Raw genomic sequence first — 101,969 nt, 5'->3', positions numbered from 1 at the left:
TACAGCCCGGTACCGCCCGGGCCGTGCCCCGCCGCTCTCTGTCCCCCCGGTACCGCCCGGTACCACCCGGGCCGTGCCCCGCCGCTCTCTGTCCCCCCGGTACCGCCCGGTACCGCCCGGGCCGTGCCCCGCCGCTCTCGGGTTCCCTCGGTACCGCCCGGTACCGCCCGGGCCGTGCCCCGCCGCTCTCGGGTTCCCTCGGTACCGCCCGGTACCGCCCGGGCCGTGCCCCGCCGCTCTCGGGACCCCCGGTACAGCCCGGTACCGCCCGGGCCGTGCCCAGCCGCTCTCTGTCCCCCCGGTACCGCCCGGTACCGCCGGGCCGTGCCCCGCCGCTCTCGGGTTCCCTCGGTACCGCCCGGTACCGCCCGGGCCGGGCCCCGCCGCTCTCGGGACCCCCGGTACCGCCCGGTACCGCCGGGCCGGGCCCCGCCGCTCTCTGTCCCCCCGGTACCGCCCGGGCCGTGCCCCGCCGCTCTCGGGACCCCCGGTACCGCCCGGGCCGTGCCCCGCCGCTCTCGGGTCCCCCCGGTACCGCCCGGTACCGCCCGGGCCGTGCCCCGCCGCTCTCGGGTTCCCTCGGTACCGCCCGGTACCGCCCGGGCCGGGCCCCGCCCCGCTGCGGGCTCTGTCGCTGTCCCCGCGTGTCCCCCCCGGCCCGGAGCAGCCCCTCCTGCGGGGCTCCGGCTCCGTCCGGTCGTCGCTGGGACGGCGCGGATGCACTGAAACGGATTTGTTACTTTTTGTTAAAATTGAGGAAAAAAGGAGAAAGTGTTGATTCCAGCAAAAGCAGCGTCGGTGGTTCAGGCACTTCTGTCAGGGGTGCTGGCTGAGCGCTCGGGACTCGGTCCGTGAGACCTCACGCAGTTGCCAGCAGCGTTTGCGATGGCACATCGGAGCCCTCGGACGGGCGGTGCGCGGACCCAACCTCCGCGGATCCACAATCAAGTGAGTGGGGCCTCTGTCCGGCCGCGGCTCCGCTCCCTTCACTCCTCCACACAATGGGGTCTTTTATGGGTGTCTTGTGAGGAGTGAATTCAGGGAGATTTGATGATTCACAGTTACTCTGCCAACTTTAGAAAATAACCCCAGCCCATTACACAAATAATTTACCTAGTGGTAGCAGGCGGCACAGAGGCGCATTCTGCATCTCAGTGGCTGCGGAAAGGCCTGGGGAGGACGGAGAAAAAGCGAGCCCTTCCAGGGAAACGCAGCCACTGCAGAACGTGAGGCCCACGCTCAGGGCTGAGCAGTGTTACTCCAACTCCAGGTGGACCAAAAGAGGCTCAGAGTCTCAGGGAAAGCACAATCTGTGCCAGACCCCTGCTGCACACAGGGAGAGGCAGAGGACAGGGACCACAGGGAAGGCACAGGGGCAGTGACTGTGAGCGTGGGTCAGTGTTTTGTGGCAGGGCAGGAGCAGCTGGACAGCGTGTACCAGTCCCTGCATCCCCTGCCAGGGAATCTGGGAAGGGGCTGGGACGCTGTGTGTGACTGCCCTACACTGTACTTGGAGCAGGGCTGGAAAGGCAACACCAAGGAGAGTCAAGAGGTACCAAAGAATGATCTTCCAGGAACATCAGATCTTTGGAGAGGGTGCCACTGGGGTGTGAAATGATTGGTATACACCAATTATGTATCATCTTCCAAAGCAAGGAAAAACCATTTTCCACAATGACCAGAAAAGTCCAGGGATAACGATGTTGTGTTCCTTCACAGTCAAGCATGCTCTAGAGGGACCTTACACTCCTGAGCTCACTCTCCACAAAAAAAAAAAAAAAAACCAAACTAAGCCAGGAAAGAGAAGCAAAGGCCATTTGATAAAGGGCTCATCCTAGCAGCAGTCACTTCTCTTTGCAACACCCAAAGGGATTCAGAGAGCAAGGACCAGCATTCCTGATAACAACCTGTGCCATAAGACAGATTTTGACTTTCTTGCCAAATTTGTTCAGACCTGTGAGGCCACCTCTGAGGCCAAAGGCAAGAGAGAGTCTGAGGGTCTCAGAGTGGTCTGCATTATAGAGGTGAAAGAATAATCCAACAGTGAAATGATCCAACAGTGCCAGGGTTTTCTGCTTCTCAGATATCATGAAGAATAAAAAAGCAGTGATGGCTGAAGAAAAATAATCCAATCATGAATTAATGATCTTTAATAAATATCAGTCTAAGATACTTTGTGGAATTTCTACTTGAAACAGCTTCTTAAAAGAAAGGATTATATTGTAATTCACTTTGTGACACTTTCTACCCAGAATTTTTTAATGAAGAATGGGACGGGATGGGATTTAATCATAACAAACACTTCAAGCTTGAGGTATAGAGAAACCAACAGTAGCTATGGCAACGTGGTCACTCCAGTAAGGCTAATGCAGGTTATTTCCAGGGCAGTAGCCTTGTGTGTGCTCAGGAAGCAGAGGTAATGTTGGCTTAAAGCAATTCCTAAATTAAGGAAAATGTTTTAAGCAGAAGCTGTCTTGCACTCTTTGTTTCCAGCTTCAAACTGTATGCATTTCATGATGTACTGAATATACACACAGTGTCCTGAGCAGAGTATTGACATGCTGCTTCCAGAGACACTCACGTGTGTCACCATGAGTTGGGCAGACCCTCTGCTTATGGATTCACAGACTGGTTTGGGTTGGAAGGGATCTTGAGGCTCATCTCATTCCAACCCCCTGCAGTGGGTAGGGATACCTTCCAGTAGACCAGGCTGCTCCAAGCACTGTCCAGCCTTGCCTTGAATACTTCCAGAGATGGAATGTCCATCATACCCACTCTCACACCAGTGAAGCGTTGCCAGGGAAGGCTGGAGCCACACCAAGCCACAGATGATACGGACACCAAGGTGTTTTGTTGAAACCCTTCACAACCTTAGGCAAGTGCCAGAGCTGCAGCACTGGCAGCTTGCGACATGACCTCAACTCTCCCTTGATCTCCCTTTTAGGTCTCTGAAAGGCAGAATCCCTTGTGCCATTCCTTGGGTTGATGAAGCTGGGGAATGGGGATGACTTTGGCCATTGATGTGTGGTAAACCCTCTGCAGCTCTCTGGGAAGTTGCTGTAAATCCCTGCTTGGTGATGGAAACTGTTCCAGCCCAGACCCAAGGGTCCCAAGGAAGTGTGGGCTGTGCCTCAGGCTCATGAGACCTGCAGTAAACCAGCCAGGCTGGGAGAGATTGCCCATGCAGGAGGGCACTGAGCTGCAGTGGGCTCAGCTGGGGCAGCAGAAGCCCTGCTGCCTGTCCCCTCTGTGGGAATGGCTCTGATACAGCACGCTGGACTGCTGGGAAAAGGCTCCCATACACATTTCCCAGTGTAAGAATAAACTAGTTGGAGACACGGAGCACGACAGCTGTTGGTGCTGCACTACATCACCTTCATTTTTTGAACCTTACATCTTCGTTCCTGCCACCAAAGTGCTGTTACCTTGTCATATTAACAGGGAACTGCTTCTTACTCTGTTCCTTTTTTTGTCTCTGTAGTGAAGTGCAGTTGTAGCTTGGCACTGACAGAGCTGTATCAATGTGTCCTGACTTTGCACCCAAAATAACTGCAGCCAAAGATTTTTGTTTGGGGAAATGCATATTGTTTTTCAGGTAAAACATCCCAGAAGTTTGCTTTTGATTTTTATTTTATTCAGGTCGCCAACAGCTCAGTTGTAAGTAGAAAGGTATCTTCCAAAAATACATGTGTAGTATCCTTGAGGCCATGAACATTCAGAGAAGAAAAAGAGCATTCTAAAGTACACACTCCTCTTGATCCCAGCCTTTTCCACTGTTGCCATCTTAAGCCCTTGTGGTACCAGTATAATCCAGCATTACACTGGTCAATAATTCAAGTCCTTGTAAGAAATGGGAATATTTATGTGTGACTAAATGCATGAAGAATTATGATAAACAACTTGGCAAGGCAACAGCAATTCTTCCTAGTAGCTCTAGTTCTCCTGTAAAAGGCATTGGATTCACAAGCTGCTCAGAGCCTGCTGTAACTGCACAAGGCCGTGGTCTCAGTGCACGGTGCTTATCAGTGGTGAAAAGGCTCTTGCGAGCAGTTTCCTGCTAGAGATCTGCTACCTCTGTTTCCTCAGGGAGATTGCCCAGACTCTGTGGTCAAAGCTGCACTTTCATTTCCCCGCTGCAAGCAACAACTTCAGCTTGAGCAGCCACTGCTTTTGGGAGTGGGCACTCAGCATCCACACCCAGGCTCTTCTGGAAGGACATCCCCTGCACAATGCTGGCATTTGTGTGTTAATATCCAAGGTGTGCATCTGAAATCCAAGCAGCTGTTTAAGCCTTGCCCATGGGATGGGTTGCAGCCCTTTGCCCTGTGTAGGCCCCCAAAGAAATGCTTTTGCACACAGCTCTCCAGGAAAAGCAACAGGAGCTGTTTACTCTGTTGGGCTGTTTCCACAGCTTTGATCTTGTGCTAAACCGAGACTCCACTTGGGCCCATCCCTCCTGTGCACACCATGCTGAAGCCGAAGCTGCCAGAACCAGATCGTTAATTATACTCCCACTGATTCAGAAAAGAAAGCTAAATAAGTAATATTTCATGTGCATCAGTCACCCTCATTTTCTCCATATGTTATTGTTCCTCTTTGCCTCCATTTTCTTCCATTTTCCCCCACTGTGTCCCCCCCAGGGGTGAGGATGCCTCACCCTGCACTCCTGGGAGCCGTGGCTCCACCATCCAGCATGGTCCCCCGTCTCCTCTTCCACCATACAGTGGGCACAGTTCTCTCCAAGGTTGGGTTCAAACCTCTGCCATTCGATGCAGTTGGATTTGCAGTTTGGTTATGAGCTGGCCCATGCTTTGCTCCCATAGGATGTGCTGCTCTCCCCTGGTTACGTGCTCCCAGGAGTTCATCCCAGTGCCAGAAGCAGTCTTGTTTTGTGTCATCTCAGAGCAGCTCCACGGGCCTTTCTCGCTCTCATCCCCATTCCCTGCAGCGCTGAGCTCCCTCAGCCCTGCCTGGAGCAGCCCTGTTGTACCTGGCACAGGCAGGTGACAGACACAGAGTGACAGAGCACCTGCTGCATGTGGCCATGCCCCTGCAGGAGCTCTGAAGGTGATGGGCTCTCACGTGAGGCAGGTCCTTGTCAGCTCCTTCCACCAGGCCCAGGGCTCTGCATGTGCAGACGTGACCCCAGAGATGCAGGCCCGTGCCCTCCCCAGAGTCTGCCCCACAAGAAACACAAGCTGTGGGGAGGGAGAACTGAAATGCAGCAGTGCTTTCAAACCAATTTTAACGTTCCCGAATCCAGATGACCTCTGTTGCAGTTACTCAGATTTTACATTTCTGGTCTGTGCCACTGGCATACATTGAACTTTGCCACAACAGTACTTGTCAAGAAGTGTTTGTTTCTTTTTAAAGAATATCAAGGCTTTGGGGATTTTGGTACAGAATATGATTTGTGGGTAAAATACGTTATGTTCACATGCAAGAGAAATAAAACCAAGAAATCCAGTGTTTATAATCACCCACTGGATTTAAATAAATTGATTTAATTGGTTTCTGAGGGGAAGGAGGAAAGAGCAACACAGGAATTCTTGTGACACGATTTCCATCTGAAATCTAACACAATTAGTGCAGCAGGATTCAGTTACCAAAGGCAAAAAAAAAAGAAGGGAAATCAGGAGTCAATTGAGTCGCTGCAAAATTTAATATCTTGCTGTCATCTTTGTTCTTGGTAGAGAGTTGCTGTAGCAACAGACCAAAAAAAGAACTTGCACAAGAGGAGGAGCTTGCTGCTCTTTTAACAACATCTCTTTATCCTCCCTGAATTACTGTTTATGGCAAATCATTCCTGGGGTATCAATGACTGTGGAAGCAAGGCCACAGCCTGCAGGTGTTATACCTGTCACACACACAGTGGTGTCCCCAGCTCCTCTCTGCAGGTCACATGGTGGAAGCTCTGTTCTGTAGAACTGAGCCCAACCTTATCACATGCAAGATACATGTATTCCTTGATCCTTTTCCATCACTGGGGGCTCTGCACCCTGCAGCTCAGCGCTGCGTGGGACTGTGCAGCTATAAATAAGAGACAGCTCCCCCTGCCAATGCCTTTCTGGACAATGCTGACAGCACTGAAGCTCAGGAAGGACAGCCATGGGGCAGCAGAAGGCAGCAGCTCCAGGGTAATGATGCCAGCAGCCCCAGGTCTGCTCTACAGAGCAGAGCCTAAGGAGCTGTGTGCAGTTGGTCATGCTGAAGCAAGGGAAGCTCCAGCTTCAGTCAGTGGTAGCTGGGCTGTCAGAGTTTTCCAATAGTAGGTCCCTGCTGTTTGTTGTTCCAAATTAATTTAGTCACATACGATCTCCAAACCTCCATCTGCAGTGTAAAACCCACCAACGGCAATTTTAGGCATTTTGGGATGCAGAACTCCTAAATGCAGGAGCAGGTTGGACAGCAGCTGCAGGAGCTTTCCCTGTGTGCCCTGTGGAAGGCCCCTGCACAGCCCTGCAGGGAGGCTCACTCTCAGGTCTGTGCCCTGCAGGACCAGCAAGCCTGCCCTTCATGGCTCTGAATGGGGTCCCTGCGCCTCACAGCAGGTCTGCCTGATGTGGTGCTTGACTGGACATGCCAGCAGAGCACAGAACTGAGAGTGAGCCTCTGTTCCTGCCTGCACTCGCTGGAGCCCAGCGTTTCCAGCAGCACCCTGAGCCCTTGGCAGCAGTGAGGGGCAGGCAGGTGGGCATGGGGCCCACTGGGACAGAAACAGGCTGATCTGGGACACCAAAGTCTTGCCCACATCCCCATTTCCACATCTGTAACTGGAGCTACACTGCTTCCTTCTGGGGGTATTCTAATGGCTACTGATAGAAAGGAATATCCTCTTCTGTGCAGGCCCTGCAGTCTAGCTTCTGTGAAAGGGCACCACCAACTTGTGGCAGAGATTCTTCAGTCTAGTTTGAGTTTTTTTAAGCTTCACTCTGTTGCTCCTCTCTCCAGCATCTCCATCTGTCCTGGTATCACCTGTTGCCAGGGATCCCTCATGAAAGCAGACCAGAGGGGCACCCCAGCACTCTGCCCTCCCCAAAGCCACCCCTGGTGCCACCCCCTTGTCTCCAGGGCTGCAGCCAGGGCCCTGCCTGATGGTGGACCTGCTGAAGCAGTGGCTGAGCCCTCCCCTGCATCCTGCTGTGCATTTTTGCTCCAATGACTCCGGTCTGTTGTAGCTGAGGAAAACGATGCAGTACCTGCAGCTGGGGCCGGGGCAGAGGGGCCCAGCCCCTGCCTTTGTTCAGGGCCAGCAGCCCCTGCTCGGTCCGGCGTTGCCGGGGGCTTCCAGCGGGACACGGGAGAGGCGAGAAGGAAAAGCCTGGGAAACTGAGCTCGCACTGTGTGCTCACACAAAGCGCTATTGTTGGCGGCTCCGAGATGCAGTTTAGTAGGGCAGGCTGTCCTCCCCGAGCAGCCCCGGGCGGCACACAGGCCCGAGGGAAGCTGCATGTGGGGCCTCTGTCTGAACTGACAGCGATTGATGAGGGAAAAGGGGCCAAATGGAAAACACAGCTTTGAGAGAGAATTCGGCTCTCATTAGAGCTGAATACAGCTGGCCAAAAGGGCCTTTTCCTGAAGAAGCCCCGGGCTCCAGCCACATTCACAACTTCATTGCAAATTCCAGCATGAAAGTGTTATTTCCTGAAGGACTGGGAAGTTTTGGGGTGTTTTTAAGTGCCGCAGCAGCGGCACAGAGACCCAGTGACCTGGCCTGTGCACCACAGCAGTGCCGAGACACTGAGGGCTGGTGTTGTTATCTGAGGTCTCAGTCACATATTAGCAGCCCACCCAGAGGGAATTTTTGGCTTTTCTCAGGAACTCGGGACAGGCACACTGAAATGGGTTCAGCGCATTACTCATCACTGTCCATCCCGTGGACCGTCTACCACTGGGCAAACACAAGAAAACACCAGCACTTCCACATGCAAGTTGCTTCCCGGGCTCTTGGCTTCAGCACCAATTCAGCAGGCAGGGATTTTCTGATTTCCTCCACCACTCGGCTGAATGCAAAGTAGGTTGGGATAATCACAGCTATAGGAGTAGGAGGCTGGAGAGGAGGGGAATGGCCTGTGTGTTCCAACGGCTCCAGGGCCTTTGCCAGGAAACTGCTCTGTCTGCCCCACATGGTTTCTTGAGTTTTGTTTCCTCACACCTTGCCTTCTGCTCAGCCCCAAATGACACCCAGCCTTGCTTTGGGAGGTGGAGCCAGCCCTTGGAACAAGGCATTAGTGCATGTGCTTTTGTACTTTCACATGGCAAAATCAGGAGAAAACTGGTAATTATTATTGCTGTGACACAGTGAGGTCACACATTAACCCCATTGTCATGGGTTGGCTTAATAAGCATGAGGAGAGGAGAGGAGAGGAGAGGAGAGGAGAGGAGAGGAGAGGAGAGGAGAGGAGAGGAGAGGAGAGGAGAGGAGAGGAGAGGAGAGGAGAGGAGAGGAGAGGAGAGGAGAGGAGAGGAGAGGAGAGGAGAGGAGAGGAGAGGAGAGGAGAGGAGAGGAGAGGAGAGGAGAGGAGAGGAGAGGAGAGGAGAGGAGAGGAGAGGAGAGGAGAGGAGAGGAGAGGAGAGGAGAGGAGAGGAGAGGAGAGGAGAGGAGAGGAGAGGAGAGGAGAGGAGAGGAGAGGAGAGGAGAGGAGAGGAGAGGAGAGGAGAGGAGAGGAGAGGAGAGGAGAGGAGAGGCACAGCCCTGCAGGGAGCACCTGAAGCCAGGGAGATCTGCTGATGGAGACCTTCCCTGGAGAAGGAAGTCTGTTTACTGGAGCAGCATCAGTCAAACCTTCCTGGAACAGCTGAAGCAGCATAAGCACTTTGCTGACATGAGCTGTGTCAGCACATTTGGACCTGGCCAAGCCCCTCCTGGATCTGCCGAGGGCTTGGGCAGCATCAGCAGCAGTGAGGTGTCCCCATGGCCAAGCCCCAGGCTTCCACCCCAGGCCCTGTCTCAGCTATGGGACAGAGATTCTGCTGCAGTCACCAGGCATCCTGAACCTTCACTGAGCCGTGGGGCTGCCCTGCACGGAGTGAGGTCTAGCAGCAGCCCTGCAATCAGCACCATGGGAACAAAAGAGCTGCCTGGGGCAGCTGGGAAGGTGTATTGAACCAGCTCAGCAACACACTGCAGGCACATCACAGCCTGGCTGTGCCTGCAGGGCACAAAGAGACTCCCAGAGTGAGGCAAGGACAGCAATCCACTTTTATGCCGTGTTTTTAAAGCTGTTTTCTTCCCTCTATGACCAGCATCACTGTGCTTTGGGTTTGAGAGTTTGTGTGCACAGTGAATCTAATTTGATTTTTATCCTTTTTGTCTCCCTCTATTTTGCACACTACATTAGGCTTTTGTTCCAAGGCAGTTAAAGCAGATTTGCTGTGTGCTTCGAGCTGCCTTGCAGTGCTGGCAGAGCCTCAGAGCACAGACAAGTGTCACATAACAGATATGCTATCGATAAGGGGGAGGCTCGCACAACAGGGAGGCTCAGAAAACTACAATTCTCAACAACAGCAGTAAAACCAATTGTGTGTCAGCAGGTCCCTCCAGCTGAAGAACTGCACCCTGCAATGACAGCACTGTGGTCGCTGGAGCTGCAGCCACCGGGAGGGAATTATCAGGGAGGCTCCAAGAGCTTCAACAGAAATAGCAGCCCTGCTATTGTTCACCCACACCCTGATGTTTGATTTCTCCTTCCCCTCTCTCTAAGTTCATGCTGTGTTGACTGCGCTGCTCTCACAGCCCAGTGAAATGTGGAGGTGGCAGCGTCGCAGCTGTCGGTGGCCCAAGGTCGGCTCCTGCAGCCCCCGAAGGCACCGTGGGTGTGCCCAGCAGAGCTGTCATCCAACCCACTGCTGGGATGGGCAGCTCCTCCTGTGATGCCACTCAGTGAGCTGCATGTGAATCCTTCCCTTTAGACAGGACCAAGAATGTCCCAGCATGTTCTAAGTATAGCCACGACTGCTTTCCAGAAAAAAAAAGCTGCACTAATTTGTGTTGGCACTGATTTGGCCCTGGTTTCTCATGTGCCAATCATGATACATTTTCTTTTTCTGTCCTCCCCTAATCACTGCAGTAAGAAAAATCTGGTTTACAGTGACAGTGGAATATCCATTTGCTATTATTTAAATGCATACAGATCCACAGATGCCTAAATGTACCCAGATTCAAATGCCTCGGGGAGGAAATGAGGATAAAAGATACATTGTCAAGACAATAAAAAGTACATTGTATGAGACAATCTACTGGTTTAACAATACTAGAAAATATTTTTAAAATTACTGCGGACTTTTAATAGCTGGGAGTTTCAGTCTGAAGGAAACAGCCCACCCTCCTAAGATGAGAACAGTGATGCTGCAAGCGGGGGAATGCTGGGGCAGAACTGTGGTGATCAGACAGCCAGGACAGGAGCAAAGCTGAGGCACAGCACCTGAGCAAACCCTGAGTTGGGCTGAGGTGCTGAGCCAGTAGATAGTCACCGTGGCTTCATGCTGGGCTTCAGCAGCCCGTGGTCACACCACTGCTGCGAGGGCTGCGCTGCCCTGCTGCCTCCCACCCCTCCTCTTCATCCTCTCTTTCCCACAGCACCGTGGGCAGCACAGCACTCAGCTCTCCATGCTGCTCTGCCTGCCACTGTCCCTGCCAAAATGGGCTGCGTCTTGTAACTCCTGAAAGTTAAAGGACCTCTGACCCGGGAGGTACCGGCGTGTGTGTCTTGTGTGGGTTCCTGAGGCACACACTGCTCAGGAGAACACTGCTCCAGAAGGGAAAACTTCACATCCTGAGGGGCCTCCAAAAACACAGCGGGAATGAAGGCGCTGACCTGAAAATACCAAGCAAAAGCTTGAGTCAGTCATCTCCAAAGGCAAAGCAGGAGCACAGCCCACATTCTTGGGGTTTCACCTTCTCAAAGAGCCAGATGGGCTTCTTTGTTTTTTCACTGCCAGAAGACAAGGCAGTGACCCTGGCTCCCTGCAGCAGGACTCCAGAGGCTCCGTGCTCTGTGGCACTGGTGTGCAGCTCTGCAGAAGTTGATTCCTGTCAGCTCTCACAGCTTCTCTCCAGTGAGGATACAACCCTGCATTATGGGGTTCCTGCTCCAAAGCACTGGCATTGCAGGGATGCAGCTGGATCCAGCAGCTCCCAGATCTGAGGAGCAGAGCAAAACACATGTGTAAAACAGGAACTCAGCTGAACTGTGCCAGCTGTCTGCGTGCCCAGAATTAGTGCAAAACACTGTCAGATCTAACTGGCAACCTCAACTCTAATACAAACAGCACAGCCTGCTTGCTCCCAGGCATCCACAGCCAGTACTTGTATGAGAGGCAACATGTTGTGGGGGATTTTAATTTGAAATAAAGGCTGGAGTGACCTTTCATTTCAGGTTTTAATTAAGCTCCCCTGCCTCAAAGCTGAAGAGAAAAATCCTGAAAAATATAATCCAAGAGCATGGTAAAGTCTCAAATGTCAAAGGCAAGCAAAATCCTGAGCTACTGTTGTTTTAGTTGTAAGTTTGTTAGTCCAAAGGACACAGCTTCCCCAGTGCTCACAGTCTGACTTTATGTAGGACATATCAAATGCCATACAAGTTGTAGATATAACAACACTGCATTTCATCTTATCACAAGATGCTGCATCAGGATTTAGCTGCATTCAAGATACTATTTTTCCATCCTTTCATTCCCTCAATTCAAAAGATCTACTTGCAGAACTCTTGTCAGTCTCCGGCTGAAGGTCTAGATCCTCATTCTTTCCAAACTAGTCCCAGACCTATTGTTCCCAGGCAGCATGACCTGGGCTCCATGGGAATCTCCATGCTCATCTGAGCTTTGTTCACCTCCTTCCCTTTCTCTCTGGAGTTTGGATAGTTTATCCCCAGGCAGATGTGCAGATAGCCCAGAAACATTTACAGAAAAAGGCTGACAGTGGTGTCCAGCATTAAGAGCTTCTTCCTATCTGCTGGACTGAAGGAAGCAGTGCTGGAGGCTGCAGTCCTGCCCAAGCATCATCTGGGCAGTTCCTGTCTCCTGTTTCTGTAGCCTTGGCATCCCTCCCGTGTTCTCTTGCATTCCTGCTCTAGGTTCTTCCAAGAGCTGTTTCATTGCCAGTGTTTGAGATCTAGGCCTTGGCATGCTCTTAAGAGGAGGAAATTGAGCTGACACCAGCACCAGAGGCTGCTGCAGCCTCATGGGGAAACTACTGCATGCACAGGGACCTGGGCCAGGCCAGAGGGAGCCCCATTTCCTGAGCAAATCACCCACAAGGTCATTGTTTCATAATCAGCTTGGGCAAGACCATGGGGGAGCAGCACGAAATACTCTTGCAAACGCTTCAAAACTGCAACAAAAACTCAGCACCAGCACTGCAAGATCTTTGCTCTGACATACTTCACACTAAACTGAATCCACAAATGGGTTGCTGTGTGTGTGGTTGAGATTGGTACAGGGGGACGAGTTGCTGCTCCCTCTTCAGCTGTCACTTCTCATCCAAAACAGCTCCAGTTCACAGCACATCCAGGTCAAAAAAGAAGAACCAGGTCAGCAGAGACAGTGACTGACACCTCCATAGTCTCCTATGATGAGAAACACTGGGAAATCACCGGGTAAGGAAAACCAAGATTTGGGACAACTGGCACCTCCCTAATGCTCACTTCCACCTACTAATTTACCCCACAAAACAAGGCACAACTGATTGAACTGATTGAACACTGTCACTCCCATGCAGGTGCCACACACCACACACTGTTGGTCCCCTGGAGGCTGTGTATCACAGCCCTTACACATCACAAGCAGAGCTGGCTGCCAAGGGCCCCCACAGGAGCAATGAACGCACAGAGGTAATGGGTTCAGCACTGTGGAGGGAGTCCAAAACCCTCCAACCCAAAATCTTACAGTAGGAATTTGGGTGAGTGATCCCTGTCAGTGCTTAAGTTGGATTCATTCCAACAAAGAGTTATCTTCCCCCCCTGTGAAATGAGTTTGAAGATCATCACATTTCAGAATTCCAAAATTCCAAGCCTTGGTTCTCTGACTTCACTGTTTTGCAGCTCAGTCAAATCCTTGTTCCTGCTGAAGGGATTCCCTCCAGCCCAGGGCGAAGCACGCTGGAGGAGCAGCTCTAGAGAGCAGGACAATCTAGCCAGAGGATTGGCATCCACAGCCCAGGAGACTGATGATCCTTGAATTATTGCCATGGCTGCAAGTATTTCATATGAGCCACATTTGGTGATAATGTCTGCAGCCATGTAGTCATGGATATAGAACAAACAAATCACTAAATTGCAGAAAAACAGTGAGAAAATTTAAACCTGGAGTTTGTTCTGGACTCTGCTTTGCAGAGTTGCACAACATTCCCAGTTTCACTTTAAAATATCTCTGTGATTTAATGCCAAAGAGCTGGGTTTCAACTGAAGCCTGGATTCCCCATGGCTGACTTCACAGATTGAATTCAACACTGTCTAACTTGGAAGGCATCTCCCTTCTGAAAAACCCAGTGCTGCAGAATTTGTTAAGGAATCAATCAGATATCTGCTCAGACAGAACATTCATCACAGCACAGTACTACTCAGAAATTCACATGTGAACCAGAATGTGCAGGGGGTTGTCTCTGGCCCAGAAGAGCACGCAACTGCATGAAGAATTAACTCGGATCAGTGGTGCTTCCCAAGACCCTGCCGGGGACTGTGAGTCTGGAATGGAAACTTAATTATCCAATCTGAGTTTTCATCTTACTGACATCATCCTTTCAAAATTATTTAGGATGAAGGTGTAGCAGAAAGCAGACACCTTACCCAGGATTACTCCTTTTCCTAGCAGAGGAAGGGCTGTCCACTCGCAGCAGCATGAAACATATACAATCCCCTGTGAGTCCTCGTGTGAGCTGTGCAAGCCCTGAGACCAGGAGGAGATGCTGGGTTCGGCAGGACAGGTTGATGTTTGCACATTGATGCTTCTCACCTTGATGGTCCCCTCACAGCAGTCCCAGGAGAAGGACCTGTGAGTAGGCACAGAAGGATGTAGACAGACCTTGCCCATGCTGGAGCTAGTTTGTGCCTTTGTGTGTACTGTTACACAGCCCCACAGCAGATACCTCAGATTCAGTCACATCCTTTAGGGAAAGCCCCTTGCAGAGTGACTCACACGGACACAGTTTCCTGTCCACACACTCCCCTCTCCCTCGACAGGCCTCTGAGCAGCTCTCCCGCTCTGAAATCCCATACATAGGGGTGGGGTTGTGCAGAATGGGCTTTAAGGAGACGATCAAACTCTTTGTTTCACGTGGTTAAAGACAGTGCAGGCTTCCCACTTAAAAGCATGTTTAAAATGGAAATGAACTTCTACTAGTAGATCAGACTTTTTAAAATAAAACCCATGCCCTCAGGCTCCCCACGAACGTCTTTTAAAGTGTGTGTATGCCAGTCTTCTTTCAAATATTCCCAACAGAAGGATTTCCATTCAGTAACACAATTTAAATCTTCTCTGCAGGACACATTTGAAGAAATTCGCTGACAGTTCAGCTGAGCTGTCCGCTGCATTATCCAGCCGCAGTGCCCATACAGGTTACATGCAGGCCAAAGAAACTCCCAACAGAGTCATCGGCACAAAGGTCACTCCAATTTCTGCCACGTTTCAGCTGTTAAAGGAGTTGGGATTTCCCAGTAAATGCAGCAGAGTTCCCTGCACTGTACAAGCTGCTGTGTGCAGGACACGGTGATGTTCATGCCCCAACACACAGCACCTCACATGTCACTGTGGTCTATTAGGCATTACAACAATTCTGCTTTTCCTCCCACGGCAATGACTAATGATTAGCTGGAAATAACCGACTAGCCAGGAACAAAGGTCTCAACAGCAGCTCTTGTGCACAGCGGATCTCACTGACAGGTGCTGGTTATGCTGACTCAGAAGGAAAGATGTTACAGCACTTGTGTGCCACTGCTTGGAATGCAGAACCCTGCATCTAGAAAAAGAGCCTGAAACGGATTTCTTCTCAGCTCAAAATATCAGCAATAGCAGGAGTGTCGAGCAGTTAATGCATCCTCTGAGTGTGTGCTTTAACATGATAGATGTTGAGCCAACAGCGAGAGGAGTGACAGATCCTCAAGTCCCCAGAGCAGGGTCACACAGAGGTTAACGGAGGTAAATTAACTGAACTCTTTTGATATTGCAATACACCATGCATCTTGTACACTCCATCCTAGAGAATAATTAAATTGACTTTATAAGAGGGGCAGTTTTTTGGGTGTGGAGGAGAGACTTTATAATTCCATCAGCCTCTGTTCTGGCCCCTAAGTGATACTTGGCAAGTCTGTTAATATGCAAAAGCCTCAATTTCCTCACTAATAAATTAGCTGTTAGGAAAACAAAGCTTCAGATCAAAGGCATTAGTAAAACACAGCTGCAGACTCCGAAGATTCTCAGCAGTGCCCTGGTAGCTTCCCAAGGCTGTATATTCTTAGCATCAGTGGCATTTTGGACTCGGGTAGGAGCTAATCAGGTGTAACAGAAAAATACAACAATAGACATTGCAGGGCCACAAGGAGATTATATATTCCTGAATCGTGTTTCTAGATCTGTTAAAAATGACTGTAGGGTTTATTAGTTTTCCATTATTTAAAGCCCATGCTAGCTCCACCAGCACTGTGAGCAATCCCAGTCTACTGGCTGCCAAAGCAGATTCAAGACCATAATGTTGTATCCTTGGCTGGAAGAGGAGGAAATCCTGAACAGTGCAAGATTCCTTCCCCACACAGGCCACTGAGGCAGCACAAAGCACTGGACCCCATCAGCCCTGTCTGACTGGTCTGCAGCTCACACCACAGGCTGTCTACTCACACTTCACTCAGACTCTGCCAGCACTAGTTGATGTTAAAATCCCATGAAAAATTCTGAATTGTAACCTACTTAATCTTTGTCTGCTTTTTAAATTATGTGTGTAGGAATCTTCTCTTTACTGAGTTGTCTCAAAGTAAGCTGGAGTGTCAGGTCAGAAGCAGATGCTGTAGGTTAAAAGGTGATCTGAACAAATCCCCATGCTAACCCTCAGTCCTGTAGTAAATCTCTGGCAACCTTCTGAGTAGCAGTGAGATACTGCACAAGAGGGAGTAATTCCAGAACCAGAGAGCATGCAGCTGTAATACCACTGAGGAGGAAGTGATATAGCCTTGCCCACAGTCCCCTGAAAGCAGAACCTTCTTCAAGAGGTCACAGGAGGGAAGAACCTGGCACCCTCACATACGTCTGTGTCTGAAAAGCTTTCCTTACCGCGCTCAGCATTTTTACTTTGGAAGGCCAAATTTTTGATTTCACTTCTCTGTGCACATATTGCAATACAAAACTACATTTTTAAAAGCAACCTCTGGAGCCAGGAAACAGCCTGAAGAACTTTAACCCTTGCAAACTCAAGTGCTGGATGCAATTTATACAACACATGCTTGTCACTGCAAGACAAACCAGATCAGTTCACACCAAATTAATTCTGCAGCTCTGAAATTAATACAAATCAAACAGCTTTTCCAGGCGAGGGCCAGCTAGGGGGGCAGAACCCCTGCAGCCCAGCTCGGGAGCTCAGCGCCGGGACCCGAGGTGCTGCAGGGACACCCACTCTCCCGAAATGCTGGGCTTGGAACGGGGAACTGACCCGCGGGCCCGCCAGCGCTCCTCCAGGGAAATCAATGACCCTGTCACCGAGTGGGAACACGCACAGAGCTGCGCTCCGAGCCCGGCCCGGGACCCGACAGGTGCTCACCGCCGGGCCGCCAGACTGACACCGGCCCCCGAACGGACCGACACCGGTCCCCGCACGGACTGACAGCGGTCCCCGCACAGACCGACACCGGTCCCCGCACGGACCGACACCGGTCCCCGCACAGACTGACACCGGTCCCCGCACAGACTGACAGCGGTCCCCGCACGGACCGACACCGGGTCCCCGGGTCCCCGCACAGCCCGACAGCGGTCCCCGCCGTCCCGCCCGTCCCGGCAGCGAGGCGGGAGCAGCGGGGCGGTGCCGCCCGGCGCGGAAGCGGAAGCGGAAGCGGAAGCGGAAGGGGCGGGCGGTGGCGGCGCCCGGCGCGGTGTGAGCGTGGCCGCGGGGGATCCGGCGGTCGGTGCGCCGGTCGGGGGCGGCTGTGGGCGCTCGCCCGCGCTCCCCGGCAGCCCGGCATGGCGGAAGCGGCCGGAGACCCGGGGCCGGCCGCAGCCCGGGAGGGCGCGGAGCTGGCGGCCGTGATCGGCGCCACCGTGCCCACGGGGTTCGAGCACACGGCGGCCGAGGAGGTGCAGGAGAAGCTGGGCTCGGCTTCCAGGATCAGCAAGGATCGGGGCAAGATCTACTTCGAGGTCGTGGCCCGGAGCCTGCCTCAGGTCCGTGCGGGCTCCCCGCTCCGTTGTTCCCCCTGTGGCCGGGGCCGTCCGCTTCGGTTCGGTTCGGTGTGTCGCAGCCGCTCGGTGCGGAGCGCTTCACTGGCCGAGGGCCCCGGTACGGACAGCATCCCTGCGTGCAGCAGCTGGGTCCGCCTTTACGGGTTTCGGGTTCATGAAATGATAGATGGGGACGTTAAATCTGTGCAAAGACGTAAACTGATAACTCCCGTGGGGCTAAAGGTGGGAAACCGTAGTCTCTGAAAGCTCGACGTAAGACGGCAGGATTCTAACGACAGTAAACACAGTCCCCACGTCACACGGTTAGTAATGTGTCACCTTTTCATCTCTTCTAGGTCCATCGTCTGCGGTCAGTGGATAATTTATTTGTTGTTGTTCAGGAGTTCAAAGACTATCAATTTAAAGAAACTAAGGTGAGTTATTCCAACTTTTTCTGTCGGTTCTGGGGTTTGGATGTTCGGGGGTTTTAATTGAAGACTAGCATAAAAGTATTGTTTGTTTAACAAGTTTTTAATTCGTAATATTATTCCACTTTCCTTTTTCTGGCTTATAAATGGAAGTGTGGCCATGTCGTCCAACATAATTTCTGCAGTTAAATACTTTACATTGGCAAAATCTGGGATAAGAGCTGATGCTGTGTTTGTAGGTCACAGACATAGGACAGTGAAATGTCACTTTGGCCACTTAATACAGTGTTAGTTGTCTGTATTACAAGATAAATGATGAAATCCTGTGGGTCTTGTGATTTTCAGTGTATTTTGATTTAGTTATGGCAAAAACTAGACAAAAACCAGTAAGCTTTGCTTAAACATGTCGTGGATTAATGTTTAATAAACTACTTTGAGAGACCTCAAAATAAAGAATAACTTTCAAAAGGATGAAATAACTTCAAAGCACAACTTTTTCTGTCTTTTAAAGGAAGATGCTCTAAAAGATTTGGAAGATTTGGTTAAAAAGCTGCCCTGGACCGATCCATTGAAAGTTTGGGAGTTAAACAACAGCCTGAAAAAGAAAAAGACAAAACGCAAAAAACACAATCTGCAGAGTCCTGCAAGCAGAGAGAAGCTGAGCGATGGTGGAGAAGAGGGAGGAGCAGACCAAAGTAACACTAATGACCAGGAGGACTGTGCCCAGACCCCTGTGTCTGTGGAGCCCACTGGTGGCCAGGATTCAGAGAATCCCCAGGGAGTGACCTCCAGAAATGGGGTGGAGGAGGAGGAAGAGAATGAGCAGTCAGATGTGAAAGTTGAGGTGCAGGCGAGTTCTGAGAGCGGGGCCAAGGCTGGTGACGGTCAGACGGGCGAAGGAGAGGCGAAGGTGCTGAGGTTCCGAGTGACGTGCAACAGAGCTGGGGAGAAGCACAGCTTCACCTCCAATGAGGCCGCAAGAGACTTTGGTGGAGCTGTGCAAGAGCACTTCCAGTGGAAAGCTGACATGACTAATTTTGATGTGGAGGTATAGTAGTGTGCCTTGGAAATACCTGTGTTTCTGCGGTACAAACTTTTAGTTCTTACTTCTGATGCTTAGAGATCCCCAGACTGCTTTCCAGAGACTCTGGAACTGAATTCATTTGCTGAAATCAGCCTCTCTGAAGTGTTCATTTCCCCGCCAACATTAATGTGTGTCCTCTGATGCAAGCACTTGCCCTGCTTTCACCTTCAGAAAATCTTTCCTCTAATGCATTGTTTATTAGCAGTCTAAGTTACCAGGAAATGCTCCAAATGCAAGCTGCTTTTGGGGTGAAGGGAACAGAAGGAATTAACAGTAACTGTCAGGTGTTTATTTTCTGTCAGGGGAGAGCAGAGGGTGGGAAAATACAACCAGCACCCCATGGCTGTCAGTGGTGAGGAACCCCCGTTTTGGAGGGCAGAAAGACCTACGTTTTTCTTGCGAGTTTACTAAGGGCTGGCCACTGCCCTGGAGTGAGATTTCACCTTCCTAGTTAATGTAGTCCCCACCACAAGAATGATTTTTATTGCTGCTTTTGCAGATGGTTCACTGTGTCTTGCAGGACTTACCCCACTTCTGCTCCAGGCTTACAAACAAATCTTTTAAGAAGCCAGTGCAATGGTTGTAGCACTTTGGGAAGTCTTTGCAACAGGTTTGGTGTGAATGAGACAGTGTGTGAATGCTCACCTGAATTCTGTCCTGTTAAAGTGGTGCTTTGCTTTACTTCAAAGAAGAAAAGCTTTTTTATATGTCATTCCTGGATTTTAAATTCCATCTAAGATCCTTGTAAGTATTTACTAGGCATTCTGTGGAAAGCTTCTGTTACTTCTGAAATTCACTTCAGGTTTTTTTCTTTAGGTTCTTCTGAATATTCACAACAATGAAGTCGTGGTGGGGATTGCATTAACTGAAGAGAGTCTCCACAGGCGGAATATCACACACTTTGGACCCACAACACTGCGTTCCACCCTGGCTTATGGCATGCTCAGGTCAGGGCAGTTATATTGCATTATGCTCAGTTAACAAGTAATTTTGTTTCAGAAATTAAACCTTTTATATCCCCCACTGCTTCCTCAGAAGCCATTTCTGTTAATTCTTAAAGAAAAAGAAATTTTAAAAAAATGGAGTTGCTGACACCATGTGCCTTGTAATAACAGTGGGTGTTTCCCAGCCAAGGAAGGTAAACATTTGCTGTATTAGTCAAGTTTTAAAATAGTGCACCACAGTTTCCAAAGAATTTCACTGCATTGCTGGTTATAAAATAGTAATTAACTAGTGGGAAAAAAATCACATAAAGTTTTTTGTTAGAAGGGTAGAATCAGAGTGATTAAAATAGTTCACTTTCCCTTATTTACAGAAATTAATGTTTTAAAGACAATTCTCACCATATCTTTTCTTCTGTTCCTCAGACTCTGTGATCCCCAGCCTACAGACATCATAGTTGATCCCATGTGTGGTACAGGTGCGATACCAATAGAGGTGATTCTTCTGTAATTTTTTAAACTTAATTAAACTTGTCTGTATCTGCAGCTGAATAATATGTGTAACTCTTCTTGGTTATGATGGAATATTAAGCTCCAATCTCACCAATTCTTGAACAGATGCAAATACACTTTTTGTAAATGACCTCATTTTCCTTCCATAGTACCTAGCAGGAAGAGATTAAATCCAAAAGCATTTAGAGCTCTAAAGGTGCAAAATATATCTGTTACAGAATTCTAAATTTCCTGCCATCCACTTGCAGTCGCTTTGTCATATTCTGTCATGTTTGAGAAATTATTCTGGGTTTTTTTTTTTCATTCACGCAATGTTGATGCTAATGTTGCTTATCATCATTTCCCCTCCAGGGAGCTGCAGAATGGCCCTACTGCTACCACATTGCAGGGGATAACAACCCTCAGGCAGTGAAGAGAGCAGCAAACAACATCTGCTCCTTACTGAGGAAAAGCGAGAGTAAGGACAGGTGAGAGGAGCCCGAGGGATTTACCTTTGCTGCAGCGTTGTATGCACAGAAACCCACTTTGCATTGATGCATTTGAGTGTCTGGTTCATATTTTCTTGTTTATTCTATTGCCGACGTTCTGGAGTGCTCCTGTCTGAGGGAACTGCCTTTGCTCTTGCAGCAGCACTGCCCAGGGCATTCCCTTGGACATCATCCAGTGGGACATCTGCAACCTGCCCCTGCGGACGGGCTCCGTGGACGTGGTGGTGACAGACATGCCCTTCGGGAAGAGGTGAGCTGTGCTGGGAAGGGGCTGTGCAGCTCTGCTGCCAGGGCTGGGCTTCTCCACAGATGGGCTCTCAACTGGGCCTGGTGGGGAAGGAGTCATCAACCCCATGGTGAAAATGAGCTTGAAAGTAACCGTGGTCCTGAGCGAGCAGCTTGATGTCTGAGACACCAACAGCCCTGAAGTGGTGCCAGTGATCACAAAGGGGGTCTGACTCTATCTTGCAGGATAGGGTCGAAGAAGAAGAACTGGGATCTCTACCCGGCTTGCCTGATGGAGATGGGCCGGATCTGCACCCCAGGGACAGGCAGGGCTGTGCTGCTTACCCAGGACAAGAAATGCTTTGCCAAGGTTTGTTCTGTGAGAGAAAAATCAAACCTACTTACACTTGAAAATAAATTGAGGGAAAAACTGCAAGCTGTCATCATTAGAAAAGATGCTCCATTTATAGAGCAATACTTAGTAATGGTTAAACTCAGTTTTGGACCTGGAAAGTCCTTTGGCGTTGCCATCAGATGTGATACAGAATAACAAAAAATAGTGCTGCTGTCTTACTGGCAGTGTGTGTTTGTCCCGCAGGCGCTGTCCCGCGTGGGGCACATCTGGCGCAGGGCTCAGACCGTGTGGGTGAACGTGGGCGGCCTCCACGCTGCCGTCTACCTGCTGAGGCGCACCTGGGAGAGAGCAGAGGACAGAAAGTCCTTCTGGTGAGCGCCTGAAGGGGACAAGAGGCACCTCCAGACTTTGTTCAGCAGGCAGCTGGTGAAGCAGACACCTGGGAGCATCGGTCTGTCAGTTTGAAAACCACCCAACCTGTGGAGAAATTGTCACACTTATATTAAACCAGGGATCAACTTGAGAGCTGCTAGTTCTACTGTGTGTTCTGAAACCTTATTATTCAAATCACCTCTGCTCCCTTCCGCCCAAACTTAAATTCATTAGTGGAATTTGTAATTCTTTCCTTGGCTTGCATCTTCTCTTGTATTTTTCAGTTAAACATTTATTTCTTCTGCTTACAGTAGAAAGAAAACATGTTGAGGCAGCTCTGGAGGTAACAGTTAATTTATTTACCAAGCTGTATCTTTAAATGACTAACAATACTACTAAGACAGTCACCTTAAAGGGTTCAGAGGTAGTATCTTTAATGTAGTTTTCTAATTTATACCATTGCTCAAAAGTAAATTAATAAGAAACCAGGATCTGGTGTTTGTGGTCTGATAAGCAAATTCCAGTTGGCAAAAACAGTATGCTGTGCTACTGGTTCTCTTGCCTGTTATCTCACCTTAGGGCTAATTACCAGTAAATGTCTGATCCATGTTTTACTGTTCCATTGCCACGGGTGAGGGGGTAACACAGCCTTAGAAAACAGTCAGAGATTCTTTCAGCAGTTATATTAAAAAGTTCATGGTTTTGGTGTCTACCATGGATGCATCAAGGTGGCAATTTCAATTTCTGAGGTAATATAGCTACCACAGTTATGCTGCCACAGTCTTCACAAAAACATTGTTGCAAATATTTTTTTCTTCTGTGACAGTACTATAATTTCTCAGGCCTCTTTGCTCATCAGAGGCTAAAAAGACATTGCTGGTGTGCCCTTTTCCATTACATTGTGTTCATGCTAAGTATGTGTAACTGTTCAGAGGTGAATTAACAAATATTAAAGTTTTAGAAGTTTTGCATAAAGAGATGAGTCTTAATTGTGTTCTTTTTCTGGTTCATGTCCAGATTTCCCAATATCTAGTTAATCTTTCTCAAATTGTACTGTTTTCCTGCGTGTGTGAGGAAGATGATACAGTGTTTGGGAATCTACAGCTGAAGGATAAAGCTATGTTTTGGCCGCCCAGAGATGGGGAGAGGAAGGAAGTGACAGCTTAACTGTTTCTGAGGAAGAATTGGTTTGTGGCGGCCCAGTACCTTTAGTCCCAGGAGCTGTGAGATGAGGTTTCCGGGCGATAAGACAAAAAGTTGACACAGAAGTGACGAGTTAAACCGCCGGTTGCTGTTCAGTCCGTTTGTCGGCGCGGGCTCCCCTCACGGCGGCCGCCAGGGGGCGCTGTGGCCCGCCCGGGCTGGTGTCGCCCCTGGCGCCTGGGCGCGGAGGGGCCGGGGGCGGGGCCAAGGCGGGGCGGGGCCGGGGCCAAGGCGGGGCGGGGCCGGGGCCGCCATGTCGCCGCCAGGCCCGGGCCGTGCGGCCGGGACCGGGCCTGGGGCCGGGCCGGAGCCTGTGCTGCGTTCTGTCAACACCCGGGAGCTCTCCAAGGTCGTCTTCAACAACTACAGCCCCCGCTGCGTGCTGCCCGTCTGGCTGGACTTCGAGGGCCAGCCGCGCCACTACCCGGTCCTGCAGCCGCGCAGCGGGCGCGTCATGAACAGCTACCGGGGTGGGTGCGGCGGGACGGGCCGGGGCATCGCGGGGCCCGGGCGGGCGAGCTGGTGGCGGGGGAATTTATCCTCTTGCCTTCTCCCTCCCCCCCTTTTCCTTTCTCTTCCCTTTTTCTTTCTTCCACTTTTACCTTTCCTTTTCCTTTTTTCTCTCTCCATTTCCTGTGCTCTTCCTCTTTCCTTTTCCCCTCTCCTTTTCTCATTTCCTTTTGCCCTTTTCTTTTTCCTTTTCTTTGTTTTTTCCTCTTATTTTCACCTTTTTCCTTTTCCCTCCAATTCATACCAGTGACAGGGGTCATGGTAGTAGCCTGTGCACACAGAGCTAACCTGGAGAGCTTGGTCCCTTGTGAGCAGATGCCCTTCAGAGCCACTCCTTAAAAAGTTCTGTAATTGATGCCTTCCCACCTTGTTCCCTGCCAGGGCACCTCTGGCTGTTCCGGGATGCAGGGACCAATGACGGGCTGCTCGTCAACCAGCAGGAGATGTTCGTGGCAGCCCCCAATGTGACCAAAGCTGACATCACACTGCCAGGTAAGAGACAGGACCACATGTGCCCTCGGGAATTCTGAGCTTGGTCTCTTTGGACCTGTTAGGATTAGTGAGAAATCAGATCCTCGTAAAATTAAACCTGCTCAGACACTGGAAGAGATACTGAGGGGGTCTAGGCAGAGCTGTTGGATGGCAGACCTCTCCTTTAAAGGGGTCTCTGAGGGGTTTTTCTAGGTGTCTCATGGCAGGAACCACATCTGTCACCTGTCTGAGAGCCCAGCCTGTCGTGGGTCACTGCTGCGGGCTGTGCTCTGTGTTCACATGCTCAGAGCAGCATCGTTGGCATTGGAGCAGCAGCTGACAGCGCTCGTGTGTTGTGCTTATGTTTAACTGCAGTGTTCACCCTGAAGGAGAGATGTCTGCAGGTTGTGCGCAGTCTGGTCAGCCCAGTGGACTACAGGAAACTGGACATTGTTCAGTCATTATATGAAGAGCTGGAGGATCATCCCGATATTTGGAAGGATCTTCAGCGGCTTTCTTTGGAGAGGAATGAAGCACTGAGGAACAAAACTGTGGAATAACATAATTACTTCAGACTCCTCAGTAGCAAACCACTGAGTCTGAGCAGCGAGAGTCACCAGGAAACACACCAGGAACTGATGCCTCTGTTGAAAGTTTTGAAACATAAACTCATAACATTGGTGATAGTCAAATCAATAGTCAGAGACTGAACAGCACCCGGAGGCATGCCGGGTTCTAGTGGTTCAGTTCATTTCTTCATTACATGTGTTGCAAACCGGAGGGTAAGATCAGGGCAGCTAAATGGCAAGTATTCGTACAAAGTAACAAAGTTGTATTAGAAAGCAAATTACGCCAGGGATTAATTTAGCCCAGCCTAATGGTTGTGAGTGTCATTTGGTTTGAGTAATTTGTTTTGATGGAATTTCCCTTTCACGTGTAGCCTCAATGTGCCTGTGGGTCACAGAGCATGGGTGGTTTGTACATGGGGGTTTCCAGCAGTGCCTGAGAGTCTGACAAATTGGTGGAAAGATGATATGTAAATGCTTGGAGGTTATTCTGCCTCTTACCTTTCCATGTACAAAGCCGTGTCAGGTCCGCTCTAGGTCTGACGTGTCTTTTCTGTCATCATACCTCAAATGCCTTATTTGCCTTTGTCATATGATTCTTGCCTGGCTGACCTCAGCCACACAGACCAGATCCTAGTTTTGGACACCCATTTTCCCTACAGCTGCTTCCCCAGCAGCCTGTAGAGGGTTCACAGGAGGTAGATGCTTTAAGTTCTGTCTTTTCCCCTTGCAGTGCTGTAGTTCAGGTCATAGTAGGAGGCTTTTTCAGGGATCATGGGCCTCTTGAGCTGCCTGTGTCTTCTCAGGACCAGTGGAGCTGTATTGGCTCACACAGCCAGCTCACAAACAGGGCCATGCTTAGCAGCAGGCTGGAGAAAGAGAGAGAATACTTCTTAGCCTGTATTCTGTTCCCCACATCTCAGTGGAATGTGCTCTTGTGTGAATGCACACAGAGACTTCAGTGCAGCGTGGTTTAGAGTTACATTAATTGTCCATTGAGCATGGTATGGTGCAGCTCAGGTTAGGAGCAGATTGGCTGGAGATTACAGCAGGTTATTTCTGTGAATATGTTTCCCTTCAGTTGTACATTCTGAGAGTAGCTGTGAAACCAAGAATCGCAATGTATTTTAAGTCTAATGGAATGTCTCCCTATTTGTAAACTTGTTTTTCTTATGTATTTGAAGAAATTGGTTTTTGACATAAAAATGGAAATGCATGCTAGCTTTCTGACTGTAATTCTATCAGGTAGCTCCCCGATGTGTTTGTATTCCTGTGATACTCTGACAGTCATTGTGGTTGATCAGGAAACAGACACTTTGGAGTGTACTACCTGCCCAGCCCGTTGCTGCAGGGCTGTGTTGTGGCTCTCAGGAATTACCAGCACAGCCTCAGGCAGTGTGTGGGCAGGAACGGGGCTACTGTCAAGTTCTGTTCTTACCACCTCTCACAGACCTCTGAGGGGAAAGTGAGCCCGTGCAGGCCTCTGGAGACATGGGGCAGAGCCCTAGGGAGCCCGAGGGTCGGAGAGTGCTGTCCTCTGCTCCTGACCATACCTGAGAGGAGGTTCCCTCCTGCTGCCTGTGAGGCTGCACACTGCAATTAGCATGGCAGCTCTGCCAGACCCTGGCAGACAGCTGGCCTGCTTGGCTGCAGCTTGCCCTGTAACCTAGTTGGTATTAGGCGTTGGGTTTAACAGTCTGTACATGGCACACACGTTCTGGGTATTTCTGAGTTGGGTGGGGTCTCTGATTCCTTGCATTTCTTTTTAGAGCGTATTTTTCTGTTCTGGAGTGCTCCTTTGGATCAGAATAAAAGATTGGAGAAACCCCAGCTGGCTTTATTTAACACATGAACATTGGGAAATGAAATCTCCTAGATGGGTTAGTAATGAGTGAAAGCTGTCATTTCCTTGTGGCAGGGGTGTTAGCCCTGGGTGGTTTCAGTCAGTCCAGCACAGCCTCATTGGCCATCCCAGGAGCAGCAGTGAGAGCTGGCAGGACCAGCCTGAGGGAGCACCAAGAGCAGGAGAAACCCCCGAGAAATAAATGCCTCTGACACCACGCAGCATCCAGGGGCTGGGGGAGAGCACACAGCAGTGCAGAGTGCTGCCCACAGCACCTTGGAAAGGGAAGGCCTAGCAGCAGGACTGTACAGGATTGTTCCAGTCTCTATTCAGTCGATTTCAGTTCCCCAGTGAGGCCCTGCACTACCTGTACCATTCAGAGCAGAACTGAAGCCATAGGCACAGCTGGATGTGTTCTTTCCCCTTGTTTCCCGCAGAGGCAAATAGTTATGGTTTCGCAAATTTGTCCAGTACCCAAGGGGAAGAAGCCTTTTCTTCCTATTTCTATGTAGTTCTTTGCACCGTAACTTCAGCCCCATCTTACATCACTTTCAGAGATGTTCCAATCATGGAAGCATTTAGGTGTGTGTCAGAGGGTCAGTAAGCAGGGAAAAGGGAGGGGAAAACCCCATAAATGCAACTGTTATTGTTGAACTGGTACTACTGATCAAACAGTTCATCCCAAGGCAGTCTTTGAGTTTTAAAGTTATAATACACTTTAAAATAAGATATTTTAAATACACTTTTGGTAGTTTTGTTTGTTTTTTCCTGTTATTTGATCTTATAGCTACAACAATATTGCATTTTTCAGTTTTTCCTTGCCACAGCAGAGCTAAGAAGTGCATGATTTCTGAGGCCAGGAGTGTAAAAACCAGCAAAAGTTTGAAAGTCTGATAATGAAAACAAGAGTTTGCTCTACTGTAACAAATATGCAGAGTACAAAGAAAGAGGTGTCAAAACTTACAGCACTTCTTGCACTTCATACTAATTTAGACCTAGGGCTAAATATGAACAAGAGCAGAGGATGGATGGTTACACTTACGTATTTGCTGGCACTCCCTAGCAGCAGAAGTATGGCAGGAAGGATCTCCTTTTTGCCAGTAGAAATATTTGCACTAGCAAATTAAATTATACATTTTTATCAAAATGAGGTTAATTTTTTAAAAATTCAGAAAATATTGTTGACTTTAAGAACATATTTTAAACCTAACCCTTGACAAGCAAAACCTGTCCCTGTGACCGCTTCAGACGTCCTTTAGTTCTCACCGCATATCCTACCGTACCCCATTCTGTGATGAGTGAGCTCCTTTGCGCTGCCGTGATGGCAAACCCTGGCCGGGGGATCCCTGTGCGGCATCACCTGGCGGCTTTTCTGTGCCTTCTGGTGGGGCCCGTTCCTTTCTCAGCCGCTGTGAGAGCTGTGTCTGGCTGCCCCGCGGACGGCCCCAGCTCGCTCCATGTTCACAGCCCCTGTCTATGGTCACACGGGAGAAGGGGCCGCCAGCGGAGTGCCCGGGGGACGCGGTTCTGTGGGCCCACGGTTCTGTGGGCCCGCTGTTCTGTGGCCCCGCGGTTCTGTGGCCCCATGGTTCTGTGGGCCCCGGTGTTCTGTGGGACCCGCGGTTCTGCCGGGCCCCGCTGTCCTGTGGGCCCGCTGTTCTGTGGCCCCCGGTTCTGTGGGCCCGCTGTTCTGTGGCCCCCGGTTCTGTGGGCCCCGGTGTTCTGTGGGCCCGCTGTTCTGTGGGCCCGCTGTTCTGTGGGCCCCACGGTTCTGTGGGCCCCGGTGTTCTGTGGGCCCCGGTTCTGTGGCCCCGCGGTTCTGTGGGCCCCTCGGACTCTGCCGGGCCCCGCGGTTCTGTGGGCCCCGGTGTTCTGTGGGCCCGCGGTTCTGTGGGCCCGCGGTTCTGTGGGCCCTGGTGTTCTGTGGGCCCCGGTGTTCCGTGGGACCCGCGGTTCTGCCGGGCCCCGCTGCCGGCCCGCTCGGTCCGGTCCGGACCCATCCCGCTCGGTCCGTGCCGCCGGCCCTGCCAGCTGTTCCAGGATATGGGATAGGAGACAGGTCAACCCAGAACAGCGCAACAGCCGGGAAAACACCTCTGGCTTCCGGCGCGTGAAGCTGTTATGTGGCAACCAGGCTGGAGCAGTACCGGTCTCGGAAAGGAAAATCTGATTTGCATTGAGGCCTGACGTCAGGCGGAGCAGGAAGCGGCGCCCGGAGCCCGCCCGGGATCGCTGGCCGTGCCGCGGGCGCCTTCCCCGGCGGCGAGGCGGCGCTGGGCGGGCTGTGAGGGCAGCCCCGCAGGAGGAGGAGAGGAGAGGCTGGGGAGCGCGGCCGCCGCGGGCCCTGGGCAGGCGGCACCATGGCCAGCCGCTGCTGATGGCCGCGCCGGGAGCCGAGGGCTGTCCGCACAGGAGAGCCATGGCCCTGCAGCAGCCGCCGCTCGCCCTCAGGGCGGGCTCGGGCCCCGCGCTCTACATCCACAGCATGCCCGCCTGGGTGCTGGAGGACTTCTGCCAGAAGATGGACTGCTTGAGCGACTACGACTGGATGCGATTCGGTGAGGGGCCGTGGGGCAGGTGCGGTGGCGATGTGGACGCAGGGACAGCAGCGCGTTTGGGACGTGCTGGAAGGAGCTTGGGCCGGGTTCGCGCTGTCCCTCACGCTTCCAGCGCTGGGCAGAGCACGTCCTGTAAACAGGGAACTCCCGGGCGCCAGTCTCATTTTGCTTTCCAAACACAGGTGGACTGCCAGATTGCTGTGGTTCCTGGGCAGCCAGGTTCCTTCTCCTCGCTCTCCGCAATCTTTAGCAGTTCCCTCTCCGGTCACCCTGTGTCTCCTGCCATCTCTCACTGCCTGTTTTCACAAAGCCCTTCACATCTGCTCAGATGTTCTTTTTTTTCTTTTTTTTTTTTTTTTTTTTTTTTGTCCTTCTCTTCATGTGTATTCCTTCGTACTTTCTGTCTCTGTTTTTCTCGGTCCTGGCTATGTACAGTCAGTAGGTACAGAAAATATAGTCCTTGAGTTATTTACTTTTTCTTTTGTATCCCAGTGCAAACAATTCTAAGCTGAATCTTTTCTTAGTGCCTGCCTTCCTTTATTTGACATGACTTCCCTAACTGTGTTCCGAATAAGCTCTGAGCCCAGTTAAACTTACTGATGTAGGGTGGGATTCATCTCCACTACTTTCAGGTGCATAAAGCTGTATTTCTGACATCCTTCCAAGGCCAGCCGTGGTGAGAACCCAGGAATCTCTGTCTCCACACCCCAGCCCCTGGCCTTTTTCCTCCAGGCACAGCCTCTCTGGGACTCCGGCTCTGGGACTCCAGCTCTGGGGCTGTGTCTGGGTGTTTGGGGTGGAGCTGGGGCAGTGTGGGTTTTGTACAGGTTTTGTACAGGTAAGTGAGTTGAGAAGAATGCAGTGGGGTGACAGGTATGGTCAGGAATTGGGACACATTGTGTAGGGTCAGCTTTGGCACAGGATCTAAAAATAGCTGCATTTCTCTGATTGCTATATCAGAGTGCAACTAACACCCAGGTGATTCACTTATTGTTTGGCTCACCACAGCACAGGCATTTAGGAATGCAAGTGGGAGTGCAGCCACTCCACTGACTGCTGTCACCTGTTTTGGGAGAATCACCTCAGGAATTTAATTTAAACTTACTTTGGTATAAAGTATTAAGGAGAAAGATTACAGGGAAAATATGCTGAAAAGTGTGTCTTCTTTTTAAGTGTCTCTGAGAGAACAAAATTTTTTCCAGAATAGTTGAAGGAAGAAAAGGGATATCTTACCTTAGGAACAGAAATATCTTCATGTACACATAGGTAATTTATTGTGATCCTTCCTTTTGAAGATATGCAAATACAAAAGCAAACAGTGTCTCACACCTTAGCCTGCCCTGCTTGCCTTTCCCTGTTTTTTCTAATCTTTAAACAGAAATATCCTTTCTCTCCCACCAGCCTCCTATGTGATCACTGATCAAACAGAGCTACGGAAAATCAAGTGCATGGAGAAGACAGGGATCAGCATCACAAGGGAGCTCATGTGGTGGTGGGGAGTGAGGCTGGCGACAGTGCAGCAGCTCCTGGACCTGCTGCAGGGGCTGCAGCTTTACCGAGCGGCTCAAGTCATCCTGGACTGTGAGTAGCTGCCCCTTCCTTCCGTGGCTCTGTGCTGCTCCTCACAGCACACAGCCCCTCCTAGGACACCTCCCTTGCTAGCTAAAGAAGCTTTTTGTTAGAAGTCACACCATATGTCAAATTCTAAAATGTCTCCACTGATTGTGATTTTCTGCTCGCTCAAGTAAAATTGGTGGTGCAAGGGAAGAGGTGACACAGGTAGACTCACTGGTCCTTGCAGCTCATCAGCCCAACTTTGTGGTTCCCATCTTGGACCCCTCAAGAAATACCAGGAAGATGAGCTGTGGCCAAACCCGGGCTGGTGCTTTTAAACATCAGACAGGATTTCGGAACACAGAGGCTGTACAGAGGCCTTCAGGCCTGGTCCTGTGGCACTGGATCACATCCTGAGGGATGGCATATTGCAACCCCTGCCAGGATTGTTTCCAATCCAAGAGCAGGTTCCAGCAGTTAGCCCTGAAACACTGACACAACACAGACAAAACCAATCACCATCCCTGCAGGGAAACTCTTGCCATCCCTGTGTGGGTTGGTTTGCTCCCTGTGCTGTGTCAGTATGGCCATCACTTGCACAATTTGCACTGGTGTAGATACAACGGGGCGTTACCTGCTTTCCCTTATCCTCCTGTCAGTTACCTTTTTTTTCTTTTTTTTTTTTTTTTTTTTTTTAGCTTTTCTCTGTATCTGAATATGCTTACTCAGGTGATCTTGGGCAGATACAGAGGATATGTAGCTTGTTCTGTTGGGCACTTCAGAAAACTAAGCGGTCCTTACATCACCATAATTCAATTCATTCCTACTTAAAGGAATCAGACACAGCACAAAGGGAGATCTTTTGCTCACAGATTACTTCCCAAAGGGTTCTACCTCCCTTCAACAGTTTCTTGCACTCTCTAGTGCACTCACTTCTGAATGTCCATAATCATGTTTTCTATGTTAGTTCTTTAGCTGCGGTGCTGCCCTGTTTGTTTCATATGCAGGAAGTTGCAAAAGTAATGAAAAACCCTGAAAAGTAGGTTAAATAAGGGAAGTGATACTAAGTTCTGAGGCTTCTAGGTTAAACATGTGAGGAAAAACCAGAATACAGAGACTTGCCTGCAGAAAGGCCTGCGGAGTGTTTGACAGCTAGTTTAAAAAAAAAATTGGGATTTCACAGCATTTTAACACAGTAACAGATATACCTGAGTGTTCTGAGTTTTAATTCTCAGACCTGGTTTCATTCAGACCTGAATTCATAGGTGGCATTGAAGAAAACAGAAACCTTAAGCAGAAAATGCCCATCTCTGTCATTATTGCCCTTCATGTACTGCTCTTCTTCAGCCTCAGTGCCCCAATGTGCCAGGGCTTGGCTTCTCTCCCACAGTTCACTGATTCATAGTTCATACAAGTAGCCCAGATTATATGAGAAACACTAGGCTTCCTGCTTGTTCCTGGCCTTTGTTTGTACAAGTAAAAGAACATAAAGCTGTTGGTCTGATTTCAGGTGGAGGCCTGGTGTATTTGATTCTGAGATCACCAGATAAGATACAAAGCTGTTAGGACAGCAGGATAAGAATCACCATGTAATAATATTTAGGCTTATGATTTTTCTATATAAAAATAAAACATTAGTTTAGATTTTTTAAGAAAATGTTAAATGTATTGCTGATAAAAGGTGCCAGATGGAAGTTTAGAACTACAACCAGGAAAATGTTATCAGGGAGTAGAAAGCCTTTATATCACCTGTAGTGCACACTGGCCATTTCCAGGCTCCTTTTCAGCCTCAGTTTTAAGAGCACTTTAAGAGATAAGAATTCAGCTGCTTTGGAGATTTTGACAACCTCATATACCACAGCATCTTGAACTTTTGCACTTTATTTCTTCCCATCCTATCTGTGGTCTAATCTCACCTGAATAATCCCCCCTCAGCTGTACACAGTTTTAAATTCCGGTATACTGTATATTTGTACTTCTTTATCAGATTTCAAGTTGCTTTTTCAGGCCCAGCTCTGAGGTTTTGCCAAGCTGTGTACAGCACAGCTGTTGAGCTATAGTGAATCAATAATTCATCCTTTAAACTTTCCTTATATATTAATAAGTTTTGAGCTTTGACCATTTTTTTTTGTTTGTTTTCCCTAGATTGTCTTTGGTTTGTTTTTTTGTTGCTAAGTAAAAGTATGACTCTTTCTTACAAATAATCCTGTATATGAAAATTTTTCCTGGGAATGAACCTAGTCATGCCACTAAAATTACTCAATTGAAAATAGTCCTAAAATGTTTAACTGACTAAACCCAGCACAGTTCTGTCCATCAGTCCCCTCAGTCCCATGACAACTGACAGAGAACTCGATACCTTCCTTAGACTGGGAGGTATTTGTGATTTGAGATCATTACCTGAAGGATGCTATATAGAAAATGATAAATATATTATTATTGCTAATTTCTTCTTGTAAGAGTCTCTGCATCTGTTGAATAGTCATTGTTAGTATTTGTTTGAAGCTATTCGTTCCTGTTCTTTTTCAGTAAAAGTTAATGTCGTGGGTATAGTCTCAGTTTAAAACCGTTTAAATTGCTTGAATGTTCATTTAAATGTTGATATGAATTTGAAGTCTGATGTTCTGACTAGGATTATTTTCTGGTTACTGCTTAGAGTCAGATTATATTTTCCCTGGTTATCCTTATCTTCCCTTTGCTGTTTTGAAGGGACATCGGCCTCTAACTTCACCAGTCCTGAGAAAGAGGAGCCAGAGCCACCCAAACAGATCACATCTGTACCTCCCACAGAAGACAAAAGGAGAGAGAAAGAAAATGCCATAAGTTTGTTGCCATCCCCAGACTCCTCACACCTTGGAGTGGTCCCAGCAGGCAGTAAGTACAATGCTGGACTCTGAATGTGCTCTGACATGAAATGACTGCATAGCCAAGGCTGCTGTGTGTTTGTGGGTAGGATTGTACAGTGAGGACACTGATCTCCAGGTGGGCACAGCTGTTTGTGGAGGCTGTAAAGCCAGACAGCAGTAATTCACACTCACCTGGAGAGAAGCCAGACAGTAATACAGGCATGTTCCCCTGGAGAGAGCAGTCAGGCTGGCAATAATATAAACACACAGCCCAGGACAGAGAGCAGTTAGACCAGGCAGCATACAAATGCCACTCTCTCATGGAGAAACCCTGGCAGACGGCTCCCGCTGTGAGGAAATGTGTTCCCCCATGAGGCTTTGTGGCTGATATGTTAATCAGTTATACCCCATTGGTTCTTTCCCTACTTCCTCCTCTCCACCCCAGCCAATTGGTCTGAAGAGCTGATTTCACTGAGGAGCTTGAAATCACTCAGCAGGCAGCCTGTGCCCCTGAGAGGTCCTTCTAAGGATCCTTCTCCAGGAAGGTCACGGCACTCTGACCACCACACACCACAACAAGTGTTTGCTGCTTTCCTAGCACTGCTGTCTCCTGTTTATTCCTGATTTTAGCATACAACCTCCTGGTCATCCTTCCTTTAGCCCCCTTGGCCTTGAGAGATCCTGGCTGTATCTATTCTCTGGGATCTCAAGATGATTCCCAGGTCTCTGAATGCCTTGGTCCCATCCTGACTCCATACAAAGACTACACCAGTGCATGCATGTCCTGCTCCATGTTCCTCTCTTCATGCACAGTAAATCTGTGTTGGCAGAGAGCTGGGCAGGAGAGGGGAGAGGGAGAGAGAGGGAGAACCCCAGAAGATACTGGGGAGAGCATCTGCAACAGCACAGACACAGGGAACGTCATGTCCCCAGCCAGGGCTGGAGAGGGCTGCACAGTCATCCTGCAAAACAAGAACCACAAAGAGAGCTCCGTCTTCACACAGAATTTCACAGTTTGACAGCTTGTCACAGATTATCCTTGGTCAGAAAATTAAAAAAAATAGCCCAGATCTTAATAATTTCTACACTTTTGTAGTTAGTCACAGGTGGTGGTATTACAAAAATAAGGTGTGTTTTCAATGCTGTTATTTCAGTTTCAGGTGCTGTTTCTGAAGGAGCCTTGTGTTCCCTCCCTGCTCCACCACCTCCCCCAAGAGACCTTTTGAATTCCCTACAGTCCAATCCTCCTGTTTTATCAAGTGTGAAGGTAAATCCCTTTAGTGCTCACTGACTATAACAAGGCAAATTGCCTTTATGACATTCTGTCTTTTTTCAGTTAAAGTTTATCCCTCTACTTGTACTAAAACGTGGGTGTGGTGAAAATGTTGAGCTCGATTACAAAGGGCTTGGACTGAATACAGTACTAATGCTTCAGTTAGTTTGCTTGTGGTTTATATCACTTTTTTTTGCCAGTGAATGACCAGTGAGGGAAAAATTTACAGTATTACTTCCTGCATAGCTCAGAAGGGATAGCACACTCACAAATGGCAATTGTGTTTGAAGGACTCTCATGTGTAGACTTTACAGGACTTACATTTCTGGTGTGATTGCAGGACAGAACACTATTTACCACTGATTAGTCAGGACCACATACCTCTTTTAGTTTCATTGTGTACTTAAAATGTGGTTTCTGCTCAAAACTAGTGTTAAATTTAAGTCATGTTATCCAAAGCCTTGTGTAGCTGACAACTGAAAATCTCCCAAGATAAAGGTTCCCTCACCTCTCTGAGCCCCTGTTCCAGTGCTTAACAGTGCAAAAAATTCTCCTCATGTTCCTAATGATTTCAGCATGGAATCTCCTGTTCCTTCCTCCCCAAGTTCTCTCATCTTTATACAGTCTAACTAGATCTGTCCTGTCCCCAAAGTGTTTCCCAGATCTGTGGGCACACCTCAGTCCCATCATGGTTGTTCTTGGCCTGTTTTCTTTGGTTTATTTTGTCTGAGGCTTTAAACTCTTCCACAATAACCTGGTCCAGGGGTACCAGCCAGGAGAGAAGACTGACTCAGGGTGAAGTAGTTTCAGAGTTTCTTGAGAAGGAATCAGTGCTTTGTTTCCTCAAGTTGGGCACACATTAAGGTTGTGAAAGCTGCATGATTAGGCTGCAGTGGGACTGTAATTATAGTTGGTATTAGGACTTACCACAACTGGGAGCAACAAATTATTGTGCAACGGATGCCAGATGCTGCAAAAGTAGATACAAAGTTTCTACCACAGCCTAATTACATTATGAGGGACTCCACTTTCTCATCCAGCTGTTTCTTAACATATGACCCAACTATAAAGATTAATATCTTTTGTAAATCAGACTAAAATCACTTAACATAAGTATATTGACTTTTAAATAAAGCTAAGTCTGTTTCCTGGGAAAGGTGGAAATGCAGATTGGCAACTGATTTCAAGTCCCTTCTACTATGCAAAGTTTTACATCATCCTAACACATGAATACAGGAATTACCTACACCCTAAGGAGGGGTTGCATAGTACCTTTCACAATTTCATTCAGCAATCACAGTGATGGCTTAAAACATGGGAAAGAAAATATGACACCTAAAGAAGGAAAAAGCATATGGATTATAATAAGATAAACTTGTTTCTTTTACAAATGTGTAGCCTTGCAGCTCTTCTACTCCTCAGCAGGAGACGATGGGTGACCTCCCTAGTGGGAGTCTTCTGTGGACCCAGAGGGAAATTGCTGATGCCACAAACAGTTTCAGTGACAAGAACAGAATCTGTGAAGGTACTTTTGCAGATGTCTACAAAGGTCAGAGGAACAACATGGTGTTTGTCATCAAAAGACTCAAAGAGGCAAGTACTGCACCTTTTTCTGGAACAGGGTGTGTTATTAGCAGTTGTTGTTTAATATTGTGTGGGGAAGGAACCAGAACAGCTACATGAGAGGAGAGGTAAACGTGAAATTAGGTAAATAATTAAACCTAAATTCAGAAGACATATATGATGGATACTTCACTCATGTGAGTAGTTCCATTAACTCTATACATAGGAGTAGCCTTCAGTATAGCTGTCTGCATTGGTGATTGCATCAGGGGTGTCTTTACACTTGTTTTTGTTCTAATTGCCAATTAGTTGTTGCCTTTGACTTAATGTTGCTATCAGTGATACTTGTCCTACACTAGCTTGTCATCTAGAGACTACCAGATGTGTATAAATGCAAAGTTCTAGTAATTACTAAAGACATTATTGCATGTTTTCATTTTTCAGCTGGAATGCACAAGCCCAAATTCCACCCAGAGGTTCTTCCATACAGAAGTGCAGATTTGCTTTCGGTGAGTGGTTGTCTTTCAGAGGCAGTGATGCATGTCCTGCTCGTGGTCTGTGCTGGGTGTTCCATCAACACCAGGGTGTCTGCTCCAGGCACCGTGCTGGGCTGGGGACAGGGACATGCACTGCCTGTGCAGGAGCCCAGGGCTACTGCTGGTCCTGACTGACCTGGAGGCAGCACTCTGCAGCCTTGGGATGGGGAGTGCCCCCCTCGTACCCCTGCTGCAATGTGATGGTCTCTGCCTCAGTCAGGCTCCTGCTGTCTCCTGCCCAGGACCGTGTTGTGTCTCCAGCTGTGCTTCCAGCTGCAGCACACCGTTCCAGCTGCCTTGAATTTAGGAACTCATTCCAGCTCAGGAATGTATTTTTCTGTGTTGCTCTTACATCATTTGCAAATCACTGCTGATCTGTGCCTGCAGGTGTTGCCACATAAACATTCTGCAGCTGCTGGGGTTCTCGGTGGAAACTGGATTGCACTGTCTGATATATCCCTACCTGCCCAATGGCTCCCTGCAAAACAAGCTTCAGTGCCACGTAAGCAATAGTCTGGGTCTACCACCTACTTGTGATTGCAAGTCCTCTCCTGGAATTCTAGGAAAAACAATTGCATCTCTTTGATTCCTGAGAAGCAGCTAGAAAAAACGTGCCCAAGTGCCTTGGCTGCAAGCACCAGAAAGGCAGCAGCTCTTCTGCTGGAGTTTGACTGGGACTCAGCTAAGCCTTTCGTCTTTTTAGACTACCGATGTCTTATAGTATTTTATTGCACTAATTACCAATTTTTTCCTCCTTTCCCTACAGGGTGATTCTGCTCCACTGACCTGGGAGATGCGAATTAGCATTTCTATAGGAGTTCTTAGAGCAGTGGAGTATTTGCATAATTTTGGAATTCTTCATGGGAATATCAAGAGGTGAGGACTTTGGCATATCAGCACTTCCTTGCTCACCTGGTAATTCAAGGATTTCTGTAACAGTCATGGCTAAAGTTTATACAATTTGGAAATCCGTTTGCAGTATTTTCTGCTGTCCCTTGTTCTGTAGGTCCTTTACCCTTTTTTGTTTAACCTGTCACTGTTTCCTAAATTATGGGAGTAAATTCTTTTGAAGTAATTTTTGGGTGGTTTTTTTTCCCCTTCTTGCTTTCTAACATTCTTAATCCTTTCAGTCCTATGCAGGAGGCCAAATGCTGGACACTTTCAGTGCTTAAGTTTAAAAGTTTAAAATTAATTCTTTACCTTAAGATAAAGCAGTGATTTGACCAATATTGTTATTTGTCTGTCATTATTGCAGCTCAAATGTCTTGTTGGATGAAAACTTTACCCCAAAGCTTGGGCATTCAGGCCTGCGATTGCACTCTTCTGATAAAAAATCAGAATATGCCGTGATGAAAACCAAAGTCCTACAAGCTTCTCTTACATACCTGCCAGAAGATTTTGTCAGACATAGGCAGTTAACAGAAAAAGTGGATGTATTCAGCTGTGGTGTGGTATGTTGTCTTTTTTTCATGCTCTGTTGTATTTTTTGATGCTTCTAGACAAGAAATTCAATGTAAGAGCAAGTACCTCATATGGCTGTTTTGTTGGCAATTTCATATTATAGTTGCTGGCTCTATAATATGTTGAAATCCCGGGTTTAATTGTTCACACTCCAAATATATCTCAGTTTGTGGCAAAATGAGGTGAATCTTTCGAACTAGAGATACAAAAGTGTTTCTTATTGTAAATAAAATACTACTGATGATGGCTTAAATGATGGCTTAAAACAAATTAGATGCTCAAAATTCTTGAAGACTTACCAGATAAACTGCTACAAACATTGCCTGTTATTTGTAATTTCAGCTAAAGTAATTGATAGTCTGTGATGTCACCCATCTCCAGGTGTTTCCAATTAAGAAGGAAGTTACTCTGTTCAGTGTGATTTCTTATCTACATTTGGCATTACTTTCTTCTTATTCTTTACTTCAGCAATATCTGTTGTACTGTAAAATCTGGGCTTGGCTCTGGAGTAGATCTAAAGTCTGATAAATGCCCTGAGCTGGAACTGTTAAGCCATCTGAAGTAAAAATGTAATATCAGAATGCGTTGAAAGTTCAATATTTCTTTAGTTAGAAACTTCTTTTTTAAAATTATAGTTCATTCTGAATAATTAATTTTATCTTGCAATTACATTTTATAGGTCTTAGCAGAGATACTGTCTGGGATGAAGGCACTGGATGAAGACAGACACCCGAATTACCTGGTAAGAAAAAGCAGCAGTAATGAACACGAATACAAATTAATGGGGCTGCTGTCATAAAAATAATTTAAATTTTATTTAAATACAGTTTGATAATTGCTGTCTGCTGTACATGTCCTGCAGAAGGGAAATTTAGGAGCCATATCTTGGTTCCATTAATGTCAGTAGCCTGGCTGCCATTAGAACAGAAGCACAGTAAATACTCCCATTTCACATACCCACTGCTGAGTGCTGGCCTGAATTCCATTAGGAAAGACTCCAAAATAAATAAGCATTTAAGAGACAAGGCTTTGTGCTAAAATGCTGCTGCATATTTTCTGTGTGCCAGGAGGAGGTATAATCTCCTCACAGTGAGTGAGGAAACCTGGGTAGGCAGGAACTGCAGAAGCTCATCCTCGTGTTTATCAGGCATTTGTCTTGTGCTCATGCCTGGAGCTGATATCCTCACCAGTTTCCTAAGCTGAGGTTAGAGCTACGTGAGCCACTTTTACAAGCAACCAGAACAGCCAAACTCACTGAATGCTTTAAAACCATCTGTAAAAAGCAGCCTCCACCTGCATCCCTTCTGTGGGATGTGCTCCTGATTTCTTGTCTGGCTGAAGCCTTGGAGGGGAGAACAACTGCGTTCCCACAATTTGCAAACAATTCAGAAGTGTTCAGAGGGGTTCAGAAAATCAAAGATCTTACACTCCTGATTTCTTTAACACGTGTTATAAAGAAACACGTGTAAGAATGGTGCTCTACACAGTGTTGGTTCTTTTTCATTCCTATATGAATGAGCACAAGCCAAGAAGAGCTGGCACTGCTTTAGGGAATTTGGCATTGGACATATGCAGAGAAAGCCACTGGCTTTTTTCTCTCCCGTGAGAACAAACATTTCAGTCAGTTGCATGAACAGAGATTATTAAAGCTTTTCAGTCTGTGAACCAGGCATTGAGGAGCACTAATGACAAATACACAGCAGTACTGATTCTCAGAGATTCAGACAGAAATAAATGCTTGTGTTCATTTTGCCTTCAGTAATGCATCTCCTTCCTTTGAACAGAAAGATGTGATTGCCGATGAAATTCAAACAGCAAAAGAAAGCTTGCACTCCAAAGCAAAAGATTTGGAAAAAGTGGCTGCCAAGGAAATCTGCTGCAAATACCTGGACAGAAAAGCAGGGCACTTACTGGAAGAGGTGGCTGTTGATTTTGCATCAGCCATCTGCCTTTGCCTGAGAAAGAAGAATTCGAACATAGCAGAGGTAATATTTTAAATACACGGCCAAGATTTAAGTCTCCTTGTCATCAGGGTGTAAGGCTACGACAGTCATGTCTTGCTTATGTTTGTGAGTGTTGATGTAGGAGAATATGTGTAAGCAGGGGTACAGGAATTACTATGCATTCACAGATTCGGTTGTTAAAAACAGGTACTTGAAATTGTGGAAATGGCTGAAAACAAATTAAAAGAGCATTACATCTGTGGAAGCAGCACTTCTGGGTTCTCCATGAACACTCCAGAAGAAACTGATGATGAGACAGCCAGTCTGAGCGTGGACATGCCTTCTGCAGAGGGGAATAAAGAGGAGAGCACCCAGGCAGCAGTTCTGACCAGTGTCAGCCCCTGTGCCCCTTTCACGGCAGCTGCGGCACCCGACACGTGTGGCATCTACATGTCACGGGTCCCTTGTGAATCAGATGAGTCCAGTAGTTTCATATGGAATCCTCCAGAAAAATCCACAGAGGAGTTAGCTACCCACAGCTGTGCCAGTTCAGAAAAAGTGGCAGCCTGTGATTACAGCATCAAGCAGGGAAAGCCTGCCCATGGACTGCAGGAGAGAAGTGTGGCGTGTGCCAGAGGCGATGGCATCCTGGAGACAGCAGCTGCTGCACAGGGCACCTGTCCACAGGGGAACACAGACCTGGACTCCTCGTGTGCTCCACAAGGTAAAAGTGCCCTCGTACAATACTAGGGAGAAATTACTCTCTTCTCCAGAACTGCTTAGGGTTCCCTTCCTGCTTTTAAACACATATCAGTAAATCTTTTCTCCTTGGTTAGGAATTTACTAATAAATCTACAAAACATTTAGAGGTTTTCTATCAGATTTTTTTTCCTAAGCCAGTTTACTTGGTTGGTTGATTAGTTGCTTTTTCTTAAATTTAAAACAATAATCTCTTCCTTAGATAATAGATGGAGTTTTTTCCTCAGTATTTGGGCTTTTTTTTTTGCTTTTCAGCCTTAGCCAGAGAGACATCTTGGAAAATACAGATAAATGATCAAAAAAAGAAGCTCATGGAAAATATTTTGCTGTATGAAGAAGACAAGTTAAACAGTTCTGAACTTTTTGAATCATAAATGGGATGGATGTGTCAGCAGTGGCCAGCTAAGAAGAAGTAAGGACTGTCTGCTCATTAGAAAGATGGTAAAAGTGTAGCTTTCACTTAAGATTAGGTAGCAGATTTGGATCAGTAACACTAGCCCTGACAGAAGGAAACAAGAAGTACCACATGGAGAAGCACTAGAAAATACCTGTTCTGTAGCAGATTAAAGCACAGTCCACACTGAACACAGAAATGCCTTCTGCCTTTTCATCTGCACTGTGAGTGGGAATGGCAAACACAAGTGCCAAAATGAGTGATGATTCATTTGCAGCGCGTTTCAGGAAGCGTCTGTTGGTCTCATTAACCACAGTCCCAGGAGTTACAGAGCAAACACTGGCTGGGGGCCAGGCAGCAATACCCTGTGTTGTTTTCCCACTGCAGGCAGCAGACAGGAATCCTTGGAGTCACTGGGGAGGTTTCCCACTGACTCTCTCCTATTCCATATAATCTGACCACTGCATTACCAGAGAGGGGGATTTTTATGCAAGTTCTCAGAATGTAGTACATGGCTTCATCTCTGTTTGAACTGCACTGACCACAGGTGTAAGTAAATAACTTCAGCCATTTTCATCTATCTCTGAGCTCCTCTCCCACATACACATGTGACACCACTTAATTCCAACCTTTCAGTTCACTTTTGGAGCTCTAAGACCATGTTTAATACTTCACAGGAGTACTTCTGGGAATTTTTTCCTAAGTGTCCTTTACATGGTGATGTTTCTCAATGTGTTTCACATGGTAACTGTTGTATATTTTGGATTAGGGAAAAGATTTTAATTTAAAATAGCTTTGATTTTTTTTAGGACGCTTGAAACATAATTTGTTATATTTATTTTGGCAATGGGTCAAATATAAGCTAATAAAGGGACTTTTTGATGGTTCCACACTCACCAGGCATTCTCAGAGGAATCCTTGTGAGTGTCCCTTGGTTCACCCAGCAGCAGGAGCCTTGGCCTCAGGCCCAGGAATCACATGCAAAAGAAAAACTAGAAATTTGTATGTTGGTGTATTTATGATCAACTGAAAAGCTCCCTTAAGAAAGTATCACTTTTGATTTTATGATATTTATTATTTGTACTGTTACTAGCATATTCCACTTCTGTGCAGTCTAGGGAAAAACAGGTTTATTATGAACCAAAAGAATTATCAGAGTGTATAGCTCAGCTTTCAGACAGGTGGGCTGCCTCCTGAGCACAGGGGAACAGGACCTGATGTGCAGAAATGGCTGCAATTCACAGTGCAGTTCAGGGAACAAAAATAAAATTAATTATATGTAATTATTTTCACTGGAATTGTGTACTAGTATATATTCCTAGCTTTATACGAAGGCCTCTCACCTTCTATTTTTGTACAGTACCTAGTTCATTGTATGTATTGTTATGAGCAAGTAAAAGTATTTTAACAAAAACCTGAGTACTGGAATTATCTACACATTTCTCGTTATTCTCTACACTAAAAACTGGTAACATTCCTTAATTATAAGTGCCTTAGACACTGTCTTTGTATTCACCAGGTTTTTTTTTTCATTTTACCAGAATCAAACCAAGATAAGATTAGTACTGACATAAGAAACTTTGTATACTCAGGTTGTAAAACATTGTATACTCAGGTTGGTTGATAACTGCTTAATTCTGCAGGAGATTTAGTCGAGATGTTTTAGGGTGCTGAAAATCTAATATTCATTGTTTTTCACGGTTATATTGTGGGAGACCCATGGTAAAATTCTTGTGTCTTCTCTGGAGAGGAATGCACTTGGTTACAGTGCAGAGCTGAATGGGGAACCCCAGAGTTTTAAACTGAGAAATGTAGTTTGTGCACAGTTCTGTTTCATGAAAGTGCTTTAGAGGTTTTGTTCTCCTGTAGTCACCAAATAGAATTGTTATTCTTTGTCTTGTACCCTAATAGTTTTAAAATATTCCGAGGTGATTTGGGTAAGACATACAGAGTTACCTAAATATTTAGCATAACATACATAAGATATTGTGTGGTCTTACATTAACACTGTAATGTAACTTGGCAGTTCAGAATCCGGTTTATGCATTACCATTTACTAATAGCTTTGTGAATAAAAAACCCTGAAAATTTCCTTTCTTTCTGGCCTGGTTTTTCATGACTTATGGCACAGAAAATGTATTTCATTCCACCCTATTTGGGCAAAAGCAGCTCAAGGTCACTTTGCTCTCAGTAGAAATTATTAGTACAAAATCTTTATTCATTCACTGTCAATAGCAGATTTTTTCTCCTTTCTGATGGCTCTAGAGAAAATGTTCCCGGTACAATGTGTAGGAGACTCCGGCGGTGCCGGGAGGCGGGGCTGAGGGCAGCGTCCTTCCCGGCACAGCCAATCAGCGCCAGGAGGCGGGGCCGAGGGCAGCGTCCTTCCCGGCACAGCCAATCAGCGCCGGGGGGCGGGGCTGAGGGCAGCGTCCTTCCCGCCCTTTCCGCCACAGCCAATCAGCGCCGGGGGGCGGGGCTGAGGGCAGCGTCCTTCCCGGCACAGCCAATCAGCGCCAGGGGGCGGGGCTGCGCTCTGAGGGGCGGCGGCTCGGGCGCATCGGCAATAAACTGGCGGCTGTCACTTCTCCGGCGCTTCTCATAAACCACCCGTTAACGCTGGTTTTAAAAACTGCTTCAAAGGGTGCGAATGGGCTCACACCCTTCTTTCTTACCTCATGACGAGAAAAGTTGTAAGAGCAGAGAAGGGAAGCTGGCACTGCTTATGTTCTCCCTGGGAAGAGCAATGGCTTTGTAAAGCCTTGTCTCATGATGTACCATTACAGAAGGAAAAAAGTCACCAAAACACCCAAGCTCTTGCAAAGATAATTACATGGACGGGAAGATGTCACTGTGGCTTGGCTGAAGACAGACTGCAGACCGCCTTGAAAAGGCAGTCCTGTGAAAAGATTATTTAATACAGGCACTGGGTTTTAACCAATAGGGTTTTATTCTGTTGGTATCTCAACCAAAAAAAAAAAAAATCCAAACAACTGAGGTACAGTACAGAAGTGTGACTAAAAAAAATAAATCTTCAAACCATGGTCTGATTTACTGATGTTGGTTAAATAACCCACTTTGAGATTATTGTAAAGCAGAAGACATACGCATTCCACTACTCCTTTTCATCTTCAAGAAAGCAAAGAGACTTTCACCTGGTCAAGCACGATATTTTCAGAAAGACACAAGTACAATGTCACTGTCACCAGCAGGGCTAGCTAGCACTCTACCAGCTAACCTGAGAACTCCATCAGCCCTTTCCCTCACTTGAAACAAAGCTCTGGTCTTTGAGGGCACAGAGTATTTGTCCCCTTGCATAAAAGGAGTTCAGACCTCATTGCTTTGACAGCTTCCCCCTGTTCAGTTCAAGTGCATGAACTCTGACCACTGCACGTACAATCAAATTTGACTCCTAAACCAGAAAAGCAGGGAGTAATTCCTACAGTATCAAGGAGTAGTATCAGGCACAGTACTTGGCTATACTGTTTACCTTAAATTTAAGGGAATGTCAATTAAGGCTGATTATCAACATATCGTAGCCTCCTAGTAATAGAGTGCTCATAAAATTGGATAATTGTTTCCCATGTTCATGTCCAGTTTAGATAAAATCAGTTCTCATCCAGCTAAAGACATATTGCAAATCAGGGACAGTGATCACTTGTTGCAGCTGGAGTATTCCATTGTGCTTCACTGCTCATTCTGCTGCCCTTCTGTCACAGCAGAGACTCCTCCTTGGCCCTTGTTCACGTCGCTGATACACGCCCACAGTCCATCCACTGACTCCTTCCACAGTGTCACCTCAAAAACAGAGCAGGAACAGCTTTCAGCTTTAAACACATCCTGTTTCTGCTTTTTTTGTGGCTACCACAGCAGGGTTTGGTGATAGCCTGCAGTCATATGAGGAGAGTATGTGAATTGTTAGTACCCCACAAAATCAAGTTCAGCCTACATTTCTGCCCTCCAGTAAGAATGCACTGCAAGCAGTTTTCTAAAGGTTAGGGTCTTCCAGCCCTCTTGATTGATCAGAAGAAAAAACAACCCCATTGCAGCAAAGGAGACTCTACAACAGCCTTGTGTTAACCGTGATCACAGTCTCAGCTCCTCTGGAAACAGGGTGCACAGGGGTGAAAGCCAAGGCAGCAGTACTCACTTTGTTGTCTCCTCCAGACACTGCAAGGATATTGGCAGTGATGGACCAGCTCACGTGCCAGACAACATCATTGAACTTGTGCAGCAGCTTCGGCGACCAGGAGTTTCCAGAGGCATCATCACACGTCCAGATAAACACTCGGCCATCCTGCAAAAGCACAGAGACCAAGTTGGCTGGGCACAGGAAACAGAACCCTGATTTGCCCTTGGAACTACCCTTCCAAATCACAGCTCAGACACCAGCCCTTGGTGTGTCTGCACGGATTCGTGCTCAGCACAGCAAGGAGGCTGTCTCCTTGCCATGTACAAAGGCAAGGCAGGAATACAGCACTGATGAGAAAAACTACAAACAATGACTTGCAAATACCAGAGAAGAGCCCCCAAAATACCTATATATCAGATGAAATACCTCCCCAAAAGGAGATTTTGTTTTCCACTCACATGGTAGGAGCTCACTAAGAGTCTTCTTGATATTAAAAAAATAAAATATTTACAGCTTAGCAGCAAGAACGCAACAGTCAATATGAAGGTTGAGGACATCAGAGCTGATTTAAGAATGACAGTTACTAGAAAACAGTATTTTTACAAGGAAGTTCAGTAAATTTGATCCCAAAACACCAAAATATGACATTAGTTGGAAGGTCTTCCTCCTAGTGAGACCATCCTGCTCATGATTTTCAAAACAAAAATCAGTCTTTGGTAGAGGCACACACGCACATACATAAACCTTTGTCCAGAAATGCTTCTGCTGGGCTTCTGAGGTTGGGAGAACAGAAATCAAAGAGGCCCAGATACAGCAAAGGATTGCCAAGAGGAGCTGTTACAGCAGCTCTATCCCTACAGAAACAGGGAAGGAAGCACATGGAAGTGAGCGCCCCAAGTGCCTGCCTCTGGCGCTCTGAAGAAACCTCACCTGTGAGCAGCTAGCAATGGTGCTGGTTGGCAAACCTATGGATGGAGCCCAGGCCACATCTCGTACCCAGTCACTGTGAGCCTCCAGCTTCTGCTCTTCTTTCCACTGACCCTCTTCTTCCCTGAAAACACAGCTATATCGTCAGAAGGGTCGTGGCAGCATCCTTCATTGTCTCACCCCCAGCTCGGTAAGGCTTTGGACTGTAGTATTCAGACTTTGTTCATCAACCCGACACAAAACACAACCGTTTCCCAGTTCTCCAAAAACCCCTGTGGCTTAAACTGACATAGTCCCTTCCAGGGGACAGAAAGCAGAACAGGTAGAGAGGTTCTGACCTTCAGTTACTGCCAGAAATCTGCTATTACCAAAGTATTAACCAAAGACCATCAGAAAGCCACCCTTTGAGAGAAGATCACACAGAGCTGGTACAAAATGCAAGAACCATGGAAGATCTTGTGCATCACTAAGTTTCCATTTTTAATACACTTCTCTATAACAGCAATTCAAAGATGATACAATAGAGATGCTAAAAATACTACTTGAAATAGTAACAGCGACACTCAAAGCCCAAAGTTTCAGGTTTTATCTGGCGACTGGGTACTTACTTCCAGATCTTGACCAAGTTGTCACAGCCACCAGATGCAAATCTTTTGATGTAGTTTGGCTTTTGACTGGAAGGTTGTTCTATAAGGCTCCCTGGTACAACAGCAGGAGCCCAGCTAACTGCATTACATCCAATCTAGTTAATGAAAAACACTACTGTCAAAAGTTGCTTATTTTAATTAACTAAATAAATAGATAAAGGCTGCTGAGGGGGTGAAGAACAAGTAGCATACTCTCTATTGAGAGTGGGGAATAAGCCCATCTCAGAAAAACTGAAGTCTTCCGCAATATTGGATGAATATCAGAAGAATAAAAAAATCCAGACGCAGTTTAGCCTCACTGAGGCACTTACTCAGAAGGACTGAGATAGCTAAGGGCATTTGCACACAAAATAGTTAATCTTGGATGTAAATAGGGGACACAGAGACAGAAGCTGCAAAGACAAAAGGCACACACAGCTGCTAAGATTTAGGAATACAGGGGCAGAAGGAACCTTTGGTCCTAAGCCAAATTTCATTCTACTGGGGGCCACTGACATTTGCTTATTGCGTTCTGCTTAAACAAAAATCTCCACAATTTTGGGAAAAACAGAGTCCCACAGTTTTTCCAGTTGGTGCAGGTATTCTTAGGACCGAGCCCATTTCTTACCAGGTAACTTTCAGCACTGTATTTTACAATAATGCCCAATAAACAGGCTTTGCCAGTGCTGTTTAGTGAACTTAATCGTATTTCCACTTCATTTTAGTGACTAAGAAGTACACCTGCCTGCTCTGGATGAACTTAAACTATTCTTGTTTCACATCATTTCACTGCATTTCAGTGTTTATCTAGTCACGTCTCTGAGGCATCACCTCAGTGTTATCTGTAGCTCTGGGCTGCTCCAAAGGACAGACTCACCGTGTGTGCATTGCTGATCTTTTTGACTTCCCACTGCCCATCACCCGTGTAGCTCAACAAGGAAATGGCCCCGTCGGAGCTCCCACAGGCCAGGATCAGTCCATAGTCGTGTGGTGCCCAGCAGACAGAATTCACTGGGAAGGGCAAGACAGACCAGATTACAGCACAGGGACTACCTAAAACTGACTGACCAATTCCCTGCCTGCCATCAGTGCCACAGTCACCAAAAGCAAGTGGCTTTGAAAGCTGAGAATGAGTCAAATTGGCAAAAGCCAGCCAATTAGCATTGTTTACTGAGTGACAGATCTGTATTGCAAGGGTAAATCATCTGAACCCAACAGTTTCTATTTTAAAACAAAATACAGCATGATAATTGCAGTTTTTCTTACTAGAAACAGACAGTATTTTCCTCAATTCACTACTCTGCCATCTTTATTTGAAAGCTGACTTATTTGTGTAACAACACCTATGGGTACATGGTATGAATGAGTAGTGGGTTATCTAGTAATCTGACCTTAGGGAAATGCCCTGTTAGTGGTCAACAGATTTACACTCTCTTCAGTTTTTATCCTTTTCTTTTTGACAGAGGCTTTCTTACTTAACACTAACACCCAAATTCCCTCATCTCCCCAGTCTCCCTTCCCAGCTCCACACTCCAACACTCCATACCTGAAGAATCATGTCCTGTGTACTCGTAGGTCTTTTCCCAAGTGCCATTTTCTTCCTTCCAGATAATAACCTTCCTGTCATAGGAACAGGATGCCAAGATATTCCCATACATAGGATGAGCCCAGGCAACTTGCCACACAGGACCTTCGTGCCTGCAAGAAGCAACACCATTTGGAAAAGCTGAGAGAAAGCCCTTTTAGCTGCAGCTGCCTCACAGATCACTTGAGACTGTGAATCACCCTTCTGGGAGGGATTAGAGCTCTGACGTAAGGAATGGGTAATGCTAAGATGGCAATGTTAGTGCCCTTACACAGGGCTCTCACTGTCACAGAAAACAATCTCAACTTGGATTACTACATTTTACTTCTTGAAAATCACAGGTGCAAAGTACTAAATGAACGACCAAGCCACACTGGGGCTCTGTACACCCCCCTCCCACCCCCCAAGAAGTTGTTCAGCACAGTCTTGAAGGAGTTCACCCTGGAATTCAACCTGCACTTTGTGCTGCACAAGGGAAAACGGACAAAGCATCAGGATCTTGCCCTGATTGACCTCTCCTGCTGGGACATCTCACCCCCTCAGGTCTGCAATGAGGATCTGGCCCCCGTTGCGGACGTCGAAGATCTTCACGGATCGGTCTGAGGAGCAGGTGGCCAGGCGCGTGCCGTAGTAATCCATCTGTGCATCGTGCTGCCGGGAGAGCAGGGAGAGCTGTGCTCAGTGTGCCTGCCCACTGACCCCACCGCAGCACAGCCACCGGAGAGAAACGTGTTCAACAATCCAGACAGCCACAAAAGCAGTTTGTTTCCCCAGCTGCTTCTTCAACCACTATACAAACATTACACAGAAGGAATCCAGAGAATTCTGAGCAGCCATCCACAGCATTTTCCTGTCAGGGAATTCAGGCTGCTGACTACAAAGCAGTGACCAGTTATGTATCTCTGTTTCTTAAAATGTGAAGTGGTGTACAAATATTGCTCTTAATTATGTTTGAAACTTCACCATCACTAAACCACAGAATCCTTAAGGCTGGAAAAGACCTCCAAGGTCACCGACTACAACCTTTGACCAATGATACCTTGTCACTAGACCAGAGCACTGAGTACCACATCCAGTCACTTCCTGAACACCTACAGGGATGGTGACTACACCACTTCCCTGGGCAGCCCTTTCCACAGCTTGACAGACTTTTCTGTGAAGAAGTTCTTCCTGAAAAACTAGGCTCACCTAACTGGGCTCTTCCTTCAACAAATTACTTTGAAACTTTTCTTCCTACCCAGACTAAGACGTCTACTCCCTGAAACATCCACGTAAAGGAAAACCCTTTTTATCAGCCAAAGTTCTGTGCCAGCAAATATACACACATCTCTATTATTTCGCAGAAATGGGCAGAAACAAGCCTGCACATGAGCCAAGTTTTCCTCTTCAAACAGTATGAAACGGCAAGACCAGGATTTCAGACGGCATTCTGCATCCAACACCCCACGAGTGTGCCCTTACACGGGCACATAGATGAGCCCTCAGTGCCCACAGAGAGCCCCAGAGCAGCTCTGTTACAGCAGCCGCCGGACCGAGCACCTCCCCGGCACACTTACGATCATGTCCTCGTGGGACGTGTCCACGGTGTTAATGACCGAGACCTGCGGGGAGAAGGAACACAAGGAGCTCAGCGCAGCGACTCGCGGCCGCGGCCCCTGGAGCCCCAGTCCACCCCCGGCCGCAGCCGGGGCCAGCAGCTGGCCCGGTTGTACCGTGTGCCGTGCCCGGTGCCCCGTGTGCCGTGTGCCCCGTGTGCCGTGTGCCCCGTGTGCCGTGCCCCGAGTGCCCTGTGCCGTGCCCGGTGCCCCGTGTGCCGTGCCCGGTGCCCCGTGTGCCGTGCCCGGTGCCCCGAGTGCCGTGTGCCGTGCCCGGTGCCCCGTGTGCCGTGTGCCGTGCCCGGTGCCCCGAGTGCCCTGTGCCGTGCCCGGTGCCCCGTGTGCCGTGCCCGGTGCTCCGAGTGCTCTGTGGCCGGTGCCCCGTGTGCCCTGTGCCGTGCCCGGTGCCCCGTGTGTTCTGTGCCGTGCCCAGTACCCCGAGTGCTCTGTGCCGTGCCCGGTGCCCCGTGTGCCGTGCCCGGTGCCCCGTGTGCTCTGTGCCGTGCCCGGTGCCCTGTGTGCCGTGCCCGGGCTGCTTGGGCCGCGGCGGGAGGCCGCACCCGGCAGCGCCAGGGCCCCGCAGCGGGAGCCGCCGGTGTCCCGGCCCCGCTCCCTGCCGCCCCGGCCCTCGGCCGCCGGTCCCGTCCCCGCTCCCTGCCGCCCCGCTCCCTCCCGCCCCGTCTCACCATGGCGGCGGCGGCCCGGCGCTGCTCCGGCCCGGCCTCTGCCCGCGCGCTCAGACGTGGCACGCCGGTCCGCGCACAAGCGGCCCCGCCGCGCCCCGCCCGCCTGCCACGGCGTTCCGCTCGTGCCGGGTTCCGGGGGCGGCCGCTGCCTTCGCCGGGCGCGAGAGGGCGAGCGGCGGGAGCGGGGCCTGAGCCGTCCTGTCCTGCCCCCGGCACCGGCCGGGCACAGGCCGAGCCCGCCGAGCGGCCGCAGGCCCCGCCGGGGCCCGGACAGAGCCCTCTGCCGCAGGGCCGCCGCCCCGGCCCCCAAAGCCGTGCGGCTCCTCCCGCCTGTGGGCCGCCTGGCGCGGAACGGAGCCTGCAGAGCCCTCCGCCATGGCCAGCGTCTCCTACCACATCTCCAGCCTGCTGGAGAAGATGACCTCCACCGACAAGGACTTCAGGTGTGGCACCGCGGGCCTGGGAGCGGGGGGCTGCCCAGAGACGGGCCCGTCCGCGCCGGTGGCGGGGTGCAGGGGCCTGAGACTGGCGTCACTTTATTCACAGGCTCTCAGGCCGACTGTGTCCTAGCTGAGGGAGGAAGACAGAGAAGCCAGCGGTCTTCCCTTCCCTCGCCTAGACTGGTGCCTGTTGAAAGTGGAAGGGGGAATGAATCGGGGCAGCTGGACTTCAAGTTGTTATTTGTTCTGTGAATAAAGAACATCGTAGCAGAAAGGCTTCTAATTTGTTTTGATAGTTTGTGAGCTAGTTAGTGCATTAAAAGGGGTGAGTGGAGACCTCCGTGTCCCTGGGTGACGAATGCTGCTCATACTGGCTCTGCTTAGGCTGCCTGGAGAGCTTTTTCTGTGTGATGGGAGAAAGTGCCTCCTAATGGGACTGAGATGCTTTTATTTCTTTGCTTATGTTAGCAGAAAAGTTGACATCTTTTTAGAGTTAGGCGGATGGCTTGATGTGTAAAGCAGTCTATAAAAAGTAATTAAGACTGACATGTATGAAGGATTTCACTCCTAAGCATATTGTTCTCCCAGTACCAACCTGAAAGATAATGTTCAGGCCAGACTTGGTGTTTTGAGGTCTAAGAGAGGGCTTAGTAATAGCATAAAAGTAGGTTGATTTTTGTAGAAGCTGCTGATATTCTTAGATGTTAAAATAGGTACTTTGGAGAGAAGTCAGTGATGGAGCAGTTGTACAAACAGTTTGTTCAAAGAATTTACAGTTAGCACTCCAAACACGATGTGCCCAACACCAGGCACAGGTCATTTCACAGAGGTACTGCAGGGCCTCTTCCTCCCAGCAAAGGCCAAACGTGATCTGTTATAGGACCAAGTTTCTCTTGTTCCCCCTCAGAGCTGGATCTGTTTCTGAGATCCCAAGTCCTGGGGCAGGATGGCAGCAGGCAGCAAGTCCAGAGCTGGATGTGTTGCCGTGGAAGGCTCTGTTCAGCCTGTGGCCATAATTGGTCATGCTGGTCTGACACAGGCACTGAACTGCAGAGTGCAGCTGAGGAGCTCCTGCAGAATCAGAAATAGATTGCACGTTAACATCTTAGGGCACATCACTGCTGTTTTCTCACTCTGGATTTCAGGCTGGCTCTGGAACACCACAGTAGCCCCTTGTTCCATTGCTGCTCTGGAATGGGCTGACAGACTGACGCCTCAAACGATGACCTGTACACGAGAGCTCTTATGTGCTGAATGAGTGACATCAGAGCCTAATTTAAAAAGGAGCTTTCATTTTGTAACAAGAGATTTTGTGGTTCCTGTTAGACATGACTTTTTTTTTTCATTTTTGAAAGTGATAGGGCTTGTCCATGTGTGGGGTCATACTATCAGTGCTAAGTTAGCTAGAAAGAACAGAGCTAGGTGTATTCTTAGACCCCAGACTGCTTTTCCTAGGCCAGGTGAAAAATTGGTGAAAAAACCCATCATCATTTTTTTTCTGGCATAATTAGCCATCTTAATCTAGTCAGTGAGAAAAAATACACATGCTGAGTGCCAGTTGTAGAGTTTTTGTTTACCTGACCCCTGTCAGGTAGTTATCTACTTGTAAGATAGTAGTAACTTTCCTTTTTCTTAGACAATGTTGAAGTTACTCTTTGGTAGTGTGTTTTCATACAAGCACCAGTTGTCAAGTTGTGTCTCATGTGATGCAGAGGTGATGCATTTGTGTCTGCACATTAACCAATGCAATTTTTCCCTGTGTCCTTTCAGGTTTATGGCCACCAATGACCTGATGATGGAACTGCAGAAAGATTCAATAAAGCTGGATGAAGACAGTGAGAAAAAAGTTGTGAAAATGCTTTTGAAGTTGCTGGAGGACAAAAATGGGGAAGTACAGAACCTTGCTGTCAAATGGTAAGAGCCTGGACAGTCATAGCCATGTTCCCTGGCTAATAAAACCCTCACAGACTGCAGCGGGTGTGTGAGAGCAGAGCCTGGCCCTTGGCACCTCCCTCAAACCTCCTTTGGAAGGCACTTTGCCCTCACTTGCAGGCACTGCACTTTCTCTGTAGACACTCACAAGGGGCAGAAAGAGATGATTTTGGAAGTGCTTCAGTGCTTCTGTTATAAACCTTACCGCATGGAAGGCAGATCCCTAAGATTTTACTGCTTCAGGGAGAAGCACAATTTAAAATTTTGGTCATCAAGCTTTTGACCTCTCTCAGGCTTTGAAATCCAGTGCTGAATTTCTCCATGAATCTGTCTTTGATAGCAATGGTACTAAATGTGCACAGCCCTTATGGACTTGAATTTCAGGTCCAAATCCTTCTCTTCAAGGGAGTTTTCATTGAACTTTATAATGCACTTGGGTTTTTCCGTGCCTTTAGTCTGAGTGCAGCCTGTGCTCTTGCTTTGCCTTTGACCATTCCCATATTTTTTTAATCAGAATGAACAAAAGCAGCAGGTTCCTCTATTAGTGAATCCTCTGATAAAGAGATCCTGCTGCTGACATGTTCTTTCCCATCTCTTTTCCCAGCATGTCTAAGTGGGCGTGTTGAGTCTAGAAATGCCATTGAATGGCTCAGTTCACCCCAGGGCTCCAGAAAGGTGGGCCATTTAAAGACAACTTTGGGTTCCTCTATTTTTTCCTGCTGTGGATCCTATTCATATTCCCTTTTTTTTTTCAACCACGTGCTGCTTCTATCCCTGTTCTTTCCCTGTTATCTTTGGCCCTTTCTTTTGATTCCCACTGTCCTGACTTTTTTTTTTTGGCCCTGCTCCTGTCTCTGCCTGGTTTGGGTTGGTTTATTCTGGGTTTTAAAGCAAAACAATTGGGCACTGAGCAGAGGACCTTCTCTGTTGAGAGGAACTTCTCAACTTCTTTGCCTCTTAATCTCTGGTTGTATCTGCAGTAAATCCATAATAATTGCAATCTCTCATCCATCCAGAGTGTGATAATGAGGAGGCCTCCAAATGGAACCAGGAATATTTCCTTTCCGTGCCTAAGGAGGAGCTTAGAGCGGAATGTCAGTCATTCCCAGATAGGTGTCCAGGATCTTTAAGAAGGAGCAGTGTGGCGGTCTGAAGGACATGGACAGTGGGATTAGGCCCCTCATCCTGACTGGCTTCTCCTCCCACAGCCTGGGCCCGCTGGTTGGCAAGGTGAAGGAGTACCAGGTGGAGACCATCGTGGACACGCTCTGCACCAACATGCTGTCCGACAAGGAGCAGCTGCGGGACATCTCCAGCATCGGCCTCAAAACGGTCATTTCTGAGCTGCCACCAGCTGCCACGGGTACACTGTCTGTCCCCACTTGTCACTGAGGAACGGGCAGTCACGGCCTTTGGCAAGTGGGGAAAATGTAGAGTCCAGAGCCTAACAGTTACTGATTCTTTACTCACCTGCCAGAGGACAATCTGTGAAATCAGGAGGAGGGACCATAGAGCTGAGCTGTCAGTGGGATGAAAGATGGAATGAAATGAAAAATTGAGCTGTATTTGGGGCTATGTATCCCCAAAATGTGTCAGCTTTTCAGAGGATACCTGAGGCTGCCAACAATAGGATTTTCCTCTGGAGACATCTGATTAATCTGTCCTGATTAGATCTCCCAGTGGTGATTTCGTTTTTCAGTGTAGAAGGGATTGAATGGTTCCTAGCAGAAAAAAAATTCCTTGTTAACTGACAGCAGGGAAAAATATCTCTCTTGCAGGTTCCACCATGACAGCAAATGTGTGCAAAAAAATCACAGCCCAGCTGACAGGAGCCATTGGCAAGCAGGAGGATGTGTCCGTGCAGTTAGAAGCTCTTGACATCCTGTCAGATATGCTGAGCAGGTACCAGAGGATTTCCTTCTGGCAGTTGTGCATAGAAGGGGGCTGCAGGGATGTGTCTGCTTTTGATTTCTTTATTTCCCTAATCCTATTATTGGGACTTAAAAACACAGGATTTGGTTGGCTGCTCCTAGGGAATATCTGAGTAGAGCAGGTCCCCAGCAGGGAGAAGAGGTAACATGCCAAGCCTTTCTGTGCTTGGAAATGGCAGTGCCTCTGGTGATGGATCCCACAGAAGCTTAGCTCACACAAACGTGGAAGAGTGAGGGCGAAGCAGGGAGGTTTATTTTAGCCCTATGAGCCCATCACACATGCTTTTTTTTTTTTCCTGGCTGCCTCTTGTTGCATAAGTCAGAGTGACAGTGTCGTATGTCATCTGCATGCAGGAAATTATTAGCACACCCTTGGGTCATACAGAAGGACACAGTCAAAAACTCCTCCATGATGGAGACAAATAATCTCTCCCTGTGTTTTACAGACCAAGTCAGTGTTCAGGCCAAAATGACAAACCCACCCTTCTCCTCCTCCCCGCAATGTGCATGAAGTCTCCATAGCTGCAGGATTTTTAGATTTGTTGCTGCCAAGAGGGCTTTTTTCTGAGCCTTTGAGTTTTACTTTGTGCCTTGTTCTGTTCATTGCAGGTTGGGAGGAACACTCTACTCATTCCATTCCTCCATCCTGACATGCCTGCTGCCCCAGCTGACGAGCCCCAGGCTGGCAGTACGTAAACGGGCCATCATTGCCTTGGGGCACCTGGTCTTGACCTGCAGTGGAAACATCTTCTCAGAGCTTACAGAGCATCTGCTGGCAGAGCTGAAGAGGAACGAGTCCACATCTACCACCAGGACGTACATTCAGTGTGTGGCTGGCATCAGCAGGCAGGCTGGGCACCGCATAGGTAGGGTGAGCAGCTTGAAATGATGCTGGGAAATGTACGTGCATTCTAGAGCAGCTCCTCTTTGTGGTAAAAGAAGAGTGCTCATCGTTCCTAATGTATTAGTGGCTTGTGCTTGTGATCTCCCCTGTGGTTCTGGTCTGATTCTCTGATTCTCTGACCTCCACTTGGAAAAGAAGACACCAGAGTATCTCTCTGGCTGCCCTTCACTAGGGACTTAAGATCTTCCCCTCAAGATCTTGCAGCACTTCCCTGGTTTAAATTGATACCTCTACAAACTAGGTCAGTGGATTCACCCCTTTTAAAATGACAGAGGGGATGGCAACATATTGTATTACTTGTCTAAAAGACCTGCCAGAGTTGGGATTAGGTCCTAAGAGATCTCTAATCACAGCTCTTCCTTTGACTGAAATGCCAGCAAGGGGCTGCAGACAGGGAGCAGGGATCAGCTGCTGAAAAGCACACTGCTGGTTTTGATGGGCTGCTGGCTCCTAGCCCATGAGGTCTGGGGCAGGAATGCTCTACCAGGCACAGGAAGGAAGTGGCAGGTGGCTGAGGTGTCACCTTTCCAGGTGAGTGAAGGCTGGAATGGGTTTTCACTGCTGCTTGCTTTGTCTTTCCCAGGAGAACACCTGGAGAAGATCATTCCTCTGATTGTTCAGTACTGTAATGTGGATGATGATGAGCTGCGAGAATACTGTTTCCAGGCCTTTGAGTCCTTTGTGAGAAGGTGTGTATCCTTGGGGAATGCCTCTACACCATCCAGTGCATCCCTGTCCTCCTGGTGTAAATATCCATACGTTCAGCATCCTCGAAGGAGGGCCTCTTCCTGCAAGTCTTCCTGTTAGGAAGACAGTTCACGTATGAAATTTCTTCTGCACGTGCAGGCTTGGACTGGAACCAGGAGCTGCTTTACCTCAGCATGTGAGGCTGTCCTTCTGTATTGGTTTTGCACAAGTGGCAGTTTTCTTCCTTGTCCTTGGAGTGTTCCTTAGCCAGAGGGAACTCAGTCCTCCCAACAAGATGAAGGCAACCAATATATTTATTTGTCCTTACAAATATTATTGCATCCTCCCCCCAGGGGAAAGTGGCCTTGCTTCATGCACAGCAGGAAGGAACATCTTTGGTTTAGCTCACGTTATCATAATATTCACATGCTCTGTGAAGCACTTTGTGATCCTTTTGAGATTAATAATACTTGGATATTTAAAACAGCTTAGTCTCTGTTTAACTCTTAAAATTTTTGTTTGTGATAGGTGCCCAAAGGAAATGGACCCTCACATCTCGAGTGTGATGGGACTGTGTTTGAAGTACATTACCTTTGACCCAAACTACAACTATGATAATGAGGAGGAAGAGGAAGACATGATGGAAACTGAAAATGGGGAGGATGAAGAGCAAGGTGCCTGCTTGTGAGGATGGCTGTGCTCAGCAAAACACGGGGTTAACATTTCTCCCCTTCCTGCTTTCTCCTGGAGAGGGCAGCTCTGAGGATCAAGTGATCCTTTAGCTCCTGTTTTCTCGTAACGCTGCCCCTTGTTTCCCCTTGTGTTGTTTCTAGAAAGCGACGACGAGTACAGTGATGATGATGACATCAGCTGGAAGGTCCGCAGGGCTGCGGCCAAGTGCCTGGAGGCCATTGTCAGCAGCAGGCACGATCTCCTGCAGGACTTCTACAGAACTCTCTCCCCAGCCTTGATTAGCAGGTTCAAAGAGAGGGAGGAGAATGTCAAAGCTGACATCTTCAATGCTTACATCTCCTTGCTGAAGCAAACGTTGCCTACCCAGAGCTGGCTGCACTCTTCCCATGCCTCTGGCAAGGATGATGTTCCCCTGACAATGCTTCAGAGCCAGGTGTGTGAGCAGGAGGCGGCTGGCTTAAATCACAAGGCAATGAGCAGTAGGTGCTCCTACTGCCACCTTGAGAATGTGGCTAGCAGAAGCAGTCCTGGGCAGGCATCTAGAGGGCTGGCAGTTTACTGGCCCACGGGAAGAGTGCTGTCCCAGCACAGGAGCGTGGGGGTACAGCCAGCACTGCCCTGGCGTGTGTGCAGGCTGAGGCAGGGCGGCTTCTGGCTGAAGTGTCTGGCTGGTGCCTTCCTGCAGCTGTTGCTCAGGAAATGCATTGGATAAACTGTGGTAGAAATGTACCAGAGTGAGCCTCTGAGAGCAGCTGGTTGACTGAAGGTGTCCCCTTCTCATTTGGTTCTCCAAACTGCAGGTTCCCAACATCATCAAGGCCTTGCACAAGCAGCTCAAAGAAAAGAGCATCAAATCAAGACAGGGTTGTTTCAGCCTTCTGACAGAATTGGCCAGTGTCCTTCCTGGCTGCCTGGCAGATCATATACCTGCACTTATCCCTGGTAAGCTTGTCTGTGGTCTGGGGGGAAGCAGCAGGCTTGTCAAAATCCATTCTGAACACATGTGCTCCTTGCCTGTGTGTTCCAGTTTTATTCCTGTGAGTTACTCTGCTCAGCATTAGGACAAACACGTGAAGTTCTGCTCTGTGCTGATGTGCTGAACAGCTCCCATATTAAATCTGTCCTTGCACTGAAAGCCAGGATAAAAACAAGTTAATTTCCACAGTCCCTTGAGAAGATGCTTTTGGGAGGGCCTATTCCAGCCTCCTCTGAAAGCAGCTGTAATTGTGCTGTTACCACACTGAGATCAGAAATACAAATGTAATTTCCTTTTGCAAAATGCAGTGGCATTTAAAAAAATTCTTTATATTGATTGATTGTTTAATTTGCACCACCACATTTTTCTCTGAGCTCTCTGGCCTGTGTGCTTAGGAAACATCCCACTGCTGGAAAGCTCAGGTCCCATCTTTGCTTTTGGTGTGATTGTATAGTGAATATGAGACAAGTCTCCTGTGATTGTCCTTGGCTGGATCCATGAACCTCCTTCTTTGGGAAAAATATGACACCATGTTTTCTTCTGCACAGGTATTGTTTTCTCCTTGGCGGATAAATCCAGCTCCTCCAACATGCGGATTGACACACTGTCCTTCCTCTACGTCCTTCTCTGCAACCACCAGCCTGAGGTGTTTCACCCTCATATCAAAGCCCTGCTGCCTTCTGTTGTGACCTGTATTGGAGACCCCTTTTATAAGATCACGTCAGAGGCTCTGCTGGTAACTCAGCAGCTTGTGAAAATTATCAGGCCTTTGGACAAACCTTACACCTTTGATGCCAAGCCCTGTGTGAAGGACCTTTTCCCTGGTACTCTGAAGCGGCTGAAGGCAGCTGACATCGACCAGGAGGTGAAGGAACGTGCCATCTCCTGTATGGGACAAATCATTTACAACCTGGGAGATCATTTAAGCACTGACCTCCAGCCAACCTTGAAGATATTTCTGGAGAGGCTCAAAAATGAAATCACCAGACTGACAACAGTCAAAGCATTAACCTTAATTGCTAGTTCTCCACTTAAAATAGATTTGAGACCCATCCTAGGGGAAGGTCTCCCCATTCTAGCTTCCTTCTTGAGAAAGAATCAACGTGCCTTGAAACTGAGTACTCTGAATGCTCTGGACATCCTGGTGAAGAACTACAGTGACAGCCTCAAGCCTGCCATGATTGAGGCTGTGCTAACAGAGCTCCCTGTCTTAATTACTGAGAATGACATGCATGTGTCCCAGGTGACCATCATGTTCCTCACGACTTTGGCCAAGGTTTATCCATCCTGCATCTCCAAGATCAGCGCCTCCGTCCTTGCGGAAATCTTTCAGCTTGTCCACTCACCTTTGCTTCAAGGAGGGGCCCTGAATGCCATAATTGACTTCTTCCAGGCACTGGTCCTGACAAAGACGGCTGCTGTGGGTTACTCGGAGCTGATGAAGCAGCTGACAGCCCCCGTTTACTCCTCGGGTTCGGCCGGGGCCCCGCCGACGTTGCACAAACAGGCGTATCACTCCATCGCCAAGTGTGTGGCAGCCCTGTCCTCAGCCTGCCCGAAGGAAGCCCCTGCCACAGTGAACCAGTTTGTCCAGGATGTGAAAAGTGCCAAGTCCAGCCCTGCTGTTCAAGTGCTGGCTTTCCTCTTCCTGGCAGAGGTGGGCCGCACCATGAACCTCAGTGCTCAGAGGGAGCTCAGAGCCGTCATCCTGGACGCGTTCGCCTCCCCCAGCGAGGAGGTGAAATCCGCCGCCGCCTACGCGCTGGGCAGCGTCAGCGTGGGGAACCTGAAGGAGTACCTGCCCTTCATGCTCAAGGAGATTGGAAGCCAGCCCAAGCGACAGTACCTGCTGCTGCACTCCCTGAAGGAAGTCATCAGCTCCTCCCCAGCTGACAGCCTCACACCTTATGTGGAGGATATCTGGGCTCTGCTCTTCAAGCACTGTGAGTGCACAGAGGAAGGGACACGCAACGTGGTGGCAGAATGCCTGGGGAAGCTGACCTTGGTGAACCCTGATGAGCTGCTGCCCCGGCTGAGGAACCAGCTGTCAGCAGGTAATGGGCAGAGGGAAATGGCCAGAGCATGGAAATGCTGCTTTTTGATGGAAATTTGTTTTGTAAATTGCTTGTGGGTACAACAGGGAGCAAAGCCAGTTGAGAGGAGAGCAGGTAATAAGACAGATGTCTCTGCAAGGGGGAGCAGGGGAGCACTGGTCCACACAAGAGCAGGAGGGTGCTGGGAACAGGGACTAGACGAGGAGATTGTGCAGGAGCAGATTAAAACGGAGTTGGTAAAAAGAATCCTCTACTCCCTTATCTTTATAACGTGTAACAGGACCAAGGGCACAATATGTACTAGAGAGTTATAGCAGTGATTTTCTCTCTTGATTTTTCACTGTTTTTCTTCCTCTCTTCATTGCAGGCTCCCCACATGCCCGGAGCACCGTGGTTACTGCCATCAAGTTCACGATTACAGACCAGCCTCAGCCCATTGATGCTCTCCTGAAAGGCTGCATAGGTAGGCTGGTGTGGACAGGGGTGTGAGCTGGGGGCTTGAGAGGTTGTGTGTTGTTAGCATCTCAGGGATTTCCCACTCCTCTGTGAATGTCGTCTAGTCCAGTTAGTTTTTATCAGTGTTTCTCAGCTTTTGGGATTAAACAGCAACACTGTACTGTGTGTTCTTGCTAAATGCACTGATGCCTCTCTGCTGGGCATGTTCCATTGTATTTTTAGAGTGCTTAAGTCCTTTCTGCATTTAAACTCAGAACTCCAGCACCCCACAAAAAGGATCTTCAGAAGTATAACCTACATGAGGGGCATTTGATGTCCAGGAAGCCCACAATGGATCTGCTGTATAAAACTGGCCCTTCTGTTTCAGAGAAGTTTGATCACATGGGATCTAAGCAAGAAAAATCCCCCACTACTTACTTGAATAACAAAGATTCTGATTTGACTTTAGGGTGAGATAGCCAATCACACGTTTGTTTTTATGCCCAAATGCGAAGGATAGTCATGTTTCTTTACTGTATCCCAAACAAGGGAGAGAAAGCATCTCAAATGGCTCTGACAGATTGTGCCACTAGTTACTTAAATGCTATCATAACCAGCCTCCTTGAAATACACAGCAATATTCCTTTAAAATACTGCAAAATATTGCAGCCTGTTGGCTGCAGGACTGACTGATGTTTTCTTATCCCACAGGTGACTTCTTACAAACTCTGCAAGATCCAGACCTGAATGTTCGCCGTGTGGCTTTAGCCCTGTTTAATTCTGCTGCTCACAACAAGCCTTCCTTAATCCGGGATTTACTGACCACAGTCCTACCCAGCCTGTACAATGAAACCAAAGTGCGAAGGGAGCTCATCCGGGAGGTAACTGGGCTGGGTTGGGTGCCACATGGTGACTCACGGTGGCCTGTGAAGCCCAGCTGTCCCCCTGTCTGCTCTTTGGTGACAGTTGTACTGTTTGTCTTGGTTCAGGTAGAGATGGGGCCATTCAAGCACACAGTGGACGATGGCCTTGACGTGAGGAAAGCTGCTTTTGAGTGCATGTACACCCTGCTGGAGAACTGCCTGGACAGGCTGGACATCTATGACTACCTGAACCACGTGGAGGACGGGCTGAAAGACCACTATGACATTCGGGTAGGTGCTGTGCCCCGACTGATGGCATTTTCTCTGTGGGGCCTGGGCTGCAATTGGGCTGTGTGTCCCCACAGCCCCAGGCCAGGTGGCGCAGTGTCCTCAGGGCCTTTTGCAGACACCTGCAGCACGGCACACACCTGGGCCAGCTGCAGCTCCAGCCCCCTGGCTGCCAGGGGTGCGTTTCCAGCCCTTAGCAGAGCCCCTTGCACAAGTGCAGGGGAACTCAGCACGGCGTGGGTACAGCCCAGCCTGTCGGAGAGCTGAGTGCCAGAGAACCAAGAGTCTCCCTCCCCTCGTGCCCAGATGCTGACGTTCATCATGCTGGCGCGGCTCTCGGCGCTCTGCCCCAACGCCGTGCTGCAGCGGCTCGAGCGGCTGATCGAGCCCCTCCGGGCCACCTGCTCCACCAAGGTAAGAGCAGCACAGTCCTGCCTCTGCTCCTGGCCTCCCTCAGGGTGCTGAGCCACCCATTCTGGCACACACAGCTGGAAAATACTCTGCTGGTCTTTGCTGCTGTGTTGGTTCTGTGCCTGTATGGGCTTTGCTAAATGCCAGCTGAAAACGGGGCTTTGGATTTGCAGGTGAAAGCTGGTTCAGTGAAGCAGGAGTTTGAGAAGCAGGATGAGCTGAAGCGCTCAGCCATGCGGGCAGTGGCTGCTCTCCTGACCATCCCTGAGGTGGAGAAAAGCCCAGCAATGGCAGAGTTTTCATCCCAGATCAGATCCAGTCCTGAAATGGCATCACTTTTTGAGAGCATTCAGAAAGATTCCACCTCCCTCCCCACCTCAGAGTCAATGGACATGAGCTAAGATGTTTTTCCCCACCGCCCTTCTGCCCTTGGGATGCCCAGCCAGACACACCAGCTGGGCTGGAACAAATGCCATTGAGCTGCTCTCCTGCCACAGCCAAGTCCCTGGGCAGCCGCAGGAGAAACTGGGGATGGTGTGTGGAATGTGACAGCTGGACGTGACTGGCTTGACCCAGATGCACTCATATCAGACACCTCAAAATTGGAATGAGACCTGAGATCAGGGGAATACAGCCTCATGTAAGGGATGAGCTGGAAGACGAATATTCCCATTTTTCAGGAAGTTTTTAAGGGGTGCACAAAGCAATCACAGTTGTGGTTCCTTGAACAATTGAAACACTTCCTCAAATACTCCTTACTGCAGTACAAAGGTTTTTTTATCACTGCACATGCACTTTCTACCTTAAATTGCCCAAGAATGTATTTATAATGTTTAACTAAAAAACATGGCTAAAAACTGGAAGCCATGCCTTTATTAATGGGTTCATCCCACAGGCCTTTTGGGAAAGGAGACTGCACCTGGCCAAGCTGCAGAAGCTGTACAGGGCAGGGGGTTACCTGACACCCCCACCCTCCTCCTGGGGCTGCAGTTTGGCATTTGGGCAATATGAAGCTTTGTTGCTTGGCTTTCATATTTACGGTTTTGACTGCAAAATACCTCAACCATCTTCCCCAAGGGATGATTAGTGACTATTCCAGTGACAAACCCTGCTTAAAGCTTTGCTTTGCACTAACACTGGCTTCTCTCTCCCCTTGGAGCACCTGGATGTTGGTGTCACCAGCCACAAAGGTCTCCTAGTCACACATCAGCAGCAGGCATATGCAGGAGCACCAGTGCTGTCAGGAGCCAGCATACAGCCCATTGTGGCTGCTGTGCTCAAATCCTGCTCTGTTCAAGGGAAAATGCCTTAATCGACAAAGGTTCTAACAGCCAACTAGAGGAGAATGAGGCCATCATGACACACTGCTCTAGCCATGAACTGCTCTGTGCTTTCTTTTCTCTTTTGACAGAGTGGTTGATGTGAATAGTATTTATAGTGCTGTGTGAAAGGACATCTGTTGTCTGGGTGGTATGGAAAATAAAATACACTTGTGAAGCTGTGTGCCCTGAGTTCACTGACCATCACCATGACACTGCTCCTTGAGTGCCCCTGACAGCAGAGCCCTGGAGCCAAACACAGGCTGCTGCCCCTCCTCTGCCCATGCAAAACACACCCGGGTTGGACTGAGGCTTTATTAAATACACCTGTGCTGCAGAGGCTGCTACTCGTTCTCCTCGCTGCGCAGTCTGGCGTTGGGGTTGGTGATCTTGATGGCGAGCTGTGCAGCTCTCTCTACGATCACCTTCCTGTTCTTGGAGGACACGTTGTGGGCAATCTCTGCACAGTACGACCTGTTGGAGACAATTGGGCTTGGCTGTGGCAGCACCAGAGCCAAGGCAAAGCCCTCCAGAGCCATCCCACCATGGGAAAGAGCTGGAGCTGTCCTGCCAGCAGTACTGGGACACAGCTGAGCGTGGGGGCATCACTGCATGGGCACTGAACCATGACTGCCACCCCTCACCAAGCCTGACCCATGGAGCCTGGCGCAGGAGCTCCCCTCCAGAACAGCTCAGCTTTTCTTGTGAATGACTCAGTCAGTGGTAGTTGTTAATTATTGTTCTTACTACTTTGTAGCAACAACATCCACTGGAGCAGACTTGTGCCCAGGTCTGACCCAGAGCCCCAGTTCTCACTGTGCTTACCAGAGACGTGGCTCGCCTTGCTCGCCACCGCTGTGTATTTTTGCCAGGGGGATGAGACTGCCAGCCCCAAGGCCTCTTTGTGCCCCCACCCTCCAGCGGCACTGAGGGAATCGTGATGGCAGCTGTGCTCTCAAAGGCAGCCAATTCCCTCGTTTCACCCTGACCATGCCACCTCTCCCAGGTGGGAGTACAGGCCCTATACACTCACTTGTTGCTCATCATCAGCACTTCCAGCTCTTTCACATTGTGGACTAGGAACTTTCTGAAGCCCGTTGGCAGCATGTGTTTTGTCTTCTTACTGCTGCCATAGCCGATGTTGGGCATCAGGATCTGCCCCTTGAAGCGCCGGCGCACTCTGTTGTCGATGCCTCTGGGTTTGCGCCAGTTGCGCTGCACAAATGCAGAGAACAGTTACAACACCACATCACCCTGAACACAGCTAGCCTGAAAGCTGCCTACACCAGCCTCCCCACCCTCCCCGCCCAGCTGCTACAGCTGGGCACCATCCTGGGTTTTCCTTCACTACCTACACCAAAGGCACCCCAAAAGTTCCTGTCCTTGAGAACCTGCAGCCCCTCCTCACCTTGATCTTGACATAGCGGTCAGACTGGTGCCGGATGAACTTCTTGGTTCTCTTCTTGACGATCTTGGGCTTCACGAGAGGCCTGAGGGCAGGCATGGTGGCTGCGGGACAGAGTGGGGTGAGCGAGTGGCGTGGCCTCGGTGCGGTGCGGCTCCCCGGGCCACGCGTGTCGCAGACTGCCTTCCCCCGAGGGCCACGGCGGGCCGGCGAGGGAATGGGTCTTCATCTGCTGAGGCTCTGCCTCCCGCCTCCGAAGCTGGCAGAGCACTGGGAGCTCTCCAGATGCGATCCTGGGAGGTGCCGCGGTGTCATCCCCGCGGCCTTGCGCTGCTTCTGCCCAGAGCCCGGCGCCGCACGCCGCGATCCACAGCGACCGAGACCCCCCGGCTCCGCCCGCCCGCGCTGCACAGCCCCCGGCCCGGCTGGTGACGGAGCGCTGCCCCGGGAGCGCGGCCTTCCGCCGGGAAGCGGCACCGGGGAGAGCCCAGCGCCGCCCATCCGGGGCCGCCCCGGCAGCCAGAGGACCGGGCCCGGCCCGCGGGGGCCGCTCCCCGCGCCCCGGGGAAAAGGTGCGGCCGAGGGAAAGGGAAAGCGAGGGAACCGGCCCGTGCCAGAAGCGCCGGGGCCCGGATGGGCGCGGATGGCCCCGGATGGCGCGGCCGGGACTCACCGGTGCCGATGGCGCGTCCACCGCGGGCCCGGGTAAGAGAGGGAGGAGCGCGGCGCGCAAGTGCTGATGGGACAGCGGGCGGTGCCGGCAGCGCCGTGCGGCCCGCGGCCGCCAGGGGGGGCACCGGGCACCGAGGGGCGGCGCGGGCGGCGGGCGGCACCGGGAAGGAGCCCGGGAGTCCCGCGGGAGCGCCCCGATCGGTGCTTCCCGCCCACCGCCACGAACAGCGGCTTCCTTGGAGGCTGGCGGGACCTGCGGCGTCGCACCGCCGGGCTGTGCCCGAAGCCACTCCCGCCGGTACGAGCGGGGGCAGGCGGCGCCTGGCGGCGGAGCCGATCGCCGCGGCTCCCGGTGTTCACACTGTGGTGCCGGCGGCAGCTCCGCCCCGGGCCCTTCACCGGCAACAGCGCGGCGCTGCCCGAGGCCCCGCAGAAGCCGCCTGGTTCTCCTGCCGGACACGGGGCCCGTCCCCGGATGAGAACGGGAAGGCACCGGCACCTCCGGCGGCACCGGGGGAAGGGCCAGGGCCGCGCAGAGGGCGCTGAGTGGGGCTGTCCCGGTGTGCTCCCTGCACAGGCTGACGCCCTCAGCCCCGGTCCAGCAGCAGGGAGTTCACACCCCGACTGCTCCGGCCCTGGGGCAGGGAACGGTGGGCGCTGGCTGCCTGTGCCCTAGAGCCCCCAGCCCGGGGAGGCAGTCGCGGCTACAGAGCTGCACTGCAAGAAGAGACAGGCACTACAAAACAGGGACACGTTTATTAAAAAATAGCAATTTCCCCAGCCATGACATCACAGAAATATTTACACCCAGAACCGTGAGGGGACCCGATGGGATGTGCTGGGGCCGGGTCAACCCCAGCTCAGCTCAGTCGATGCTCAGCCTCTCCCGGTTCTCCCACAGCCACGTGTGGTACACGTTCAACTTGTGGTCCTGTGGCTGCACCTGAGACACAGGGAAAATGTTGAGTATTTACTAAAACAGCTTAAAATATCTCACTGCTCCAACATTCTGTGTTGGCTTTCCAGCACCAGGGGGTCAGTGGGCACAAGTGGGATCATAAAGGCACCACCCACCTCCTTCCATTCGTTCACGCAGAAGATTCTGTAGGAGTCGTTGCCGTACTTGCCAATGCCGTGCAGCTCGATCGGGTACCGCCACGCCTTGCTCAGGTACTCACCTGCAGGGCAGGGCACAGCACTCAGCTCCTGCACACACACACCCTGCCCTCACTGCCTGCACACAAGGAGCAAGTTTTAGGTGTTTCCTGGTGAACGCAGACCATGAGTCCCCATGGGTTATCCCCAAGGGCCTTCTGCAGGTCACCAGAGCCACCCTGTAACAGTGCTGCAAACACAGCAGCAGTGCTGCACGTGCTTGGGGCTCTTCTACTCCAACACACTTCTGGTCCCCTGCAGAACACACTGTGGCTGGCATCTCTTTCCCAGTTCAGACTGGGATCAGCAGCTTTGCCTGTATGACACCAGTGGATCCCAAGTGCTGCACAAAATAACCCACCAACCCACTGAACAGAGGAGAAGCCACAGAGCAGCGTTTGGATCAAAGATGTTTGTCTTTTGCCAGCATAACCAAGATTGTCCAGATGTCAGGAAAACCCACCTGAGAACCTGATTATGGTTTTGGCTCTGAGTTCATAGAGGCCAAGAGGTTTGAGCAGCTTTGACATCTCTTTCCAGTCTGCAGTCCTGGCTACCTCAGGAGAAGGATACTTCTTCAGGAACTCCCAGAGCACTGGAATGGCCATTTTCCCTGGTGAAAGAATCCCATGAGTGGGAGGCTGGGATGGAGTTCTTCTGAAGTATCCATATGCTTTCCCAAGTGAGCTTTTCCACAGCAAGGTACCAACTAAGGATTATTATTTCACAGTGACACAAATTAAAATAGCTTCTTTCATTAGTGCCTTTAAAACTGACAGTTGTTTCAGCCCTGTAACACCTCCCAACACTTACACACCTACTCCTGCCACTCTACTTACCTGAAGTTTTGTTGAGAAATATGGTGGCAATGAGTAGCTTCCATGGATCATGGAAGAGTGTTTCTTGGATAAGATTGAAAGGAGAACGTGGAGGAGTCCATTTCCTGAGGACCTTCCTTCTGGGTGGGCTGAGGGCTGTACAGGGGCAACACAGGAACACGTATTAGACAGGAAAGGATGGCTTTACCTATTTAACAAAAAAGAAATTAAAAGCATTTCTGTGGAAGGACTGTGCATAGACAGAGCCGTGGCAGTTCCCACACAGCCTTTACAGGGCTGCAGGGGACTGTGTCCCACGTGGCACAGCTGCAGCCAGTCAAGCTGCAAGGAATTTTCCACATCATCACTTGATCATGAGCCATCCTATCCCTTCCCCATAAAAAAAAAATACCTTCTTTGCTGTATTTACTGGAAAAATATGGACTCGTTTTCCTTCTCTCCACTTGTGTTCGCGGGACAGACTCTTCTGTAAAGAAACAAAACTTCAGTATTAGGAAAAAGGACCAAGTATTTTGCTGTCATGTTTAACACACCATTTCCACTTTATGCTGTGATGGAAACAGAAGAAATTCTTCTCATGTACAGAACACAAATGTACCTTATAGCTTCTCCAGATTATTGTCTGACACTGTACAGTTTAAGAGTATGGCACATAAAGATTCAGTTTTGAGTAAGTCTGCATTAATTTAAATGCTGTTGGATAAAAATGAGATTTGGAGGTGAGGATTGGCCTCACATTCTGCTCTGTGCACACGCACCTGGTGGCATTCCAGCTGCTGGGAAGCTTCTCCTGTCCCACGGCTCAGCATCCACCTCGGTGCCAGATTTAACATCCTGCCTCCCCAGATCCCCTGGATCTGGCACTTCCCTTGTCTCCAGTCCGGAGGATTCCTCCTCAGACCTCACAGCAGGTGTGTCACTGGGGCACGGCCCCTCCTTTGGCAGGTGACCCAGCTCCCTGTGTGAGCCAGCCACTGACCTCAGCCGTGCCCTGCACATTCCTGGCAAAGCTTTCCCTGCATCCACAGGGTCAGCACCTGGATCACTGTGGCTGTCAGCTCCATGTGTGTCTGTCTGTCTATGGCCCCTCCTGGTGTGAACACACTTGGTCTCCTGTGAGTCAGAGATTCTCCTCTGCCTCTTGCTCTTGGGGTCACCTTGGTTCCTCCTTTCTGAGCCCTTCCCGCGTTTCCTAGTTTGGACACTTTTCCTATCTGCCCCCTTTCTTTTGATTTTCAAACTCTGCTCTGGGTTTGTGCCTTCCGTTACTAAATCTGTGCTTTCTGCAGTAGATGTAGCGTCTTCCAGGTGTCCATTCCCAGCCTGGATGTTCTGAATTCCAGCCTCAGCGCCATTCTGTGTATGAAGCTCCCGCACTTTGCCCTGACAATCCTCCTTTTCCAGGTCAGTCCTCGGAGCTCCCGTGCCGTATCTCCTCAACCCTGAGCGTGTGCTCCCTCGAGGAGTTGTGAAATCAAAATCTGCTGCTTCCAGTGTTGTCTCCCCAGTTTTCCGTAAATACTCCACAAGTGCTCTTTTTGACCTCAGCTTCTTCCCTTCAGGGCTGTGATAGGAAAGGAAAGTAAATTAGCAATGACTTTCTCGTTCTCCTGCTCTTTACTTAAAAATCTTCAATGATACATAAAAACAACCCCCAAACAAAGGACAAAATCAGTTTTCAGGGTGATGTGCGGGCACATTTCTGTGGTCTTGCCCAGAAGGGTCACACAGAGCTCACTGACAGCCCCAGGCTCACCTTACGAAGTACACGTCGATCCTGCCGGCGGTCCTGCCGGCCCGCCTGAGGCTGCTCACCCGCTGCCAGCCGCGGGGCCCGGCGCCGGGCGCTGCGGGGCCGCGATCCCCACAGCCGGGGCCGCGATCCCCACAGCCGGGGCCGCGATCCCCACAGCCGGGGCCGCGATCCCCACAGGCGGGGCCGCGATCCCCACAGCCGGGGCCGCGATCCCCACAGCCGGGGCCGCCATCCCCACAGGCGGGGCCGCGATCCCCACAGCCGGGGCCGCCATCCTCACAGGCGGGGCCGCCATCTCCACAGCCGGGGCCGCCATCCCCACAGGCGGAGCCGCCATCCCCACAGCCGGGGCCGCGATCCCCACAGCCGGGGCCGCGATCCCCACAGGCGGGGCCGCCATCCCCACAGCGGGGGCCGCGACCCCCACAGCCGGGGCCGGGCCCTCCGGCCGCCATCTCCCGCGCACCGCCCCGCCGAGCGGCCCCTCCGGAGCGGGCAGTGCCCCCTGGCGGGGCGGAGGACCCGCGCGGCCCGGGCGCAGGCGCGTTGCCCGTGGCAGCGGCGGGGAGCGGAGCGGGCCGGGCCGGGCTGTGCCGGGCCCAGCGGTGCCGAGCCGTGCCGAGCCGTGCCGGGCCCTGCGGGCTCCCAGGGATGCGGGCCGCGCTCACCTGGCGCGACAGGGCCGAGCAGTGGTGAGCGGCCCGGGCACAGGCGGTGTGAGGGACCCGGGCACAGGGGATGTGAGGGACCCGGGCACAGGGAGCGTGAGGGACCCGGGCACAGGCGGTGTGAGGGACGCCAGGGCACAGGGGATGTGAGGGACCCCAGGGCACAGGCGGTGTGAGGGACCCGGGCACAGGCGGTGTGAGAGACCCGGGCACAGGCGGTGTGAGGGAACCGGGCACAGGGAGCGTGAGGGACCCGGGCACAGGGGATGTGAGGGACCCGGGCACAGGCGGTGTGAGGGACCCCAGGGCACAGGGGATGTGAGGGACCCCAGGGCACAGGCGGTGTGAGGGAACCGGGCACAGGGGATGTGAGGGAGCCGGGCACAGGCGGTGTGAGGGAACCGGGCACAGGGGATGTGAGGGACCCCAGGGCACAGGGGATGTGAGGGACCCCGGGGCACAAGGCGGTGTGAGGGACCCCAGGGCACAGGGGATGTGAGGGAGCCGGGCACAGGCGGTGTGAGCGGCCCAGGACACAGGGGATGTACCGGCCCGGGGCACAGGGGATGTACCGGCCCGGGGCACAGGGGATGTGCCGGCCCGGGGCACAGGGGATGTGCCGGCCCGAGGCATAGGGGATATGCGGGCACAGGGGATGTGCCGGCCCGGGGCACAGGAGATGTGAGTGGCCCCAGGTACAGGGGATGTACCGGCCTGGGGCACAGAGGATGTACCGGCCCGGGGCACAGGGGATGTACCGGCCCGCTCCGCTCCCAGCGGCTGCTCGGGGTTCAGGGGCGTTTCTCGGCGCCGTTTCTCGGCGCGGGGTCGGTCCCGCGGCTCCTCCTGCTCGGGAGGTTGTTGGCAGTCACACCCACGCTCTGTGCCCCTCCCAGTGCTGGCCATTGGCACATCAGACGGGCGAGGGATCTGTTTCTATCTCCTGACACGTGGGTCTTGGTTTGTTTCCCTCAGTATTTACGACATCGCGTTCAAGCCGGATGGGACCCAGCTGATAATTGCTGCTGGAAACAGGCTGCTGGTAGGGAAACCTTCCTGTCCTCTCTCTTTTACAGCTCTAGGAGCATGATTTCCTTCACATTAACTTATGAATATAACCTATCTGAAATCCCCTTATCTCTGTCAGTGCAGCCTCACAGCAACATACATATTAATGCAGGCCAATTCTAAAGTGTTTTGAAGCTTTTTAATATTTCTTACCAAGTTTTAAGCTCTATTTCCAAAAGTAATGAGATTTAAGTTATTTGTGTCATCTTATCCTCTTGTGCCGTGTCTGGGGTTTGAGATCCATGAACCTGGCTCTAGTCCTGGCACAGAGTGCAGGGGCTGTGCTGATGCAAGTTTCATTAAAATCTCTGTGTCAAGGGGAGAGACTCAAACCCAAGGCCTGGCATTGTTGTGACAGGAGAGGTGTGGGGGCATTCACCTCAGGCTGTTTGTGGGTCCTTGGGGCTGCTGCAGGAGCAGCTCAGGACCCGCAGCTCACAGGTCCTGCAAAGCTTTCAGATGGGGCAGGAGTAGGAACTGCAGGAAGGGATGGATGGGGTGGAGGGATGATGGATGGATGGTGGAGGCGGAGTTCAGCACTGCAGGACAGCAGGTGGTATTTTCAGGGCTAACAGAATCATGTATTTAGTGATGCTCCTTTGCAGTAATTTATTATGCTTAAACATCAAATGCATAGAAAGATGTTTTAACAGCAAAATGTAAAATATAAAAATAAACTATAAAAAGCCAATAAGATGTAAAACAAGCTGCCAGACAAGCTGTTGAAAAATGTCCTTTGTGCATGTTATTTCTAGTACTGACTTCTTTCTTTCTTTCTTAGAAGTATCATGTTATAGAAGAAAGCTGTTTCTGTGCTAGAAAATGTTTTGTCTTGTATGAAATGTGTGAAATCCAAAAAGCTGGCACAAAAGGAAGTGCATAATCTCTTGGCCTTCAGTAATTTTATATCCCAGCCCTCATACTGGAGATGTTTTAGGCCAGGTTGGATGGGGCTTGGAGCAATCTGGTCTAGTCAAAGGTCTCATTGCCCCATGAGGCATGAGACATGAACTGAGTGAGCTTTTAAGCCCTTTCCCACCAAAAGGTGGTTCTGTGATTCACTGAAGGGTTTTTTTTGTGTTAAGTTCTTTGGTTTGTATGTTTGGATTGTTTTTTTCTCTCCATTTGAACAGGTGTATGATACTTCTGATGGAACCCTAATTCAGCCTTTGAAAGGACATAAAGACACTGTGTACTGTGTGGCCTACGCCAAAGATGGTAAATAGCACCTTGAGGCATTGTTACCTCGTTTGTGATTGTCCACTGGAAATGGAGAAATGTTTGTTTCAGTCACAGCGTGGGAGTGCTGGGAGTTTGTTCTTTAACAAGTGCTGGGGTTTGCTGTCCAGTGGAGGCTGTGATCTGCTGTGCACGTGCTACCTGCACGAGTACCTGTAAGGTCACCTGTGAACCCAAGAGCTGTGCTCCCACTGCTCCTCCTCTTTGACCTCAGTGTTAGGTTTAGCACTGGTGAAGTGTATATTTTCATGGATAGCATGAGGAGAAGGCCCACCTCACAGATTCCTGTTTCTACTACTCATGTGTCTCTGAGTTTTATTCCTGTAGTTCCCCTATCCCAGAGCTTCCTGATCTCCTGTGTTACCTGCTCACTGCACTCTGCTTTCAGTTCTCTCATGGTCTACAACTCTCATTCAGCAGGACTCACTTGGGGCTCTTCCTGCAGCTGCTGCAGTTTGGGTGATGGAGTTCCTGTGACAGTGTGTCACTGTTCCCATCAGTCTCCAGCCTGGGGCTGGACAGCACTGGAAGGACTGGTTCCTGGCAAGGCCCTGGAAATGGTGCAGTACAGCCACTGGAACTCCATGTGGCTGGGGAAGCACCAGCACATCCAGGCACTCAGTGTCAGCCCCTTTATTACTTGAGCCTTGTTCAGTTCAAGAACTTATTGCTCTCTCTTTGATTCGGTATTTGGAGTGAAAGTGATTCTTGTATCTGTGGGATTTAAATTCTCTTAATTCCCAGGCAAACGTTTTGCATCTGGCTCTGCTGATAAAAGTGTGATAATTTGGACTTCAAAGTTAGAAGGAATTCTAAAGTACACGTAAGTGACGCTGTTCAGTTCTGTGCCTCAAAAGCCAATTTTGATTATGCTCTGCTGCAATTAAAGAGCACGAGCTGTTAGATTTGGGAGAAGGTTCACTAAGGTCAGAGGAAAGGGGTAATTGAGGAGGGAGGAGGAAAAGAGTGGCTGAAGTATCTGAATGAGGCGGGAAAGCAATTAAAGGCATAAAAGGAGGTGGGGAGTCCAGAGAAATCTGTGAATTTAGAGAGCTGACAGAGAACTAGGGAAACTCAGAATAGGTCAGAATAAAATGAAACATGATATGACCAGTCGTCTATAATAAACCATAATTTTGCTTCAAAGATCAAATTAAAGTTGGGTTTGGCACTTTTAGAATATTTCAATCATCTGGCTCTGTTGTCAGTTCCCTCTCTGAAGCAGCAGCTTCATGTTCTGTTTCCTGACTGCACATTTATCAGGAGTTGGTGTGTGTTAGCTGGTTACTGCACAAGCACACTTGGTTTAGGATTGGATGCAACCTTCAGTCATATTTCACAAATCACAGTTGCTGTAATCTTGATGAAATACAGTAAATTCTCCTGCTTGAAGATAGTTTTTACAAGGTTTATTACTGATTTACTTTACAGTAATAGCAGATTTACTTGATGTACTATAAACCAATCCAATTATTTTGGCATCTGCTAAAGCTTTCAGCTCACTTGCTGAAAGTCAGAAAAGGGACATTTAAGAACGATTTATTGAAATCTCATTGTAACTTCATTCTAGGCATAATGACTCTATCCAGTGCGTTTCATACAATCCTCTCACTCATCAGTTGGCATCCTGCTCATCTGGGGATTTTGGTATGTCTTCTCTCTTGAACTTTTCTATTGAGACAGTGCATTCCATTACAGCTGGAAAGCTAAGCTAACTACAGATAGGCACAGCTCTATAACTCCAGGAGAGATGGGGCACAGAGTTACCTAACATTCAGTGACACTGGATACTGATTTAAATCAGTTAAACCCAATGGGAAAGGACAGTGTAGTGAGGGGTCACAGGATCAAATGTGCTGCTCTGTTACTGGAATTTTTTGCAGAGGCACCCTCTGTTATTTAGATGGATTTTCTTTCCCATTTAATAATAAATAATATGTATTTAAATGTCATTCTAGCACTGGACAAGACTTTGATGCCTCTAAAATCCCAGCTGAGTTCTCTGATAATATTAGTTTCCAGTCTGAACACTGGCATATACTTACTTGTCATTGGTTTTTTGTTTTCTTTCATCAAGGCCTGTGGTCTCCTGAGCAGAAGTCAGTCTCTAAACATAAAACAAGCTGCAAGATTACTTGCTGTAGGTAAGTTTTAAGGTTATCTGTGTCATTTAAGTTAGTTTCAATACAAATAATTTCAAGTAAGATGGAAGCTTCATAAAAAGAACTTTCCCCTCCTTCTTTTTCAGTAGCAAAGTGTTGGGTTTGCTTGGTGCTGTTTATAACCAAATCCTTCTGAAGGCATCAGAGACACATTCTGGTCTTGAGCAGATGTCTTAGGTTATCTGTCTATCTGTTAATCTGTCTTGTGAAACAACAATAAAATGAAGTTAGAGGAAAAATAATTTTTTTGTTTGTAGTTAATTCCCATGTATTCATGTACTTCATGCTGGTGTTTTCAGTTGAAGAAGGTATTACCTTTGTGGGGAACCTGAAGCAAGGATTAATTAACTGAGGTCATTCATCTGACTGAAGAAGAGACCAGAATAGACCCTAGGCCCCCTCTGTCCTACACCAGACAGTTCTGGCCAATCCTGTTCTAAATGTGGCTTTTAAAGCATTTTGGTCTACTTACAGACTGCCACCCCCAAAATGTCTCTGTGACTTAGCACATGATACAAATATTACAAACTTCAATTTATTATTTTACTCCTGTGTATGTGATAAAATGTTCCTGATGTAGAGTGTGCTGTTGCTATAAATGTGGATTTAGATGTGTAACAAACCATAGGATTACTAGCCACTTCCCAGAACTCTCTCTTAGAAATACACTTTAATCTGCCATTCCTGTGTGAGTGTGCCATGGACCATCCTGCCTTCCTGCTGCTGGTTTGTAGCAGTTTGCTCTTCAGTACATATGTGTTTTCTCAGCTGGACAAATGATGGCCAGTACCTTGCTTTGGGCATGTTCAACGGCATTGTCAGCATAAGGAACAAAAATGGTGATGAGAAAGTGAAAATAGAGAGGCCAGGGGGCTCTTCCTCTCCAATATGGTCAATTTGTTGGAACCCTTCCAGGTAAATAATTTCATGCTTCCTTTTTTTCGTGCTGAATAGATAATCCTTGGCTTATTGATTGCAGAAAGGCTTGACTTGTATCCCTGCAGGAACAGGTTAATAATACCATGTGTGTTACCTTCTTTAAGTGATTATATATTGGGGTTTTGGCTTTGCTACCAGTCTTCAACTGAATGGAGTACCTGGGAACAGGTTACCTTTAGATTGGAGGCATGGGATTGTTTAGATTGGAAAAGCACTTTGAGGCATTGAGTCAAACCATTCCCACAGCAGTGCCAAGGCCACCTCTGATCCCTGGCCCCAAGTGCCACATCCACAGGGCTTTTAAATCCTCCAGGGATGGGGACTCCACCACCTTCCCTGTGCCAGGGCTGGACAGCCTTTTCAGGGAAGAAATTTGCCCAATACCCAAACTAAACCTTCCCTGGCACAGCCTGAGGCCATTTCTTTTTGTTGTGTCCCTGCTCCCTGGGAGAAGAGCCTGACCCTCCCTCTCAAGCTTTCAGTTATTCCTGTAGAGGAGACTGGTTTTGATTTTGGGTCCCCAAGCTGTTTTTCACAGGTTTAAATGACAAATTGCTGTGCTTTCAGTTTGTGACTTTTAAAGAGTAACGTGAAGTGAATTCTGCTACTTGGTTCTGTTGCTCTGAGAAATTTGTTAATAAATTGCTGTAGAATTACTTTTTTTTTTTTTTTTTCTCCTGGCAGAGATGAACGCAATGACATTTTAGCTGTGGCAGACTGGGGTCAGAAGCTCTCCTTTTACCACCTGAGTGGCAAGCAGGTATGTCTTAGAGAGTTTATTCAAGAGTCACAGCTTATTTTTAATTCTGTTTTGTGTCTCACTGTCTAAATGTTTTTATACTGGTGCTTTGTTAGTTACATTAAATGTCTTCTGTTTTCCCAGGCTTTTATGAGTCTATTTTTTTAAACCATTACTCCTTCAGCTCTTGTTTCTCTCATAGCAGCTCAGCTGCTGTCTTGCAGCATTAAAGCCTTTACAACTCTGCTAACTTCTGTGACATGGTTCACTGGTTTGTAGAGAACATCTTTGCGGGTTTTTTCAGCTGGTTAAAGGGGTTTTGTGGGTTATTGCATTCTGAGCAGAATGGTTTGAGACTGGATGGATTCTTGGACATATTTTAGAACTGCCTCTGGGAATCTTAATATAGCCAGTGTTTCAGGGTATTGAAAAGCCATGGATGGAGGAGATGAATGGTATCAGTGATGGCACTTGCTGCCTTCAGGAGAGATGAAAGGATCCTTTTCTTAGTGTTTGATTGGGGTTTTTTTGTTTCATTTTCCCCTGTAGATTGGGAAGGACAGAGTGCTCAATTTTGACCCATGCTGTGTCAGCTACTTTACTAAAGGAGAGTATCTCTTGCTGGGAGGGTCAGATAGACAAGTTTCCCTCTTCACAAGGGACGGGGTACGCCTGGGCACTGTGGGAGAGCAGAGCAGCTGGGTGTGGACCTGCAAGGTTAAACCAGACTCCAACTATGTGGTGAGTAGGGACGTTTTCTAACATTTTTGCAGGGAATTTGCTACTTAAAGTAAGATCATGCATTTTCCACTTCATTGCTTGGATATTCCTGCCAAGGCAGTAGAACCTCAGCAGTGTCTAGGGGGGTCATAGAACTGCCACTGGAATTACAGATATCCCACAAAAGTAAAACCTGAGCTCTAAGAGGGATGTAAGGAGCATAACACCTGCTCTCAAGTGGTAAGGCATGTGCTGCATTTTGATTAAAAAAGAGGAGGGAAAAATAATATAAAATATCAGCTAATAACTTCTGGAATTGACCAAATCTAATTCCATGATGGGAGGAAAATGCCTACAGGGCAACTGTCAGCCCAAAATGCTGCACTCTTGAGTCCTGTACAAGTTGGAAGAGACTTAAAGCAAATTTAAAAGTGCCCCCCTCCACAAAACATCTAACCAAAATCCCAGCCAAGTAAACCCAAGGCCCCCACCCAGCATGGTGGTTTCTGTGGTCTGTGCAAAGATCAGTCCTCATTCTGCTTTCCACTTGTACCATGGTTAAACATAAATCAGCTGTAACTGGTGTCTATATTTTCATTATGCAGGAAAAGGGGCATGGTGTCCATATAAACACCACACACACTGCCAATTCTCACCTGTAAGTACCAATTAACTAAAATCACTCCCTTCTTGTGTTCAGGCAGTAGGGTGTCAGGATGGAACAATCTCCTTCTACCAGCTGATTTTCAGCACTGTCCATGGCCTCTATAAGGATCGCTACGCCTACAGGGACAACATGACTGATGTTATTGTGCAGCACCTCATCACAGAACAGAAAGGTAATTCCACACTTGCAGGGAGGCCAAAGCTTTGTGCAGTTTGTTTTCATTAATACCCATCAGGACACTGGAATATGTGCCTGCCAGGCTGTTGTCAGTTTGGCAGTCAAACCCTGGAACACCCTTTGCACAAGGAGAGTGCAAATTTGGAGTGTGCAAGTTTGGCACTGACGAGTTTAATGAAAGTTGTGGGGATTGGCAAAGAGACTGGGAAGGACAGAGGCTCTTAAAATAAGGTTTTAATCTCTGAAAATGAGATAAAAATACTATGTGTTATATTTAGCTTTTATTTTCCTTACTTGTAACCTCAAACATTTGTGCTTATTTTGTTTCTTCATTTCTGCTGGCTTTTTATGGCAAGGATTCGAAGTACTGCTCCAGAATGTGCTGTTCATAGAGGGTGGTAAACCGTGACAGGGATAGTAGATTGCGTAGATGCAGAGCAGCAAATATATCTGAGCAGGAATGTGCTTTGAATTTTAGAGGTGCTTTAGGGAGATCCAGTTTTAGTGTATTAGTTCTCTGATTTCTGTATGTTATTTTTGTGTCAGCTTATACCTTATAATTTTGGTGGTTTTTCTTTCTAGTTAGGATAAAAGGCAGAGAGCTTGTGAAGAAAATTGCGATCTACAAAAACAGATTAGCCATCCAGATGCCAGAGAAAATCCTGATTTACGAGCTGTACTCAGATGACTCTGCAGATATGTACTATCGGGTGAAGGAAAAGATCATAAAGAAATTCGAATGTAACTTGCTGGTGGTGTGTTCAGATCACATTATTTTATGCCAGGTATGTGCCTCAAAAGCTAGAATAGTCCTGGGGTGTGTTCAGGGTTGAAGGGAGCTGTCCCAGTCAGTGGCTGGCAGGACGTGAGTGTCCTGTAGGAGCTGCTGCAGCACTTCCAAGGCAGTCCTGCTGTGCCCTGCAGTGCTCACCTGCTGCTGGGCAGCCCCTGGGATGGCTCAGGTGACCCTGGTTCAGTAAAGCAGGCTCTATGGTGAATTTGATCAATTAGCACAGAATCCAGGGGTACTTTTGGGTGAGAGAGAACTACTACAAAAAGATTGAGAGTTTGTTTTTGTTTGCTCACAGGATTGGAAAATCTTAAAGAATTCACCCATTAAATTGAGTATTTGACTTTATGATCTTTAAATATAAAAGTAGACACTCTTGCTAGTGTAGGTATAAACATCACATATGACAGATTTTGGTCTTCACCTCCAGGCTGGTTTATATCTTGCTGTGTCCTTAGGAGAAGAGATTGCAGTGCCTCTCATTTAGTGGTGTTAAAGAGCGAGAATGGCTGATGGAATCTCTTATTCGTTACATTAAAGTAATTGGAGGACCTCCAGGAAGAGAAGGCCTCTTAGTTGGTCTAAAGAATGGTCAGGTAACACATTATGTCTGGTATGTGTCTTTCCACTGCCAATAAAATGTGTTTTGTGTTCTTTGAGGGAGACCTTAGGAGCAGCAGTCTTTTTACAGCCTAGATTTTTATTTGACAGTCTCATTTCGGGATTAGAAATTAATTACTTCTGTCTTTCACATGCACTGACAGTAAAATTCATACAAATATGTTTAACTGTGTCTAGAAGTCTGTGAGATGTTAGTATCAACTGACAAAACCTGAGTTCTTGATGAAAAGAGCAGGTTTGCCTTTAGTGGGGGTTGGAGATGTGTCTCCTGATGACCACTTGTGAGGGTGTGGCTGTTCTCCAGGTGTAGGTGCTGTCTGTCTCACACACCAGGTGGCAGCTGGAAGTGTCAAACTGGAGCCCAGAGGTACTGAGAGCAAGGAAGTTGAGATCCTGTGTGTCTTCTGTATGTTATATATTCCTGTATTAATGAAACTGTGTAATAACTAGTGGAGAATCCAGGATGCATGACTTCTGATTTATACACATAGGCTTGTGACCTAGAGCATGTTGTAGGAGCCAGTCTGCTCAAACTGGAAGCATTTCCCTAATTTTACTGCAGTTTGTCTCTAAAAAAGCTTGCAACTTCCCACTTGAGGCAGCCCTGAAGCTTTAAGCCGCCGTGTTCCCAGTGCTAGGGACAGAAATGTGTGTGGTGGGGTTGTTCCTAGATCCTGAAGATCTTTGTGGACAACGCGCTGGCGATCGTGCTGCTGAAGCAGTCGACGGCCGTGCGCTGCCTGGACATGAGCGCGTCCCGCAACAAGCTGGCCGTGGTGGACGAGAACGACACCTGCCTGGTCTACGACATCCACACCAAGGAGCTGCTCTTCCAGGTGGGAGTTTACACTCGCTGGCCTTTTGGAGAGGGGACTAGGTGGGCACCCAGAACATCCCGAAAGCGTCGCTGGGCAGAAATTCGTGTAACTCGTTTAAGTTATTTATCGCGTCTTGTAGAGTTTAGCTGTCATCTGTTTATCAAAAGCACCCTCTCAGAGATGGTGGAGTAGGGAGGAGAAGACATGAAATCTGTGTGAACAGCAGCTGAATAAAGAGCTCTTAGACATGTGACCTTTCAGTTTAATTTAGAACTCTGCCCTGCTTCCCTCTGAAGCATTACAGTTAATGAGCATTTTAATTTTATCATTACTACAAACAGAATTAAAGCCTAAACATCTTTCTTTGTTGGGTATTCATAGGCTATAAAAGGAATCATGATAATGGTCTCTTCATTGGCAGTTTAGCAGTCACTTATTAATGTTGATTAAATGTTTCCAGAACATGCTGGATAGCAAGGATGGAGTGCTGCAAAGTAGGGTCTGCAACTTCCTTAGTGTAATGGACTGAGAAATGATCCATTAAATCTGCTAACTAGCAGTATATTATTGTGGAATTTGGTATTATGTTCTACAGATTGATTGTAGAGATCACTAGTAAATATACATAAAAGGCAAGACAATTATAGCTGAGTATTAAAATGTAAAGTGCATCCCTATGAATCTGTTTAGGAATATTCTTGGCTTTAGGATATTGCAAATGTGAATAGTCAGTGTATGTGCACACACCAGGCTGTAATGGGTCAAACATTCCAGCTGAAGGAGGCATGTTTCTTAGTGAGGATGTGATTGCATCAGTTGTAATCCCAAGATGTTTTGCTCCTTAGGAACCCAATGCTAATAGCGTGGCCTGGAATACCCAGTGTGAGGATATGCTTTGCTTTTCTGGAGGGGGTTACCTCAATATTAAAGCTAGCAACTTCCCTGTCCACCAGCAAAAACTGCAAGGTTTTGTCGTGGGTTACAATGGCTCCAAGATCTTCTGCCTTCATGTTTTCTCTATGTCAGCAGTTGAGGTTCCGCAGGTAATCCTTTAATCTCATTAAGTGTTGCTTTATATCTCATAAACATGAATGTTTAACAAGTGAAGAAGCTTTTCTGAGATTTACTTGTATTTCATTACTAAAATGATTGCAGTTCACACTTTCTTCGTTGTTATTTAAGTTACATTGTGTGATCTATTTTATTTTTGTTTCTTTGGCATTAATTAAGCTAACTTTCTTTTTGCTGTTGGTAATTGTTGTTTCTGATTCTTCCTTTCTACTTACAAATGCACATAATCTATTACAGTGCAGGCCTTACCTCCTGCAGGATTTTTACTGTGTTCTCTCTGTATAGCTTTTCCCCGTTGTAATTTCATTTTCTTGAATACATCAAATACTGTTTTATTGTTGGTTCATCTAGATGTCTTTTGGCAATATTTAAATGGAATATTTTAGTCTGAATGTATAATACCTGTGTGGTCTTTATGTTTAGAATTTAGGGATTGCCTTCTATAAAATGCTGTTTTCTGTGTCATGAGATACAACGGAAATCAAAAAAAAAGAAACCACAAAATAAGAAAAAGGGTTGTGACTGTGCATCCAAGTGTGTGCAGGATTTGCCTCTGAGAATGGGTGAAGGAGGCAGAATGTCCTGTGCTTGTATTGACTAATGCACACCTGTGTCACAGCCCTCTGAGGGCCCGGGCAGGTCCTTGGTGAGGCTCTGGGTTGTCCAGGGTGCTTGGCAGACAGACAGGATCACCAGGCCTGGAACACTCAGGCACAGAATTATTGTGCAGGATCACAGAGGCAGCTTTTCCAAGGCTTTGCTTTTGGAGAGAGGGAGTACCAAAGGGTGTACAATTTTCAGATAAATGGATAAAAATAACCCGGGAATGGCCCTGCCTTGTGCTGGGGTTGCAAAACCAGGTTAGCCGTGGTGCTGCAGGGCTCCCTGTGCCTCAGAGGGCTGGGGCTGTGTCTGTGTGTGTCACCCTGCAGCAGCTGGCAGCTGCCCCTGGCAGTTCCTGTAGGGCAGGTCCTCGAGAGCCCGGGTGTCTCTGTGCAGTCACAGCCTTGGTGGAGCAGCTTGGCCCTCGAGGCTGGGGCAGGAGGGTTACTTTCCTTCCCCTGGCCCCCCTTCCCATTCCTGGCTGTTCCCAGGGACACGTCATACCCAGCAGTGGGGACACTCCTCGTGCTCTAGGCCCTGGAGAACACAGTGCCCCTCCTTTGCTCTGCTTCCAGAGTACTGAAAAAGCTCAGTGTACGTCATATTTAGCATGTTCAATTCCCAGAAGAATTCACATTCTTAACCACTTCCTAATATTGCAAGGAACTAAAGATTTCAAAATGGATGCATTTGGAATGTAATGAACCCAGCTTGTCTAAAGATAAGATAATGATCACCCCAGAATTTTGTTCTCTCTGTGTACAAAACTGAGGTGTCTGGGCAGCTTGTAACCGTTGTGATTAGATTTTTTTTTCCCCCCAATATATGCAGAGAATTTCACTGATACATCTCAGTATTGTGCTTCCTGATACATGTTTTTTTCTGTGACAATCCTCAGTCTGCACCCATGTATCAATATCTGGAACGAAAAATGTTTAAAGAAGCCTATCAAATTGCGTGTTTAGGAGTGACTGATGCTGACTGGAGGGAGCTGGCCATGGAAGCCTTGGAAGGGCTGGAGTTTGAAACTGCTAAAAAGGTAAAGCATTTACTTACTCGTGTAACAGAAAGTTTGGGTGTGATATTTATATATATTTGTGTGTGTACATGTGTAATGCATGTTTTATGACTAGAATGCAAGTGGTGTTCCTGGGTTACTGTTTTGCTTGTGTTTAGTGTGTCTTATTCCACAAACAAAGCAATTGTTTGTTATAAACTCAGGATTTTAAGATGAGGTTTTGACCTGAAGTCTAACGTATCTCTCTAGATAAGTGCCATGTTCTAAATCCAGGTGTTGGGAATGGTTCCAGCTGGGAGCCGCGTTGCTGGGTTTAGCAGCGCCCACCGGGTGGCAGCAGAGGATGCTCACCTGGCTTGGGCCCCCTCCTTCCTTAGTCATAGGAACCTGCCCTTCTCCCTCCTAAATATTTAATATAACCTCAGTACAAATGTGAAGATTGCCTATTCTTTGTTATCTACCCGTTAAGGTTGTGTGAAGGCAGTGGTGATGCGATAGGATCATTTCAGGCCTTTTCTGTGTGATATGCCTTGCTTTGGGGAGTGGTCTGTGATTGGCATAGACTGAAGAAATGAGTTTTCTCTGGCATAAAATACTTTTTCTTTCACCAGCTCTTCTCAAGTAAAAGAGAGCAAACTGAGTTCAATGTCATGAATATTTTATGAAAGACAAAACATTCTAAAAATACACTGAGAATGGTCTGTAATGATAGGCATCTTTTAATAACAGATTTTTTTAAAAAAAAGGAAATTAAATGCTTTATTTTTCTTTTTTTTTCTCCTTAAGTAGAGGCATCAGAATAATTCTAGTCTCATGGATGGCTTTATGCAAATAGATACTTTTAAAAAGAAGTTTTCAGTGCCTCCTTGGAAATTTAAAGTAGTGCCCTCTTAGAATTAGAGCGGATTAATTCAAACAAAAAGCTTCTTGACATTAAAGGCTCTCACAGTTCCTAGTCCAATCCGATGTAAGCAGAATATTCTCTGCCCTCTTAAGTATTAGTTTGGTTGGAATCCTTGAATGTGTGGCCCAAAGAGTTAAATTTCTGTTTTATGATGCATGTCAGGAATAAATGCTGAGCTGCTGCAACTTGCACGTGGCTTTGCCACTTGAGACTTTGGGTTGCACATTTATCTCCATTTGCAAAGATATTACAGTGTCTTACAGTACTTTTATCTTATCGTCTTCTTACTTCCTTTCCTCTCTCTGAGCTCCTTTCATGCTGGATTTTCAGAATGGTTTAAAACCTAGGAGCATATGCAGCGGGCTTTGACAATACGACCAGTTATGTGCCCTTCCTTGTAACAGTTTCCTGAAATTTCCTTGTCTGTGTCACACCTCACATCAAAATGGAGAAGCTATAAAATAGCCAGAACAAAAGCATGTGATATTTTAATTGACATTTTGCATTTCCTGGGGGACTGACAGGCACAGCTCCCACTCCCTGCTGTGCTGCTCCTGTCAGGGCCGAGCTGTTTTGGTTGTACCTTGTCTCCTTTCCTGCCACAGCTCAGGGGCCACAGGCACAGTCAGAGCCCTTTGGGTTTGGGACTGCACAAACCCAAACCCAGCAGACTTCTGCCTGTCCTTTTTGCATGAAGACAGCTTGATTCATGCAGAATAATATTTGGGTTTTCTGGGCTTTCAAGTTAATACCTTTTACTCTTTTTTTAAAATTATTTTCAACAGGCATTTACCAGGGTACGAGACCTTCGATATTTAGAACTGATCAGCAGCATAGAGGTAAGCCAGTGTTCAAGAAGGTGCATTTCCTTAAACTTACTACTGTGTCAAAATCAGTACCTTCTGTACTGGAAGGACTTTTGTTTGGATAGTGCTTCTGACTGTTAGAGATGTGTTGAAGTGAAAAATCCTGCTTAGTAGAGGTGACTCGAGTTCTAATCATAGGATTGGAACTTCACGGACAAGAATGTGGGTATGGGATGAGAACTTCTGAAACTGTCTTCAGAAGAACTGGAGAGATGTTCAATATTCAATTAATAATTGGTAGAATACTACTGTGCTGACAGAGCTTAGTACAGAATACTTCATAAACATGAGTTCATTAAGCCTTTCCCTACCCCCTGGAGGTAGGTAATTACTATTATCTCCTCCTTGCAGAGACAGAAACAGGCCCAGAGAAATGAAATGACAAACTTGGGGTCTCATGACAAGTCTGTGACAACTGGAAATAGAATTTGGGATTCCGTACTTCTATACTGTGCTCTAATCACTCCTTCCTATTCTTTTCACACTTCTTGATAGAATTTCACTCAACAATAACTGTCTGTCATGAGCACTTGAAAATACACTCATCACTCTTGTCCTTCTGCAGAGATGGCAAGATAATGCTTAAAGATCTGTTTGGAGATGGCATAAAGGGAATTCCTCTTCCTTGTGTTAATTAGATTTGCACCTTCTCTTAAAAGATAAAGTCCTTGTCTTCATGTCTGCAGAGCTGTCCCGCTGCTGTCAAAATGCCCTCTGGTTGCAGTGTGAACTTTTCTGCATTAAGAACCCCTTTTTCTGATTTTTTTTTTGTTTTGTTTTGTTTTTTTTTTTTGTTTGTTTTTTTTTTTGTTTTTTTTTGGTTTTTTTGTTTTTTTTTTTTGTTTTTTTTTTGTTTTTTTTGTTTTTTTTCTTTTCTTTTCCTTTTCAAGGATATAGGTAGTTGAGAGTGTTCTCTCACCAGTAGTAACCTTCCTTTTCCACTGATGCTTCTTCAGATCTGCATTTATTGAGGATATTCTGGATATGTCATGTCATATTATGTTTAATAAGAAAAAATCCCCCTAAAATAGCCATAATCTTATTTTCACATGTCCTGAAAATGCTGCTTCTGCAGTGAGTTCTACATCCCCACTTGCTCTGGCCTGCAGTGGATTGGATTCCATTTAAGGCTTGTAGGGGTGTAGCTGAACAGACATGTTCCATTAATGCAATGGTTTTCTCTCAGCAGTGACACTTTTTCTTTCCTAATCGATGACAGAAACATAGTTGCCATCTGTATGTGGGGAGATTCTGCGGAGTCTTCAAAAAGGGGTGTAACAGGACTTTTGATTATTCATTTAACCTAGTTTTTGAAGGGGACTTTGAACAACCAGCTCAGTGTCAGCCCAGTCACTAGGGGTGACCAGGGAGTGATGGCTGAGCCCCTTTGTCAGAATGTGGATGCTCATGGAATGCTTTTCCCCTTGCATGCAGTCTTCTTTAAATTCAGTTCACAGCTATGGGTCTCCATATGACGTGGGCTTACTGCAGCAGTAATTTTATCTCAGGCAGGATGGTGGTGTGTGGCCAATACACAGGATAAGGCACTCACATGGAAACACATACACGTGTGTGCAAACCCGTCTGGGTCCCTCACAGTCAGGGTCCTGCTGCAGTTTGATTTGTGTGGAGGGTTTCTGTGTGGCTCTGCACACATGTGGAGGGTTTCTCCATGGCTCTGCACTAATGCTGTCCTCATGGTCCGTTCCCAGGCACTCAGGGCAAGCAGTTCTGGTTACCAGGAGAGCATGTAGAGCTCTGGAAGTGACTGGGGCTGACTCAAATCCATGAGCTCTTGCACGTGGGGGCAGTGGAGCTGTCACTGGTTTGTATCCAGAGGCAGGCTAACATATTTTCTGAATCTACTTATTGCTGGCAGTTATCCTCCTGTTTGTCATCCCACCTGCACATATTGTTAATGTAGCCAAATTATATGCTGGTGAGATTGCAGGGAGAAAATGAGGAGCCCATCAGATGCCTTTTTTAAAATAGACTGGCATAATGATAGCATGTGTTCATTTTCCTGTGTGAAATCAAGAGAACTAACTTTTCATTACTTCGGTTTTGTATAGTGACATTTAATTTTGCTCTTCGTAATTTTAATTAAGAAGGGATTTAATCCTTTAATTATAAATTCACCAGAAATATAGGAGAGCCATAATTATGCTATCCCGTTCCAGATTTTAATTATTAACAGTTAAAACATGTGCCTGAAAATCTAATTCCTCAAAGGCTATTCCTCACCTAGGTCCTGATCATCTAGAATATTTTCTACGTCTCTCTTCAGTTGTGGTATTTTTCCAGGACCGTAAGAAGCAGGGAGAGAACAACAACGACCTGTTCCTGGCAGATGTTTATGCCTACCAGGGGAAGTTCCAGGAGGCAGCAAAGCTGTACAAGAGGAGTGGCCACGAGGGCCTGGCCCTGGAGATGTACTCAGACCTGCGCATGTTCGACCACGCCAAGGTAGTGCCTGGGCACTGAAATGCAGAAACACTGAACTGTTTCCAAAGAATGATCCTACTAAAGGTTTGGAAGAAGTGTGGGCTTTGAATTCCAATTGTATTTCCTCAGGTATTCGTTTGGAGGTTGTAAGGGGAAAGGTGTCTCTGGCCTGGGTGTTATGGTGACATTTTCCTTTGGAGTCTGCTACCAAGGTAGCAGGTTGTGTTTTGTAGAGTCTCAAATATGGCTGTGGAAATTCAGGGCTTTTCAGTGAATTCTTTTATTGAACACCACCAATGACTTTTATAATTGCACAGTATTATCCATAGTAACTTTCCTTCTTTCAAAACGAAAAAATTTGGGTTTAGGACTTCTTCTTCTCCATTATCTCATTCAAGAGTCCCTTTTTATTTGTTTGTTTTTATTTTATTTGTTATAATAAAAAAATTATGGATAGGAGTAAGTCAATTCTATTTCAATACATTTTAAAAATTGTATAATATGCTAACCTAGAATAATTTTATTTACTACAGAATTTCTTCCAAAGATTCAGTGTCTTGGCTTTTTTTAAAACTCTGTTTCCATGTAGGAATAAATTGAATATAATTCTAAAAAGTGATGTTTTTATATGGTGATAAGAAGCATTACTTGGCTTTTAAGTCTGCTGTGGTGTTTTCTTATCAAAATCCTGGAGAATGCATGCACTGTTTAGTCTCATTCATCACTCATCAGAGCCCTATTCTGCCCAGTCCAGGACAAAGAATTCACCATGACATGCACAGAAACTCTTTAGCAGAGATTCCCCAAGCCATGCTGCAGAGAGATCTTTCTCTTCCAAGAGCTCAACAGAAACATTTGGGGGCTTTGCTGATGTAAGCCCAACTTCCGCTATTTTTGGCAGATGAGTCTTTGTTAGCTTCAGTGTTTTGGCTCCTCTTGAACATAAATGTAATTCATACAGGAAAATGTTCCCATAAGTCTCTGTAAGAATCTTTTAATTCTTGGCTGCAATCATGTCTAAATTTAACCAGTAGAGAGCAAGAGGTCTCGTGTCTCCTTACTTCAGAGTGATTCCATGCTGAGAAATTGAAGGTACTTCATAAGGCAGCTTCTTGTCCAGGGAGTGCACAGGATGTGGAAGAACATGTAAACCCCCCTTGTTTGCCAGTTATTTATCCAAGATACATGGGGGAGGGGGGTGTTTTTGTGGTGGTGTTTTCACTGATGCTGCCAGAACTATTCAAAGAACCACAGAACCTGCTTTTTTGTGCATGACTTTGATGAGTTCTGGGTGGAGGATCCAGACTGGAGGCAGAGGTTGGGAGTCCTTTGATATCTGGTCACAGGCCCTTTATCACAGCACCAGATCACGAATTACTGGCAACTCACAAAAAAACTCTTTATACTATGAGAAGCTGAGCTTAGCTTTTGATTTTGGGCTTATTTTGGTGACTTAAGCTGCAAAACATGTCATGCCAAAGAGACTGTTTGGCTGCACTCTTCAGTGCAGTTTTCCATGCTCAGAGCTGTCGGGATACCTGTGTGGCTGCTCCTGGAGCTGCAGGAGGCAGGCCTGGGGCTCAGAGCTGCCACAGATGGGAGCAGCTCTGCCTCTAACTGCTGAATTGCACTGCTGCAGCAGATCTGCTGTAGAGGGGTTTGCCCATTTGTTGCTTTGGTTTTGGTTTTTTTAAATCTCAGTCAGAATTTGCCAGAAATACAGAGGATAAACAGTTTTCCACTCTTTTCCCACCTGTTATTTTTCCTCTGCTCTGATTTTTCTTTTGATAGAAGCTGTTTAATGGGCAGTAAGCTGTTCTGTTAACAGACAAAATTGCCCTTAATCGATCTTCTGGTGTTGAAGGGGGGTTTTATATTTTTTTCCTGGCACATGATATCAACAGATGTGAACCATATGGTGCCAGAGCTTTCGTACTGGCAGAAGAAGCTGAACTAACTATTAGAAATATTTCCAAAATGGTTGTCAACACAGGGTCCAGGCTTGGTGTTTGCATTCCTTCCACAGGTCCAAGCAGTGCTTCAGAGCACTCTCACTTTTGAGCAGCTCTGGTTCTGTCTTTATAAAAGAATTTCATGGATATGTTTTTTAAATATATTGTTTCCTGCAAAGACATTTGATAATTATTTCAGCCTTCAATTGATTTGTAGTGGGGCATCCTGATGCCAGCACGTGATTGAGTGGATGTGCTGTTGTTAACTGCGTGTGGGCTGGGACTGGACTGTCTTTGAGAATGAATCCATATCTGCTTGGCTTGCAGGAGAAAATCTGAAACTTGGAATTGATCTATTGGAGTTTTTTGATTAGGACCTTTTTGTTTTGGGAAGGCCAGTTCCTGACAAGCTTGCAGAAATCATAACTCATACCCACCAAACTCGGCTCAGCAGAGAGCAAGAGGGGACACTGGTGTTGCCTCTGAGGCACCTGCATTGTCCTTCTCTGGGCCTGGCCACAATCTCCTGCTTTTTTGTTTAATTGAAAACTGTCTAAATGGGACATTGTTTCCTCACAGACATGGGGCCTTGATGATGAGCTGCCAAAGGTTGGCTCAGTCCACTTGCTCTCCATGGAGTGTTTCTGTGCTTGGGAGGCATCATGATATTCATTACAAAAGCCTTTATCTATTTTAGAATTTAGACTGTAATAACATTTATGACCAGAAGGTAATGCAGATATTTGTATTGCACTGTTGCAGGAATTTCTGGGATCCGGAGATCCCAAAGACACAAAGATGCTGATAAAAAAACAAGCAGACTGGGCCAAGGACATCAATGACCCAAAGGCAGCAGTGCAGATGTACCTCTCTGCTGGAGAGCACATGAAGGCCATCGAAATCAGCGGGGACCACGGCTGGGTGGATATGTAGGTTTTTTGTCACCTCAGAGATAATGCATAATAAAAGCTTCAATGAGATAGTATGAATTGCACTTAATTTTAAAATAAGACCAAATGTATTTGCTATCTGCCTTTATGTCAGATTGAGTATCTGGAACACGTCTATGATTAAAAATGTTTTAAAAGTTGCGTATGTTTAGAGAGTAGGGCCATAAATATGTTATAAAAACAAATGCATTACAGCAGTGAAGAGTATGCATGGCTTTATCTCCAATATGAGATTGTTTAAAATAGCCTGAATGCTTTCAGAGTAATCATCACAGCAGTAATTGTATCAGGTAGCCCAGTGCTGCTGTTCTCAGTTGTTTAGAGTCACCCCGAGGACAGAGTCTTTAGAAATTCTGTGGCCACTCCTGTTGCTGGTCATTTCTCATCAATGTAGGTGGTACTTAGGTCATTTGCTGAGCTGCATTAGGATCTTGGCCTGGCCTTGCCTCTGTTTTGCTGTGTGGCACAGGGGGTGATATTTATTCAGGAGCCTATTGCTCAGGTCAGACTTGGGGAAGTGTGTCCTGTGCCACTGAGTCATGCAGGACATGTCCCCTCCTTCCATCTGCACAGAGTCTGAGATATGGAGCTGAATGTGGGAGCAAAGAGGGAAGGAAGGGGTTTGAGTTGGCCATTTGGAACGTTTACTGAAACTGAACAGTGCTGCATGGTACTAGTATTAGGATGTTTATTAAATGTTAACTGATTAAAGGTGAAGTTATGACAATAATTAAAAGGCAAAGCACCAAGGCAGAATCTGAAACATCTGGCTTCTTTCTGCTGAGTCTAGGTTAATCGAAATTGCTCGAAAACTGGATAAAGCTGAGCGTGAGCCTCTGGCCAAATGTGCCTTCTATTTTAAGCAACTTGATAACCCTGGCTATGCTGCAGAGACCTACATGAAGGTTGGTGACCTGAAAGCGTTGGTGCAGCTCCACGTGGACACTCATCGCTGGGAAGAAGTAAGTGTGCCCTTGATTTCTGTTTTGAAAACCACTGCTTCTTACTGGCACTGGTTGCAACAAAAAAGGGAGGCAAATGTCTGTCTCCCCCAGCACTGCAGGGAGGGAGAGACAGGCAGGGAGGAAGGGAGGCTTCTGCAGAAGGATTCTGAGTATTTCAGTTAATCGTGTATGCCAGCATGTGGTTGGTGTGGTTTTCTGAAAGTGAATCTAAATTGCATTTATAGTGATACTTCAATTTCTTTAGAAGATACATTCAGTAAAAATACAAATATTTTTTGTCTCTTGTTGGGAAATCTACTAAATTTCCCAGATAATCACTTTCAAGTCTTTCTGTTTCAATAGTCTGTCTGTTATTATGCTAAGCTTCTTTTCTTTTGTTGTTGATTGCTTTTTATTTTAAAACACATAAGTTTCATATTGGAGAAAATAGGGATTACACTCTTTATTCTGTGTATATGTTTCATTGTGAATTTTCTTAGAGCTGAAGGATTGATCCCATGGAATATTTTAAACCCTTTAACTGTTTAAACCATGCAATATTCTAAGAATGATTTTTTTTTTATTTATGTCAGGCATTTGCTCTGAGTGAAAAGCATCCTGAATTCAAAGATGAAGTCTATGTCCCTTATGCTCAGTGGCTGGCAGAGAGTGATCGATTTGAAGAAGCCCAAAAAGGTGAGAATGTCACTGACAGATCAATGCTTGCTCCATATTTACTCCATAGTTCTCCCCTACAGAATATGCAGACTCTGCCCTGGCAAATTTCTTATCAGTGGTATGCAAAACCAAATATAATCCATGTTTTCATTCTGGTTTTAAAGTAACTGGAAATCTTATTTTATAGGAAAATGTGACGGATCTATCAATCTAGATATAGGTCCAGATTTTCAATCTTGTTCTATATCTGAGTGTGACACATAAGAGGTGTTTGGCATAAAATCTTAACTGTCATAATATTTTTATCCCACAAAAATTCAAAATATGGCAGCCACCTTATAAAGCTGAGTGAAAAACGCAATTTTCCCTTCCATTCAATTAGTACTGGATTTGCACAAGTCAAGTTTTCCTGTTTCTTTAAGGTTTTTGTGGGGTTTGTTGGGCTTATAAGATTACATTTGAACGGAACAGTCAGCTTTCCATCCTGTGGGAAGGCTTCCAAATTCAGTCCACAAACAATTTGAGAGGCAAGGAGCTGTTGAAGTGAGCCTGTGTGCAGTGCCTTGGCTCAGGTGCAGTTCCATGTGACAGGTGCTCCTGCTGTTCCTGAGCTGCTGGGACCCAAGCCTGGCTCTGCCTGCCTGAGAAGGGCCCAGGTAGGAAGGAGCTGGGTCTCATCTGTCTCTGCACAGGATGAGTTTGTGTGCCTTGGCACCAAGTGTTTGAGCAGCTGGTCAAGGGCAGGGTGGCAGTTTGCACTCTGGATGGGGTTAGAGGCCCCGTTTGCTCCCCAAAGCTCTGTGCTGCTGGGGCTCAGCAAGTGTAGATGCCCAGAACTGGAGGAGCTGGAGGTCCTCATGGGACTGTTCTGGTCTCAGAACAGAATGTGAGGTCTGCTTCAAGCTGAGCTGGTCAGGGAGCAGCAGTGCTGCGGGGTTGGGTTTTTTGGGGTTGGTTCCCCCTCAGCCCTGTTCCTTTATATGGGGACTGCATTGTTTGCCAATGTGTGTTTGCCAGGTGAAAATTCCAGGTGTTACTTGGTGCATCAGAAAAGGAGATGCTGTTAGTAAATGACAGAAGGGTGTAGTAGCTGTACTCTTTTAAAGTATTCAGCACAATACTTTTTAAGTATTCATACACACCAGAGCACTGACCTCAAACAATTTATTGTAGTTTTGAGTGAAGTTGTGATTTGCAGTGTTTGGAGATAACTGTTGTTTGTACAGAGGTCTAGTCATCACAGCATCTTCTCTCTTTTCTATTAAAAAAACCCCCAGCAACCAATATTATACATACTCCTTGAGCTCAAGGGTTGCTGAGACAGTGTAAAAGCTTCAAAATACCTACAGATTCTTCTCATGTTCCATTAGTGTCGCTGCTTTCAAGGAAGAAAATATCAATGTGAAATCCCTTTTATCCTGCCCTGGACAGAGTGTTTGATACGGGCTGAATAGACTGCTCTCAATTCAAACCCGTTAATTTCCATTAATTGATGTAATCACAGTGTAAACCCTCTTTGTTTTGGGCTGGGCAGCGTTTCACAAGGCTGGCAGGCAGAGAGAGGCCGTGCGGGTGCTGGAGCAGTTAACACACAACGCCGTGGTGGAAAGCCGATTTAACGACGCAGCCTATTATTACTGGATGCTTTCCATGCAGTGCTTAGACATAGCCCAAGGTGAGTCACCCGAAGGAAGTGTGTGTTTGTTACCTCATTGTGCACGTAGGCAAACAGCTCCTGCATTGTGATAGCAGTGCTGCAGCTGCTTCACTGCTGGGTGGTTTGATTTGGGTTTCTTGGTGCTGTGCATATCTCGGCCTTGTGCTATTTTTGGAGTCCCCTGTTTTTCCCATGTGCTAATTTAAAACAAATAAACAAAGCAGCGACATCAGCAGGCATAAGGCTCCTTCTGAAGACTGGCTGGGATGAAAATGGTGCCTCCTGGGACCGTGTATCCTCCTGCACCTTCCCACCACACCCATTGCCTGGAGGGTTGCTAGTAAATAAAAGATGTTGGAGAGTAAGTTTCCTCAAGTGTTTGAACATAGGTTAGGGAGGTTACAAATTATTTCTGCCAACAGGTAAAATAATTGTTTGCCAGCTGTCGTCTTGTCTCCCAAATGTATGTCACTGGGAGAGAGGTGTTAATAGTTAATAGGTGTAGTTTAGCGATAATGAATACAGGAGGTTGGGAATACTGCCTTTTGCCTGCTGCTCTGAGTGACTTTGGGTTTAGTTGAGCTGATCTGTCACCCCATAGACTGCTCTTTGAGACTGACACCAATGCCTTTGCCTCCCACAGAGAACGAAGGACAGCAGGCTGAAATGTTGCAGAAGTTTCATGACTTCCAGCATTTGGCAGAAGTTTACCATGTCTATCACTTTATTCAAAGATACACTGTAAGATACCCACTTTACAACTGTGTATTTATGTTTCCTGAACTCTTTTCCTTAGGGAGTACAGAAATAACTAGGACTTCTCAGGAAATTAAATACAGAATGTACATCAGTGATACTGTATAGTAACTTTATTTATTTGACTTAATTTTATTTTATTATACAGTGTTCAGCTGTCCTGTACAAGAACTTGCTCAGCTCCTTAGAACTGCAGGTGGGGCAGAGCTGTTCCAGTGCCTGACCTCCCTCCTGCCCTTGGCCCTTCTTGTTGGTTGCTTTGGTTTGGTCCCATGGTACCCGAGCCTCTGCTCCTGCACAGGCCAGGGTCAGTTTTTCCCTCAGTCATTGGAAAACAGGGTTGAACGGAAGGTATGCTAGCCCTGGGATTTCCACAGGGTGCTACATGTGTCCCTGATGTGCAGGCATGAGTGAGGAGCTCCTGCTAATGCCAGCAATTAGAGTCGTGCTGCCATCCCTGTTGGTGCAAATATCTGTGATTGAAGATTAGAGAACCCGTGCCCTTGCCCAAAAGAAGGCTCTGTGCTGTGGAGGTTGGCTGTCAGACTGCTGCAGATCTCACAGTGCTAGAGACTCTGCACTATGGCTCTGCAGACGGCCCTCATTTTTAAATAACATATTAAAGGTTCTGTTTTAGCTACTCTGATCTCTCTGTCTCTCTTTTCCATGTGTATCAGGCGTGAGCTTTGGTGATAAAGACATGCAAAATCCACTTGTTATGTTCTGTCAACATCTCTTTTCTCAATGGATGAAAGAAACACAGTACTAGAGATGCCTTTTGCTGTGTTGCTTACTGATGTCAGTTGTTGGTTTTCCAGCTTAGAGATGTGTGTCTGTGTTTTTCATACCACAGGAGGAGCCTTTCAGCTTCCACATGCCTGAAACCCTCTTCAATATTTCCAGGTTTCTGCTTCACAGCTTAACAAAGGAGACTCCTTTGGGGATCTCAAAAGTGTATCCTTCCAATACAGTACAAAATCTAGACGTTATCATGTGGTACATGAAAGGAATAACTGCTGTTGGACCAAGGCAGGGATGTCCTGCAGGGAATCTTCAGTTTCAGCTTTTAGTTATCATTAATGGGAACTGACTTTTGTCCCTCAGGAATAATCAGCATCTTCAGACTATTGTGTGCTGAGCTGCACTAGTTTATTTGTTATAGTTTGGAGAGCTGTGCAAATGAACTAACATGTAACTCTGTTAGGCCACCTTGAGCACCTGCCCAGTCTGGTGTGTCACCTGTGTCAGAGGAGCAAGTTCTAGGACACCAGTCACTGCAAAAAGATGTTGGCTCTGAATCTTGACAGTCTGAGAGCAGAGTCTGAACTGAGCCAGAGGCAGGGAAACCCAGAGGCTTTTGCTTTCCATGAGGCCAGTGTGGCTGTGTGGTCTGTCAGGCCAACATCTGCATGGCTTTGTGAACCTCTGGGGAGTGCTTCCTTAAATGGGCTGTGTGAGCCCAGAAATGCACCTTTCTGTAAGAGGGAGCCAGAAGGTCACTGGATATCATAAGGAGGCATCATCTGGGTTTCACTTCATTTCTGGCTTTGGATGGTGTATTTACTCAGTGGGTCACTTATGCCGTTAAAAATGTTTGCATTTTGGGTTTTTTGTGGCTGGGGGAAAAGACACACACCCCAAAATTACTGAAATATTATAAATGGAGTCAGAATATTTAACCATAGGAGCCTTTATCTAGGGTCAGTTCCTTACCTTGCTGATAATTGCCCACAGATATTTTGATAGTCCTTTCACACGTGTTTGTAAATGAAGTTCTGTAGATTTCTCTGGTTAAAGAGACCTTGTGTTTGAAAAGAAACCTCTGGTTTGAGGTCCTTGTGTTGGATATGCTTCACTGCACAACTACTATGATTAGACAGAGTATTGCATTTTTTCCTAAATGCCGTATGTATTTTTATTCCTTAATTAAATTATAGCAATACATTATTGGCCCTGGCAAAGCAGAGTAAAGCTCTTGGTGCATATAAATTGGCTCGTCATGCCTATGACAAGCTGCAGGGACTGCAGATCCCAGACAGGTTCCAGAAATCCGTTGAGCTGGGCAGCCTGACAATCCGATCCAAGCCATTCCATGACAGTGAAGTAAGCTGTAATGTGTTTCATGTTAATCATTAATATGTGGCCTAATCCTAGAATATGAGTTCCTGTGTGCACAAAACAATCTGAAATGTATTATGCATGGCTCTGTGATATAATTGTATTTCTGCTGGAAACACAGTCCTTTTATTGTTATTCTTCAAGTCAGACATCCTTCTGCTCCTGAGAGCAAATTAAAATCAGCCCTCTCTTTGTGGGCAGCTTCCATCCTCCCTCTCCTCTCTTGCAGTCACCTTCCTTGCTGCCGATTAATTCTTCCAAGCCCTTTTCTCCCCTGTTCACATGCCATTGTTCCACAGTCTTTGTCTCTCTCTCCAGCTGGAGGTCACTTTCATTTGTCCCACTCCTAACACTCTCTCCCTCCTCCCTCCATCCCTTCAGTGACCTTCCTTCCGTAAATCTTACTTTAACACCTTTTCTTCTTTCACTGAAGTCTGGCTTTCTGCAGTGTTCTGTAAAGCCATTTCTCAGGGAGTACTCACTAAAAATAAATTGCATTGTACCAGTGAACATGCACCTGGCCTCCTGAAATAATAGAAACACACCCTTTAAGAACTGCCTAAAATAACTCTGCTCTTGAGAAGAAAGGAATTAATTGGAGAACCTAAATTTGACCAAATCTTAGAGCAAAAAACTTTGCTTCAGTAAACTTCAGCTTCTTTTATCCCTGTGTATTTGATGCAGAATTCTGCTTCTGTTATTGCAAAGGCAAGGTGAAAATTTAATAGTTAAAATGGTGAAGACAGCTGTTTTTAAGGGGAAAACTTGCTGGTTTGTTAAAAAGGGAAAGCACTTTCAGATGTTGAAGGATCTGATTTCACAGCAGTGCTTCTCCAGACTGGCGCTGGTGTTGTATCGGTGCTGTCAGCCCAAGGGGCCCGTGTTTAATTGAAAACAAAGAGCTGAGGATGTGCCTGTCTGAGATTACCATGCTCTCCATCTGTCTTTTCAGGAGCTCGTGCCCCTGTGTTACAGGTGCTCCACCAACAACCCTTTGCTGAATAACCTGGGGAATGTCTGCATTAACTGCAGGCAGCCTTTTGTCTTCTCAGCCTCCTCCTACGGTGCGTTGGGACGTCGGGTTTGCTCGTGCCTTGCAATAGATAAATGTTAACAGAGCAGGCTAGTGCTTCATTTCTTCTCTCTGCACTGTTTGGCCAAACAAATGTTCCTTTACTGTTGATAAATTTGACTGAGTGGAGGTTGTTGGCTCTCGCTGCAGAGCAGCAGCACAGCATTGTTTTATTGCCAGACACTGAAATGCATCTAGTGTTGTTCTGTGAAGGTGAACACAGAAGTCCAGGGGGTTTGGTTGCTGCAATTTTATTTTATTTAAGTTGTTTCATGAGAGAAGGTGGGCAGAACAACACTGATGTGAAGGAGTACAGGATCTGCTATGAGGCATCTCCTGAGTTTCTGCAGGTCTAACGCTTCCTGCCTTTCCCACCTTTTAGAGGTGCTACATCTGGTTGAGTTCTATTTAGAAGATGGCATCACAGATGAAGAAGCTGTAGCTCTCATTGATCTTGAAGCTCCAAGAGTGAGTAAAAGAGAGAATAAATGGCAAGAGATGCTGAGTGACCGTATCCTTTTGATCAGAATTGGTTTCCTTTTTTAGGGGGAAAAAATTAAACAATTTAGAGTTTATTTTTTACCCTTAGCTTTAAACCTTTCTTTTTGTCATATGACTGATGTAGGTACAATTGGATCTTGTTTCTTTGTCGTGTCTGTGTAACAACCAAAATATGGTTTAACTAAAGCTAATATTGTTAAGACAATTTTCCATCAAGGCAGTTTATTTATAATCCTGTGCAGTGGTTATTTTTACCAGTGGAATGCCATGCTTTACCTGTTTCTGTATGAACTGCTTTCTGACAAGGATGGGAGGAATCTGGAGTGTGTTGCTTCCAATAACAGCTTCATTTAGAGGCTGCCTTCTCTCAGCCAAGGGAAGTAGCACTTCACAACTGTTCCTGTTGAGATCTGGTTTGGAATGCTTTGGCATCCAGAGCTCCCAGTTGCTAGGGGGGTTATAGAATATGAGATGTTGAGTAATGTACAAGAGCACACAAACTCTGACTAAAGCTGCCCAAAAATCTAACTTCAATAGATTGCTTCCTTTGCTCTGTCATCTGTGGAAGGGTAAGAGCTGATGTCATGCCTGGCTGTGGTCAGACTGTTCTACAGCAGCTGCAGTGATAAACTTTCCCAGTCACTGGAAATCCCAGCAAGGACTTCACGGTACTTTTTGTAATGACCTGGGCACTGTCACAGTTTGAGATGCTCTGAAGCAGCAAGGGTACTGGTCCTGCTGGGTGCTCTCACACTGAGTCTGTCAGTGCTGGCTGTGGTAATTCCACTTTTACAGGAGTTCTTGTCCTTCCTTAAGATATGCTTCCAGAGACACAGAGTTTGAGGCTTGATGACAGTACAGATATTATTATTGAGGATGATGATCCCTTTACAGCAAAACTGAGCTTTGAGGTAAGAACTGTACCTGTGTCTACTAACAGAAATTAATAGAAAATTTTACTTTACAAAGCTGCTCTTCTGGTGTGTGTGTGGTACAAAGAGAGCTGCAGAGGAGGGGACTGGGAGAGAGAAGGCTCTTGAGAAGGAAATGGGCTAAGTAGTTAACTCCTCCCTTAAGAACACAAACAAAACCCCTCAAAACAGACAAACCAGCAAAACCCCCACAAAACCCTACCAAATAAACAAACACAAACCTCACAAAACAACAAAAGATTTTAAACCAAACACTGCTGGAATTTTGTTTCCTCACCGTGCACTGGTACAGTAGCAACACACCTCTAGAGCAGGCCTTACTGTGAGGGTTTCACTGAGACTGTGAGCGTGGCTGTTATTCGCAAGGAATTGTGTTAAAGAGGTTAGGGAAGCTCACTGGAAACAGATGTGGCCAGATGCTGCTGTCGCTGGAGTTTTGATAAAACTGACAGGCAGTTTGGTGGGACAGGGCTTGAACCGGTTCTGCATGATCTTCTACCGAGTGTTACTTTGCTTCTTAAAAGACCCTGCGGGCCCCGAGGGGCTTGCGGTGGGTGTCAGCGCCTCTCCCCCGTGCAGCAGGGCGGCTCGCAGTTCGTGCCCGTGGTGGTGAGCCGCGCCGTGCTGCGCTCCATGAGCCGCAGGGACGTGCTGATCAAGCGCTGGCCGCGGCCGCTGCGGTGGCAGTACTACCGCTCCCTGCTGCCCGACGCCTCCATCACCGTGTGCCCCTCCTGCTTCCAGGTACCGCGCTCGGGACGGGGGAGGGACAGGGGGTGATGGGGACACGCTGCTAGTCACCGACACCTCGGCCTCTAAAGGGTACTCGGGCAATTCCTGAATGAGGTAGAGACGGTGACAACCCAACTCCGGGCTGTGTGATAGGCGTAGGGACAGCTGCCTGGGAAGACTTGGCCGTACTGAATTTGAGAAGTTGCCCTGACAGCAAGTCAGAGCCTCTTGAGCAAACCTTGGATGACCAACAGAAGCTGATTTATATATATTTCCTTTTGCTCTGTCTCTCTGACTTGAAGCCTAGTCTAGGAAGGAAAACCAGTCAGTGACTGTTATCTTGTGGTTCAGTCCTGCTGCTGCCTCGCTCAGAAATGACTTTTTGAAAAGACTTTTTGGAATTCAGTGATGTTTGCTTACACAACTGCCTAATTGCCCATCCTTTTGCAAAAGGACTTAGTGGGTTTGTGCCTTCTCAGCAGCACTGGCAGAGGTCTCTGAAGTGCTTGCTGCTCTGCTCCAGTCTGTGGCATCTCAGGTGCTTGAAACCAAGAAGAGCAGTTCTCTGTGATGGTAGTTCCAGAATATCTGTGCTATTGAGTAGCCATTAAGCTCAGTTTGCATTTTCTCTGAGCAGGGCACAGGCTAACTTGTTTTAAATCTGTTCCTTATTAACAGATGTTTCACACAGAAGACTATGAGCTCCTCATACTCCAGCATAATTGTTGTCCATTCTGTCGGTGGAGAGCAGATGAGTCAAACCAATGAAGAAAACCAGTCTTTTACCTCAACAACAGACTCCCCTGTTGGCTTGGTAAAACACTTCTTAGATCTGTAGAGCTTTCCTAATAACTTAGTTATGTCATCTTGTCTCATTTTGTATGTAAGAGTGAAATCAAGTTGAAGAATTATTTTTTTTAAATTAAAATATCTGGGTTTTGTGAATGTGCTCTGAATTTTCTAGACAAGCAGCTGAAGTGCCACAGGATTTTACAGGAATGTTTCTAAGATCTAGTTCAGCCTTTACGTAATTGTTTTTACTCCAGATTGTGCTCCTTTAATACACACCAGTTACTGACAGATCTTCAAATAAATGGGACTATTTTTCACTATTTATTGTCTCAGAATTTGTTATAATACTTGTGCTTCTGATCTTGAATTTCTTTTTCCTTTCTATTCCATTGAGTCAAAAACAGCATTTAGAGCCCTTCAAATACAATCTGAAGAGTTCCAGTGCTCTTGACACTGGGGGCATCTCACAGCCACCCTGGGGCAGATGGTGGTTGAATCTGTGTGGAATTCACCTGGTTGAAGTGCAGCATGTCAGGCTGTGCACACCTGAGCTCCGTGCTGCTGCCAGGGAGGGCTGTGCCAAGGGGGTGGTGCTGAGCAGGGTGTCCCCAGCATGGTGTCAGCCCTGAGCCCAGGGGAGCTCTGTGTGTGTGTGGGAGGAGACAGAGCTGCTCCCTGCTGCAGCCTCTTGTGGAAACATGGCACAACATGGAAACATCAGTCCCAGGCAGCACCTGAGCCCCTACACTGGCTTGCTCTCCCTACAGGATGGGCAGAGCAAAAGCCAGGAAACTCCTGTGTTGAGATCAAGACAGTTTAATAACTGAAGCAGAGCTCTGTGTGCAAGCAAAGCAAGAAGGAATTTATTCCCTGCATCCTGGAGAGCAGGGCTCAGCGTGAGTAATTGTCCCTTGGGAAGACAAACACCACAAGCACAACATCCTCCCTTCCCCCTTTCCCTGAGCTTTTATTTTGGAGCACAACATCATCTGGAGCAGCACACCCCTTTGGCCAGCTGTCCCAGGTCTGTACCTCTGTTCCCAGCCCTGCTCTGGCCTATTGCTGAGGTGGGCAGAGCAGGGAGAATGGAGACCCCAGTGCTCAGCCCCAGCTGCAGCAGGGTGTCTTCCAGTGCCAGTTTAGACACCAACACACAGCACCCCACGCTGCTGTGAGGGACCTGAGCCCTGTGCTAGTGACACCAACATAACCCCGGGCAGGGGCATCTCACCAGGACGGCCAAAGGCTCATTCCCAGCAGCAGGAAGACTCGTGAAGGTAACCAGCTTGGTTGGAGCTGGGAAGTGGTGTGTCTCTTGACTTTAATCCAGTATAAGCTGTGCTGGTGGTGCCACGAGTTGTGTTGTGATGGCGGCCTGTCTGTGCCAGCCCTTTACTCTGAGTGGGAAAGGACATGAGCTGAGGTGGTCGGTGCTGGCAGGGCAGCTCCCACGGGAGCAGCACTTTGCACGTGAAATGGGATGTCTGTCTGCTCGAGTTCCTCTGCAAAAGGAGACCCTGCAATCACACTGCCGGGTTTCCAAGTCCCTCAGTGCTTCCTGACCAAGTTTGCTTGATTTACCACTTTAAAAACATTCTGTTCTAATTACAGCTCGTCTGCTTTCTGACTCAGCTGTCACTGTTTGCAGTGAAGACTCTGCTATTGACATGGATAAACAATGCTGTTTGAGATGGGAGCCAGGGTGGAATTCAGCTCCTTCTGGAACTGAGCTGGCTGTGCAGAGCCAGTGGGAATGAAAAATTATAAAACTGAAGAGAAAGGATTTGCTGTGACACAGAGACAAAACGGACCAAGACA

The 101,969-nt window shown here is 47.7% G+C and overlaps 8 protein-coding genes and 1 long non-coding RNA gene across 10 annotated transcripts; 6 read left to right on the top strand and 3 right to left on the bottom strand.

Annotated features, from left to right (window-relative positions):
• The first annotated feature begins 17,057 nt into the window (after positions 1-17,057).
• THUMPD3 (THUMP domain containing 3) lies at positions 17,058-22,736 on the top strand. Of its 2 annotated transcripts, none has more exons than XM_066327128.1 (9): positions 17,058-17,358; positions 17,712-17,789; positions 18,295-18,831; positions 19,684-19,814; positions 20,235-20,304; positions 20,673-20,788; positions 20,952-21,059; positions 21,281-21,404; positions 21,633-22,736. In XM_066327128.1, exons 1-9 carry the CDS (start codon positions 17,158-17,160, stop codon positions 21,762-21,764), a joined length of 1,497 nt encoding a protein of 498 aa, XP_066183225.1. In that variant the 5' UTR covers positions 17,058-17,157; the 3' UTR covers positions 21,765-22,736. The 2 variants fall into 2 exon arrangements, with proteins under 2 accessions (XP_066183225.1, XP_066183224.1); XM_066327127.1 differs by having other exon boundaries at positions 20,949-21,059.
• Positions 22,737-23,202: 466 nt separating this feature from the next.
• LOC136366219 (von Hippel-Lindau disease tumor suppressor-like) lies at positions 23,203-26,341 on the top strand. Its single transcript, XM_066327126.1, has 3 exons — positions 23,203-23,434; positions 23,856-23,966; positions 24,321-26,341. Exons 1-3 carry the CDS (start codon positions 23,218-23,220, stop codon positions 24,503-24,505), a joined length of 513 nt encoding a protein of 170 aa, XP_066183223.1. The 5' UTR covers positions 23,203-23,217; the 3' UTR covers positions 24,506-26,341.
• A 2,323-nt stretch (positions 26,342-28,664) lies between these two features.
• Positions 28,665-42,655, top strand: IRAK2 (interleukin 1 receptor associated kinase 2). The gene is made up of 13 exons (XM_066327125.1): positions 28,665-28,912; positions 30,314-30,493; positions 33,176-33,340; positions 34,467-34,579; positions 35,984-36,178; positions 36,593-36,657; positions 37,072-37,186; positions 37,451-37,560; positions 37,940-38,135; positions 38,825-38,887; positions 39,930-40,130; positions 40,296-40,812; positions 41,103-42,655. Exons 1-13 carry the CDS (start codon positions 28,732-28,734, stop codon positions 41,219-41,221), a joined length of 2,220 nt encoding a protein of 739 aa, XP_066183222.1. The 5' UTR covers positions 28,665-28,731; the 3' UTR covers positions 41,222-42,655.
• A 188-nt stretch (positions 42,656-42,843) lies between these two features.
• On the top strand, positions 42,844-43,333 carry LOC136366218 (uncharacterized). The gene is made up of 2 exons (XR_010744491.1): positions 42,844-42,908; positions 42,990-43,333. It is a non-coding gene; the product is annotated as an uncharacterized lncRNA (long non-coding RNA).
• Positions 43,334-44,172: 839 nt separating this feature from the next.
• On the bottom strand, positions 44,173-50,972 carry SEC13 (SEC13 homolog, nuclear pore and COPII coat complex component). Its single transcript, XM_066327124.1, has 9 exons — positions 50,793-50,972; positions 50,068-50,112; positions 49,047-49,162; positions 48,473-48,624; positions 47,804-47,937; positions 46,909-47,042; positions 46,304-46,424; positions 45,392-45,538; positions 44,173-45,039 (listed from the first exon to the last, which is right to left on the bottom strand). The coding sequence occupies exons 1-9, from the start codon at positions 50,793-50,795 to the stop codon at positions 44,929-44,931; spliced, it is 963 nt and encodes a 320-aa protein (XP_066183221.1). The 5' UTR covers positions 50,796-50,972; the 3' UTR covers positions 44,173-44,928.
• A 178-nt stretch (positions 50,973-51,150) lies between these two features.
• LOC136366213 (cullin-associated NEDD8-dissociated protein 1-like) lies at positions 51,151-63,903 on the top strand. The gene is made up of 15 exons (XM_066327120.1): positions 51,151-51,235; positions 53,003-53,146; positions 54,373-54,527; positions 54,943-55,066; positions 55,705-55,961; positions 56,583-56,688; positions 57,215-57,360; positions 57,520-57,812; positions 58,180-58,321; positions 58,904-60,409; positions 60,777-60,872; positions 61,556-61,725; positions 61,834-61,998; positions 62,302-62,409; positions 62,580-63,903. The coding sequence occupies exons 1-15, from the start codon at positions 51,168-51,170 to the stop codon at positions 62,805-62,807; spliced, it is 3,708 nt and encodes a 1,235-aa protein (XP_066183217.1). The 5' UTR covers positions 51,151-51,167; the 3' UTR covers positions 62,808-63,903.
• A 123-nt stretch (positions 63,904-64,026) lies between these two features.
• Positions 64,027-65,901, bottom strand: RPL32 (ribosomal protein L32). The gene is made up of 4 exons (XM_066327122.1): positions 65,804-65,901; positions 65,134-65,234; positions 64,759-64,940; positions 64,027-64,199 (listed from the first exon to the last, which is right to left on the bottom strand). The coding sequence occupies exons 2-4, from the start codon at positions 65,227-65,229 to the stop codon at positions 64,070-64,072; spliced, it is 408 nt and encodes a 135-aa protein (XP_066183219.1). The 5' UTR covers positions 65,230-65,234; positions 65,804-65,901; the 3' UTR covers positions 64,027-64,069.
• Positions 65,902-66,539: 638 nt separating this feature from the next.
• Positions 66,540-70,018, bottom strand: MBD4 (methyl-CpG binding domain 4, DNA glycosylase). Its single transcript, XM_066327119.1, has 8 exons — positions 69,959-70,018; positions 69,553-69,643; positions 68,555-69,360; positions 68,188-68,262; positions 67,797-67,931; positions 67,421-67,570; positions 66,877-66,980; positions 66,540-66,745 (listed from the first exon to the last, which is right to left on the bottom strand). The coding sequence occupies exons 1-8, from the start codon at positions 70,005-70,007 to the stop codon at positions 66,668-66,670; spliced, it is 1,488 nt and encodes a 495-aa protein (XP_066183216.1). The 5' UTR covers positions 70,008-70,018; the 3' UTR covers positions 66,540-66,667.
• Positions 70,019-70,159: 141 nt separating this feature from the next.
• On the top strand, positions 70,160-100,469 carry IFT122 (intraflagellar transport 122). The gene is made up of 29 exons (XM_066327121.1): positions 70,160-70,244; positions 71,196-71,262; positions 72,422-72,506; positions 73,272-73,350; positions 74,098-74,174; positions 74,605-74,671; positions 75,458-75,604; positions 76,313-76,388; positions 76,917-77,108; positions 77,788-77,926; positions 78,514-78,716; positions 79,180-79,317; positions 80,014-80,178; positions 81,006-81,203; positions 82,733-82,873; positions 84,542-84,595; positions 86,927-87,088; positions 89,782-89,948; positions 90,760-90,931; positions 91,507-91,609; positions 93,126-93,266; positions 93,892-93,989; positions 94,858-94,958; positions 95,942-96,107; positions 97,075-97,186; positions 97,577-97,705; positions 98,524-98,606; positions 99,207-99,371; positions 100,038-100,469. The coding sequence occupies exons 1-29, from the start codon at positions 70,204-70,206 to the stop codon at positions 100,125-100,127; spliced, it is 3,558 nt and encodes a 1,185-aa protein (XP_066183218.1). The 5' UTR covers positions 70,160-70,203; the 3' UTR covers positions 100,128-100,469.
• The last annotated feature ends 1,500 nt before the right edge of the window (positions 100,470-101,969 follow it).

This window comes from Sylvia atricapilla, chromosome 11 (assembly GCF_009819655.1).
Source record: "Sylvia atricapilla isolate bSylAtr1 chromosome 11, bSylAtr1.pri, whole genome shotgun sequence".
Lineage (NCBI taxonomy): Eukaryota > Metazoa > Chordata > Aves > Passeriformes > Sylviidae > Sylvia > Sylvia atricapilla.
This window is presented reverse-complemented; position numbering and strand designations above follow the sequence as displayed.

Excerpts from the sequence above, each read along its gene's own strand:
- THUMPD3 (XM_066327127.1), top strand. The coding sequence starts at position 17,158 with ATGGCGGAAGCGGCCGGAGACCCGGGGCCGGCCGCAGCCCGGGAGGGC. Across the intron at positions 17,359-17,711 it reads TGGCCCGGAGCCTGCCTCAG|GTCCATCGTCTGCGGTCAGT; the intron begins GTCCGTGCGGGC and ends CATCTCTTCTAG. Across the intron at positions 19,815-20,234 it reads CTGGCTTATGGCATGCTCAG|ACTCTGTGATCCCCAGCCTA; the intron begins GTCAGGGCAGTT and ends TCTGTTCCTCAG.
- LOC136366219 (XM_066327126.1), top strand. The coding sequence starts at position 23,218 with ATGTCGCCGCCAGGCCCGGGCCGTGCGGCCGGGACCGGGCCTGGGGCC. Across the intron at positions 23,435-23,855 it reads CGTCATGAACAGCTACCGGG|GGCACCTCTGGCTGTTCCGG; the intron begins GTGGGTGCGGCG and ends GTTCCCTGCCAG. Across the intron at positions 23,967-24,320 it reads AGCTGACATCACACTGCCAG|TGTTCACCCTGAAGGAGAGA; the intron begins GTAAGAGACAGG and ends GTTTAACTGCAG.
- IRAK2 (XM_066327125.1), top strand. The coding sequence starts at position 28,732 with ATGGCCGCGCCGGGAGCCGAGGGCTGTCCGCACAGGAGAGCCATGGCC. Across the intron at positions 30,494-33,175 it reads GGCTCAAGTCATCCTGGACT|GGACATCGGCCTCTAACTTC; the intron begins GTGAGTAGCTGC and ends GCTGTTTTGAAG. Across the intron at positions 33,341-34,466 it reads TGGAGTGGTCCCAGCAGGCA|TTTCAGGTGCTGTTTCTGAA; the intron begins GTAAGTACAATG and ends CTGTTATTTCAG.
- SEC13 (XM_066327124.1), bottom strand. Across the intron at positions 47,043-47,803 it reads AGATCAGCAATGCACACACG|ATTGGATGTAATGCAGTTAG; the intron begins GTGAGTCTGTCC and ends TTCATTAACTAG. Across the intron at positions 45,539-46,303 it reads CCATTGCTAGCTGCTCACAG|GATGGCCGAGTGTTTATCTG; the intron begins GTGAGGTTTCTT and ends GTGCTTTTGCAG.
- LOC136366213 (XM_066327120.1), top strand. The coding sequence starts at position 51,168 with ATGGCCAGCGTCTCCTACCACATCTCCAGCCTGCTGGAGAAGATGACC. Across the intron at positions 54,528-54,942 it reads GCTGCCACCAGCTGCCACGG|GTTCCACCATGACAGCAAAT; the intron begins GTACACTGTCTG and ends TCTCTCTTGCAG. Across the intron at positions 61,999-62,301 it reads AAGACCACTATGACATTCGG|ATGCTGACGTTCATCATGCT; the intron begins GTAGGTGCTGTG and ends CCTCGTGCCCAG.
- RPL32 (XM_066327122.1), bottom strand. The coding sequence starts at position 65,229 with ATGCCTGCCCTCAGGCCTCTCGTGAAGCCCAAGATCGTCAAGAAGAGA. Across the intron at positions 64,941-65,133 it reads ACCGCTATGTCAAGATCAAG|CGCAACTGGCGCAAACCCAG; the intron begins GTGAGGAGGGGC and ends GCATTTGTGCAG. Across the intron at positions 64,200-64,758 it reads GTGCTGATGATGAGCAACAA|GTCGTACTGTGCAGAGATTG; the intron begins GTGAGTGTATAG and ends TGTCTCCAACAG.
- MBD4 (XM_066327119.1), bottom strand. The coding sequence starts at position 70,007 with ATGGCGGCCGGAGGGCCCGGCCCCGGCTGTGGGGGTCGCGGCCCCCGC. Across the intron at positions 68,263-68,554 it reads AGCAGCTGGAATGCCACCAG|AAGAGTCTGTCCCGCGAACA; the intron begins GTGCGTGTGCAC and ends GTTTCTTTACAG. Across the intron at positions 66,981-67,420 it reads AACCATAATCAGGTTCTCAG|GTGAGTACCTGAGCAAGGCG; the intron begins GTGGGTTTTCCT and ends CCTGCCCTGCAG.
- IFT122 (XM_066327121.1), top strand. The coding sequence starts at position 70,204 with ATGCGGGCCGCGCTCACCTGGCGCGACAGGGCCGAGCAGTG. Across the intron at positions 71,263-72,421 it reads CTGCTGGAAACAGGCTGCTG|GTGTATGATACTTCTGATGG; the intron begins GTAGGGAAACCT and ends CCATTTGAACAG. Across the intron at positions 79,318-80,013 it reads TTGGTCTAAAGAATGGTCAG|ATCCTGAAGATCTTTGTGGA; the intron begins GTAACACATTAT and ends GGTTGTTCCTAG.